General features: G+C 42.0%; 1 protein-coding gene across 1 annotated transcript; it reads right to left on the bottom strand.

The window, feature by feature from the left end:
• Positions 1 to 15,144: 15,144 nt before the first annotated feature.
• LOC132513658 (amine oxidase [flavin-containing] A) lies at positions 15,145 to 91,990 on the bottom strand. The gene is made up of 15 exons (XM_060138168.1): positions 90,742 to 91,990; positions 72,702 to 72,796; positions 62,878 to 63,015; positions 43,662 to 43,766; positions 42,880 to 42,971; positions 35,051 to 35,192; positions 31,938 to 32,087; positions 31,348 to 31,507; positions 30,358 to 30,454; positions 26,692 to 26,745; positions 22,842 to 22,899; positions 21,244 to 21,341; positions 18,738 to 18,849; positions 18,470 to 18,532; positions 15,145 to 18,283 (listed from the first exon to the last, which is right to left on the bottom strand). Exons 1-15 carry the CDS (start codon positions 91,841 to 91,843, stop codon positions 18,137 to 18,139), a joined length of 2,613 nt encoding a protein of 870 aa, XP_059994151.1. The 5' UTR covers positions 91,844 to 91,990; the 3' UTR covers positions 15,145 to 18,136.
• Between the last annotated feature and the right edge of the window lie 52,189 nt (positions 91,991 to 144,179).

Consider the following 144,179-nt stretch of genomic DNA (forward strand, 5'->3'; position numbering starts at 1 on the left):
CGCTGCAGCAATGGCTGGAGTGAAAAAATAGGCTGGGATGTGGTGATGCCCAAGAGATGTCCTATATATAAGGCCCAGTATACAACTTAAAAGACGAGTTAAAAGAAGCACAATATGTTTTTGTTTGTTTGTTTATTTTGGTTTGGTCCAAGGGAGAGATTCTGAATCTTGGGGGGGGGGGAAACATCTGTTTATGTGACACTCTTATGAATACTTTAGTTTTAAAAGAATACATCCCAATTTGAGATCTTCAAGGCTGACGACGGGGTGGGGGGCAGTGTCAATCCCATCTACTGATAAGGTCCCAGGCAATAAAGAGATCGACGAAACACTGATTGTTTGCCATGCCTGTGGTCTCCTTTTAAAAAAGTGGTCAGAAGTGGACCTTTGCATACCAGGCACCTGTTTTTGTGATCCTACTACTCTGGCCGCAACCGATTGGACTAGGGTTGATTTCCTGAGTCAAAGACAGAACTCTATGAGTAGCCAGTGGCCCATGAATTGGCCTGGCCCAAAGTCTTTCTGTGGCAGTGGTGAAGATGAAGTGGACACAAGGAGGGGGCAGACTAAGGCACAGGAATGGGGTAATGATGGCCGATCCTGAGGGAGTGACAGTAGAGTGGCTGCTATGTCACTTGACCTATCGATGCATCTCACAGCAATGACCGATGTTCCAGGACATCAGAAGACTTGACTGAACCCCAGTGGCCTCATCTCCCCTACTTCTTCACTTCCTCTAGTTTTTCTCTGGAAACTGAGTGTATTTAACAGAGATGTCTTACCTCTGCCAACATTCATCTCCCTCCTATCTGCTTCCTCTTGAACTTCAACTTCTGCGTGTCCCCAACAACCTGGTCCTCTGTCACTGTACACCTTTTAGGATCTTGTCTCCTGGACAATCTGTTAGGATCCCTTAACTTCCATCTTAACCTCGGCTCCAAGCTAAGAAGGACAAGTTCTCATTTCCACAATAAATTACATCTTGTAACCAAAGAGAATAGTCTAGAATGCTGTGTACTCTAGGAGAATGTATAGGCGACTTGGTGTGATGTGGTGGTGGGTTTGTTGTTTGTTTCCTGTTAGTTTGTCTTTTAAGTGCTGAGGAAGACTCATCTGAGTTGAAAATTCTCCTGGGGATTGATCTTAATGACATCTCAGCCTGTGGACACTAGAAACCAAGCTCCTGTATTAGAAATAGCTGATCTAATCAGACCCTGCACTTAGCCTGGGCTGCTACTTTCTGATGTGATTGTTCTTGGCATTTCTGCTGAGATCACGCAATGAGTCACTGACAAGTCATGCACAACTCGGGCAGAAAGACATTCCAGCCTCTGGCCTCCATGCATGATCACCTTGACCTCTTCTTTCACCTTTCTTTACATCTCTAATCCTCCACCATTTCTTCCGTAAGCATTCTGGTTCAGTTTATTCTCCTTGAAAATCCATTTCCCTGCAAGGCAAAATGCTGAGTGGCACTGAGCTTTTGTTCTTGAGTTTGACATATCTGTTTTACCTCTAGGCCATTTCATTGTATTATAGTTTCTTTTCCCTAACCCGCTGTCAAAAATCTTTTTAATACCAGAATCTTCCCTGGGTTTTAGAAAATCAAGCAGAAAGTCCCGGAGTTACGTGGGAACAGTGAGAAGGAGACCACCAGCTGTTTCAGAAAAGACCTAGAGTTGGCCTGGGCCCTAAGCCCCTCATCCCCATGGTTGATCCCTCCTTTCTGGTCTTGTGTTGTCCTCTACCTGCCCTTCTCCTCTTCTGCTGTTTGACCTCCAGTGCTGTCAAGCGCTCAGGCCCTTAGTCCACTGGTGAAGCCTGGGTTTGGATAAATATAACTCTTTCTGGAGCTCGAAACTCAGTGATAATGTTGGCCCTTTGGACTATGCATCCCTATATTTTGGAAGCACTCCAAGGACAAAATTTGTCTTCAAAATAATGTCCTCTAAAAGTTGCTTGGAGGGAGTTCCCTGGTGGTCTAGTGGTTAGGATTCGATGCTTTCACTGCCATGGCCCAGGTTCAATCCCTGGTTGGGGAACTGAGATCCTGCAAGCCATGTGGTGTGGCCAAAATAAAATTAAATAAATAAATGAATACATAAATAAATTAAAAACTGCTTGGAATGTTAAAACCAGGAAATATGTTATGTGTCTTTCAGAAATATAAGAGCCTCCCTGCCAACTCCCTGAATCCTTGAGCTTCCTTTGTTTTAGGTGCCCAATGCCACAGGCGCTACTTAAGCAAAGGACAGTGTAGGCAATGAAACCCGGCATAGAAAGGAGCAGTATAAGGACAAAGTTCACAGAGGGAGCTCTAGGCATTACTGGTCGTTCCCCAACGGCCATCTCTTTTTGAGCCACAAGTTAGGACAGAAGGTTGGGTATTAGACTTACGCAATATTCATCCTTCCACTTCCTTCCTAGTAGAATCTTGATTTTGTTTAGCTATTCACCCACTACTATGCCTCAGGGTAACTAGACTGGCCACATCCTCAGTCCTAAAAGATGGGCAACTGGTTAGTCTAAGCTGATCGTGGTGGGCCTGTTTCCTTTGTCAATGGTTACCTTAAGCCTGGGTATGTTATGTAATTCTGGCTAAGGGCAAAAAAGAAGTCTTCTTGGGGGTTGGGGGTGGGGGGGGGCTGGAGCTTCTGGAAAAGAGTCTGTCACTCTTCAAAACAGACCCATGAAAGAAAAAGTCCCATCCCATCCTTTCTCTGGACATCATAAGTGTCTGGATGTGACACTTGTAATGGCTGCAGCCATCTAACTTTCAAGCTAAGGATGAGGCCCATACACAGAAAAGGTCAGGGCCAAAAGAGTCACAAAAAACCGAGTTGTGGTCCTGATGCACCCTGCTTACAGCCTACCCTGTCTTGGGAGTGCTGGTCATAGGAGAAATAAATTCAACAAGTTTGCATACAGATTTTCTGATACTTACAGTCCAAAGCATCCTAAAAGATACACCTGACTTGACAAAAATTAATACCTTCTTCTAAGGCTACCCTTGGATAATAATCATGCTTATTGTTAATTATAATAACAGCTCCTTTCATTAAACATGTATTATATAGAAGACACTGTACATTATCTGATTTTATCTTGAAATCACCCCCACCTACATTTGATAGATGAGGAGTCTGAGTCTCAGAGATGCTATGAGGCTAAGGTCTCAGAATCAGTAAGTACTGGACATGGCTTCACACCTACCTGGGAATTGTTCTTAACCTATGAGTGTTTTCTTCCCTGTCTACACTCCCTGATCCAGCTTTATAAGATCACTTATCCAGAATACTTAGGACCTGCACTTTTTTTTTGCATATATCTTTTTAAAAAAATATTTTTATTTGAGTATAATTGCTTTACAAATGGTGTGTCAGTTTCTGCTGTACAACAAAGTGTATCAGCTATATGTATACATATATCCCCATATCACCTCCCCCTTGCATCTCCCTCCCACCCTCCCTATCCCACCCCTCTAGGTGGTCACAAAGCACCGAGCTGATCTCCCTGTGCTATGCGGCTGCTTCCCACTAGCTATCTATTTTACATTTGGTAGTGTATATATGTCCACGTCACTCTCTCACTTCGTCCCATCTTACCCTTCCCCCTCCCCGTGTCCTCAAGTCCATTCTCTACCTCTGCGTCTTTATGCCTGTCCTGCCCCTAGGTTCTTCAGAACCTTTTATTTTTTTAGATTCCATATATATGTGTTAGAAGACCCGACCATTTTTTGTTTTTTTTTTTTTGCGGTACGCGGGCCTCTCACTGTTGTGGCCTCTCCCGTTGCGGAGCACAGGCTCCGGACGCGCAGGCTCAGCGGCCATGGCTCACGGGCCCAGCCGCTCCGCGGCACGTGGGATCCTCCCGGACCGGGGCACGAACCCGTGTCCCCTGCATCAGCAGGCGGACTCTCAGCCACTGCACCACCAGGGAAGCCCAGACCTGACCTTTTTGAATCACTAGTATTTCCAAAGCTTAGACATTTTTATTTTCGAAAGAGCTTTTTCTTGCTCTCTTACCACGCAATCTAGTCCCAACATCTTCTTGATAATGTTCTTTTGCCTTTTCCACAATGTGGATCAAAGAATGAAAATCATTCAACAATAACTCAACAAATATATATATTGAATACTCTCTCTATTCCAGGTATTTTTCTAGGTGCTGGGAATAGAGTCGTGAACCAAAGTGAGGAAGACTCGTTCCTCATGGAATGTAAAATCTAATAGGTAGACAGTAAATAAGTAAGTAAATAAATAAATACATGCTGCCATATATTCTGTCAGTGGAGAGACTGACAGTGTTATCAAGAAAATGTAAGCAAGGTGAGGGGGTGGGCAGAGTGATGTGGCAGTGAGAGATGGCTATAGGAAATTTGGCGGTCAGGTTAGGCTTCGCTGAGAAAGTGATTTTTAAACAGTGGTCTAAATGAAGGGAATGAAGCATAGTGCTGTTTGGAAGCAGGGCACTGCAGGCAGGAGAGACAGGAGGCACAAGGCCCAGAAGGGAGAGGGGATGGTTGGAGTAACAAGGGAAGAGAAAAGGGGCCAGGGTGACAGGAGGAGCAGTAGCAGAAAACGAGTGGCAGGAACTGAGGCTGGAGAGTTAGATAGGGGCCAGATCAGGTAGGGAGTCTTAGGCTATACATAGTAAAGGCTTTGGCTTTTATTCTAAATGTGAAGACAATCCACTGGGGGATTTCTAGTAGGGGAGTAGGTCTGACAGATGTTTGCTAGAACCACTCTGTGGTGGATACTGTGGTGCCCTGCCCACATCCTACCTTCAGGACTGCTGCCCTCATTCTCCCAGCTGCTGGAAGCTGGGAGGCTGTCAACTCATGGCTGTGTCCCTTTCTGTGGGCTGAAGAAAGCCCCCAGGCCCAAAGATATGCCCCTTCCTAGGGGGAGCCCACATCCAATGACTGAGCATTGAGGGCGTACAAAGGACCATCCCAGCTTCACAGCTTCCATGGGATCAGCTGATGCCTCTGTTGCAATTGCATCAGAGTTCAACTTCACTTTCTGCCCCGTTTGGCTTCCTTCACTCCCTCCCAGGTGTTGATCCCAAGGGCACCCTCCAATAAACTTTGTGCATGCGAATCTCCATCTCAGTGTCGGCTTCTTGGGGAATCCAGTCTGTGACACACTTTGCAATGTGGAGTCATGTACAGGAAGAGGGGAGGCAGGAGGCTAGTTCAGAGGCCAGGGCAGTTGTCCAAGCCAGAGACTCTGGTGGCTTGATCTAGTGTAGTAGACTGAAGATATGTATTAGATATCCGTGGACATCCAAGTGGCAATGTTGGGTGGTCTGTTCACTATATCTGTTACAGTTTAGGGGAGAGGTTGGGGCTGGTGGTATAATTTGGGGAGCCATGGGATTGAGTGTAGAGAAATGTCTCCTTTCAGCATTTCTGTTATATATTTCAGGAGTTCACACACCTGGTTAAACAATCTGCTGCTATATTTAGGTATATATTGTCTGCTACCTCCCAAAGAATTTGAGACAACATCCAGTACATGTAAATATAAAGTTAATAAAGCAAAAACAGAAAATCAAGGCTCATGCCAAAAGGAGTTGATAGGTGAGCAGTCAGTGGATGAGGAGAATGTGGACACGGGGAAGGCCAACTGCTACATAAGTGGGGAATCCGAGTAACTTAGCAGGGACACCCTGACCCAGGCCTGAAATGTAACTATTTCATTTTGTCGCACTGGTGAAATATTACATCAGAAATCCTGTGGGATGGGGGTTTCTCAAAATGCACATTCAACTCACCAAGTGGATTCCTGGCACATCTCACCCTAGTGTGAATAAGCTTCATCAAATTGTAGTCAACCAGGAATAAAATCTACTCTGAAAATGAACTTCTGGGCAACATCAGGATGTTGGGAGATCCAATGATTCCTCCTTCCCCATGACTTCCTGGGTTCCTCTTTCTGCCCTTCTCCTCCATGTCAGCTTTTCCTCGTGTCTCTCCTTGGCCTCCTCCTGAAGCCCTTTCAGTTGGTGACCTCCTCCTTTCCCAAGATCCTGCTGATGCCCAGAGATAAGCCCACGCACCCATGGTCAACTAATCTACAGCAAGGTTGGCAAGAATATACGATGGAGAAAAGACCGTCTCTTCGGTAAGTGGTGCTGGGAAAACTGGACAACTCCATATAAAAGAATGAAATTAGAACATTCTCTAACGCCATACACAAAAATAAACTCAAAATGGATTAAAGACCTAGATGTAAGACCGGATACTATAAAACTCCTAGAGGAAAACATAGGAAGGACACGCTTTGACATAAATTGCACCAAGATCCTGCTGATGGAGGGAAGAGGGTCCCATGTGCATGCAGTGCTTCCCAGGGGCCAGCAGGGGGTGCTAAAAGATACTTCATGGCTCGGCCTCAGAAAGATGGGTTCCCTATTTGAAAGAGTTACATGAAAAAATGGATGGGTAAGAGAACTAAAATAAAGATAGGTGAGGGGGGGAAGACTGCAATGAGTTTGATTGGCTTTTTGTCTACCCAGCTGACTGTGACCTGAGAACCTCCCCCTGGGACTTGCCCGTGTGAGTAGTACTATTTCCTCTCCCTTGGGCATCCTTCCCTATTGTCAGCCTGGAGAATGTCTACGTTTTGTCTTCAGCCACTCAGCTCCAGAATATCTTTCTTCAGGAAGCCAAGGAGAGGAGAGTCATCTGGGTCCAGTGAGGGTTTTCCCCCGGGGCAACCCATCAAGGCTCTCAGTGCCAATCACACTAGAACACCTGGCTTGGTAGGGTGACCCAGACAGGTGAGCGGGGCAGAGCACAGGATCCCAGGTCGGGCAGGCAGGTGATTTAGTCGAGGTTCCATGGAGACTAGTGCAGGTGGATTCAGGGGCCCAGACCTCAGCAGGGGTATGAAAAGTCATATTCAGCAGGAGGGTGGGGAGGGTAGGAGATTGGCGGTGCCTGGGTTCCAGCTTTATCCCTGCTTCCTAGGGAGACATGGTGAGAACATGGTAGTTAAGGTGCACAGTGCAGACCACTGGCCTAGGACTGGGTCTCAGGTCCCATATTCTCACGAAGGATCTGCCTGAGGGGACAAGACAGAGGATTCCATGCCCAGTAGCCATCAGCAGTCCCCTGGGAATTCTGTGGGAGGCCTAGCAGCCTCTGCTTCTTTTGTGTGTGTGTGTGTGTGTGTATGGGTGTGTGTGTGTGTGTGTATGTGTGTGTGTGTGTGTGTGTGTGTGTGTGTGTGTAACGGGTCCTCCTGCCTGAACTTGAAAGTGTGCCCTGCCCTGGATTAAGATTTGCTGCTGTTATTCTCTGCCAACCTCCCGAGAAAACTAGACCGAGGCTCGCTGGACACTTGCATGGCAAGCCCATCTTTTCCCCTGAACGTTCCCTGACCACCAAGACTATCGTTTCCCTTTGCTTACCCTGGCCATGCCCCTATGTTGCCTCTGCCTCAGGAGATGGAATTGTACCAGGCACAGTCTCCTTCTTTCTGTCTCAGGGGGACTGGCCATGCAGATCCAGTTTTCCTAGACATTGATCCATGAAGGATGTTATCTGCCAAGCGCTTGAAAGCACCCACCTGATGCTAAACAACCCTCATATTGTCCCAATACTGTCTTCTCTATTTACCTAACCAGGAATATCTACTTTGGACAGATTCATGTGTGTGCCTGGGTCTGGGGGCGCAAAGGGTGGAGGAGAAGGTTGGCCTGACTTTGAGAAGCCATGGGCTGCCCTTCCCGGGTGTGCCCTGTGTCCGTCCTAGCCCTTGAAGTGAGCTGAGGTGAGGCTGGATTTGTTCCTTTCTGTGCTTGTTAATTTTAATTTGTTAATTTTGTATTTCAGCCAGATACCCAGCTTCCCCTCAAGACTGGGCATGTCATAAATGATTGAGTGAAATAAATAATGAATAAATGCTTCTCACTTGGATTCCAATTTAAATCCAGGGAGCCCTGGTGAGATCTGAGGACTGGTCTTGTCAATTATTTCTTCCAGACTAACCTCCGGTTACTAATTGGCTCATTTAAATTCCTTCTTTTGAGGACATGTTACAATGGAAGTAAGATAATTAAGGAGCAGCAAACTTGAATTTGCGGTTGGATACGTTTGAAGCTATGTCATTACCATTATGATACTGGGCACCATCTGAAATTGTGGTCCAGGGAAACAACAGTCAGTTTTCATCTTTCTCCTGCAAATGATGTTTCATAGTAAAATCTGAATATTAACGGTGATCCTTGATTCTTACTTGCTTATATCTCTATGTGTACCCAAAATACTAGCTTTAAGGCAGTAATTTCCAAACTTTTTCACATCAAATCACATAGAAAAAAATGACTGTATTTGTATGGCATATGTTGTAAATGGATAAGGTTACTCCATGCCTGGAAGTGAGGAGCTTGAGGGCTCTAGGCACACGAGACACATCCCTGTGCCCAGAGGGCTGATGGCCTCCAGATCTCTGCACACATATAACCCATTTGGGGTGGGACTTATCATCTGGGGAGACATCAAACATCATTTAAACAAATATGTAATTTTAAATCTTTATGGAGGGAAAGTAAAGATAAGGAATTATGATGGTGAATTAATTGTGAGGAAGGGATTGTCGGGAAAGGCATCTCCTAGGAAGTGATATGTCATCGGTGACCTGTTAGCCAAGTGAAGAATGGAGAAAAGAACCTTCCAGAGAGAGGCAACTGAGACAGAAAAGGACTGGCTATGTCTGAGGATTTATAAGCAGAACTAGATGGCTAGAAGGTTCTGAGGGAGAGAGGAGGGATAGGCGAGGATAGGGAAGCAAGCAGGGGATAGACCAGGCGAGGCCTTGGGAACCATGATCCGTCACATCCAAAGTGCAACAACAGCTATTGAAGGGATATCGTCTCTGACTGAGGATCACATTTGCACTTTTAAAGAGATCACTCAGGCTACTGAGTGGTGTGGTTTAAAAAAACAAAAAAGAAAGAAAGAAACCAGGGCATTTTGATAGAAGACTAACGGGAGACATGATAGTAGAGGAGAGAAGTACTTCAAGATGTATTTTTAGAAGTAGTAGTAATAACAGACCACAAACTGCTACTGCAGCTTCATTTTTTTTAATTAATTTTTATTTTATATTGGAGAATAGTTGATTTACAATGTTGTGTTAGTTTCATGTGTACAGCTAAGTGATTCAGTTATACATATACATATATCCATTCTTTTTCAGATTCTTTTCCCACATAGGTTATTACAGAATATTGAGTAGGGTTCCCTGTGCTATACAGTAGGTCCTTGTTGGTTATCTATTTTATATATAGTGGTGTGTATATATTCATCCCAAACTCCTAATTTATCCCTCCCACCCATTCATTTTTGTTTTTGAGACTATCACTTACTGTTACTAACAGCTTCACCTGCCTTATCCTATTCAATGCTCAGAACAAGTGAAGAGCTCCACTTAACAGGTGAGAAAATCTACACTCAATACCAAGATTCAAACCCAGGCCTAGCTGGCTCCAGAAACCTGAGCTCTTCACACTTATGCTCTCCTACCAAGGAGGGTGATTTAACCAAGAATCTGTTTCCAAAGAAAATTCTTAGGGCTAATAAATCAAAATGTACATGTAAGAATAATAAGTATTCTCAGTTCTGTGTCAAATCTAAGAACTACAACCAACATACTTTCCTGTCCCTGAGCTAAACAATATGAGAACGAATCAAAAATAACTTGGGGGCTTCCCTGGTGGCGCAGTGGTTGAGAGTCCGCCTGCCGATGCAGGGGACGCGGGTTCGTGCCCCGGTCTGGGAAGATCCCACATGCCGCGGAGCGGCTGGGCCCGTTAGCCGTGGCCGCTGAGCCTGCGCGTCCGGAGCCTGTGCTCCGCAACGGGAGAGGCCACAACAGTGAGAGGCCCACGTATCTCAAAAAAAAATAACAGTAATAACTTGGCTACTTGTCCCAGGAAGTACTTGCTCCTTGTATACAAAACTTTGAACCAACAAAAATAGACTATTTATTGAGATGAACAGCTTGCTCATCAAGACCCACTTCAAGACCCCTGCTTCAGTGTGCCTACCAATCCTAAGCTATTATGTCATAGACTCTGCCAATCCAAACCAGTTTTCTGCCTTTCAAGACTGGCCTTAAAAATCACCCACCCCAAACTGAAACTTATAAACCCTATAAACCTATAAACTCTATAAACCTATAAACCTCTATAAACCTATAAACCTATAAACCTATAAACCTCTATAAACCTATAAACCCTGCCCTAATTTCTCCACTTTGAGACACTGCTGAGACCCTGTCAATGTGATATTCGCCCTTACAGCAGTGAGTCTCATAAACTTAGCTTTGCTTGATCGACATGTTTCCTGGTGGTCTTTTGGGTGGTCAGTGGTTGACAAGTGTCTGGTAGGAAGCTCTGTTACCTAAAGGGAGACCTGAGAAGAAGGTTCTCATAAGAGCACAGTATTCAGTTGTGTGCAGAATCTGAAAGAATTTGGATTAGAGAATAGAAATTTATTTGGATTGGAGAACAGAAATTTCTGTTCTCTAGTTTATTAAAGGTGCAACATTGGAGTCTAGTTTTGTGCTTACGTAAGAAAAATACACTTCTCAGGACCACAGATTCCGATCTTTTTGTATCTAAAAAGCAAAACTGGGAAATGGATATATTCAGGTGTGTGGTGGGGCAGGGGATGGGGCATTGGTGGGAGCAGAGGATAGCCCATATGGTTTTAAATCATTCAAAGTTCTACTTAATGCTCCAAATTCAGGTGCCTGAAATAGCAGGAATTTGAGGACACGCCAATACTGGCATTTAACTCTTCCCTTCCAAGAACATCAGGGCCCACGTGGTAAGCTGAATAATGGCCCTGGAAAAGATGTTCACACCCTAACCCCAGAACCTTATGTGGGAAAAGGGATTTTGCAGATGTGGTAAGTTAAGGATAGTAAAATAGGGAGATTATCCTGGGTTATCCGCGTGGACCCAGTGTAATCATAAGTGTCCCATAAGAGGGAGGTAGGAGGGTCAAAGTGAAGAGGAGGTGATGCGTTCATGGTAGCAAGAGATTGGGGTGATGTGGCCATGAGCTAAGGAATGCTGGCAACTTCTAGGAGGTGGAAGAGGCAAGGAATGGATTCTCCTCTGGAGCCTCCAGAAGGAACCAGCTCTGTTGACACCTTGATTTTAGCCCTGTAAGACCCATTTCAAACTTTTGACCTCTAGAACTGTAAGATAGTACATTTGTGTTGTTTTAAGCCACTAAGTTTGTGGTAATTTGCTACAAGAGCAATAGGAAACTAATGCAGCCCATAAAATTAAATGGCTGACATAGCAAAGGTATTCATGATGATTGTGAGAGAAGCTGATCTGCTCTCACTCCCTCTGGCCCACTTCCCAATGAACTTGACTTCAGGGTGCACATTATGGCCTGCTCTGCACAGTTCAACACCAGCAGATGGGCCCCCATCTGCACCTCCTGTGCTCCCTGGCTGATGTTGATACACTGACCCACGGTAGCTGGCTGAAGACACTTACAGGGCAAGCAGAACTCCTTTACTCATTTTCTTAATAAAATCGAATTCACTGCTAGACCTATTTGGTATCTATTTAGTCTGGGGTGCACGGTTTACCAGCTTAGATGTCGGTCTTTTCAGGGTAGAGTGGCTGAGGTTCTTTACGTTTAGCTCCACTGAGATCCCATAAACGGAACCTACAGGACTCTTAGGCATCGTTCAACATGTCAGGCTCTATTAACCATATATTTTTTGAATTCATATAGCCCAGAATAATATAGGCTGTTTGGGGGACCTCCAAGTTAATCCCAGTACAATATAATGTGTAATCACAATTTTGACTCCCAGTGCTTAAAGAGTAGTTGCAGGAGTTTATTGCACCAAACGACTCCAAGTCAAACTTCCCCCCAAACCCTCCTTACATTCTGTCTCGCTAGGCTGTCAAGGCAGCTTTTGAAAACCCCTCTTTCTCTCCACCTGCACTCCAGAGACCCAAGTTGATTTTCTGAAATTTTCTCTTCTTCTCCCCACTTCCCTTCTCTTGCTTTTCCCAGATTAGTTCCCTACCCGATTTAAGGTAAAAGCCATTCCACCTCTCTCAGCTCACACCAATGTTCTTCCTTACCCATTACCGAGATGGACACAGCAGAGACTGAAGAACCAAGCAGTTCTAACAAAAAATCTTACTGGGAGATTAGGGCAGTGGAAAGGCTGTAGATACTAGACATTAATATTTTTGATCCATGTCACAACCGGAAAGTAAGAGAACCACAGGTAGATGTGTTTGGAGGAAATTCTGGAGGTGACGCCTCTTTAGGTTAGAGAAGGATGAAATTGTCTTGAACACTAGGTTTTCCGTTGGAAGGAAACAGCAGTGTTTGGCCAGAAGATGGCACTCTTTTAAAACAAATTTAGGCAGCCCTTTAGCACAGGGGGCTTGGGAGACAGTGAGTCCTAGTTGATAAAGATCTCGGAGTGCGGAGAAGGGCCAGGTAGAAGGGAAAAGATGACTGTAGGGGTGAACAATAGTCAGTGGAGCAAAAGGGATTTAACATTCAGCACTTACTGATGCTTGTTGTGGTTTTCCTTAACATTTAGCCACGCCATCTGCTGCGGTCTGAATGTTTGTATCCTCCCAAAATTCATGTTGAAATTCTAGGCCCGAAGTTGCTGGTATTTGGAGCTGGGGCCTTTGGGAGGTGATTAGGTCATGAGGGTGGAACCTTCATGAACAGGATTAGTGCCCTTACAAAGAGGCCCAGCAGAGATCCTTTGCCCCTTCCACCATGTGAGGACACAGCTAGAAGTCTATGAACCAGAAAGCAGGCCCTTATCAGACGTCAAATCTGCCAGTACCTTGATCTTTGACTTCCCAGCCTCCAGAACTGTAAGAAATAAATTATTGCTGTTTAAAAGCCACCCAGTTTATGACATTTTTGTTATAGCAGCCCGAACAGACTAAGATACCATCTCATTATTTTTTATTTCCTTTCTCTGCCCTATGTAGTGTTCTTACCGACTTGCTCCACAGTGATGCATATAGAGGTTTGAGGACAGATCCTCAAAACCTCCCCTTAAATCTCACGTCCTTCTAGAAACTCCCCTTGCATTCATAGTATCTCAGGCTTTCCTGCCATAGCCACAGTGAATGTGCTGGTGTCTACAGTAGGCTATGTTCTCCACGAGGTAGGCTCTATCTGTCTTGTTCACTGCTGAATCAGGGAACAGAGCCCTAAGTTCTGATAGAGGAGAAGAAATTCTTACTGTTACCCAACACCTTCCTTTGTTTCCATCCTGGTCCTCCAATGTCTCAGCCAGCTTCTCCTGGCTAAGGGCTATGTCTTCCATTTTTACCACAATCTCGGTGTAAAGCGGACAGTGTGGTTTTAAAAAGTTAATCCATTCAATATTGATGTGCTGCTTACTAGAATGATATCATAGTCAGCAGAGATTAAATGCTGACAAAAGAGCTACAAGTTCTATCTTATATAGTGAGGGTGCAGTTTTCCTAATAAACTTTGGCACTGCTCTTATCATCATGGCACTGACACAGCAGAAGATAAGAATTGTCTTGGGATGGGCTGCTGGAAGGGTTATTTCTTGAGGGGAATTTCTGGTCTAAGAGGGCTTTTTTCTAACTTTTTCGCCCCTATCTTTTTGCCCTTAACCAGGTCTTTCTTACCAATTCCCAGTAGTTTTACAAAATGGTTGCTGGTCTTGGTACTCGTTTTTCAGAAAATCAAAGGCATCCAAAAAGAATTTATCATTCACATGATGTAAAAACCAAACCTTGCATTTATTTATTAGAGACCTGAGAACAATTTGGACCTGTGAGTAAAGGCTTCATATGCTTTGCTCGGTTAGGAATCTTTTAAAGGAATTTGAATATAAACGTTCTTCTGAGGGGCAGATACTTCCCAGGTCAACCACAGTCCCTACTACTCCCTAATATCTCATGCCTGCTGCTGTTCATTTTTAGCTGCCTGACTCCTAAAGACATTGGATTTTGGACTCCTGCTTATAAATGCACATTCCCCACACCTCCACCTTTAATCTTTCTATTAGTAACCTGTAGATGGGGCTCCTTCATTGAGACAGAGTTTGAATCATTTCCAGAGTACCTTCCAATTTTGATTTTTCTTCCACATAAATAGTGAAGAATACAATCTCCTATAACACAAAAATCGTGCAGAAATACAATCTTCTAAATGCAACTCTCTTACCTAATAGGGATATGTTCACAGAGAGAGCTCCATTCTACCTGTAAAATCAAAGCTCAAGTCCACAATATCTTTTACCTGACAAAGGGCAACTCGCTATATTTTTGGAGCATGTAAAGCGGATACCGTGGGTGCCCCTCTGTGGATTCCCCAGCAGCAGGGATTCCAGGTGGAGCTCAGTTCACAGCTGCAGTTCCTCACCCAAGGTAACACCCCTTCCTAGAGGGGGATACAGAGGCCAGACCCCTTTGCCTCAATGGGGGACGATCCTGAAGGGCCTCCCCAGCTCCCCTTTAGGATCTGCTGAGGCCCCGGCTGCAACTGTTTCGTAGGTCAACTCCTGCCCAATCCCGTCTTCCTCACCTCCTTATGTGTATTTCCTGAGAGCCATCCCCAATAAACTTTCTAACCTGACTCTGCATGTCAGAGTCTGTTTCTAGAAAACCCAACCTAAGACAAGCAGTGAACCGAGATACAGAAAGGCTGAGTGACTTGCCCCTGCCGTACTGATAGGCAAAGATAGATAGAATTCTGGCAACAAATGCATAAATCACATAATGTTGCTGTGAAAAGAATCCTTGGAAGCTATCAAAGGCAACCCACCCTTTTCCAGACAGGGAGACTGAGGCAGAGAACCAAAGCATTTGTTCAAGGAATCATAAGCTAATTAGGTGAGAAAGCTCTGATCAAACTCCACATTTTCTGTGGCCCAGTCGGGCAGACAATATTCTAGCATTTAATCAGCTCCCAGGAAACCTTGAAAAAAATAAAAGTCAAACTGAACTTTGAGAATTTGGAGTCCATACCAGGTGGCTTTTTAAGCCCATCCTCCACGGACAACGTCTCATTGTGACCTCCTGCTATATGAAGCCATTTAACCTTCAAACCATCACCTAAATAGAGGAGCCAGGTCTGAATCAGAGGTGATAGTGTACTTTATTAACAAACAAAACAGTACCACACAGGCAAAATCGTACTTCAATGGCAACACATACACACGTGTGTACTCCCACGTGTAGCACTGGGTCACGTTTCAGACAGAACATTAGGCGCCAAGTTCACAAACTAAACACAGTTCACAATCGTTCGATATTTTGTCTTCAGGCTAATATAAGTCCTTATTTAACAGCTGTGACAAAAAGGTTAACTTTTCAAATCTCAATCTCAACCTTACTATGGAGTGAGGCTGACTCAGCCTTCAGAACTGTGAAGCGGCTGACTTAACAGGGCCAGGTTCGATCAGCTGCTTAAACTGACTTGAGTATCTCTGGGTGGAAGAGAAGACCTATGGCATCTTGGTGCTGGACCACCTCATGTATGTCGGGAGTCCTCAGCTCCAATTTCATGCCTAGGCACACCTGGGCTGGCCTTTATTTTTGATAATCTGTAGCTTAATGGGGCTGATCTAATTAGGATGAATTAATTGGTTTGCTAAAAAGTTTGAGGAGAGGGTAAATCACATACTCTGGAGTCCTTCAACATTTGAGACTTAGATATGTTAACAAGCTGATGACTGTTAAAAGCATTGCCAGTTAAGTTGAAGTCAGCATTTCCCAAAAGGTGTGTCAGAACCGAGTTATTCAGTAAGCAAACAGAAACAACTGAAATAGATCAGGGATGTGATTTCTCAAAGCAGTTTGGTATAAAATGCAGCAAGTCCTTATGTATTGGAGCATATCCAAGACAATACCGTAACTCCCAAGTTAGCTAAAACACTTTTCAATTGCAAGGTAAAGAGTGGCAGAGAAATCCTGCTCTTTGCTTTGAGGATGTAATATTGGATTTACAATAAGGTTAATTATGTAATAAACTTGGGTTGGCTCCTCTGGCAATGTTTAATTCCCATTCGATAAAAAATAGACAGCGGATTAGATTGCGTTATGGGGAGATAATGGAGATAAAAAGGATATGAAACGAAATACTGAATATGGGAGAAGGCAGAAGCAGCAGACTCACCAGCTATAAAACAACTGGGTGACATTTAGTACAGGGGCAAAGACAAGGGTATCACTATTAAAAATGTCATCATTCTACTATAAACGGTATACTCGATGATAAAAGTATAAAATAATCCAGATGCAGAACGATTGACCTGATTAATTTTAAAAAAGGAATTTAATCTAGCTTATATAATAAATGTGTGGAAGTAGGTCCATCAAAATTTTAATTGATTTAAAAATTTTGGCACATAAAGAATAAGCTTCAGCTAGCTAGAAACTTCATTTAAAATGAAAGGCCTCATTCATCAATGATGCAGGATAAGGTATTACTGGGTATCTACCACCTGGGTAGCTGAGTCCACAGAATCTTCTCAACGGCTTTATTTGATCACATCTGTGTTGATTTTTCCCAGATATTTATATTAAAAAAAAGATACTTTATGGCTGAAACCTTTGGAAGGGGTTTTTAAAAATCTGACAGTCTTTTTTTTTTTGGCTGTACCTCAGGGCTTGCGGGATCTTAGTTCCCTGACCAGGGATCGAACCCAGGGCCCCCGGCAGTGAAAGCACCGAGTCCTAAGCACGGGACTGCCAGGGAACTCCCCTGACAGTTTTTAAAATGGGAGAGATAAGAGGTGAGCACTGTTCTGAGCCCACATTTCTCCTAAGACAGAGAACTTAGTCTTCATGTATAAAATCACTCAATTTCATGTCTTTTATAAATCTTAATAACTAAGGCAAGTGGGGTTATAGTAAGAGCCCTCATTTCCTTTCAGTATTTGATAGTCTTGAGAAATAACACTCTCAGCGCCCCCTCGATGCTCTTAGCTGAGTGTCCCACGGAGCCAAAGCATTTACTTTGAAAAAATTAGTGTTCAAAGCAGGCCCCCCCAAAAAAAAGAAAGAAAGAAATAACAATCAGAAATTTGTCATGTATTTCAGTACTTATTTGAGAGAAATTGGCATGATGGTATTTACTCAAAGGTAACCATGTTGAAGACATGTTTAAGTTAACAGATCTGCCTAATTTTACTATGGCTGTAGAAAAAAAAATATGCCACTAGGGGCCTTCAGAAGGCCAGGGTGTACCTGAAAAAAGGAAACTACAGTTTCCCTGGAATTGGCAGAGAATGTTATGGACAACAAGCCAAGTCTAGCCACCTTCCAGGAGGACGAGAAGAAGCCTATTGCAGTCGGTCTCACGCAGAGCGAGTCAGGGAGGCCTCCTGGGGGACACCCTTGCCACTATCTGAGTCTGCTCACCTGGGGAGCTACAGACCAGTCACAGCAAGTCAATTTATGCATTCTACCTTGGTAAACACTGTCCTCTTTAAGAAGAAAAAGAGGACAAATACAAACAAACCAGCACGAAGCCTAGATGTCTAGAAACGTCACAGGAATTAGAAGCGGTCAGGAGATTCCTGCGGCAGCTGCCCACAAGATGTTGTCCCCTCACTGGTCTGAGGGCCTGAATCCTACCTCCACCGCTTTCCCTCATCCAAAGTGGGAGCTGCTCACCTCAGGAAGCTGTGAGTCTCTGGGGTCTGGGCCTACACTTCACCCTTTGTTAAGGACTTCAAAGGACAGTCACAGGCTGGGCCTTAACCTACTCGGCCTCTACAGGGAGAAAGTTAAATGCTTCACTTCTGCGTTCATCAGACGTTTTGTGTTAAAGGGGAGAAAAACAGGACACAGAAATTGTTTCTTATGAGCATGTCAACTTTAACTTCTTGAAATTAAGAAATTGATCACAAGGTTATCTTCTACCAATCAATACGAGCTGGTCTATAGACAAATCACAAGATGGAGTTTGATCTTACGGAAATTAAGGAGGTGATACACTGAGATTAAACTGAGGGGTTAAATCAGTGCGCTTAAAAATGATCCGATGACACAGCCTTTCAATTTGTCAACATTTTGCTTTTGATGATGCTGGGAAAGAGTAAGCAGAAAGCATGGAGCTGAAACTTCAGCATCGGGTCAGCAGCCTGAATTTGCACGCCGCAAACCACAGGGCAGTTATCGATGTGGAAAATCCGACGATCTTCAGCAGGCCTGTCACGGAAGGCAGGTTCCTCTCCCAGAAGGTGTGGGTGATTTCTACAGCTGGAACATCCTGGATGAATGAACATAGATCTTTAGCAGAAAACTCTTACATGGACAAGGAGGGGCAAAACATATCTGTAAAATCAGTGCATGGATCTGCCCTGGAGAGTGGCATCTACAATGACATCAGAGGCTAGAAGATGAGAGATTTTTACGTGCAATTCCTGGTCTATGCAGACGGAGCTGCCAAACTTACCTCTGATTCAGGTTCTTGGACCCATATGTCTTTCTTTGCCACCTTCCCCAAAGCGTTCAAGACCTGAAAGAAAGTGGCCATGGTATTATGAAATGAGGTTCTGTAGCTTCGACAGATTCAAGGCCCTGCTGGCCACAGATGAGCCTCGTGCGTGGAGTGAGGGGCAGAGAAGTGGACATATAGACCATCAGTGGTAAGATCTGGAAAGACCAGATGCCAACTATGTTGCTGGACTCGGGAGGGAGGGTGACTGGGTTTCCTGTCTTACCTCTCTAGCTGCCCGTTCTCCGGCCTCTACTGCTCCTTCCATGTAACCGCTCCACTGTGTGGCCGTCTCCGTGCCAGCAAAGTAAATCCTGCCCACGGGCTGGCGGATCACCCTTCAAGGGAACAGAGAGGTCACACAGAGTTACCTGGGAAGGTGCTGAGGATCAGTGAGCCAATCACTGCCCTCATCTACCCCGCAGAAGACAAGGAAACTCTCAGATTGTTTCCAAAACTCTCATGCAACTCAGCCAAAGGTGAAAGGTTCCTCCTTGTTTCCTGGGCCTGCACCGAAGGATCTGAACTTTCAAGCCAGAGACAATCAGGCCGTCAGTTCGTCAATCACTAAAGGTGATGATGACCTTTTTCTAGCCAGCCAGAATTAGAAATATAAGAATGTGCATTAAGATCACACTCAGATCTATGTGCTGCATGTTTCCTGTTTGCAGCCCGTTCTGCTACCTACAGTAAGGGGTGAGTTCTTCATGAGATCACATCTGACTGCAGACCCCAGCCATGCAGATACTCCCAGGGTGCCGGGAGGAACCATGGTGGTGAGTGGGAAGACAGGGAGAGAAACTGATTTCTAGCAAAGGAAAGACCCGAAGGATTATATGTCTATCTCCTTAAAAAACAATCTCTAGTGGGCTTCCCTGGTGGCGCAGTGGTTGAGAGTCCGCCTGCCAATGCAGGGGACACGGGTTCGTGCCCCGGTCCGGGAAGATCCCACATGCCGCGGAGCGGCTGGGCCCGTGAGCCATGGCCGCTGAGCCTGCGCGTCCGGAGCCTGTGCTCCGCAACGGGAGAGGCCACAGAAGTGAGAGGCCCGCGCACCACAAAAAAAAAAAAAAAAGAAAAAAAAAAAGAACAACCTCTGGGAGTTTGGGGTTAGTAGATACAAACTATTACATATAGAATGGATGGACAACAAGGTCCTACTGTATAGCACAGGGAACAACAGTATATTCAATGTCCTGGGATAAATCATAATGGAAAAGAATATAAAAAAGAATGCATATAAGTGCATAACTGAGTCACTTTGCTATACAGCAGAAATTAACACAACACTGTAAATCAACTATACTTCAATTAAAAAAAAAAACTTCTGTACAGTTAGTTTCTATGGATCTATCTAGAGACTGCCTGAGAGTAGCAAAATGGGCCTTCTCTTATGAAGAGGTCCTAGTGAAGAGACCCACGGAAAGGTTGGGCTGAATGAGCAACTGTCACCTCCTACCTTGTCAGCTTTGACTCCTGCCACGTCTGCAGCCACTTTCATGAAATCTCCTAAACCGTTACCTCCGCCCCAAAGGCCTTCACCTCAACCCACTGTCACGCCTTTTTCCAACTCAGAAATCCTTAGCTTCAGCTATTCATGATCCTCATCCCATCTTCTAGACTCCAGAAGCACTCCAGTTCATCAATACAGTTATCCCTAACAAAGGCTATTCATTCTCAGCTTGAGATCTGACACAAATAGCCAATACTAACTGCCCTTTGGAAAAGGAATTGTAAAAAGCACCCAAGACCTAAGTAGATTTTCCCATGAATCATTTAATCTTTCATCAGATATTGATGACTTTCACTGAAATACTGCACAAGTCTAAAATGATTGATTCTGCCATAAACCTAAAATTGAACTAACATCATTGCTTATTTAATAATTCAATCAAGAAAAAACAAACAAAAAGCTCATGTAAGGTAAGGGTTAACAAACCCTTCTTCCTTCTCTGTGGACACATGTGACCTTGAGTTAACCTTCTAGTTCTGTTCCTCTAGAAACCTGATGAAGGTATAATGCCATATATGTTGCCAGGCAGCACTGCCCGTGGTAAAAATGGCTCTCTTGCATCCCCACATTGGTAAATTGTATCTGGGATGGGAAACTGTCATGAATTGTAAAGATCTGGGAAGAGTCTATAACTTCGGGCTTTCTTGAGTGTGGTACATCTTGTAACTGGGCATGTCCCTTGCGGGGACCCTGGACACTGCCTATGAGGCTGTTATAAGAGACCATGGCTCCTGTGGCGCATGGGGCTTCTAAGCTAAGGTGAACTCTCCCATCTTGCACGCATGTCAACTCCCTGTGAGTGAGGATGCTTCCCCGTGAGGAGGAATGTCTGATGCTGCTCTGCCGGCAAGACATGTTTAGCCCATGTCCTTCTATGTAGACTGCTGTCCAGGAGCCTAGAGTAGCTGTGCGAGACTAAATGTTTAGTTGAGCTCGAGAAGGCCCCTTGGAGGACACTGCAGCTTGCAGAATTCTCACACGTAGAGCCAACATCTGAAATCCTCACCAGTGCTCTACGATTATTTTATGTGCTGTCAGCTACTGTCCTATGTACGGACATACTTCTTTTCCTATGGACATCCAGAAACATACAAACTATCTGGGACATTAGAAATAAGAATGCTGATTGCTATTTTTTTAAATTCCCATTGAGCTTTGCTTCTCTATTTCTAAGTTTGGCTCACGCCTTGTATCAACCGGTATAGCATCTGGGTAGTACCTTCCGTACTGAGTCATGATACCCGGGGGGAAGTAGGCCGTGTAGCAGCCCCCGGAGTACTGCTCCTCACACCAGTTCTTCTCTTCATAGTGCACCGGCTGCAGTTAAATGGGGAGAAAATTTCAAAGGGAAGACAAAGCTGAAAGGCCACCAGTCAACAATAAAGGCTCTTATGTACTTTGCTTTAACAGAAAGTTTACATGAAAAAAAAAGCAGCACTGCTCCTGGGCTCTGCGACCACGTGTACTAGAATATTTAGTCGCCTTCTCATGGCCACCTCTTCCTGTCTCTCATTTACAGATTCAAGGCATGTGTATGTCTCCTTGTTAGAATCTGCACTGCTTAGGAATCTTGAGAGATGAATCTTCTCTACTTCCAGAAAGAGGGACTTTAAATGTGGGAAGTTAATAAAATATAAGGAAAGTATTCAAAGACGTTGGATAGCTACAGATGATTAAAATCCATGAGGATGAAGATTTTAAGTGTTCTGTGAGAAATAAAATTATAGTCTGTACCAAAAAAAAAGCAGCACCGTTTTTCTAACTTAAGGGGAAACACGACAGTACCAAGTAATGGCCTTTTGTGAGGTACCAACTGACAAAACGTGTATACTTTGACTTTCTCAACCTCTTGCCCAGGAGAGACGTGAAGTATTCCAATATCTGGAAGACAGGGCATCTCCATGCAGATTCTGAAGTCTTTAGGACCCCATCAACAATCAGGTTCTGGAAAGGTCTGCTCCAATCTCCGCATTCTCTAAATAACAGACTTTACTTCCCCATCTACCAAGGCATTACTGCCGGAAAAAAAGGGTGGGAGGGAGAAGGTAGAAGAAAAGCACAGTGTCTAAGAAAAAGGCTTTTTTCAGAACCCCTTCTCTCAGCTGGAAACGTGAATGATGGGAATCCTGCTAAAAAGGGAACAATTAAAGATGAAAAATGTTTCCCAAGGGACATGAGAGAACCTTCTCTGATTTCCCTAACACATTCTGCAAGTTTATTCTTTGAACAGTTCAGAGATAATCCCCTGAAAGAGCCCCCAGCTATCTGGTAGGGCCTTTAAAAAGAATTTCCTTCTCATAATTGCTTTCAGTGGTGGATTGAAAGCACTGAAATTTCTAAATGAAGTGTGAATAGAGTCTTCAGATAGAAAAACAAATTAGTATGACTTTGACCTGGGCAGAGAGTCCAGATTCAGTCTATCTTATCAAGTATATACTACTGTGTCTTCACCAACAAATGATGATACAGCTGGGATTTTATTTTGCAGCAATCATTTGACATTGACAAGAGGGCAGGGCCTCTGCTCTGGGAACTGATCTCAATCACTCTGGAGATAATACCTGTAGCTCCCGCCTCTCATTACAACTGGCTGCCAGTTATCCAGTGAACATTTAAACAGCCCAGGAAACTGCTGCATCAGAAATTGCATGCACTGACAGCAGCTTTTAATGGTGTTTTGTGATTGCTGAAGTTAAACCTCCAGTAAGCATATTCCTTCTCTTCATAACACTGTCAGGAAACCAGAATCCGCTTTGCTTTACCACTTAGAGCAAACAGAGCAGAACCTGCTAGGGATTAAAGCTGGGGATTTCTTACTTGTAAAGCTTCTTGGGATCCTAGCACTTTGGCGTACAGCTCACAGATTTTCCTCTTCCTATAAAAAAGAACCAAAAAATGTTAAGGAAGTAATGACTGATGAGTACAGAATAAACACAATGAGTTCCAGGGCTCTTGCCAATGAACTAGATTTATTAAGGGAAAAATGAAAATCAATGGCCTTCTTTATGAACAGTTCCATAAATCTCTGCACTCAGATTAACTCTTTTCCTGAATACAGTCATGTGCTTTGAAGATGCAACAGAATTTTTCCTCTTTTACATTTTTGCCTCTTTCACTACCTAATACCATATCTATTCAGTTAAAATGGGGAAAATGAGATGAAATTCAGTTTTAGGAGTTGATTCTAAGTCACTTTTCTGGAATATGTAAAATTCTAAAATAATCTCTTTTACAAGTCTATAGTAAGTATGATGGTGTCTTTTAACTATCCTATATTTATGTTTTAAAGATCTATGAACATATAAAGCTCATTTAATCTTTTCTTTTTTTTGCGGCACCGCATGGCACGTGGGATCTTAGTTCCCCAACCAGGGATCGAACTGCACCCCCTGCCGTGGAAGTGCAGAGTCTTAACCACTGGACTGCCAGGGAAGTCCCCATTTAATCTTTTTTTTTTTTTTTTTTTTTGTGGTACGTGGGTCTCTCACTGTTGTGGCCTCTCCCGTTGCCGAGCACAGGCTCCGGACGCGCAGGCCCAGCGGCCATGGCTCACGGGCCTAGCTGCTCCGCGGCATGTGGGATCTTCCCGGACCAGGGCACGAACCTGTGTCCCCTGCATCGGCTGGCAGACTCTCAACCACTGTGCCACCAGGGAAGCCCCCAATAAAACTTTTTAAAATAGTGCTCCAAAATATTTTTTACAGGCTAATAAGCAACTGTAAAAAAATATGGCAAAGGGTTTAATTCAAATCTGTAAGACAAGCATTAGAAGCTAAAGAGACAAAAGGCAAAACAATGTTGAGCTGGGAAGAAAGGGGGGAAGGGAAGGTTATAGTTATTAGTAATACACAGATTTTAAAAGACGCCAATTTTGGAATTCCCTGGAGGTCCAGTGGTTAGGACTCTGCACTTTCACTGCAGGGGGCCCGGGTTTGATCCCTGGTCGGGGAACTAAGATCCCGCAAGCCGTGCAGCACATCCAAAAAAAAAGATGCCAATTTAATGTTGCCAAGTTATATTAGAAAATATTTTTTAAATGTGTCCCCAATCTCTCTGAATAATGTGAGACAAAATGTAACTTTATAAATTTATCCAAATGCTCACACTTACACCATTTATACAGCTCCTTCAAGGAGCTGTTCATACTACAGATCAATAATGATAAAGGAAAGGCAGAACTGGAAGAAGTCTCAAGACTACTGTCCACCTGACTGTCTCTCTCTGTCTAATCCAAGCCCCTCATTTCAGACATGAGGAGGCTGAGGCTCAGTGCACGGAAGAGACTGGCTCAACATCACTCAGCTAATTAATGGCAGGTCGAGGGTCTACTCTCCTGAGCATCCCTCCTATAGTAAGTGCTCAATAAAAACTTACTGAATCAAAATCCATCTTCAGCCAAGTATGGTACCATCTTTCCTATGCTATGATAAGATAGGTGACTGATTCTTATCTACTTCACATGAGTGTTACAAGAAATAATTCTGACATTTTGAGTCAGTTAGAAAAGAAAAGTATTGACAATTATTATTCTGAAAAACTTAATAATGCTTCACTTATTTTCAGTATATAAAAAATAATAAAATCTTTGTTAAAACAGAGTGAACCTTAAAATCTAATCAACCTACTTCGTAGGCAATTTTTCATTCATGAACAATAAACTAGTAATAATAGAAATATAAGTCATTATTTACTATACTTCACATTATTAAATGAGTCAAGGATTAGCTCATACAAACACATCAGGAAATTATCTTCTCCATCCCTTCCTCCCATTAATATAAAAATTTTTTAGAAAAGTTATATAAGATAAGGATGTTGGAGCAATGCACTGATTGATTAGCTGGACTCTAAAAATAACACAACATACTTTACTATTTTTTTTTAATTAATTAATTAATTAATTATTGGCTGCGTTGGGTCTTCATTGCTGCGCGAGGGCTTTCTCTAGTCGCAGAGAGCGGGGGCTACTCTTTGTTGCAGTGCACGGGCTTCTCATTGCGGTGGCTTCTCTTGTTGCAGAGCACAGGCTCCAGGCGCACAGGCTTCAGTAGTTGCAGCACGTGGGCTCAGTAGCTGTGACTTGTGGGCTCTAGAGCGCAGGCTTAGTAGTTGTGGCGCACGGGCTTAGTTGCTCCGCGGCGTGTGGGATCTTCCCAGACCAGGGCTTGAACCCGTGTCCCCTGCATTGGCAGGCAGATTCTTAACCACTGCGCCACCAGGGAAGTCCCAACAGAACGTACTTTAAATGATGGCCAAAAGAGGTCATTGTGCAAGTTGAATTTACCCACTGGTTTCTAAATCTGGCTGCTCATCATAATCACTGAAAAAGCTTGTTAAAAAATACAAGTACTCGGGCCCCACCCCTAACCTACCAAATCATAATCTACCAGCCTCAGAAAAATTTTCCAAACATTCTTTGGGAAATGTTGATGCGGTTGGTCCTGAGAACCATTACTTTAGTCAATGACATTCGGAGTTCTAAGGGTTTTTGCCTTATAAAAATTTTGAGAAGTTTAGCCACTATGTGGAATCATAACCAAACGTCTACATCCAGGCTGGTATTTATTTTACTATTAATAAGGAGGGAATGCAGGAAATCCAAAAGAAAATGTCAAGCTTAGTGTGACGTAATGAAAAAAGCACACATTCGATGCTATTTTTGACTTTGTCAGAAGCTAGCGGTGGAGCCTTGAACAAATCATTCCCCATCACTGGACCCCCAAATTCTTCCTCTATTGAGTGAGTAGGCGAACAACAAAAGGGTTCCCCCTTCCTGACATCACATCTCACGGCTGCTCAAATAAACAAATCCGTGTGCAAACGTGGGAACTTCTGCGGCCTTTCTCTGACTTGCAAAGTCATCAAAGTAGCTCTCAAAGCAAGGGCTGCTAGTGGATTTGCTGCTTAATTTTTAAATCAAATGAAGAGAGAAGTATACATTTGCCTGCGTATTGGCCTTCTTCAAAAGCTAACAAAGGATTTAGGGTTACCCTAAAGAAGGGAAGCCCAGAAATGTCCAGAGGCATTCCCCCAACAGCCTAATGAGTGTTTCCAGGTAAGAGTTCCAGGTAAGATTTTACTTGAACAAAGGATTCCAGTGCAAAACAAAGCAAAACGAATACAACAAAACAGAAAGAGAGAAAGGGAGAAAAAAAGAAAAAAGCCATTGTCCTAAAATAATTGTTTTCTACTGGGAAGCTCTTGGGAGAAGGGAACATCAGAGCTGTACCCCAGATAATCAAAGGAGCATACTTTTATGTATACAAGTTGGAATAGGTTGGAAGACCTATGTATAGATTTGCTTTTCAGAAAAAGTACATGTCAGAGAAACTTGGAGAAAGACTAATGGTCTGGCAAGGTGATTGGGACTTGTCCTTTTAAGCTTTATTCACAGCTAACTTTTTAAAATGATTTTTCTCCATCCATTTACTGGGAAAGCCTACCTCTCAACCACTGTAAAATGAACACAAAGATGTGACATTAAATTGATACAGGCATATGGGCAAGGACTGAGTCAAGGGGGCGTAGTGAAATACAAAAAGGTTGATTTGTTGAGATTTTGAGATTAATGAATTATTGCATTTTTCGTAATGCTGTTATCCTGTTGTTAGTGCAACAAGCACAATATAAAGCTAACCTTTTATACGTTTCAGGTGTAAATACTTACCTTAGTTCTTTATGGACTTTAGCAAGGCGGTCAGCTTTTCGAGCAAGGATGAAGCTGGAGAGAGAGGTTACATTTGAACGATTAGGCGACAGTGGTTTATCTTAAGAGTTGTCTCTTTAAAGTGTTCTTGCCTCCACCTACTCAGCATTAATAAACTCTCCCACACCCTCCCATTATTTCCCTCTACTAGAGCAAATGCCAGACTGTCTTCATCTGCCTCTCTGTCCTCCCTGCTAGGCTGTGGGATCCTAAACAACAGGTCACCTCCTACTCAATATTTTACCCCCAAAGTTTAGCACAGTCCTTGGCATACAGTAGGAAATGAACTGTCAGATGAATTAATGTTGCTTTAAATGATTATCCTGGTAATGACTGTTGCTGTCTGCCAAGTACTTGATAAAAGCTGGAAAAACAAATATCAATAAGTGCTTGTTGGGAATTCCCTGGCGGTCCAGTGGTGAGGACTCTGTGCCTCCACTGCAGGGGGCACGGGTTCGATCCTTGGTCGGGGAGCAATGAGATCCCGTATGCCACGAGGCGTGGCCAAAAAAAAAAAAGTGCCTGTAGTGGCTGCCATGGTGGGCCACCAAGATCCCTCTTCAGGACCAAATGCTCATTACCCTCAGCTCACAACCAAACCCCTCCCTAGCAATTGCACTCTGTAGCAGAGAACTGCCTGGTGCAAGGTCCCATCCCTTCCCAGAATGACTGGCTCCGGAGTGTGGTGGGTACCAAAGCCCACCCCCTCGTCTCAGTGCAGACACCTCTGGAGGGCCATCCCCGCTCCAGAGTTTCCCAAGGGATGGCTTTGGCCTCTGTTGGGGCAACACCGGAGCCCAGCCTCTCCCTCTGCTCAATCCTGATTCCTTCCCTTCCCCCCAGGTAGCGGTCCCCATAGCAGTTCCTGAAGAACCTCCTGCACCCAAATCTCCATCTCGGAGTTGGCTTCCTGGAAAACTGGCCTAGCATAGTCCTCAAATTCAGTGGCTCAGTAAAACTCAGTTATAATCTCTCTGCTTCCCTTTAATCAAATAGATTCTATTTATTATACTGATATTACTAATTGCATGTATATTTTAAAGAATTGAATTGTGACAAGGAATCCTTAGTTATGCTATTATTAGAAAGCTTTCAAAAAATCCAAATGAGCTAAAGGACAATGAAATTATTTCTCCATTTAAAAAAAAGTTTTAAAATTGTATTTTTTTGTTCTAGACCGAAAAGACAAGTAGATCAAGACTGAAAATGTGAGGGCTGAAAACAGGCATTTCATCCTCTCCCTCAAGCCCCCCTCCCAATTAAACTGTTCTTCAATTTGATTGGCAATTCCTTTAGAGTTGTTATTCGAGATCATTCTGCGAAGCAAAGATACAAAGCTGTGGACTGTTTAAGAAATTTGAACCATTGAACTTCTGGGGACATAGTCATGATTTTGGTTGATTTAACTAACACTTTATGTTGTGGCTTGCTGGTAATGATTTTAGTTAAATTTTAGGTTTCTGCAAGAATCAATCATTTTAGACTTATGCAGTATTTCAGTGAAAATCACCAACATCTGATAAAAGATTAAATGATTTATCTGAAAACCCTTTTAGATCTTGGGTGCTTTTTACAATTCCCTTTTCTAGTGGGAAGCAGCCGCATAGCACAGGGAGATCAGCTCAGTGCTTTGTGACCGCCTGGAGGGGTGGGATAGGGAGACACAAGAGGGAAGAGATATGGGAAAATATGTATATGTATAACTGATTCACATTGTTATAAAGCAGAAACTAACACACCATTGTAAAGCAATTATACCCCAATAAAGATGTTAAAAAAAAAATAAAGGGCAGTTAGGTTTGGCTATATCTGTCAAATCTCAAGTCATGAATGAAATAACCTCTTTGATCTAATTGTAACAACGGACAACTATCATTGAACTTCCTTTGGTGTTTTATTGGAGAAATTAAACATCCTGGCTTTGGGTTGGGAACATTTCACAGCTCTAAAGTACAAGGTCCTTTCTAGTTTCCAAAAGGCACTAGTTATCACAAACAGTGCTGGGCAATTATACCACTCCTTGTCTTCAAGGCTTTCATTGCCTAGAGCAAAGAGCAGGGTAGAGGCAATATAGCTTCAAGGCAAGAACAGGGTGGAAGCGATTGTCCAGATAAAACAGATCAGAGTATCACTTTCTAGGAGCTGCCTAAATAAGCCCATTACCATCTAGAAGGCTTCTGCAATACGTGTCCTTGTTAAAAAATGTAAAGAAATGCCGGAAGAGCAGATGCCGCAATATTTAATACCCAGGGCAAGAAGAACATCAATATTCTTTCATCTACAGTTGGATTGATCTTGACCGACAAGTCTCCTGAAACCTCTACCTCAACCTCCTGCATTTTTTTGGCACATAGAAGGCGACGGCAAACTGCCCAAACAATCTATGTATTTTCTTGCCCAGGGGGGTCAGAGATGAACAGGGTGCAATGTTCCTATAGTCTTTACATTGTGAGCACCTGCCCTTACCAGGGAGGCTGGTGCCATTTCTTATATTTTACAGCCAGAGAAGTGGTTATAAAATGTCTTGTTGGCAGTCCAGTAGCATAGCCTTTTTCTAAGTCCCTAGGGTCATGGGTCTGCTCCTTTTGATTTTGTAATTTCCCTTCGGTGATGCAATGCACATGAGCTCAACTCTCCTCGGGGTGAAGGGGAAAACCACTGGTTTCTAAAGTCACTGACTGCTATAGAAGCTGTGCTCTTTTATTGCAATGTGGTAGAATAAATAGCCCTTTTGTTTGTATTGCTTTGAGGAGGACTAAAAGACATGGCAACTGGGAGGCTACGGCACTCCTTAGAAATCTCTTTGTGGGAGCTCCGATTCCCTCTCTGGACCCCTAGTCTCCAGAGGGCAGAGCAGCTGTGTGAGGGGATGGTAGGAGAGAAAAAGAGCTCTCCTCTTCCAGACACAGAACCTTGCCCTGGACCATCCCTGGTGAAGTAGCCATAGAGTGACCTACTGGAAAAAGTGCCCTACGCTCAAGGCCTGGTTCTCCTTTGAACTGCACTTCCTCATTAGTCATCCATCTTATCTCCCAGGGTAATAATTAACATATTTTTCTTCACTTTCTTTTTTTTTTTTCTTTGGGCTGTGCCACACAGCTTGTGGGATCTTAGTTCCTCGACCAGGGATCGAATCCGGGCCCTCGGCGGCAAAAGCACGGAGTCCTAACCACTGGACCACCAGGGAATTCCAACAATTAACATATTGACACTTGCTAGGTAGTGATGTCTAGAATGGAGAAAGGAATAAAGCCCAGAAAACATAACTTTGGAAGGTTTTACAGGATAAAACAGTTCTCATTCCAGAATGGTTGTCAACATCCTGTAGGCAAGGTGGTCTACCATCCCGCCTGTCTAGCTGCGTTTTTTTCTCTGTCCTCCACGTGTAAGTTTATGGGGGAAAGAAACATATGGGCACAAGTTCAAAGTGGTGTTAATTTTAGTAAAGTTTCTCAGTGTTCTTGTGCCACATACTCTAATATTTTCATACATGGAAACATGACATAAATTGTCTGTAGGGTTATTTAGCATTGCTTGAGCTCTAGTGCAAAACAACATGTTCTGCCAGCACACACACCGATACATCAACAGAGCTTGAAAAATGCAGAACACCCAGCTCTAACTTACCCCATGATGGCGGGCAGCGATCCATCTGGCTTGGTGTCATCCAGGGTTATTGAAATCGGAGCTTCCTCGTCTTCGATGATCATACAGCCACAGTAATCTTAACCAGAAGAAAATCAATAGGAGATTGAGTAACCTCACCAGAGATTTAAGAGGGATATATATATATATATATATATATATATATATATATATATATAACTCTTTTGCTAAGAGGAAGGCAAATCTTAAACTATTGGTCTTTGCCCCAACTCTAGAAGTTATTTACTATTAAATACACACACTGACTATACAAGGATGTTTGGTTGGTCACCCAGACACATTAGAAAATGACCCATCTCGGTGACCTTTACATAAAGGTCAGGTATGATCAGTGCATGAGTAAAATGAAGATGGCCCTGGAGTCCTGGAATACATGGGAAAGAGGGGGGTGTGTTAGAGGGAATCACCCCTGTGAAACCATGGAAGAAGTGGCAGGAAGGAATCCTTTGAGTGTGAGCTGAAGGCTTAGCAACAACAGACACCATATCTGCCCAGACTCTGCCTCATTTTATCCTCACAACACCCCAACAGCAGGTCTAATTACCATTTTACACAGAGGCTGAGGCTGAGAGTGGTGAAGTGTCATTTGAGGCCTCACAGCTAGTAAGCAAGTGGAGCCCAGGGATGTGTAACTTCAAAGGAGTGCTCTTTCCGTGGTGCTCCTTTGTCTCTGCTCATGAAGAGTAAGGGGTGAGACATATGCCAGGGGTCTGGGCAATGTGGTCCCACGACCAGAGGGACCTCTTCCTTCCCCCCCACTGCCAGCAAGCGCTCTTGGGGTCATTTTGTGTTGCCCGGGGCTATGAGGAGTGGACAGACTGAGATTTCTGATCCTTTCTCTACCAGCTGGAAACACTTATCTTTTTTTCTGTTCAGTGTGTAGCATAAAATGTTCCTAAAAGAGCATGGTCTTTGCTTAATACAATTTAAGCATGAATAAGTGCAACCTACCCTTTTTCTTCCAAAAGGCCTCCTTGTAATACATCATGCACTTAATGATAGCCCCCATTGGAAGACGCTGAATTAACTGGTTTCTCTCTGAAGGAAGCTCTGGTCTGAAGTGTATCTTGGCAGTCAAAGTTGGAGGGACGGCACTAATTACGTATCGGCACTAAAACACACAGACACAAGATACCATCTCAAACCTGAGTCGCAGTCTTTGCAGGGAGCGTGAAACATCACATTTACCATTTCGAATGACAGTAAGCGGTAACAATGTACAGTATGAGGCCACTGTGAGGCAAAAAAACAGAATAAGGCAGTCGACCAAGTCTGGTAATTTGGAAGACCGAGTCAGAAATACGCCAGCATTAATTATGCCACTGCTTGGATTATATTTAGTTAGAAGCTACAGAAGACAGGAGACCTATTTAATATAAGTTTCTCTTTTTTTTTTCGGCCTTGATGTGCGGCATGCAGGATCTTAGTTCCCCCACCAGGGATCGAACCTGTGCCCCCTGCTGTGCAAGCGGGGAGTCCTAACTAATGGACCACCAGGGAAGTCCCATAATATACGCTCTTTTTTGACGAAACTGAATTACCTCATAAAGTTGATGATTCAATGTCTCTATCATGATGTTGTCACCTGACTGGTCAACATAGGTGACAGGACACCTCAGTTTCACTCTGTCCCCGAGGAGGTGCATTATCCGCTCGCTTACTTGACCAGATCCACCTACAAACTTCCGTTCCTACAGGAGAAGGCAGGCAGGAAAGGAAATGTTATAAAAGCCCAAGGAAGGAAGAGCATATTTACCACTGATCAGAAACCTCCAGAAAGTCACAGGCCATACCTCCACCCTCTGCACCCTTAACTATTGGAAGAACTCATTAGGACAGAGGCAGTCTACCAAGATACCTCAACCATCATGCTCTACACAGCGTCTGGTGACGAAAAGCTGTTACCAGCTTATAAAATCACAGAATGGTGGGGGAGGGATAAATTGGGAGATAGGGATTGACACATACACACTACTATATATAAAATAGATAACTAATAAGGGCCTACTGTATAGCACAGGGAACTCTACTCAATACTCTGTAATGGCCTATGTGGGAAAAGAACCTATAAAAGAGTGGACATATGCATATGTATAACTGATTCACTTTGCTGTACACATGAAACTAACACAACATTGCAAGTCAACTATACCCCAATAAAAATTTAAAATAAAATCACAGAATCAGAAGGAAGGTTCCCCTATACCACTGGCACCTTGACCGAATGCAAATAACAGCAAGTGCGTGGGCTTCAAGTGCCCAAGAGTGCAGTGCATGGAGGGAACCCTGGGACAGGGAGGATGCTGCACTTCTCCCAGGGGATGCGGTTTCTTTCTTTCTTTTTTTTTTTATGATATTTTAAATAATTTAATAGTGAAAAAGTAAAATATATAAACCACTTATATGGTATAATCTTAATGAGGAAATACATTAAAATGTTAACAGTAGACGGGGTGAGATTATGTGTGAAGCTTTTGTCTTTATTCTTTATGTTCCAAGTATAAACACAAACTATAATGACCTTCTCTTTGCTAAAAACTCAAGACAACAACCCTTCATTGATCTCCTTCAATGGGCAAGGCCCTGGCATTAGGCTCATTAGAAGACACAAACAATATAGCAGACATGAAGTTGCGTGATTTTTGGAACCAAAAAGGCCCACATGTGACCCAGCAGCTGATGGGTAGGGGGGCCTTGGCTTCATAGCCTGTACGGGAATCTAAACTTTCAGAAGATTTCTTTTTTTTAATTAATTATTTTTTTCTAGTTTCACTGAGATGGGGATGCGGTTTCTAACTCCCCTCGGTTTCTTAAAGTCCCAGCCCAGGGTTGTCTAGGCAGAACAGGCTCATGGTGCTCTCAGGGATCACCTGGTCATCACCCAATGATGTTCTAAGAATCCAAACCTCAGCTCTTGAGAAATTTTTGCCAAAATGCCTGGAAGTTTCACTGCGGGGGCCGAAGGGTGAAGACTAAGCATCTGCCTATTCCTCCAGACATTGTGAAATAGTTCCCCTGAGCAGCTCTGTAAGACCACAAGTGCTCTGCCCTACTGCCATCTGCTACACTCACCATGGTCATGCTTCCAGCTTAATCTAAGGTCAGTCCTTAATACAGTGCATTTTGTAAGAACCGGGGGGAATGTTTTTAGCCTGCTGTAGAAGATTCTTTGAATGGTTACAAATACATGTAGGTAGACTGGAGAACAGCCCAACATTTGACAATCACCTTCCAGAAAGCCTGTGTCAGCAGCCACAGAATGATTCTTACACTTGAATAACTGGCTATTGTTCTAATGACACGACCACAGTTCTTTATAAAAATATTCCCAAAGCAGTTTAGCCCTAAATTCATGATCCATCCTTCCTCACAAAACTGGGACCATTTAATTTATAATGTGACTTCTGTTTTCCAAGAGTTACTTTGAATGTTAGTATAGTGGAAAGACCATGAACTATTTCCATTTGTGTTCACTATCCACTCCTTCGCGTCTAGTATTTCTGGAACTAAACTATTAAAGGATAAGTCTAAGTTCTTTGTAAAGATACTGTGATAATGGTCTGAGATTCATAATGTGAACTGTGCCCTCCAAAAGGTCATGTGGAGTTTGCCTAGAAGTATCTTGGCTCCCCTGAATGAGGGATGTAAATATAAAATACGAGCCACGATATCTCAGAAAGTAAAATATAGGTTAAAAAGAGTAATGTGGGATTTCTAAGCGTAAAGACACTTAAAAATGCAACTGCCTTAAGTTTGCTAAAGCTAAGGGTCAAATGGGCAATAACTCTTGGGACCACAAGAACAACTTGGGGACTTCTGGAGATCTCCCAAGGAGAGGAACATTTCACTCAGTTGACAAGGACTCTACACCTCACACTATGAAACAGAACATAAGTTAGAAGTAAACTGATCCTAATTAAACCTTAGCCCATCGAGGCATAACATTCCTAGAAAAGAGATATCCATTTTCTTCCGATAAAGGATAGCCTTGAAACAAAGAATCTCAGAATCTGGAAAATCAGGGAATTAAGATTCTGGTTTCACCACTGGTTTGCTGTGTGTCCAGCCAGTGAGTCAAATGAGTTCATTCATCAGTAATGGAAGTAGTATGGAAGCTGGGCAAATGCTAGTGGGCAGCAAAAATTTAGAAGCCAAAATGTAGAATTTACTATTGAAAGAGTAACCAATAAATCACTTGAATTAGAAGAAAGAATAGTCACTTCCATTCTATAACAGTTAACATAAAATAATAACTCCGAGACACAGAATGGGACAAAAAAGCCTCATGTCTGGAACAGAGATGACTTGAAGTACAATTTTACAAGTACTAGAAATTTTTGGAAATAAGTTGATTTTAGTAATTTAGCTCCTCCTACAGAAATAGTCTAATTTTACCTACTTCCAAAAGGAAGGAACTGAATTCCTCAAACCTAATTAATTCAAAATGAAACATTCTTTAGTTGTGAACTTATTTTCAGGAACAAGAAAAGGAAATGAGAAATTTTGTTTTCAGAAAAGTTTTTTGGAGATCGTTTCAAAAATCCATGTTTCAAATTCACTCATGTTTCAAAATATAGAAGCAAGTATTAAGGTACTGCACTCGATGAGGGCAAAATCACAAATGAAGTTTAGTGTGAGAATGGACACTCCATACCTGGCCCCCATTGGTAATGGAGAATATCCGAGTGGTGCCTCCACACTGCTTCACATACCACAAGAACCACAGGGCGGACACCTCGTGGGGTTCAGAGGTCACATTGATATTCACAAAGAGAGATGCAAACTGCCTAGCAGTCCTGGTCACAGAACAAGAGCGGAAGTCAGGAGTAAATACGTACATGCTTCACAGGACATTACCTTTTTAAAACACAATTTAGCATGGCTGGAGAACAGTTCTATTGCTTTTGAAAAAAACAACTCATGGACTCAATTTCTGAAGGAATGCAGATTTTAACTCTTGGGGAAAATAAACTTTTCCCTTACTTTTAGGAAATTATGGGTTAGTCCAAACATGCTAATCCCAATGCAATCTAAAGGGTTAATATGCTTGTCAGAGTTCATTAAGGATATTGTCTGCATTTATTTGAACAAACTTTCTCTCCTTAACACCTCCCCTGCTCCCACCCTGGTCCAGGCTACCACTGTCCCTCACCTGGCTTAAAACAATGGCGCCTGCTCCTGGGCCCTCATGATCCTTCTCTACATTACAGCCAATTAAGTCTTTTAACAGTCCAAAACTTAAAAAACAAACAAACAAATAAAACCCCACTCTGCTTAAAATCCTTCAGTGACATTCACAGCAAAAGTCAAAAGTCTTGAATATGGCCAATATATCTTGCACCATCAGCCTGTCAACGAGTTCTCCAAACTCTCATTCCATCACTTCCTCATGGCATCTTTATGATCCAGGTATACTCTCCATTCATTGCTAAAACGTGTCAATCTCCCCATCTCAGGGCCTTCAGAAGCTGTTCCCTGTTCCCTATACTGGGGTGGGGGAGCATTTCCCACACTATCCAACCTTCACATTTCCCGCCATTATCTGTGGCTAATAACTGGAAAATACCATGCCTCAACCATTTATCCTTCCATCCATCCCATCATTCAGGATTCATTCCTGAAAGAAACCATCCCTCCCCTTCCTTATTTTTCCCCATCTACTAAGGCTCGCTACTGGAACATCATCCCCGCCAGTAACCCTATCTCCTGTCTCCTCCATCCACTATGGCTTATTCCTGAAAGATACCATTCACTACATCATCCATCTTTCCTGTCTTCCCCCATCACTGTGGCTCACCCCTGTGAGATACCAACACCCCACACCATCTATTGGTCCTGTTTTATCCAATTCATTATGACTCATTTCTGGAACATATATCCTCCCCATACCCACATGTCTGATCTCCACTCATCCACTGTGCTCATTTGTGGAAGATATATGATCCCCCAACACCATCCATCCTTCAGTCCTGTATCCCTCATCAATTGGCTCATTCCTTTAAGATACCATTCACTCTTCCTGTCTCTCTCAATAACTGATACATCATTGGAGGAAAGCATCCCCCTCACCATCTATCCTTCCTGACAGTCCCCCACCATTAATTGCAGGTCATTCCTGGAAGATACCATCCTCCTACATCATCCATCTTTCCTGTATCCCCCATACACTGTGATTCATTCCTGGAAGATACCATTCTTCACACCCAGCATGCACCAACCTGTCCCCCACCCCCATCCACAGTGGCTCATTCCTGAAAGATACCATCCCCCACATCACTCATCTATCATGTGTACAGCCCACCCAGTATGGCTCATCCCTTCCTGATACCTCGCACCCAGAACATTCACCCTACCTGTCTCCTCTCACAATCACTGTGGTTCATGCCTCATGATACCACCCTTTCACACCATCCACTCTTCCTGTAGCATTCCCCCACCAAGCGCTGTGGTTCCTTACTGGAAGATGCCATCACTCCAATGGCTTCCTGTCTCCTCCTAACCACTGTATCTCATCTTGGAAGATACCAGTTCCCTCACTATATTACTCCTGCTATATCCCCCATCATTGTGGCTCATTCCTGGAAGATACCATCTCCTCACACAACCATACCATCTAATCTTCCTGTAGACACCCCCCCACACACATAACGTGCATTCCTGGAAGATGCCACCCTTCCCCCACAAACACACACCACTCGTCATTCCTGTCTCCCCTCATGCACTGTGGTTAATTCCTGGGAGATACCATATCCTCACTCCATCCACTATTCCTGTCTCTCCCATCAACTAGCTCATTCTTGAAAGATATCATCTCAACATATAATCAACCCTTCTGTTTCCCCCCATTTTACTATGGTTCATTCCTGGACCACACCATCTCGTCACACCATCACTCTTCCAGTCTCCCCCCCACATGCTATGGTTCATTCCAGGCACATACCATCCAAACATCATCCATCTTTCCTGTCTTCCCCATCTACAGTCACTGATTCCTGGGAGATACCATCCCCCCATGCCATCCACTCTTCCTATCCTTTCCATACACTATGGTTTAATCCTAGGCATACCATCCCCCCACATCATCCATCCTTCCCCTCTTCCCCTACCCACTGTGGCTCATTCCTGGAAGATGTGGTGAATGGTATCTTCCTGGAGTGAGCCACAGTGATGGGGGGTGGGAAAGGAAGAGGGGATGGTGTGGTCCAGGAATGAATCACAGTAGAGAGGGGGGAGACAGGAGCGTTCATTGTATGTTAGTATGGTATCTTCCAGGAATGAGCCAGTTGATGGGGGAGAAAGGAATAGTGGATGGTGTGAGGACGGAATGAGCCAGTGGATGGGGGAGAAAGGAATAGTGGATGGTGTGAGGATGTGGTATCTTCCTGGAATTAGTCACAGCAGGTAGGGGGAGACAGAAAGGTGGATGGGTGGGGGGAATGGTATCTTCCAGGAATGAGCCATAGTAGATGGGGGAAGACAGGAAGAGTATGAGGAGATGGTATCATCCAGGAATGAGCTACAGTGACTGTGAGGGGAGACAAGCAGGGTGGAAGATGTGGGGACATGGTATCTTGCCCCCCCATCACTGTGGCTCTCTCCTAGAAGATACCAACATCCTATACCATCCATTCTTCCTCTTTCACCCCATACACTGTAACTCATTCCTGGAACATATAATTCACCCCACAACTACATGTCCTGTCTCCACCCATCAACTGGCTCATTCCAGTAGATACCATCTACTCCGCCTCTCCCAACAGTGGTTTATCACTGGAAGAAAACATTCACCTCACCATCCATCCTTCCTGACTCCCTCTGATTAACCGATATTCCTGGAAGATACCATTCCCCCACACCATCCATCTTTCCTGTCTCCCCGTCCACAGTGACTCATTCCTGGAAGATACTATCACATCATGTAACCACACCATCTAACTTTCCTGTTGACACTCTCACTTTCCCATTACCCTGATTCATTCTTGGAAGATACCATTCTCCCCACCCACCATGCACCCACCTGTCTACCGTCAATCACTGCAGTTCATTCCTGGATGGTACCTGGTTCATTCCTAGAAGATACCATCCCCCCACCCATCCACCCTTCCCATCTCACCCTACCTACTTGGTGCATTCGAGGAAAATATCATTCCCTTACTATATTTACTCTTCCTATCCCCATCAACTGCTGTTGATATCCCCATCAACTGCTGTTGATATCCCCATCAACTGCTGTATTCCTGCAAGATAATATTCCCATCTTTCCTGTTTCCCCCATCCACAGTAGCTCATATCTGGAAGATACCATATTTCCACATCATCCACCCTTTTTGTCTCCTCCCTACAACTATGGTTGACTCCTAGAACATACCATTCCCCTATACCATGCACCCTTCCTGTATCCCTCCCCCCCAATCCACTATGGCTCATTCCTGGAAATTCCCATCCAACCACACACATCCTATCTCCCCCACTCACTGTGGTTCATTCCTGGAAGATACTATCCTCCCACACCATGCACTTTTTCCTGTCTACTGCCATCTACTGTGACTCATTCCTGGAAGATGGCATCTCACACCATCCATCATTCCTGTCTTCCCCCATCACCTGTCTCATTCCTGGAAGATACCATGCTCCCACATCATCCACCCTTCCTCTCCCCCCACCCCAGTCACTGTCGCTTATTCCTGGATGACACCATCCACTTACAGCATTCACTTTTCCTGTCTTTCCCATTCACAATGGCTCATACCTGGAAGATACCATGTTCTCACACCATCCACCTTTTTGTGCCCCCCATCAACTATGGCTGACTCCTGGAACATACCATCCTCCTACACCATCCATCTTTTCTGTTTCCCACATCCACAGTCGGACATTCCTGGTAGATACCATCTTCCCACACCATCCATCCTTCCTGTAACCCACCATCCACTATGGTTTAATCCTGGCATATACCATCTCCTCACACCATCTACCCCCTTACTGTCTTCCCCTATCCACTGTCGTTCATTCCTGGAAGATACCATCCTCCCACACCATATATTTTCCCATAGAACCACAATCTACTGTGGCTCATTCTTGGAAGATGGAGTCTCTCACACCACGCCTCATTCCTATCTCCCCCAATACTTGTCTCAGTTCTAGAAGATACCTTGCCCCCACCTCATCCACCCTTCCTGTTTCCCCCTACAGTCACTGTAGCTCATTCCTGAAAGATACCCCCCCCAAACCATCTAGCTTTCCTGTCGGCCCCTGCCCCCACCCCTCCCAACTCACTCTCCTTCATTGCTAGAAGATACCATGGAAACTTCTAGTCTCTCCCCAAAACTGACTCATTACTGGAAGACAACATCTTCCCACACCATCTACCCTTGCTGTCTGCTCCCATTAATTGCATCTCATTCCAGGAACATAAATCCCCCTATCTCATCCATCCTTACCATCTCCCCCTACACTCTGTGGCTCATTCCTGGAATATACCATTCCTCCACACCATGCACCCTTCCTCCCCAACCCCCATCCTCTATGTCTCACTCCTAGAACAACCATCCTCCCACACCATCCATCTTTTCTGTCTCCCACATCCACAGTGGCTCATTCTTGATAGATACCATACACTCATCCTGTCCCCACCATCAACTATGGGTTAATCCTGGAATGTAATGTAACAGGGTAGAGCTAAATCGGACTCTACGTTGGACCTGTTTCGTTGACTTTAACCTTTGCTTTTCGTTGCTTTTGTTATTCTAATCATACATAATGGCCTGCCTCAGGGAACCCTGCCCCTTTGCTGTTCAGCTCACAGGGAGGCCATCTGACCCCGCCCACCTGTGAATGGCTGCAAGAAAGAAGAAACTAACACATCCTCTCACAGAGGCTGGTCATTCCAGGAGATGTTTTGCAAGACTGATGGCCCTTTTACTTTACTTCCTCACCGCCTCTCCCTCTCTGATTCTATAAAAGAAACTGGCATCCAGGCTCCGAGAAGATGGTTTTTCAGAGACACTAGTCTGCCATCTTCTCGGTCTGCCGGCTTTTGAATAAAGTCATATTCCTTGCCTCAACATCTCGTCTCCGATTCATTGGCCTGTCGTGTGGCAAGCAAAGAGAGCTTGGACTTGGTATCAATAACATCCCCCACAGGATCCATCCTTCCTGTCTCTCCCCTTGCACTATGGCTCTTTCCTGGAAGATATCATTCCACCAAAACATCCATCTTTCATGTCTCCCTCCATGCACTGTGGCTTATTCCTGGAAGACACCATCCTCTCACACCACCCACTCCTCCTTTCTCTCCCATCAACTGGCTCATTCCTGGAGGATACCATACCACCACACTGTCCATCCTTTCCCTTTCCCCCATGCACTGTGGTTCATTCCTGGTGACACCATCCCACCAAATAAACCATCCTTACTGTTTCCCTTATGCACTATGGCTTATTTCTGGAAGATACCATCCTGTCACATCATCCACCTTTCTCCATCTATGCCCATCCACTGTGGCTCATTCCAGAAAGATATCATCATTCACATCATCCATCCTTACTTTCTCCACCATCCACTGTTGCTCATTCCTTGATGATACCATCCCCTCACACCATACTCTTCCTGTCTCACCCATCAGCTGACTTTATTCGTGGAAGATATCATCTCCCCACAGCATCCACTCTTCCTGTCTCCTCCATCAACTGACTTATTCTTGGAAGATACCATCTACACATACCATCCCTCTTTCCTCTCTCCCCCCATCCTCTGTGACTCATTCCTGAAAGATACCATCATCTCACATAATATATCTCTTATATCCTCCACCAACTGGTACATTCCCCAAAGATACTATCCCCACACCACACACCCTCCCCCATCTACTGTGGCTTATCCTGGAAGACACCATCCCACCACACCATCTATCCTTCCTGTCTCTACCCATGCACTATGGCTCATTCCTGGCACATACCATCTTCCCACACCATCCATCTTTCCTGTTTCCCCTGTCAACAGTGGCTCACTCTCAGAAGAAACCATTCTGCCACATCATCCACTGTTCCTGACACCTGCATACAATATGGTTTATTCCTGAATGTACCAACCCCACACACTATCCACCCTTCCTGTCCCCCTCCATGGTTAATGGCTCACTCCTGGAAGATATCATCCTACTGCACTATACATCCTTTCTGTCTTCCCTCGTGCACTATAGCTCATTCCTGGAAGATACAATCCGACCCGTCTACCCTCCTATCTCCCCATCCACTGTTGCTCATTCCTGAAGATTCCATCACCTCACACCATCCACTCTTCCTTTCTTTCCCATCAACTGGCTCATTCTTGGAAGATACCACCTGCACACACCATCCATCTTTCCTGTCTCCTTCCATCCACTGTGGCTCATTCCTGAAAGATACCATCCCCTCACAACATCCATTTTCTTGTTTCCCTCAACTACTAGATCATTCCTGGCATATACCACCTCTGCACACCATCCACTCTTCCTAACTCCCCCATCCACTGTTACTCATCCTGCAAGATAACACTTCCCCACACTAAACACCCTTCCTGTCTTCCCCCATCCACTATGGCACCTTCCATGAAGATTCTTAATTCCCATAGCATCCACCCTTCCTGTCTCCCCCCATCTATTATGGCTCATTCATGGAAGATACCATCCTCTCACACCATCTATCTTTCCTGTTTTCCACATCCATTAGGGCGCATTCCTGGAAGATTCCTTGCCCCGACACCATCCATCCTTCCCTGTCCCTTCCCATCCTCTGTGGCTCATTCTTAGTTGATGTACTAACTCCTTGGTTTCTGTTTAAAGATTGTTTCAACACGGAATCTCTCCTTTGCCATCAGACAGGTCAGGTTCCCAGTTTCAGTCTCTCCTAGAATTATGTAATATGTGTATAATGACAGTCTCTCCTGCTAAAAGTATATCAACTCCGTGAGGTTAGGGGCCATGCCTAACAAGTTCACCACCATTCCTCAGTGCTTCATACTATGCTTTCACATAGCAGCCCCAAAATGCTGGCTGAATGATCTGTAAGTAACTCAGCTAATAACACAGATTCTCAGTGAAAACATATCGTTTATATTTTTCATTAATATAGACTAGCTTCCCTCCAGTTCTTCTATATTTATATTAAATTACTTTAATATCTTTCCAAATTGCTTCTGTAGTTGATCTCTATATTATCTGAAAACACAATTACTTCTTTTATTGCAAAGCACACAACCGTTTCATTAAAAAAAAAAGTTCAGCTTCCTTCACCTACTTTTCTTCTTATGTTTTAGATTCATTTTATGTTCAATCCTGCTCTGAGTGTCTAAAGGGTCCCCAAAGTTGCTACTGATGGAAAGGTCATTAAGTTTCCTCTTAACTTTTTTCCTGTAACTTATGAAGAAAAACACTGCAGTTCAAGATAGGATAGGAACGATCTGAAGGGAAGATTAAAAAGAAATGTTTTAAATAGTCAAGGTTACTTTGTCCAGCAGATTTTTTCGATGAGATCTTTCATGGTCATCTTATCCCATTCCTCTGCATGTGGTGCCTCCCACGGTGCATCAGCTGGAATCTGCAGAGAAAGAAGGGCCCACATTTAGGTCTGATGGTTACTGCCCACTGCCCTGCCAAGAGGCCCTCAGGAAAGCCTCTGAAAACTGGTTTCTCTGTCTATGTTGGACTGTGTGATTGGCATAGAATTCTATGTATAGATAGTGGTGGGTTTGGGATGGATAGCTCTTTGGATTCTATGCCTTAATGCTGTTGCCAAAATAATAATAATAATACATATATATATGTATAAATTAATATGTAATTATGATGGTCAACATCATAATTATTATTGAAAGCTAACACCCATTTTAAAACTTTGGGGAAACGAATCCTTCTCTCCTTTGCTATCTCAAGTGGCATAACATATGGATAAGATCACTATAAGTAGGACTCCCGGCAAAAATATGTCACATAAATTCTCAGTGGCATAGGTTGAAAACACAGGCACACACATTAGTATCAGAGACATGTGGGTTTGAATCCTGTCCCTTGTTGTGTGGTCTTGGGGAAATTATGTAACCCCTTGGCACTGATTTTCTTCATTTGTAAAGCAGAAATACTACCAGCTTGGCAGAGTTGTTGGGTACACTGGAAACGATATGCATCACCGTCCAGAGCAATGTTCCCTGCACTGTGGAAGGATGGATACTAAACATTTGCTGTTGATATTTCAGTAACAGGTCATGTGCAAGCTGCACACACACTTTACCTCCTTTCCCATGTTATCCATTGTCCGCCACAGATTGTTGTAATCCAGATAGGCAATGGGATTCCACACTGGAGGGAAGGCACCCCGAAATGGATAAGTTCTCCCCTGTAACATTTAAAAGCAAAGGATAATACCTTAAATTAGGATGACATTCAAAAAATCCCAAACCAACCAGCCTACGAGCCATTTTCAAGGAAACAGGATCCTCTACTGTGTCAAAAACGTCACCTTTGATGGACAGTAAATATATTTGACCTATACAGGCCCCAAATTTCAATTAGATGAGCAAGATTTCCCTGGTGTTATATCATCCATTTTTAACTTACAGGAAATAATAGCCTTGAACTTGTTTCTACTTACATAGAATAAACAAACAAACAAACAAACAAATAAATAAAGGTAGCTCATCCCGGTATCTCACATTGATGCCACAATATTCTCAGCTCCTGAGTTCCTATCTAATCTCTTTGAAAGGATGTTCCCACTCAGATGAGAGCAGGATGACGACATGGAGGACTGTCTTTGGACCACATACAGGACTGGAATAACAAAGTGAAATATCTCAAACTATGTCTTAAGGTTCACACAGGCTAAATAAAGACTGTCTAGACTATGGACCATGCCCAAAGTCAAGAATCAAAATATTAGAAATGTGGAATAATGGGCATTTGCCATTTGGGGTTGTCCAGCATCTGTTCCCCTTTCCTAGTAAGCACTTTGGTTTCTTCTTGGGAAACTGAATCTTCTCCTCTGTGAATAGATGTGTAGAAAGGACAGTCCTGGGTACCATCTCCCATTCCAGAAGGCGATGGATTAGATTCTTTCTCTCGCCTCGGCCAGGCTGTGGGTCTGTGATATGAGTTTGGCCAATCACACACTCTCAGAGGACTCTGACCCTTCAGTGGGTCACCCAAGCACAGAAGAAAGTTGACTCTGGGTTCTCCTTCCCCATGGCAGCACGCTGAGCAGATGCTTCCTGCTCTAAAGACCATGGTTGTGGTTCCTGCCCCTAAATTGCTAGAGTTTCCCTGGTCTCTGCCCATTCTCAAGTGTGGCCCTTTAGCCTCCCATTGATTTTGTGGGCCCTCTGATATCCTTTCAGTAAATCCTCTCTCGTGAGCCTGAGTTGGTTTCTATTGCTTGGTACCAAAACCTCCAACACAAAGACAGCTAATTATTAGCTGCCATTTACTTCATTTCAGTTGTGTGACACGCACTGTGCTACTGTGAGGGGAGGGTGAATCCTTAGGAAAAGAGAGCATGTCTAGATAGTTTCTAAGACTTTATTTCCTTTTTTTTTTTTGGTCGCACTGCACAGCTTGCAGGATCTTAGCTCTCCGACCAGGGAATGAACCTGTGCCCTCTGCAGTGGAAGCACAGAGTCCTAACCACTGGACTGCTAGGGAATTCCCTTTATTTCCTAATTTAATTCCTTTTTCTTTAAAACATCTTGTAAACCTTCATAAGGTGAAAACATTGTCTATTAATACAATTTTGCACAAGATTTTGATTTTATCAAATAGAAACATATTCAATATTTGTAGAAAGGCTATTGTGTGCACTGAACAATATTAAGAGCTGGATTTTAAGAAAAGGGCTAAAGCAAAACTCCTGACCGTCAAGGCAGGGACACGAGACATAAGAGCATTTGCATTCATGTGCGCACATTCATACACACACACTCCAACTGAGTAAGGATATATGGCAGATATTAAGTGACAAAGAAGTAATTTTCCCTTCCACAGTAGCAAATTCAAATAACCTTGGCAGATTATGTGACCTGATTTCTTATCTGAAAATGCTATGCTGCAGTGCTCCAATATAACTTTTTAAGACTCCAAATCCTTTATCATCATCACTACCACCATCACCGCCATTATTACTAACATTTATTGAGATCTTTTTCTATGCCTGGTACTGGCCTAAGCTCTTCATGTGCGTTATCTCATGTAATGCTCACCCCAACCCTCTGGAGGCAAGAGCTATTAATATTCCCATTTTATAAATGAGGAAACTAAAGCCCAGGGATATTAGCTAGAAAACAGTAGGACAGAAATTTCCTGCTCCCAAAACCCTTGTTTATAAACCTTGAGATTTCTAGCTTCCTATATGGTTGATGGAATGTTGAGATAGTTTTGTCCTAGAGACATCTTAAACTTCCTGATTAAAAGAAAGAGAACTTTGAAATATGAAACTTATCAGTCTTCCACACATCTTTTATGTTTCTAAGGAATAAACAAGGAAACTAAGAAGCTCTGGGGTAACAGGGTCAACTTTGGAAAATGCAGAAGCATGTTCTGAGAAAAACAGGCAGACACAAAAATAACTATGGAGAGGAGAGAGACTGGGTTAAGTAATAGATCACGGGCAGCCTTCAGAACAGTTGGTTCTTGTTATAATTCTTCCCTTAATTGAAATGGGGAAAAATCTATATGTTCCTTATGTTCAAGTAATAGTCTCATACCAAACTGATCTTTGCTTTGAAAAAACTTGTTTAAAAAAACCCTTCAATATGCTTAATCATCTGGGGACATTAAGTACTATAAATAAAATTCAACAAAACGTGTCCCACATTCCCAATGAACTTCTTCACGGGATGATACCAACCAGAATATGATTTCACACAAGGTCCTAAAGACCCCATGATCTGAGCTTTGATAAACAAAGAGAGGTGGCAGGAGAGGTGAAGAGTTCAGGGAAAGAGAAGAGTCTAGCCTGGCAATCTTTTTTAGAAATGGGAGCCATGGAATATTTTAAAAGAAGATCATAAAGGCCCACCATGACGTTAATTTTTATCCTGTTGACAGAGGCACCGAGGTGATAAAAGGATTTCACGAGTGTTTCACTCTTAGCAGTTTTTGGTTTTTCTACTCTTTTTTGGGGGCTACGTTGGGTCTGTTGCTGCGTGGGCTTTCTCTAGTTGCGGCGAGCGGGGGCTACTCTTCGTTGAGGTGCGTGGGCTTCTCACTTTGGTGGCTTCTCTTGTTGAGGAGCACGGGCTCTAGGCGAACCAGCTCAGTAGTTGTGGCTTGCAGGCTCTAGAGCACAGGCTCAGTAGTTGTGGCGCACGGGCTTAGCTGCTCCGCGGCATGTGGGATCTTCCCGGAACAGGGCTCAAACCCGTGTCCCCTGCATTGGCAGGCAGATTCTTAACCACTGCACTACCAGGGAAACCCTGGCTTCTCTACTTTTATTCTACAGAAAAATCTAAATTTGCTAAAGAAATGCATGTATGTGGGAACAGGCACGTACCTCTTCCTTTCTCACAAGCCCCTGGAAGGCTTATTTCCTCCATGCCCTGCGTCTAAACTAAACAACTCAAGACTACTTTTTGCATGTGTAAATCTCTAAAGTAGGGCAATGGGAGGGCCTGGAGACGGCTCTTGGTTGGGTGAGAACTGCTTCCGAACAGACCTTCTCAGTATCTTAAATGTGATTCTATAGTTTTGTCACAAAAGTGTCAGCTGTTTTGCAATCCTAAACCACTTCTCAGCAAGAAATGCCTTTAAGACCTAAGAGTGTGAGGCAGGATCTCCTGGAATACTTCTACATGGCTACTGCTCTTTAAAAATAAAAATTAAAAAAAATATTGGGTAAAAGTCAAGTTCCATTTTGTGCCTATACTATGAAACCTTCCTACCCTTACTAAGTGGCCTTTAATCTCTAAAATGTCTTTGACACAGCAGAAGTTGATGTCGAGTAGAATACAGTGTCCCTGGAATTGTGCCCCAAATACTTAAGTTCCTTTGAGAAACCACACCTTCAATCTACCAGTGTTCATAATAAAGGGAGACTATTGCCAGGAGAGGACAGTTTTTTTTTTTTAATTTAATTTTTTTTATTTCTTGGATGCCCGCCCAATGAGGGCAGGGGGAGGGCGTTCTTAACACACTGATGCTACTGAGCAAGCTATTTTATGTTATTAACATTTTATTATGAAATATGCCATATATGATAAAAATAGATAGCTTAAAGAGGAATAATAGAAATGAACAACCATGTGCACACCATCCAATTTGAGAAGCGTGATATCACCAGAAATTTAGAAGTACACCATGTACTTCTCCCCATCACGTCCAGCTCCCTCTGCACAAGAGGGAGCCACTGTAGTGAATTTTGTGTTTACCATTCCTTTCCTTTTCTTCCATCTGCCCTGTATACATACGTGGATGATACAATGTTTTGTTTTGCCTATTTTTGAGCTTTATATAAACGGACTAAGACACACACTAATGTCCATTGTGGAGCAGTGAAAATGAATAAACTGTGAACAACACCAATCAACATGGATGTATTGATATCTTTAAAATATGTTGGTGCGGGAATTCCCTGGCAGTCCAGTGGTTAGGACTCAGCGCTGTCACTACCGGGGCCCCAAGTTCAATCCCTGGTTGGGGACTAAGATCCCACAAGCTGTGCAGCGTGGCAAAAAAAAAAAAAAAATGTTGGTGAAAGAAGCAAGTCAAAGGATACATGTAGTATGAGTCCATTTATATAAAGCTCAAAAATAAAGAGAGGACAGTTTGTGGCTCCCACATCATTCTTCATTGTTGGTCCTATAAGATAAGCCAGCAAGTAGCATTCACCGATTGGCATGTTGTAGAATTTCAGCTCTCTGTACTTTTATAGTTTAGTTAAACAAAAGGAAATGAATGTTGGGACTTCCCTGGTGGAGCAGTGGTTAATAATCTACCTGCCAATGCAGGGGACACAGGTTCGAGCTCTGGTCCGGGAAGACCCCACATGCCGCAGAGCAACAAAGCCCATGCGCCACAACTACTGAGCCTGCACTCTACAGCCCGCGAGCTACAACTACTGAAGCCCACGCGCCTAGAACCCATGCTCCGCAACAAGAGAAGCCACCGCAATGAGAAGACTGAGCACCGCAACGAAAAGTAGCCCCCGCTCGCCGCAACTAGAAAAAGCCCGCGTCCAGCAACAAAGACCCAACGCAGCCAAAAATAAATAAATAAATTTATAAAAAAAAAAAAAGGAAATGAGTGGTATTAAAGAATATCATAGGCCACGGAGGAAAGCTGCCAAATATTTTTCTTTTATCATCTTGAAAATAAACAGATATGTTCTGCATTGATTTAGGAACATGTCTGCCCAACCCATACGAATCCCTTGGCACCCTTCTAGTCCCACTGTTTTGTGACAGGCCTGTAAGAGAAATCTTTTGGTGGCTTATTTTCTATAGTTCATAACAATGCTTTAAATAAAGAAATCATCCAAAAAGAGACCCATTAAATAATATCGTGTTGTATTAGTAGTTAAAAAAATCATCTTCTTCCTCTTTCTCTAGGCAGGTAGACAAACTCTTTTCAAACATTATACATAGTGCTACTTTACCCAGAAAAAGCCATCATAATCGACATGGAAACATCTATCCTATCTTTTTTTCTTTTTTTTTTGGCCATGTCACGAGGCTTGTGGGATCTTAGTTCCCCAGGGACCAGGGATTGAACCTGGACCCTCCACAGTGAGAGTGCCGGAGTCCTAACCACTGGACTACCAGGGAATTCCCATATCCTATCTTAATGTATTGGTTCTCCCAAGTGGCCATCTGGTTCCTCTGTTCTTCTTTGCAAGACCCTTTCTTCTCTCATCTACTGACTCCCCTGGGGTCTGATCCTCAGCCTTCCTTGGCCCATCCATTTCCCTGGGGAACTCATCCATCGTTTGGATTTATTATTATTATATTTGCACAGTCTCATGGTTTGCATTTTTCATGCCTCTGCTCCCTCTACCTCTCACACAACTTCAAGGGCTAGCAGCACATTCCTAAGTTCATGACCTGATTTTCATCTTATGCTCAGTCCCCTCTCTTAGGACTTGTACAGCTAAAACAATGGGCACTTGAGTTGTGCAATCTCATCCCTGGAAAAAGAGAACCATTACACTCAGGTATAAATAATGCCATAACATCAAGAATAAAAGGTTTCAAATGCATTGTTATGCCATCTTTCCCAAGGGACTCTAGGTATATATGGACATTACAAACCAAGCATTTAATATAGAAATAATATGAGTTCTTCTGGATGCTCTTGGGTAAGTAAAGATAACTGAGAGGGCATTGAAAAAAAATATTTTTCCTCTTTCACAAATGCCATTAACTCAGGAGAACTAGGCAGTTAGAAAAAAGATGAAAATATTACACTGTGAGGATGAGCGGCTGTTTTTCTTTCACAGCTTTATTAAGATATCATTCACATACTCTATAATCCATCCATTTGAAGTGTACAATGCAATGCTTTTTAGTATATTCACAGAGTTGTGAAACCATCACCACAGCTAATTTTAGAACATTTTCATCACCCCAAGAAGGAACCCTTACTCGTTAAAAGTCACTCTCCATTCTCTCCTACCCCATTTTGAAGAACTGCCAAACTATTTTGCAAAGCAGCTGTCACCCTTTTACATTCCCACCAGCAATGTATGAAGGTTCCAATATCTCCATATCCTTGTCGATTCCCGTCATCCTGGTGGATGCAAAGTGGTATATCATTGTGGTTTGGACTTGCATTTCCCTGATCACTAATGATAGCCAAAAGTCAAATCTGGCTTGGTGAGTGGAAGGTCATACTGTTGAGCCCATACATTGTCTCCGTCCTTGATGCCATGGCCACTTTGTATGTGGGCCCACTGAGCAAGTGATAGTGGAAACAGATGGTGTGATGGCTTTGTACTGTGTCAACTTGTTCAGGCTGAACTGGATTTCCCAGAGTTTTCTTTCCTATATATTTCTGGTTAGGGTCACAAGAGAGATTCTTATGGGAAATTTAGAGAGTAAAAGTGAAGCAGCCACTCATTTTGTAGTTCACACACATTATTGCTGATTTTCATGGCATGAGATAGCGTCTGGGCCTGCAACTACTCCACCCTTCTGGGATCCTCCTTCAGCTTCTACAACTTCTAGGCCTGGTATATGTATTTAGCACTATGATGAAGGGTCCTGGCTTCTGCAAGACATCCACAGTGTCAAGATCAGAGGCAACAAAGACTGACCTGGACTCCAGCTCACGCTTGTGGGTTGCAGCTTGTTCTTGCTTTCCTCCATCATACATCTATCTTCCCTTCCTGACTGCCTGCCCTTCAAGCTCCAGCATCAGATGCAAAGACAAGAGCCTTACAAAGACTCCCACAATTAGGTAAGGCCAAATCCCTATAATAAATCCTTTAATAGTTTTGCTTATCTCACTGGACTTTGATTATCCTAAGGATGGATCATCTCGCACCTGATTATTAAAGCTTACTCTGCAGCAGATGCCCAACGGTCAGCATTCAACATGGGACACAAGGGCAATCCCAGCCAGTGAGGGACAAGGATAAATTATCTCAGCTTCTCTGTTCTTCATGGGGCAATTCTTTGGCACATTCCACACAGTTCCTCAGGGAGAACTAGGGGGAATTGAGCCTCAGTTGCCCACAGCTGTAACAACTCATTAACCCTTTATTGGCATTTATTCCCTTCCCTCCTATAACACTGTCTTCAGGCTCCATATCTGGAGGTTGGTAAAGTGCTATATTGAGATCCCTTGGATATTCTGAGTGATATACACTCCTATAGAGAGTCTGGGGGGAAATATGTCTTATACCGAAGTCTACATAAGTTGGTATTGGTGTTTGATGTGTATAGTACTTGAGTGGAATAGCTGAGACATTAGAGCGTAGGTGGACAGACCATTTTGAGAACTTTTTCTTTGGGGACCTAGAGTTTTTAGGGAAAGGTACTCTTCACTGTTACCAGATTTGATCTAGAAAGATCAGTATCACTCTCTAGTGAGAATGAAGGGGCTTTGGTCCCGGTAGAGTAGTGGTTCTCAACCAGGAGTGATTTTGCGCCCCAGGTTATATTTGGCAATGTCTGGAGAAAGTTTGCGTTGTCACAACTGGGTGAGGGATGCTGCTAGATATCCTACAATGCACAGGACAGTCCCATTACAACAAAGAATTATCCAGTTCCAAAAGTCAATAGTGCCCTGGTTGAGAAACCCTGCTGTAGAGTAACATATAAATGTGAGTGAGTATCACTAACTTTTCTGGAATCCTACCCTTTCCATTTGCAAGATTCCTGGATTTGTAGCAGAAGTTGCCTCAAAATAACTCAGGGTGCAGGGTATGGGGATCCTGCCGTCAGGCCTACTAAATTAGGGGTGTGTGGCCAGGCTATCTATGTTTTTAACAAATCCCAGGTAATCCTAATGTTCACTAAAGCTTGGGTCTTATCACATTATAGTGTTTGTATAAAATTCCTCTTATTCATTTAGCTATGCATGTTGTCAAATTATTTGAATGAAGAAAAGTAAAAATAAAAATACCTACACCATTTCTTTTTAGTCCTTATCTCTATTAAACTTCAAAAAAGACTAAAGGAAATGGGGACTTCCCTGACGGTCCAGTGGTTAAGACACTGCACTCCCAATGCAGGGGGCCCGGGTTCAGTCCCTGGTCAGGGAACTACAGTCTGCATGCTGCAACTAACAGAGCCCACATGCCGCAACTAAAGGAGCCCACATGCCGCAACTAAGACACAGCGCAGCCAAATAAATAAATAAAATTTTTTTTAAAACTTAAAAAAAAAGACTAAAGGAAATGATGATTTCTGTTATGGTTGTCCATTTTCTTCATTAATATTTATTTCCTCTTAAATCTTTTTCTTAAAAAATCTTTTAGTTACTTTACTCTTCTTCCTTACATTTTTGATTTTACTATGTCTGGATTCCATGTCTGATTTCTCTTGCTTTTCACTGCTCCAAGGTAAAATCTTGTGATCATAGTAAGTGAGATGCATCACAGGGCAGTACATTTGGACAGCTTTTGATAAATTTAGCAAGTTCACTATGTCTTTGAAGATATTCAGAGGTCCACATTATGTATGTATTAAGTTTTTAATATATATGTAGATGTACAGTAGGCATATCTTTGTTTTATTATGCTTCACTTTATTGCACTTCACAGATGCTGTGTATTTTTTTTTTTTACAAATTGAAGGTTTATGGCAATCCTGTGTTGTCAGATGATGGTTAGCACTTTTTAGCAAAAAAAATTTTTAAATTAAAGTACGTACTTTTTTTTATACATAATGCTCTTGCACACTTAATAGACTACAGTATAGTGTAAACATAACTCTCATATGCACTGGGAAACAAATTTGTGTGGCTCACTTTATTGTGATATTCACTTTATTGCAGTGGTCTAGAACCGAACCCGCAATATCTCCGAGGTATGCCTGTGTGTGTGTGTGTGTGTGTGTGTGTGTGTGTGTGTGTGTGTAATTTGTTTAAACCCAGCTGGTACCTGGCAGAGGCAGAGTTCATGTCTCCATGCTTTTGGTTCAGGCTCCCCCGGCCCCTACCTCTGTGCCTCAGTCTCCATGTTAGAAAGATTGGACCTGCAATGCCACTGAGCTGGATCCTCCATCGAGAGCCTATTAGGATGTGCTTCTAGGCCTGGAGGTTGTAGGCATGAGTGAATATTGATATGAGAGAGACATGGTCCCAAAGATCTCACCTAGCTGCCTAGGTCGGAAACCACTTCAGCTTCCTGATGCACTAGAGCACTTTGTTCATTGCCCATGGCACTTTGCCATTTTCTACAATGTATTAAACGAAATTAAGTACATGTCTTACCTTCTGGACTAGTCTCAACACACCTGAGAAGGACTATGCCTCATTTCCTACATTGCCTTGTAAATACCAAGGTTCTAAGAAACGCTTATTAAATGAAGGAATAAAAAGAAGGGTGGAATTCTTGCTTTTTTATAGCCCATCTCATATCACATCTAGTTCCCCCAGGCCCCAGAAAGGGTCTGCTCTCTTTCTACACAAATGACCCCCTCTTTTCCCGCCTCAGACAAGACCTTCGAATGAATGCCAATTTTGCACTGATTTTTCCATATCAATTCACAGGCATACCTTTTCTAAAATAGTCATAATCAATATTACCATCAAATTTACTAGAATGCACTATGTGTAAGGTGTGAAGGGAAGAGAAAGATGGGAGACTCACTTTCTTAGGGAACCTAAATCCCTAAAACCATTTTCTATGTTTGCATTTCTCACTCTGATCTTTCTGGGTGCTATATGAAGATGAGTTCCATGGTCATAAATCTGGGGAATCCTGGTTTATAGTTCAACAGCTTTTGTTTTTTAAATTGCTGGTCCTCATAAGACTCCTAATTTGCTAATGGACATCTTGGCTCTCAAAGATAGGATTAGAATATGGAGCACTTCCAAAATTTATCTGACCAACAAACCTCTTTCGCAAAGCACTTTTGGGATTAATATTGCTTGGAAAATATTCCCTTAGGCATGCTTTCTTCATATTCTGGCTAGCACTGGTAGGGGCCTGAGAGAACACAGGAAAACATAGGCTAGAAAGAAGACCTACAATAACCAGAATATTTTCCAAATGCTACAAATGGGAATAAATTCTCACACATACCTCTCCTGCACAAAAGGGTACATCATCCCACAATACTGAGTCAAATAGGAGAAATCAAATGAAGTTGTTAGGGGAACCATTGACCGAAACCGCCTGCCCTGGCCAGGCACCATAGTAACCACTTGCATGAGTTATCTTACAGCAGGAGGTCCTGGTAAGGAACGCAGAACCAACAAGCTACCACCAACTGGAAGAATTCGGGAAAGGTCAAAAGGGGAGAGGAGACACCAGTCCGTCTGTCCTATCGTCCTCCCAGAATCCTTCTCGCTGGAATCCATCTTGGCTGAGCCATGCACGCGCCACCAGGAAGGACCCTGAGTCAGAATGAGTGGCCAGAGACAACCGGAAACTAACCCCATCACCATAAAACCCCAGACTGCGAGCCATGTGGCAGAGCAGTTCTTCTGGGTTCCATTACCCTGCTGCTCTCCACCCAGGCACCCCTTCCCAATAAAGTCTCTTGCTTTGCCAGCATGTGTGTCTCCTTGGACAATTCATTTCCGAATGTTAGACAAGAGCTCACTCTCGGGTCCTGGAAGGAGTCCCCCTTCCTGCAACAAAATCACTTGTACATCTAGCTAAAACTGCAAGTGCTTTGTGCTGAGTCTCAGGTCTGGGCTCTGCCCCCTTGGAACAGGGCAGTATAGAGGAAAAATACATCAGAGCAGGTGGAGAGGGTCCAGGGCAAAGCAAACTTCTTGCCAGAGAGGCTGTTAACTGAGAGTATTCACTTTGTGTATCCCAGTGACCGGGTAGATGCAGCCCTGCCCCTCTACTGGATGGAGTTACCTCAGTGATGGCTCATGTGATCACAATGGTAGAGATGTGATAAGGGCTTGCACTGGGAGAGAGGGTGGACCAGCAGCCCTAAGATTCTTAGCACAATCTTCCCAACATTTGGACATCAGAAAAGTATTTTTTAATACACTACAGATTGGGGGAAAGTCACAGATACTCAGGACTTCTTGGGTGTGTGCCCAAATAATTATGTAGATTAGCAAGTGACTGCACCCATGTCTGTGTCTCAGGGTTTCCTTTTATCACCTGCTGCTGGTCAGGAAGTGTGAGCCAGTAGTGATTTCCTCCCATGTCTCTAAAGCCTGATGCTTTTTTCAGAGACATTTATCTGTTGGGCATGGCTGTGGAAACTAGGCCACTGGGTACTTTGGCAAACACACAAAATTAAATCTCAGCCTGAGGTTCACTGTGTATCGTTTGAGTCTGACAAATTACATGAGAGCTATGGGAATGAAAGCAAATGGACTAATAGTTCGGTAATTATTTTCTTTGTGTGAAAAACCTGATATGAGTAAAGTCTTTTAAATGAAAAGGACCCAGTTCAGCAGCTTTTGGGATCAAAGTGTTGATTACATTTAACTATAATTAACACTCAAATTTTCTGTGATTCCACCTAGAATTTTCTTCTTCTAGTTGCACTAAACCCAAGCACAAGGCAAAAAATAAAATGAAGTGCTATGAAAACAATACTGCGCTGTTCAGATATAAAGTATCAACATTATTTCCATTATTTGTCTCTCTTCAGTTCCAAGTTCTGTGTCTGCTAAGGTTAATTATCAACTAGGCTTTCACATCTGTCTGTCGTCTGTCTGTCTGTCTCTGTCTCTTTCTCACTCACTTCTGTAGGACCTTGAACCAAATACTTGCATTCTTACAACTTTCTCCTATCTCTAAAGTAAGAATAACTGTCCCTAAAACTCTGAGATCCACTAGGTTTTCAAAAGGTATTCGTTCATTGAATTTGACACAAGTGAAAAAGCTTGGAGTCCACACCTGAGACAGAAGGCTATATAGTAGCATCGATCTTGTTAAGTGGCAGGACAGGGCAATGACAGGAAAGACTTTCTGGCAGGGTCAGTGGGACAAGAGAACTTCCCTTCTTCAGGAGGCCCAGAATGGACAAGATATGGGATTTGAAACTGAGTAGGACCCTGTGGGGGTCCTCCCTGTAACAAATCCTTTCCATGGCCCCATTTCTACTTCGTAGGAAATAGGCTTCATTCAGCCTCCTAGACCTTCCCTAAGTTCCAAAGGGCAGATTCAAAGAGTTGCTAATGAGGGAAGGAAGGGGGATGCAGAAACAAAGGAGGAGCAGTCAAGAAACAATAGTGCACACTGAGCCTGCGCTCTAGAGCCCAAGAGCCACAACTACTGAGCCTGTGTGCCACAACTACTGAAGCCTGTGCACCTAGAGCCCATGCTCCGCAACAAGAGAAGCCACCGCAATGAGAAGACTGCACACCACAACGAAGAGTAGCCCCTGCATGCTGCAACTAGAGAAAGCCCGCATGCAGCAACAAAGACCCAGCACAGCCAAAAAATAAATAAATTATATATATGTTAAAAAAAAGAAACAATAGTGCAGCGATGAAAGCAGGGTCCTGGTTCCTGCTCAAGGAATATACGTAACAATATCTTTGAGTGCTTCTGCAGGAACTAAGGTCCCCACCCAGGTGGAGGATGGTAACTTCAGGCTGAGCACAGAGATTCCTGGAGCACCGCCCTGTTACCTCACCACCCACCAATCAGCAGAAAGTCACACACCCTGCAGCCCTCACTCTAAATTTTGCCTATAAAAGCTTCTATCCGAAAACCACTGGGGAGTTCAGGATTTTTGAGAATGAGCCACCATTCTCCTTATTTGACCCTGCCATCAATCTTTCTCTGCCCCAAACTCCGACGTTTCAGTTTGTTTGGCCTCGCTGTGCATTGGGCCCTGGAACTTGCGTTTGGTAACAGATTCATAGGACATTAGGGGGTTTTTAAAGGTTTCAACTATTAGAAGGCTACTCTGCAAAAGTTTATGATTAAGGCTTTTGGTTGGGGTATTTGGGTGTGTGCTCTGAGGTGGGAATAGGGGCTACAGAGGGAGGAAGTAGAAAGCAAGGATGGGGGAGCCTGGGGGAGATATGAACCTCAAACTGGCAACTACATTCTAACCTGAAAGGTCAGAACCTCTAGGAGTTGCGTAATCACAGAGACTAGAGCAGTTTCTCTTGAGGAAGCTGCTTTTATGTTTCATTCTATTCACAGGGTTCTTTTTGCCATTAACCAAAATGCCAGGGCCCCACTTGAGGAGGTGATCGAAAAGTTCCACAGCCTCAGTGAGAGAAATGCTTTGTGTCTGACCTAATCCCCTTTCTATGCTGCCAGTGAAGGCCAGTCCAAGGCAGGAGGGTGACTTTAGACTAGTTCTCAATGAATGGCTAGAAAATGCCTTCTGTAGTGAATTACTTCCTATTAAAAATGAATGAAAGGAAGATGAAAAGCATTCTGTGGATGGTAGCACAACAATATGAATGTACTTAATGTCGCTGAATTGTCCACTAAGTATGGTTAAGATGGTAACTTTTATGTCTATTTTATCACAATTAAAAAAAAATAAATGAAAGGGGAAAATTGAATCATTAACCTGACTTTGCTATATAGTGGGCTGTCACTTCAACTGAGTAGAAACTTCATTCTCTAGAAACTAAATCTGAGATTTACTCCTGAAAGTTTAGAGGAAAAAGAAAGGAGCCTTTGAGAGAAAATGGCTAATGCCGACCTAGCTTTCTAAACAGTACAAGGCTTTAAGAGTAATTTCTGTCATTAAGCTTTCCTATGATCCACAGGAAGTAAATGAAGTCTTTTAAAAATGGAGAGGAAAAAAAGAATGGAAGTTACTAGCAACTGTTTTTTACAAGCTATGTCTATATATCTTTATACTGAATACTTGATAGGTTAGAGTGAAAATATATAAACATTTTGAGTCTCTCTGCTTTTAAAATCCTATGTATAATTATAGTTTAGAGAAAAAAAATCCCTTTTGTATTACTTCATTTCTATGATCAACAAAGAATTTTTTATCATGAACACAGGCCCATTACCACTTGGCTGTCCTTACCTAATTGTCTTTCTTCATCTTCTACTTTGACTTATACAAATTACTTTAAATCCTCTTTTTTTCTTTTTTAAACCAGGCAGAGTATAATGGCATAAAGTAAAATACTCTTATCTAGATCATACTTTGATTATTAAGTTTACATAAGTCACTTATGAAAAAGAATATACAGCCAACAATTCCAAGCCATGCCCCAGACCTCTAGCCTTAGTATTTAAACACAATAATAGAATCCGTCTTCTTCAGCCTGCTGATCCTAACTGGGCCTGCCTCAGGGTTTCTCAGGAGTCAAGCGCTCACTGAAGGCCAGAGGGGGACCAGATCTATGGCTCAGGATACAAGAGAAGAGGCCACTCTGGTGAACAGTACCACATATGACTCCTAGGCACACCCACTCCCCTCCAACCGCTGGAGTCCACAGGAGCCCTTACAGCTAAAGTAGCATCTTAGGACTCCAAAGCCTGTTGGGGTAAGGTGATTTTTGTCATATCTTGGAGCAGTTTATTAAAGGGGTTCACAAGTTAACTCTGCTCACAGAATAAGGAACGATGTGATATAACTCACAGAACCTGGGCTCAAGAGATGGAAAGCCTCACTTTGGCTCCTAATCTCTCTGAGCCTCAGTTTTCTCATTTGTAAGATGGGAGAAATAATGCTTATTACCTCAAAGGATCATTGGGAAGCTCAAATGTAACACAGGTATAGGCACATTACAGATGGAAGGCAACACCAATGCACAGAGCCAGGAGGGATGGATCTAGGTGATTAAAAGAAAGACACAAGGGCTTCCCTGGTGGCGCAGTGGTTGAGAGTCCACCTGCTGATGCAGGGGACACGGGTTCGTGCCCCGGTTCGGGAAGATGCCACATGCCGCGGAGCAGCTGGGCCCGTGAGCCATGGCCGCTGAGCCTGCGCATCCGGAGCCTGTGCTCCGCAACAGGAGAGGCCACAACAGTGAGAGGCCCACGTACCGCAAAAAAAAAAAAAAAAAGACACGACAATCAACATCCCTACAAGAGCCTAACACCTTTGGCTTCTTGAGTTTCCTACTGAGAGGGGTTGAAAGTGAAAGTATAATTTTCTTTGACAAAAGAAAAGAGTTCTATGAGTTGGTATGGAAAGGTGTTAAAAGCAGCTTAAAAATATATTGTCCCGAATCCAAAGGAAACACCCTATTAGAAGCAAGAGGTCAAAGACGCAGTTATATCTGGAAGCATTAAGACAAACTGATAAAAAGTACATCCTCTGCTTTCAATACAGCCTACTGGCTAAAACAAAGTTCACCTCTTAGCAACAACAAAAAAAATTACTTAGTATTCCAGAACACACACGTTCTGAAAAGCCTGTGATTTCAGTCGTTGGCATAGAAACATGGAGTAAATGGCTGTGGAAAAATTGCTTGCTGAGCTGTTACTATCAGGAAAGCCTATGTTGTTTTAAATAAATCTTTATCACACCATTCTCTAAAAACAAATGTGTGGTCTATATTTATAGTCTTGATTTTTATTTAGAGAGGATGTGAAAAGCAGGGAGAAAGTGAGAATGCATGAAAATGTCAATGTCTCCTTTAAAGTAGTTCCTGCAAAATGCCTTGCTCCATCTCTGGCAGTGTTCTCCCTCTTGACACCCTACCTGCATTATTACGATCTGGAGGAACCCATGGAAAGAAAGAAAAAAAAGAGGAATCAAGTATTTCTTTCTTCTTCTCCAAGACCTGGCACTGCTAAACTTAAGTCTCCACAACTCAATGAAACTAACTCATAAAACGATCGTAATGATGGTGCATCTTCTTTACTAATGCAAGTAATCAATCAATCGATGCAAGAGGCATTCAAGTCCACCTGCTTCCCTTACACCTTCCAAAAGAAAAGAATCCATAGAGAACACTTTAAACATATCTAGCTGACACCACTCAAAGCCACCTTTTAGGTTAAAGACATGATTAATTTATATTAACTTCACAAATCAGATGTAGTCTCCGAAATAAAGCCATATTGAATTCACAACATTCATAAAACCTGCTCACTGTAGGAACCAGTCAAGAACCCTATTACATGAGAATCAGGATCTACTAAACCAGAATTAGAATAGAGATTCTATTCACAAGATCCATGAAGGATAAAGGCAGAAATGTTAGCGAATATTATTTATTTACTGATCTCCTCCCTTGAGATGGCAAGCTCCATGTGAGCAGAAACTTGGATCATGTATCCACCACTGTATTTCCAGCCTACAACAATATCTGGTACAGAGTTGATGGTCCAGTAACGACTTACTGAAACAGTGAATGAATTTAGCATAACCATATGAACCTTCTAAGAATGAAGCAGATAGACTTAGTCTCTGGGGGAAGGGACAGGTTGGAAAACACCACCTGACATCGGTCCCCAGTGCTTCTGAGGCTCAGGCTTGGAACGCCACATAGTCATGTCAAAACTTGCGCTGTAAACACAATCTAGCAAAGGTCAAGAATAGTTCTCTGGTGAACACTAAAAATCATCCTAGAGTAGGCTGAAACTGGATGCACTACAGCCTGCTGACAGAAGAAACAATGGAAGCATTCTTTAAGGCTGCACATCAGGAAAATTTAAGACCTGAAGCAATCTGGATCATAAAGAATAAGGCTTGGTTTAACTAGACAGTGGCAATGTTCCAGTGATTCACCCACTTCATTTCAGTGTTATTTACAGAAAAGAATACACTGTATTAGATTACAGAAGCTGGGGTTGTCACGAGAGCTGATGCAGAAAGTGTCACAAAAACAATTTGCACTATTAACCCAATCCACTATCATGCCAGGGGGAAAATGCCTTTTCTTCCCTAGAAGCGAACAGAACAGTGAGAGTTGAGATATTTTTAAGTAAGTGGAATTATTTTTTGCTATACAGTTTATCATCAGTCTTACCTGGAATAGTTAGATGAATATCTTTCTGCTTTTTCCCTAATCTGGCCTCCTCACTTTCTAGTTTCCTGGTCATTATAAAAACATCCACTACCCTGAGTATTTCTCATTGCAGAAATGATATGATTTATTAGAAACACTAAAAGAAAGGCACTTATTCAGATAAAATAAATTAATCTCTAACTGATGCACTAGTTTTTTACCTTAACTTTGCTGTCTACCTTGGGTGAAAATATGTGTTCCTTGGCAGGGTAAAGTATGTGAGAGGACGGTTTAATGGTAAGTATTTATTTATTTGCTGCACCGCGCGGCTTGCGGGATCTTACTTCTGCAACCAGGGATCAAACCTGGGCCACGGCAGTGAAACCACCAAGTCCTAACCACTGGACCGCCAGGGAATTCCCTAATAGTATTTCTATTCTTCATCTTTTTATTAGATGAGATTGTGTTAAATGAAAAGAACAGTGTTTAGCATCTTAAATATGTGCTTATTTGTAAGTAAATCCTAAAATTCATGAAGAGCGTATGCTCAGGGGGTAAGCAGACCATTACTAGTTTTATACCTTTGTTCAAGTCACTTTACCTCACTGAACCTCAGTTTTCTCCTCTGTAAAGTAGAGCATAAGTTTGCTCAGATTCCAGGATAATCATCAGACTCATATGCTTCCCAGTTGGACTAGACAGTGAATTTATATGACTGTTTAACTAGCAGTTGAGTGCAAAGGATTTGGTTTCTCTCCCTACATTAAATATGATAATACAGGTAAAAGTGCTCCATAAAGGTTAGTTGCTATTACTCTTACCTTTGTTATCACTTACTAGTCTGGGTAAACAACATGCCGTGCAGAGATGACAAAGTGGGGAAGCAAAGGAGTTTTTCCTTTTTGATCATGGCCTGTTGAAGCCAGCATTCATAAACACTTTGTATAATTCTTTTGTAGTTTCTTCTTTTCTCCCTTGACCTCTGAACCTAGTTTTTCTAAAGGCTACTGGTTTGTTTTTTCATGTGTCTCACTGCCAGACTTTCCCAAGCATCCCAAACCAACCCAGATCAGCTATCAGAGTTTCCCAAGATTCCTGATCTCCCTGATTGAACATCGGTGTGCATATACTTCAAGTATCCTTCACTCCCTGCTCCGAAAGGCCCTGAAGATGCCAGACCCACATGATTGCTGCGGTGGAGTGGAGGCTTAAATGTGTCTGTTGAGAAGTGATGTGGTTACTGGTGTGGGAATCCTGTCATTAGAATGAGTAAATAACCCCTGTCCTGATGACTCTAGTTCCAGGAAATGGGCTACAATGTCAGATCGGAAACTTGATTTCTCAAGGCACATTTCCAGACTCCAGCTGCTCCATGTTTGGCTTCAGTAAGAAAGAATAACATGGGCAACAGCTGCTGTTTCTTGAGTGGATATCAGCACTTAGAGTTTAAACAATCTCTTGTTTAAACAGTAGGAAACTGCATAACTGAGCTAGACTTCCCAAGAGTCATGGCTAGGTGCAGAGAAAATTATCAAAGTGTGCAAAGAAATGTCAGGTAAGGATGAGGATGAATGACCCATTCAAAGTCTTAGGTGCCTCAGGGGCTGCCTGGGCTGTGTGTGTGTGTGTGTGTGTGTGTGTGTGTGTGTGTGTGTGTGTGTGTGTGTGTGTGTGTGTGTGTGTGTGTGTGTGGTCTATTTCTGGTGTCTCCCCCACCTCCAGAGGGAGGGGAAGGAAGGAGTGTAGCCTTCAAGGGCCACAGTGGGTGAGGTGGAGGAGAACCAAGCTGAAGCATGACCACTTGCAGTGATTCCAGGAGTCCGCAGGGATTTTTTAAAAAGAAGAAAAGAAAGGCAGAGTACTACTTTAAAGCTGAGAACCCACTTTTATGATTGCTTTGAGAAAAAACAACTGAAAGCAAAACCAAATGCTTTCCCAAATAAAATGCTCCCCTATTGGTCAGTTGAGTAAAACATCAGGCTTACCTTGACATATTGAACAAGACGCTCATTTACGTTCACTTTGTAAGTTTCTAAACCCAGTTCCTTAGATAACCGTAAGATCCTGTTCTGGGTTGGTCCCACATAAGCCCCGCCAACGTCTACGTAATCAACATGTTGGTTCTGTAGAAACAGAAAAAGTGTCCAGAAGACTTCAGTTAGAACTCTAAAACATGTTTCTATGCCTTATAAAAAATAACCCTGTTTATTTTTTACAATTTAAATGTGCCTTACATCTCTCTTATAAAGTGCCACTGAAAATAGCAAATCTTTCTACTCTACTCCAACCCTATAGTACACTCATCATTAAGCAGTCCCATTTGCTGAGTTACTGGTGAGGCTGATTCAGCAATAACACGCATAAACAATAAAGAACACTGTAGTACGCCCTGCCGATCTAGATCCTTTTCAAAGCATTTAGCTTTATTTTCTATGCTTTTCTTTGGGGTTGTTGCTGGAAGGGTCACCCAGAGTTTTATTAGACCTAATTCTCTGATTTCCAGCAGATGAAATCTTCAATCAGCCCACACTGGTGGGCTCCTGATTCCATTTTAAAACACTTGCAGGGAAGAATGCATCATAGGAAAAGAGTACCAAAAGGTATGAAAAGATTCATACACCTAAAAAATATTTTATAAATATGCAAACCTTCCTCCATAAACCAAAATTTACTTTCCTCTTCTTAAGTGCACTTTTCCATTTTCCCCAGCTTTTTTAGTAACACATTTCCCCATGGTTTAATCAATAAATTGTAAAAAAAAAAATTAATAAATAAAATAAAATTGTGCATTGGTGAGTAATAATTCCTCCATGTGTTTGTAATAACTTCTTATGGGTCTGTTTCTATTTTGTTGTTTATACCAATTCTAATTCGCGTTGCCATTTCTCCTTGTTTGCCTGATTATTTTTTATTGTGTCCCACTGACTGAATTTGAGAAAATATAGAAATTATCTGAATCCTGGGAGGATTATATCTTTCTCAGAGAGGATTTATGTCTGCTTCTGCCCAGCATCTGGGGACGCTAACAATACTAGATAACTTTATTGCATTTTGTGTGCCTGAGACAATTTGAAGGCAGGTTGAAATGCAACGTGGCCTAGTCCTTTTGCTGTTCACCCTTAGCGCTAGGACGCAGTCCAACCCAAAGCACAAGGAGTTTACCAACACATCCCTCCATATACACATACTTTGGTGGGCTCTGGACTTGACCTTCAGTTGCCCTAGCTTTGTAAGACTTTTGAAAAGTACTTCTCAGTCTCTCACTTGCTTCTTCAGTGGTCAGCAAACTCTCACCTCTCCACCCCCAGGGGAAAAAGCAGGTCAATGTTTTCTGGACGTTGGTCTAGTGATTCTTCACTATCTTGTTAGCTCTCTGATGCTTTGAAGGGGTGTGTGTGTGTGTGTGTGTGTGTGTGTGTGTGTGTGTGTGTACACAGTGCAATTTGTCTAGTCTCCTTATATGTAGTGGGAGGGTTGGGATAATTTACCTAATCTGTTATTTCCAGAAAATCGATTGTCTAGAATTATGCAACCTTGCCTTCCTGGGGTAATATAACCTGATATTATCTTTCCATTGCAAGATATGCTTTGCTAACATTTTGTTTAGAATTTTTATATCTGTGTTTATAAGTGAGACTGAGATTGCCCCATGATTCTCCTTTCTTCTCCAGCCCTTGTCTGTTTTCTTGTATTACAGTACTGTTAAACTCATGAGTTAGAAATCATACTTCCTTCTATTCTCTAGAAGGCGTTCGTATATAAATAGAATAATCTCTTCTTTGAACATTAGGTAGAACACACCTGTAGTGCTATCTAGGCTTAGTGTTTTCATTGTGGGAAAAATTTAAATTACAGGTTCAATTTATTTTCTGGTTAAAGCACTACTCACGTTTTCTATTTCTTAAATTTCTTTCTATTCTTAAATTATATTTTCTCATCATATATACATTTCATATGTTTCAAAACTATTGCTTTAAAGTTCATGACCTCTTCTTTTCATTTATTTATTGTTTATTGTATCAGTAGTTATATCTTCATTTTCATCCCTTTTATCGTTTAGAGATGTCTCTTTTTCCTTTTCCTTGAAAAATCTTATCAGACACTTGTCTAGTTTTAATAGGACTCTTCAAAGAATCAACCTTTGTTTCATTGATCATCTTTATTGAGTATTTTCTATACCATTGATTTATGCTCTTTTTTCCTCTTTTTTGGATTTTTTATACTCTTAATTTTCTAATTCCTTGCATGCTTAGCTTATTCATATTGAGCCTTTTGTTCTTTTCTAATACAAAACTTTAGGCTATGAATCTTCCTCTAATATGGTTTTAGCTACATCCACAACTTTATTTTAGTGTTTCCATTATTGTGCGGTTTTAAGTATTTTCAAATTTCCATTACAATTTCTGTCTAGATCTATGTTTCTAAAAGTTTTGTCATGTTTTAATTTCTACAACTGGAATTTTTTTAGTTATCTTTCTGTCATAACTGCATTGTGGTCAAAGAATATGGATTATATGATATCAATCCTTGAGACTTACTTTATGACCTAGCACATGGTTGATTTTCAAAGATTTTCCATTTCTGCATGAAAAGAACATAGTCTTCTGGTAAGTAATATGCATGTTTTATATATGTCCATTAGAAAAAGATTAATTGTGCTCAGCCTTTGTTTGCTTCATTTATTATTGACTTAGAAAAGTATGTTAAAAATCCCCTACACTATTGGGCATTTATCTTTGATTCCTGTCAATTTTTGCTTTATATTTTGAGGCTACATTATTCAGTATATACAGGTTTAGAATTGTTCGGTCTTCTGGGTCTTTTATCACTATGTATTGAAACTTAATTCAATGAAACATTTTTTTGTTTAAACCTTATTTTGTCTGATATTAATATAGGTAAAATAGCTTAGATTAGTATTTGTATACTATCTCTTTTTCTATCCTTCGGTTAGAGTTTTCTTTATTCTGACATTTCCCCCCTTTTAACTGAGAAGTTTAGCCCATTTATATTATTATTTCTTTTAAAATGTCTTAACTTTACTTATTTTATTATGGCTTTCCATTTGTCCCACTTTAACAGTTTTATGCCTGATTTCTTCTTTTGGATTAAGGGTTTTCTTCCTTTTGTTTTAAGTTTTTCTTCTACTTGTTTGGAAGTTATACTGTCAGGCCTATTTTTTTTTCTAGCTATATTAACATGCATACTTAATATATTCTAAAGTTTATCAATATATTATCTTTCTATTGAAAAATACAAAACCTTCATGCATCAACTGTGATCAACCTTCTTCTAATCTGTAAACCATAAAAGTACCTTACTTCAGGTTTATTTGTCTCCCAACAAATTTGACGTTATTTTGTTTTATTCTGCTGATGTTGCTGAATTTTATTTAAATATTTACCAGTATCTTTGCTCATTGTCTCCTCTTAAATTTCACACCTTTAATTTGTTATCATTTTCCTTCTTCTTAAAACACAGCCTTTATAATTTCCTCTAATCTGGGTCCTAAACTCTCTATTTTTGTCAGTCTGATAAAAAGATAGTTCTAGCAAGTAACAAATTCTGGTTATTTTCTCTTTCTCTCTCAGAACAGTGAAGATATTGTTTATCTTCTGGCATCTATTTTTGCTGTTGAAGGGTCACTCAACAGCAATCAATAAGTCTAATTATTAATTTTTTTCAGAGTATGTGTAATTTGTCTTTCTCTTTTTTTAAAAAAATTACTTTTAGACTTAAAGGAATTTTTTTAAGATCTCTTTTCTTTGGTATACTGCAGCTTCTGTGTGCGGGTGAGAATTTCTTTTCCTTTTTCATGCTGTGGACTTGTTAGGTTTCCTGGTATCTTCCAACAATGCTGGAAAATCCTCAGCCATTATTTTTTCATACCATCATAACACTATCTTTCATGTCTTAGTTGCTCCTGCCCTTGCCCCACATAACGTATTTTCCAATCTTTATCTCTGAACTGCATTATAGATAATTCCTTCTGATCTAGTTCACTCATTCACTTCAGCTATGTCTAATACACTGTTTAATCTGTCCCTGAGTTTTTTCATTTTAATCAGTACATTTTCATTTCTAGAAATTATTTTTAAACTACTTGATCATTTTTTTAAGTTTCTTTTCCCTGCTGCTAATTTTAAGCACGTCTTTTCTTTAAAACATGCTACAGTAATTTTTTATTCTGTGTATACTTCAACTATTGCAAAATCTTTCTGGATCATTTTTTCTATTTATTCTCCTTTAGTGCCTTGTTTCCTTGTATGCTGTCACTTTTGACTATGAGTTGCTGATTTTCCTTAGAACTTTTTCTGTGTAAGTTATTTGAGGCCTGGGTGGAAATGATTTGAGTCTATTTCTGCCAGCCACCTTGGCACTTTAAATATTCTGTCCAAGGTTTTTCACACCATATAGGTAGTGTAAATTTAGATTGAAGCCATGGATGAAGGCAAGCTTTATTTTTCTCCCTTTTAGAAGGGTAAGGTTTATTTCTCTTTCACTTTCATGTACAGAGCATAGCACAGGGGATTCCAATTTGGAGTGTTTCCTATTAAATTCCCAGGTTCTGGATTTTATTTCCTGTTCCCTGCATGCCATACAGCCATCACAGTGGAATTGCAGAGTCTTCAGGGTTCAGCAGACATTCAAGGTGAAAGTCAAATTTTGAGCTCATTTAATCCCTAGGCTTCATGTTTTTACTTTGCTTTGGGGATTCATTAGTTCATTCAACAACTATATCTTGAGTGCCTACAAGGTGCCAGGTACTGTTCAAGAAACTTCTGTTACATCAGTGAACAAAATAAAAATCCCTGCTCTCAAGGGGCTTTCGTTTAGTAGGAAGAGACAGAAAATGAACCACAAACATAATAAATAAGTATCTTAGAAGTTGATAACAACAGTGAAAAAGAAAAAAAAACAACTAGAGAAGGACAGGGCAGATTGAAACTGCAGAGGAGAGAAGGAAAGATTTCAGCTTCAAATACAAGGGACATGTAGGCCTCTGAGAAAAGGTGATATTTGCGTAAAAGACTTGAAGGAGGTGTGGGAGTTATCCATGTGCATATTTGGGACAAGAGCGTTTCTGGCAGAAGAAAGAGCCACTGCAAAGATTCTAAGGGAGAAATCTGCCTGGTGTGTTCAAAGAACACAGGCCAATGTGTCTGGAACAGAGTGAGCAAGGAAAAGAGAACTGGAGATGAGAGTAGAGAAGTTGCAGGGCGGGGGTGGGGGGGAAGGGGGCAGATCATGGTACGCGTCACAAGACATTGAAAGGACACTGGCTTTTACTCTGAGTGAGAAGGGCAGCCTTTGAAAGGTTTTGAGCACAGAAGTGCCAAGATCTGACTTAGGTTTGAAAGGCTCATTCTGGCTGTCGCACTAAGGCTAGATTATAAGGGACAAGGGTAAAAAGCAGGGAAATTATTTAAGAGGCTGTTGCAATAATCTGCCCTAGAGATCATGGTGGGTCCCACAGCTGGGCGCCACGGAAGTGGAGGGAAGGGTTGAATTCTGGGTATATTTTGAAGGCAGAGCCAAAAGAATTTCCTGACAGAATGAATGTGGGGTCTCACAGTGTTGAACATGACTCCGAGTGTTTTTGGGAGTTGCCATCCTCCTTTACCGGGAAGGCTGCTGGAATAGTGTTCTTTTTTTTTTTTTAATCAGTTTATTGGATTTGTTTGTTTCTTTTTTTAAATATAAATTTATTTGTTTATTTTTGGCTGTGTTGGGTCTTCTTTGCTGCACACGGGCTTTCTCTAGTTGCGGCGGGAGGGGGCTACTCTTCGTTGTGGTGCGTGGGCTTCTCACTGTGGTGGCTTCTCTTGTTGCAGAACACAGGCTCTAGGCATGCAGGCTCAGTAGTTGTGGCTCGTGGGCTCTAGAGCGCAGGCTCAGTAGTCGTGGCACACAGGCATAGTTGCTCTGCACGGCATGTGGGATCTTCCTGGGCCAGGGCTCGAACTCATGTTCCCTGCATTGGCAGGCAGATTCTTAACCACTGCGCCACCAGGGAAGCCCCTGTTTCTTTTGTTTTATTTTGCTATTGAGTTGTATGAGTTCCTTATAATTTGTTATTAACCCCTTATCAGATAGATGGTTTCCAAATATTATCTACCATACTGGTTGGCTGCCTTTCATTTTGTTCATGGTTTCTTGTGCGGGGGAATAAGCTTTTAATTTTTATTTTATTTATTTATTTATTTAGGCCATGGCACACGGCATGTGGGATCTTAGTTCCCCGACCAGGGATCGAACCCATGCCCCCTGCAGTGGAAGTGCAGAGTCTTAACCACTGGACCACCAGGGAAGTCCCTAGAATAGCGTTCTTGATGAAGAAGAAAAGAAATTCAGTTTGGATGTGTGAAATTTGAGATGTCTGTTCAACATCCAGGAGATCTGCAAACTTCTAACTTCAGGGCAGCACAGTATATTTTATTCAGCATTTTATTTTAAGAGGGAGAGTCAATCAGGCTTCCACTCTGCCATAATGCCAGAAGTGATCTGTTCCTTTGACTTCTTTCATCTGTCCCTCATATAATCCTAACTTTCCCTTTTACTAACTATTGGTGTTGTGCTCCAAACCTTCTCTAGTCTCCAACATCCTTTTTAAGACAGGAAGCGCAAAACTGAAGTCAGTATTCCAATAAAATTTAACAAAGACAGTAACCGAATTCTTGGGAGTTTCCAAAAAAGATGTCTTTAGAACACAGACACTATTTAAAGTAAATAATCCTAAGTGAAGTAGTAAAAAGCATGAGGCGTTTTACAGAATGCTTCTTTACAAAGTCGAAACATTTGAAAGGAGGTGCCCCAGATTCAGCATGAAGATACTGGAACTGTAATACCATATTCTGCTATGTTGCCCCTCAGTCTTTAGGATCTTGCATTTGATCTCATTATTCAGCCTTTGAAGAGGCCACAAACACACAACTATATTAGGAAACAAATACACCAACCCTGTGGTAGCCTTGCAGGCATTTCAACTTAATTAATTTGGTCCTGAAAAATTATGGGGGAATCACACTAGGAAAAATTGGGAAGTTCTGAACAAATAGAAGATCTATCTGAACAGTTGCCAGGTGACAATATCAAATTTGGCATTTCGATACTTAAAGATCCAGAGTAATTTTTATGGCATCTCCTCCCTAAATCCTAATTGATTGTGCTAGTAGAAGCAACTGTAAGAATATTAAATTCAGTTTCTGATTAAATACCATTTCTGTCCCTGCTTTGTAAAGCCCCCCCTTTTTCCCTTCTATTTATTTGAAATCTTATAGATGTCAAGTCCTACTTTCTAAGCATTTCAGAGTTCCTCTCTCACATACCTAAAGGGAATTTTAATATGATGCCTAATACGCAATAGTTCCTGTATGGTGCTGACATATATAAATGATGTAGCATGAAAAAGCAGCCTGGGACAATAACATAGATGGGGATAAGCATGTTGGAATTCTCATTTCCCTTGTACAAAGAAACTTGTTCTTAACTGAAAAATCCGTAACACGACGGATGCTCCTATTTAATAACCAAAAGGTTTTAGAGATAAGAAAAGTAGGGCAAAGGGACAACTTAATACCTATCTCCAAAATAAAGGAATGTTTTTCAGAAAATGACAGGAGAATCATATGTAACAAGCTGGTACAGGCAGAATATGCAATCTTTCTTTTGCACTACAACACATTGCCTTCAATTAGAACTTGAAGTTGGAGGGAGCTTCAAGTACATTTAGATTATATCTCACTGCCCAGATGAGAAAAGTGACATGGAAAGTGCTAATAGTACTTACCCAAGGTATGACAGTGTGTCGGGCTAGTACAGGGGCCAGAATCCCAGTCTCCTCACTCCCAGACCAATAGCCTCTCAGAGGACTACATCTGAGGAGGTACTCAAATTCTCCAAATGCAATTAATCTGGATTCACATTAATTTAAAGCAAGCGAGCACACACCAAAGAGCAGCACTTCTGTAGCATCCCCTACGGATCTTACCAAAATGCAGAGTCAGATTCAGCAGGTCTGGGACAGGACCTGAGATTCTGCATTTCTATCAAGTTCCAGAGTGATTCCGAGGCTGCTGGCCCACAGGTTACTTTGAGTAGCAAGGCTGTAGGGTACTCTTAGAGCTGAGCAAGGTAAAAATAGGCTTATGATACATCCCTGTACATCTAAAAAGGCAGAAAGCGAATGACAGAAGGGGAGCTTGGCTTGGTATGACTGAAACGGCTGGTACAATATCCTAGTTCAGATGTTGGTTGGCTATTTCATATCCATTTATATTCCCCCTTTCCCATGCCTGCTTCTATTATGCAGCCTGGAAATGTTAAAGACTTGCTTTCCCAGGCTCCCTAGCAGCTCAGGGTGGCTGTGTGCCCCGAACCTAGCCAATGAGACTATAAAGCAAATGTCTGCTGGGGTCTTCTGGTAAAGGAAAGGCTTTGTTGCAGATAAGACTGGGGCCGCCTCTTCACGCTCTTTCCTGCCTTGAATGAGAACTTGATGCTGACAGATGCTGCAGCCATCTGGTTACCATTAGGCAATAAGCCAACAGGAAAAGAATGGCTGAGCAGAAAGACAGAAAGAGCCTAAAGATTCGATGACAAAGCTGAACCCCGGCCCCAGGCTGGACTACCTACCACCAGACTTCTTCTTATGTAAAATAACTGAATGTTTGTATTGCTTAACCCATTGTTATTATCACTGCATAAGCCATTCTGTTATAAATCTGACACATCTCCTAATTAGATAGAGGCTTCCTCTCCTTCCAGTCACTTCAACAGTCTGGTTTTGTCCTTACTGCCAATCTCCAGCCTTTAGCGCTCTGTTTCTGTGCTCTAGCAAGGGGGCTCATTAGTGACCTTCTAAATGCCAAACACAAGGGCCCCTACTCAGCCTTCATCCTGTGTCAAATGCGCCTGGCATCTGATTCGATGTATCACCCCTTCTCTTTCCTCTGCTGATTTTCATGGCACTGCCCTAATCTGGTCTTCCTCCCCAGCCTCCACTGCTTCTCTCTGGCTCCTCTGCCTCTGCACCCCCTTTAAATCTTAATGTTCCCCAAACTTCCATCTTTGTCCGTACTTCCTTTCTACCTTACCTCCTTCCCTGTGTACTTTCATCAGTTCCAGATTTCAACATCCTGCAACCATTTCTTCAAATAGTAGTAAACACCAGTTAGCATGCATTGTTCCAAAACGGTGATGTAAGCCCAAGTATAAAAAGGCAGTGATGTAGCAAGAACTGGGCTTCCTTATGTCTAGCTGACCCTACCGGAGCAGCACACCTCTTAGGGAACAAGGACTAAGGAAAAAGCAACACAGAAATATGCTACATTTGCCTCTGCTTACTGTGGTCACACTTCTTTTAAGTTGTGTATTCTTGGATAAATAAATAAGGAACCAATACTGTGTGTGTATGTCTGTCTGTGTGTGTGTGTGTGTGTGTGTGTGTGTGTGTGTGTGTGTGGTGAACGTACAGTCACTTCAAGTCCAGCCCAACCGTAACCTCACCTGAGACGCTATATACTCTATTTAGGTCTCTAGTATGGAAATGATGACGCTGTATTGAAGTTATTTGTTCGCGTTTGTTTTCTTCACTAGAATGTAAGCTACTGAAGGTCAGAAGCTGTCACTCTTTGGTGGGTGCTTGTTGAAAAGAACAGATACTTATTTAATGCAGTAGTTTAGGGTTATGGAGGACCAACGGCTTAACTGCATAAACTCTTGAGATTTCCTCCAGCTCTGTGACTTCCAGTGACCCCCATCTCTAGTTTGTGTGAGATTTTATACATTAAGTATTAAAATCATTTACCCTCACTGTGTATGTTCTTCCTCCAACTCTGTCCCGGGCTTCTAAAACCAAAACATTAACTTCATGTTCTGCTAAGAGTTTGGCGGCAGATAATCCTAAAAGGAAAAAAAAAGGAAAACAAAGTCGAGGAACATATTAACACCTACATGTGAAACATTCAACATTTAAACAGGTCTACATATAATATAAATGCAGGTATCAGACACAATTCATTGACTGTGCTAGCTAATAAATTCTGAGCACACTGTGATGAACTGAGCCACCAATTTTATAATCTAGCATATATTACATTATCTATCATAAGTTAATTTTATTATCTATCATAAGGTTGGTTGAAAAAATGTAATAATTTAAAAAATATATTTTGGGGGTTTTGGTGATAATCATATGTAAGGGAATTTGTTGAACCCCTAAATCAACCCTTATCACGCCACTCTTCTAGAAATCCTGATTGTATAAACAGAAGTATGTTTTCCTGGAAATTCCCCCTGGCTTATACCAGCCCCCAGTATCTCTGTGCTTTTCTCAATTTAAACCCCCCCTATAATGACCTCCTATCATTTATACCTGGATTACATGCTTGCTATATCATGTTTTCCCCGCTAGATTAAAAGTTACCAAAGGTAGGAACCATGTTTCATACTTTATTTATTGGCTCAAAGCTGAGTACAGGTTTTCACTCATAAACAAAAACCTTCATAAAAGATAGATTTTTAAACCCAGTATAGTAAGGGAATCCCCTGGCAGTCCAGTGGTTAGGACTTGGTTCTTTCACTGCCGTGGCCCTGGTTCAATCCCTGGTCAGGGAACTAAGATCCCGCAAGCCACACAGTACAGCCCAAAAAGGCAAAACACAAGCAAACAAAAGTATAGTAATACCAGGAAAGTAGAGGAAAGTGTTGTGGATTAACATTATATCAAGGGTGCATGCTATCAACATGACTTATCACTGATGTTAATCTTGTTCACCTGGCTAAGGTAATGTTTGCCAGGTTTCTCCACTGTAAAGTTACTCTTTTTTTCCCCTTCCATGCTATACTCTTTGGAAGGAAGTCTATGTACAGCCTGCACTTAAGAAGTAAGGAGGTATGTCCTACTTCCTTGAGGGTGGAGTATTGACATAAATGATTTGAAATTCATCTGCACAGGAGATTTGCCTCTTCTCTCCCATTTATTTATTTACTTAACCACTGACATATCCTTATGGAGTCATACATAGTTGTTTTATACTTTGGGTTATAGTCCAATACTATGTTATTTACTTTGTTGCTCAAATTGTTTCGGCTTTGGTCACTGGGAAGCTCTTGTGTCCCTCGGATGTACCTGCATCATTATGTGTGTATGCGTGTGTTTGAGCACTTCCTTACTTTCTGGCATTAAGAGATGTTCCAGGCTCATCTTGTCTTTCTCTGCCCAGCCCTACAATCAGCTATTTCTTCAGTGAGCCTTGGTTCCTTTTATTGGAGAACAGTATTAGAAATCAAGATCTGGGCTCTAGGTGTGCCCATCACTACTGGGCTATCATTGCTTCTGGGACTTCTCAGCTTACAGAGTAAGGAAATAAATGTCTGTATACACATTTTTAAATCTATCAATACATTTTTGCACTTCAAATGCTATCTTATATCTAGTTATCTTTATCCTCCTATTACAAAAAATACGAAGCAGACTACACAGATAAACATACTTCAAGGAGAAAAAAAAATGTTAGAATATTAGGGTGAAAGAGAAATAAGAATGACACCAGGGATAAGTTTAGTAAAATGATACAAATGATACCTAAATATGTATACCAGTGGTTGAGGAGAGGAACTATTCTTAGTGATTTTAAAACTCAGTAACTTGACAGCTCTAATGGTATATATCCTAAAGACAAAAAAGAGCTGCAAACATTTTGTTCAGTAATCATTTTGTGGGTGCTAGGATTAGAACTATTATTTTGAGGCCATTATGTATGTAATGTAGAATAAAGCAAATGAGTAATCAGGCTGCTGTCACTGAGATCCAGGGTTTTGGGCCTGGAGATCAGGAAATTTAGATGAAAGAACAATGAAATTAAGTGCAAATTTAGGGCAGGAAATGTACAAGATGGGTCTGGAACCTCAAGTCACCAGAAAGCAAGGAGGCTAACAGAGACCACGAGGAGTGTGACAAAAAGGCTCAGAAACCTACCTAGGTGAACTCCCACTGGCTAGAGATGGAACAATTTGAATATCAAGTAAAAATAACAGGGACTTCCCTGGTGGCACAGTGGTTAAGAATCCACCTACCAATGCAGGGGACTCGGGTTTGAGCCCTGGTCCGGGAAGATCCCACATGTCGCGGAGCAACTAAGCCTGTGTGCCACAACTACTACTGAGCCTGCACTCTAGAGCCCGTGAGCCACAACTATAGAGCCCGCGTGCCACAGCTACTGAAGCCCGTGTGCCACAGCTACTGAAGCCCGTGTGCCTGGAGTCCGTGCTCCGCAACAAGAGAAGCCACCACAATGAGAATCCCACGCACCGCAACAAAGAGTAGCCCCCACTGGCGGCAACTAGAGAAAGCCCGCCTGCAGCAAGGAAGAGCAAACGCAGCCAAAAATAAATAAATAATAACAAAGGCAATGGCTTAAATCCACTCATAATAATACTAAACAAACAAAACCTCTCATTGGTCACCTTTGGAGAATGCTAAGGAACAAACCTATCATTTAAAAAAACAAAAAAGGGTTTTCCCTGGTGGCGCAGTGGTTGAGAGTCCGCCTGCCAATGCAGGGGACACGGGTTCGTGCCCCGGTCCGGGAAGATCCCACATGCCGCGGAGCGGCTGGGCCCGTGAGCCATGGCCGCTGAGCCTGCGCGTCCGGAGCCCGTGCTCCGCAACGGGAGAGGCCACAACAGTCAGAGGCCCGCGTACCGCAAAAGAACAAAAAACCCCCCAAAAACAAAAAAGAATTTGGCATTCATTCTACCCTCCTTATTTGCACCAAACCTCAAGGCAACCAAATAGCTAACAAAGGGAGGTTTCGCTGTATAAAAGTATGCTAGCTAATAAGTGAAGACAGGAATAATTAGAACATCAGCATTTTGCAACCCCTAATGAATTAATAGATCTGGTGCAATGATTGTCAACAGCTGCTAACATGACAAAAAAAAGAGATAACCAGATGTTACTTGCCTCTTAATGGAAGCACATACCACCATGTATGAAGTAGTTAGAAAGAAGGAAGGAAGGAAGGAAGGAAGGGAGGGAGGGTGGGGAGAAAGGGAAGGAGCAAACAATCTAAATTCTAATGTGATCCAGCCTCTAGATCTGATACTTAGGGGCCAGAAAAACATGTTAAATAATACCACTGGGATGCAATCAACAAAATCTAGATTATAGGATTTATACAGGAGTACCCTGGGTTTTTCTGTTTATTTGTTTTTTAAAACAACTCGCCCCCTCCTGCTCTCTTTCTCCTTTCTTCACCAGTTTTTCCTACAATAAACCTCTTACATGGCTAGTTATGTCCTGATGTCTGCTCTCAGAGAAGCCAGACTGACAACAGTATTTTGTTCATACACAGAATGGTATGAAATATACATAGCCAGAGTCAAGGATGAGTTTGGGTCTGTAAGATCTAAAACACAGGGAGGCTGAACCGTAATATCCAGCACTGCTGTCTGCTAATGTTTGTATGTATTTTTGACTCCTTCAAGTACAGTGTACCCTTCCACTGCTGACATCCACCCAAGATTTAGGTGTGCAACGAATATTTGGAATCTGCTCACAAAGAAAGGCATCCCGTGACAGTTTAAATAAATGCAAACTAATGTCCGCAAACCTTGGTGCAATGTGCTTTCTGGGACACTGCCAAAGGCTTCTTCTGCTGACCATCATAAAAAAAAGGATGAAGGTGTAATGAAAAACATGTTTATGCATAAATCTTTGTTGTTATATCTGACTATTTCTGTAGGATTAAGTCTTAGAACAGAGATTACTAGGTCAAAAGATTTGAATAATTTTTTAGGCTCAAAGCACCACTCTGTATTTAAAAGCAGAGAAACTCAAGATGCAAAAAGTTGAATTTCTTCCCAGTTCCCCTTAGTCAATCTAACCATAAACCAATTAGATAGATAAAAACACGCTTGGGTTTGCTAGAATTACTCGAGTAGCTCCTCTTCTAAAGAGAAGCAGAGGTGGCTCTGAATTCCAGCAGCAGTGGGACCTGCAGCTGTCCAGCCCCCAGAGGCAGCCTGGCAGTTGGTTTAGCACTTTACATCCTACAGATCAATTTCAGGTGCCTTTCCTGTTGCCTCTCACAACCATTCTTCAGAATAGATTTCATTACCCCATATTCCAGATAAGGATACCAAGTGCTTGATATGCCCACAACAGAGTCTCCTGAAAAGTGAAAATTTTTACTTCTTACACCCTCACTTATAAGGCTGAAGCCTTAATAAAATTGAATCTAGTTTGTAATTCTCAACAAGTTTGGTGAGTGGGGTTCAGTGCCAATAGTAAATAAACACTACTCCAGAGGCTAAAGGAGGGGAGGGAAGCAGGGCTAGCTGAGCCAGGACAAATGAGCACACCAGTGACAAAGGTCGTTTCGCACTTTGGCATTTAAGGATATAAACAAAATTAAAAAGGTGGATGGACCTAGAGTCTGTCATACAGAGTGAAGTAAGTCAGAAAGAGAAAAACAAATACTGTATGCTAACATATATATATGGATTCTAAAAAAAAAATGGTTCTGAAGAACCTAGGGGCAGGACAGGAGTAAAAACGCAGACGTTTTAGAGAATGGACTTGAGGACATGGGGAGGGGGAAGGGTAAGCTAGGACGAAGTGAGAGAGTGGCATGGACATATATACACTACCAAATGTAAAATGGATAGCTAGTGGGAAGCAGCCACATAGCACAGGGAGATCAGCTTGGTGCTTTGTGACCACCTCGAGGGGTGGGATAGGGAGGGTGGGAGGGAGGAAGACGCAAGAGGGAAGAGATATGGGGACATATGTATATGTATAACTGATTCACTTTGTTATACAGCAGAAACTAACACACCATGTAAAGCAATTATACTCCAATAAAGATGTTTAAAAAAATTCCCAAAATAACAAACAAACAAACAAAAAGCTGAAAAAAAAATGGTTGCTCTGTATTACAGGAAAATGATTGGCCCTATCCTGGCAAGGAAAGTTTAAGCTCTTAGTTTGAGAAATAAGGAACATGTTTAAAATATTTAAAAGGGATTCCAGAAAAATGGTTTCCAAAAGGTCTTGGAATGTGAAGGGGGAAGATTTAAGTCATTTAGAAAAATATTTTTTTAAGATGCTGAATAAATTGGGGGGATACCGTTTCAGTTTGCATGTTTATTGTGAATAAGACTCTGATAAGGAACCTCCATGGTAATTTAAAGCTAGAAAATACAGAATATGGAAATACAATCAAGATGCCATTAGAAAAAGTTATTTTTGAATAATAACTAATAACTAATTTTGAATAAATAACTCAGTAAGTCATAAATAAAGCACAGGCAAACACTTGCAGTCCAGAAAGGCTTTTTCTAATATATTGACTGTGGCTGTCCGTTGATTCGAATGGAAAAAAAAAAAACCTAAGATAATGTCTGCTTACATCTTGAATCAGGCATCTTGAATTATATTCCTTAATTCTTTTTTGTTATTATTCTGTGTATCACTATGCATCCTACCCTCCCCTCACTACAAAATTCAGTAATCACTTATAGAAAAAAAATCGTATGTCAACTCCACAGATTAGTTTAAGGGCTTTTGACATAAATTTCAAAATAAATAAATAAAAGCCTGTCTTTTTTTTTGGTAAATGGGATAAAATTGTTAGAAAAGAAAAGTTTTTTTTGTTTTGTTTTGTTTTTTTAAGAAAAGGTTTTTAAGTCTGAAGGTAAGTCACCAAATACAATGTAGCTACTAAAAAACAGATTTTATAATCAAATATTTTTTTACTTTCAAATCAAATATTTGTTATGAAAAGAGAAAATCTCATATTAAACCTATTTCATCTTGTTCCAAAGAAATATAGATTAGCCAAAGCTGAGAGCATCGTGCATTACAGCTCTTCCTGTCATTCATTTTCTATCATTTAATGGCCACATAGAATCTAGGACAATAGAAGAAGCCTGCTTCCCACCCACCTCTCTTGGCACCCCTCCCCACCTCCAAGACAGGGAAAGGGTTTAGCACAGGGGCTTGCTGGTAAATGGTTAACAACCGTCCCTGGCCTCAGGGGATGGAGGGGACTCCTGATTTGCAGCATTTGGGTTTCCATGGTGTATATACACTCTCCACATGGCTGATTCAAAATCACCAGTGTGATTACTACCAATGTGATATCATTGACCGTGAAACTGGGAAGAGAAGTGTTCAATCAGGATCAGTCCTTTCATGACAGTAGAAGCTGGCTCCAACACACACTGTCAGACCTATAGACTCCTGGCCTCAGGTCAAGTCTCAAGTCTGGGAGAGAGTCTATTAGATCGGCAAGTGTATGAGATTCATTGGTGTCCTAGACTCTCAAGTGTCCTAGTGTCTAGCCTGTGAATCTCCCATGGGTGTGTTTGAAGGAAGAGGTCTAAGCGGGCACTGGCAAAATATCCCTGCCGCTGCACCAAGAGCTCTTCCTCTCCCAAATCATGGCAAACTGAGCCCATTAGGAGGAAAAGAACCCCAAACTCCCAAATGTCCTGTGGTTTTCTGTGACAGTAGAGAGCCTGGAGAAGCTAAATGCACAGAGTTTGTTAAAGCCCTATTATGTACATAAGGATCTGATCACTTTCAAAATGCAAAAACCTGAAAAAGGGAAAATAGCAGATTATGGCACAAGAGAAACTTTAATCACTTTGCAATTAAGTATTTTAAATAGGGATAATGAGTTTAAAACATGGGCTTCCCTGGTGGCGCAGTGGTTGTGAGTCCGCCTGCCGATGCAGGGGACACGGGTTCGTGCCCCGGTCTGGGAAGATCCCGCATGCTGCGGAGCAGCTGGGCCCGTGAGCCATGGCCGCTGAGCCTGCGCGTCCAGAGCCTGTGCTCCGCAACAGGAGAGGCCACAACAGTGAGAGGCCCGCGTACCGCAAAAAAACAAAACAAAACAAAACAAAACAATATGGGCTTCCCTGGTGGTGCAGTGGTTAAGAATCTGCTTGCCGGTGCAGGGGACACGGGTTCGAGCTCTGGTCCGGGAAGATCCCACGTGCCACGGAGCAACTAATCCCGTGCGCCACAACTACTGAGCCTGCGCTCTAGATACCGCGAGCCACAACTACTGAAGCCCGCGCCTAGAGCCTGTGCTCCGCAACAAGAGAAGCCACCACAATGAGAAGCCCGTGCACCGCAACAAAGAGTAGCCCCCGCTCTCTGCAACTAGGGAAAGCCCGCACCCAGCAATGAAGACCTAATGCAGCCAAAAATAAATAAATAAAATAAATAAATTTATTTTAAAAACCCCAACAATATAATTCCTCTTCTGGTTTCTCTCTATTAAACCATTTGGGTTTTAGAGAAACCAACATAAAATAGGTCAATGGATTTATTAGAGAGGCTTAAAAAAAAAAACCACCAAGTCTGCTAAAAGCACACCTCATATGATAGTTCAGGCAATTGTTAATCCTGGTTATTAGATCAGGAGAGAGCCTGGGTGAGATGATGTATCCAGCCAGCAGTGCTGTTGCCATGGCAACCTCAAACCAAGCTCCAGCTTCTTAAAGCCACTGCCCATGGAAACTGTTTCCACAGATTCTGCAGTGCTTCCAATGTCCTGAGATGGTTACATCCCCACAGAAATGGGATAGGAAACGATTTAAGCCACACAGCACACCTGGAGAAGGAATTAATATCAGCAACAAAGTCTTTGAGGAAATGGTCCTTTGCTTCCTGGGCTATAAATCTGTACCCCTGCCTTCTCTACCTCACCAAGGGCTCTTTCCTTTACTTCTTCAAGTACACTCACATTACGAAAAAAGAGAAATTTGTCCATTTGACTCATGCTACACTTTCCAGTTCAATTACTGATTTTCCTTCTACAACAAATGATTAGAACAAACCTTGAAATGTAGCATATTCCTCATGAAAAATGTCCAGTGACCCCACTTTCAATACGGACAAGTGATATAATCATCTGTCACAAGCTGCTGTATTTTTCTTCTTAGCACACATCACCACCTGGCACTCTATATACATCTGCTGCTTCCAACCACTGCAATCTTAGCCACTCTTGTCCAAACCATTGTGGCCTTTTGCCCTTGTCCAAGGCAACATGACCTCTTGCCCAGAGATCTGCCTCTTAACTAGTGTGTTATATGTGTTAGACACCTTTGCATCCCTAGAATAGAGCCTACCGTGTTGCAGGTGCTCAAACACTCATTGCAATGAACAGAGGAACCACATACCAAGAAAAGAAAACCATGCTCACCTGGATGAGGGCAATGGCGAAGTTTCTAATGCTACTTAGATTATATTTATCTCAAGCAACTAAGAAAGACTGACAAGGACAGGGTGTCTGGTCATTTAAACCTTTATGCCCAAGTAAATTCGCAGATTCTTAATACTACTAGTACATTTTCTGGTCTTTGAACCAGTATTACGCTTTTTTTAGCAAAAGAGAATGGAGAATATCAATGTGCACACAAACTTGTCCCCGATACATACATACATACAATACAGCCATTCTTATTATCTATCATCTATCTATCTACCTACCTATATCTATATCCATCTGTATTTTGTGCTTCCTTTCAGACAAATAATTACCTGCTTTTGAAAATGCCAAATCTTCTGATCCCTTTGATAAGCTAAAAAGACAGAACTGTCTCAAATGATAGATAGATAAAAGCTAACAATTAACTTCAATTTGCCCTGAATTCAACAGACTTGTTGTCTAGACAGTCCTAATTTATTTGATTATTGTTCAGCATTCATCTTCACTTTAGATAAATGGATCTCACACGACTTAGGGAATGCAATTACTCCTTAATTCATTATTTGCCCCATTCTTGCACTGAAACTGAAAATACACCAAGGGCACTCCACACTGCTATCCTCAGATGCTGCACACTAGGATGCACTGTGGTTAGGAAGCAATTTCCAAAATGTTTTATGGAATACTAGTCCTCAAGATGCTCTGGGGAAAAGTATCAATGTTCATGGAAGTTGGGACATATGCTGTTTCTCCTTCTGGGAAGTGTATGGTGCACACTGGCATATTAAAGGCTCTGATAAGTCCTGCAGTGAAGAGATTCGTTTAACTTAGCATTTCTCCACCTTTTGCCTTAAAAAAAATTACATCTCAAAACATACACTTTGGGAAAGCTGGTTTCGGCTCTTAAAATACTGTCAAATATTTACAGTAATAAACTCACCTGGGCAGAGTCCCAAGTGAACAACGCCCAGAGCACAAGCTAAGTGTTGAAGCAAAGCTTTAGTGTAGCTATGGCTTATGTTCTGCTGGCTCTCCTAGTTCTTCCTGTTTATTTCTTAAAGTGGTATTTTTCTTCAACTTTGACGTTCATCGCCACCTATGAATGTGTACAGTGTACATCACATATTAAATACTTTAAGTTAATTTTCTATTATTCAGTTAAGTGATCTCTGACCAACAGAATTCTTACATAACTGCACATTTGGACTCTTGGACTGAATACTCCGAGGAAAATAAAATGTACAGTCAAACAACAGTTCATACTAAAGTTTTAGAAGCAATGTTCCCAAAGAAGGAAAAAAGCAAAACCCATAAATTTTGCTCATATCACATAGTGAGTGCTCGATCAATATTTATTGAATGAATAAATAAATGAATGAATGAAGAATACATGCAGACATGCAAGAAAATGGTCTTTCACTTAAGTCACAGCCCACAGCTAACTCATTTAATCTGAAAAAAAAAAGTCACCTGAAAGGTCATCCTTGTTACATTTCAGAATTTATCCAAAATCCACAGCACTTCTGTCAAGCATTATTTTCTCCATGAAACCCTTTCCTGTCTGTCATTTCCTTCTCCCTTTTTGTGCCACCACTGAAGCCCTGAACCAACCTCAAACACCAAGGGCACTTCAGGTTCATGGTTGTAACCCCTGCTACATAGAGGGGTCCCATGCCTCACACGGTCACTGGAGAGACAAATAGACTAACATAAATTAAGAGAACTTAACTCCTCCATTTGGGTCTGAATTTTGTCAGATGCCTTAAATGACCAATGTCCTTTATAAAGTAATTACAAATGCATAGTAAATTGAAATGTGTATTTAATATCGATGGCTTCAATTCAATACGTAAAATCCGTAAACACCAATCTTAGAAAACTATTTAAAACTCACATCAACCACCACAGCCTTCCATTTTCTTCACCAATATTGTCTCCCCAAATTCTTTCTTTTCAAAACATGGCAGGTTCACTGTTATATTTATCATGGTCTTAAGGTAGGAAATGGAGGTGCCTTATTTTTCAGCCTAGATGTCTTGACTGTTTTTATTATTGTTTATTTACATATTCATTACTGGTAACTGTCTAATGACCTAATAAATCCTTTGAATTCTTATTTTTCACCACTCTGTGAGTCTCAGTATCAGCCCCAAATCTTTATATTATAGGGACAGTGACAATGAAGAGGTTTCCAGAATATCAGATGTTGGCCTGGTGCAGGGAAAAAAAAGTCTATGCATAAAAATATGCTTTTATTTTTGGTGAAAAGGTCCAATAGCTTTCATCAGATATTCAAAGGGACATTTGCTCCAAAACGTTAAGAACCACTGATCTAAACTATTAAAATAATTGCTATACATTGTCATAAAACCACCAGGAATGGACTTTTCAAAAAGGAAATAAATTCTTCATATAAAAGTCATCCATCCTAATAGGGTGCCTAATATTTTTAAATTTAAATGTTCATGAAGCAGGGGAATTTCCTGGTGGTCCAGTGGTTAGGACTCCGTGCTTCCACTGCAGGGTCACAGGTTCGATCCCTAGTCGGGGAACTAAGGTTCTGCAAGCCGGGCGGTCAAAAAAAAAAAAAGTTCATGAAGCAGTAACATGTGATGTAATATAGTCTAAAATATGAATTACTGTGAAACAACAGCCACTAGTTTTTAGAGCATCAAGTCTCAAAGTAAAACAATAATAAAAGTTTACTGCAGTTCTGTGAATGAGCCTATAAAGCAAGCCTAAGTGAGGTGGGGTATATTCCAAGGCCAAGTTATGCCACTAAGAATACTGTGGCATTTGGTAATTCATTTGACCCTCCTGAGCCTCCGTTTTGGTCCCTTTGAGCTATTATAGGCTGCAATTCTGTGACCCTTGAACATGGTGAATATGTAATTAACTCAACTCTCAAAGCTTATCACCTGGTTTTTATGTTCTTATTGACAGTCCTACCTAATAAATCAACTGAATATTGCTGTAAAGTGGGATTTCTTTCCTTTGGCCTGGCAACAACTAGAAAAGGGCTTTTAAACTAAGGCTCAGAGGAGCCATGGAAAAGGTGTGAATGAGCACCTATAAGGCAGACCCAGATCCTGATTTAAGTTAGTGTAGGATGTCAGTATGATGGATGATGAAAACCATTTCCAGAATGCAACATGGAAGGAAAAAGTGTTGGGGAGAGGGTCCAAAAGAGAAAGCTGAAGACATAGACCTTTAGGAAGCCAACTATACTGAAAAAGATACTGGAAGATATATCATACATAACTTAATCCAACCTCTAATTTTACAGCTGACAGAACTGTGGTTCAAAGATTTGAAGCTGCCTTAATTCATAAGACTAGATGACAACATAATAAAGAACAGATTATCCAAAGGAGAACACAAATTGCTGGTAAAGCTGTAAAACATTTTTCAAATAAAAGGAGAAAGCAGTCCTAACAATCAACTTGTCTCAAACACTTAGAACATTTAAAAATGTAACTGACGTCTTTTGATTCATTTTGTGCAGTTCTAATCACTCAAATTTAAAATGAAAAGTAACTGTCACTATGAAATCTATCTCATACATGCAAATGTAGTCTTCAAACCAGTGCTCATTGGATGTCTACACTCCTGCAAACCCCTGTATGTGACATGAAACTACAATATTACCTCAGTCTTTCTGGGTATACCTGCAACCAAATACTGGCAAGATTCATCATATGTAAAATATGTGTATGTCACACCTGTACAAAGATCGTATGACCCAATATTTGCCAATAACAGACTCCCACATTTCCTTTTCTTAATTATTGGTCTCTATGATCCAATTATACTATAGTTATACTATATTTATACAATTATACTATACTTAGATCTATTGGGTTTTGTTTTGTTTACCTTTTTGGGCTGCACCACGTGGCCTGCGGGATCTTAGTTCCCTGACCAGGGATAGAACCCATGCCCCCTGCAGTGGAAGCATGGAGTCTTAACTGCTGGACTGCCAGAGAAGTCCCTAGATCTATTGTTAAATATATTTTTCACATTAGCTGAGTATTATGTATAGATTCATATCAATTAGTATTGGCCAAATGCTAAAACTGCCCATTAAATGTCAGATAAACCCCAAAGCTCATTCAACTATGAAGATATCAAAGAATCAGAACCCAAATAAATGTAATTCTTGTATTCTTTCTTCAACATTAAAAGTTAATAAAGTAAAAGAATCCTCGCTTTTTTTTTTTTTTTTTTTTTTTTTTTTTTTGCGGTACGCGGGCCTCTCACTGTTGTGGCCTCTCCCGTTGCAGAGCACAGGCTCCGGACGCACAGACTCAGCGGCCATGGCTCACGGGCCCGGCCGCTCCACGGCATGTGGGATCCTCCCAGACCAGGGCACGAACCCGTGTCCCCTGCATCGGCAGGCAGACTCTCAACCACTGCGCCACCAGGGAAGCCCCCCTCGCTTATTTTTGAGAAAACAAAATTAGGGCCAAGAAGTGTTTTGAAAGGCAGAAAATTCATGCTTAGCTGGCAGTGAACCTCAGAGTACCTAAATAACCAAGGCACTGAAACTAAGTGGCATATTTTTTAATGTAAGCTTTCCTTAATCACTACAAAACTGTACGGTATGTATTGCCAAGTTCTGAGTTAAAATGCCTAAATCACTCCTAGCAGAAATGATTCTTCAGGGTGATGTATTTCAGCAAAAAGGGAAACTGGGGTATGTTGTGGACTCGCTGGCAGGATTCAGAACATTAGTCAATCTTCTTGCGAAATGGCTTTTCTGTCTCCGATGATGAGAAAGATTCCATCCCAGCTGCTCTTACACAGCACAGTGTTCCGGGCGGCTATGCTCTCAGTTCTTTTAGTGGAGCTCAGCTCGTGGATACAAATATAGGGAGGTTCTATTGCTTAGTCACTATTTGGAAAAAGCTCTCTCTCCAAGACACTTGGAATTTAATTTCAAAAAAACATGGAAAAATTCTAATCACCCAGGGCTATCCGGTGTTATGATGAAAGCGTTTTCACTGTGCCCTGGCTAAATGTGGGGCAGAGGTGGCACACTGGGGTAATCTCAGCAACTACCAGGATCACATCGCTAGAGGCACAGTAGGCAACTGTTTTCCTCCAGTAGAACCCTTGTCATGGGTTTAAGTTAAACACTACTCATGTATGGCTTAGGGCCTCCTGACTCCGTATCTGTGCTCATCCATACTCTCTTGTTTGGTGTGTCTTTTTTCCATCCTCTTATCTCTACCTGTTAAAATCATACTTACCTCTCAAGGTCCTGGCATTTTCTTCAGATTCATAATATTAATATTGCTCTCATTCTATGCATGTCAATTATTTTCTCACTTGATTACTTCTTGCAAGAGGATGGGGCACCTTGTGGGCAAGGACACTTCTTACCCCTCATTATATACCTCTTGCCCTGTGATCTAGCTACTGCCTGGCATACGGTAGAGGCTCCCAAAATGCTTGAACGAGTCCAGGCCCCAGGGCCACCCCTACCCATAATGAGCTGCTTTGAGGGGTACAGAATTCCCTTTCCCTAGATGTGTTCAAAGTTACAGCCAGATAATTACTAAGGAGATGCCGTCGAGAGGATTAAAATCTTACGTGATTGGACTACACTGTCTTTTAAAAACTCCTTTGGCCCAAAGACTCTGAAGTATGCACTGTCCCCCGGAGGTGGGCGTTTTCCACCCCTCTTTTCCTTTTATTCTCTCTCCCTAAAGAGAGCTAATTCAGAAATTCTCAGTTAGGAGCAGATTTTAAAATCTTATACCACTGGGTTTCTGTCACTTGTTGTATCTGTGTCAGCTTATGAGTAAGAAGTAGCATGTAAAGCCAGTGACTCAACTGCTATATTTAAAATAACATCAAGAAAGAGAACATAAAATAAGTTCAAATGGTCAGATATAGATTACAAGCTCCATAAGAGGAGAGAAAAATCCAGGGAACCAGAACAATCAAGGAAAAGAGCGTTAATTGGGTATTGAAGAACGGATAGGATGTAAATGTTCAGAGAGAAGCACTTCCGTGTTAGGAAAAAAACAAAAACAGGGAAGGAATGGAGGGACAAAATAAACATGGTGTAGCACTGGAGACAAGAGAGCAGTGTGACTAACGCTATGTTAGGGATGATGGGAAATGCTACTGGTCAAACAAGGTGGGACTAGATATGTGGAGGGGTGGGTGGAGCTTGAAAGGCTGGCAATATACTACTGAACATCCTGAGCAGAACAAGGTGATGAAAGAAGTGTTTAAAAAAAATAAAGTCTGGGATGGACATGAAGGGAGAGCCCAAAGTGTGGCCACCGGGAAGATGGTCATAACCTGGTGAGTTGAAGGGGTTAAGGTTCTGTCCGGGGGATGGGGGAGACACAAGAGAGGAAACAGCCCAAAGGAGGAGTTAGAAGGATCTGTTGACTGGGTGTAAGAGATAAAACAGAAGGATGTGTCAAAAATGATGGAAAGGATGGTGGTACCAAGAACAGAGTCAAGGAAGTGAGGAAGAGAAGCTAGGTTGGAGGGCAAGGAGGCTTTTGAACATGTTGAATATGAAGTAAGACTAAGACAATCAAGTGTGAAATACCCAAGAGCAGATAAGCTATGGGACAGGAGTTGGGAGAAAGTAAAGGATTCAAACTAGAAACTTAAGAGCTTCCTATAGATAAAGGGAAAGGTAAGGCCCTAGAATGGAAAAGAGAGGGAGTGCATAAGAGCCCCAAAGTGATGAATAGCTGAACCTCGAGGCCGTTTCAAAAGTAGAAGGTCGCAAGAATATGGGCACAATGAAAGGAACAGAAAAGGAGCAAACAGTGTGGGATAAAAATTCAGGAAAAATAGTGTCACAGAAGGCATGGAAGAAGTTTCAAAAAGGACTTGGTGATAGATGATGGATAAGGGCCAGAGCATGTTGAAGTTACCATTATACTACTTACAAATGAGTGCGGGGTGGGGGCTTCCCTTCTCAATTACTAATAGAGTACATAAAATTACTTAATTGGTGAGTGGGAGGAAAAAGGGATTTTGTGGCTGTAAGACATGCTGTTCCATGATTTTTAATGACAAAAGGGAGATATATTAAGATGCTGCTATTCTTTGTGCAGAGATAGTTATGAAGAAATGAAAGATAATTCTGTTCATATGGACTGCTTTTGAGGAATTGAGGATTTGTACGCTTCTGGGAGCTATTTTGTTATATAATAGGAATAATACTGCATATGCAAAGTATTGGCCATATATTATAAGTGTGTGGGTAACATATTAAAATGTGCCAGTTCTGACAGAAGAAATATCCAAAAGCATTTAAAACTGGTATGGGGACTATTAAGTAATTCATGGGATACTGCTAAGCACACACAAAGATGAGGTGTTTCTGAGCTCAAGAACCTTGAGAAGTAACGCCTCTCACCTGCTCGTGAAACACCCAGTCTGTGGGCAGGGCTTATCCTAAGCCAGACTTGCATCTACTTTCATTTCAGTTGTGAACCATCTGGCAAGACACCACAGCCAGGAAGCAATGTTTCTGGTCAGTTTCGGTGTTAAAATCAAATCTGACTGATAAGAGATGATATTAAAGGAATCCCAGTGCCTGTTCCACTGTCACTGATGAAGTGGAAGTTGGGTTCTGGAATAGGAGTGTGAACTACTGTGCAAGAAATGTTCTCTTCTTCCCCCAAGTGGAAATGAACAAATTAATAATTAATAGTGACCACGGAAAGATCCAGGTTTTGAGGAGGCTGAAGCTTATATAATTTGGGTGCCCTCTTCAAGAAAAAAAGAAAAGAATGCAAAAAGAAAATACAAGATTCAGCATGAAACTGGTTATTTATTTAGAATGAGAACCAGAAGGGACCTGCAGTTGTAAGGCCATAGAGCATTCGCATGATCAGCTACATGGTAAATCCAATTCTGCTCACGACCAACTACTTGGAGTGAAGTGTGGAAAGGGAGAGAGAGCCAGTCATCAGGCAGAGAAAAAGTAACAGACAAAATGCTCCTTAAGGAATACTGGAACACAGAACAAGAAAAAGACAAGAATAAAATCCCAGAAAGAACCCTGAATTGTGAAATATGAATGGTATAGAGATGGGAATAGAGACAGAACTCCTAATCAATTTACACAACACATTATCATCATATTTATTTTCCAGTGATGAACAATCACATTGCTTCTAGGAGGCTCGCATACAAGAACTAGGCTTTTAGAAACACCAGTCCACTTCATTGCAGGCAGTCAACAAGTGTTTGTTGAATGAATAAATAAGCTAATAAATGAATGAAGGGAAACAAGAGAAGTACTTCTTTTTCGTACTCTCCACCAGGATCTGCTTTCCTGATGCTCCAACATACATGCATGTTTTTATTGGCACTGGCTGGAGTTGTCAAAGCAACAGCTCATGCCAATCTCTTCTCTGGTGATTAAGACTGTTATCCGAAACAGGCCAAGTCAAAACCTATCTTCACCCAAAAGAGTCTCCTCAAAAGGATTATACATAAAAATGGCTACTTTGGGGCACTCTACTTACTCCCTCCCACCTTATTTTTCCCTCTTTCTAAATTAGATCCTGCAGGTATATTTCAGAAATGATTAACATTCTCCCAGGTTGTGGACAGACTAGTGTGGGACTCTAGCTAGAGCTGAAACACAATTCCTAAATTTCAGACATTTTACCAATTATGACAACATAAGTGACAAATTTAATATATCAATCATGATGAGGTTTCCAGGAAGATATGGGAAAGCCTTATGCATCACTCAGCTGGTCAGCTACAAACCCAAGCCAGGACCAGAGGAACCCAGGCTTGCCAGCTGTCTCATCACAGGGCAAGATTCAGGCAGTGGGGAAAGACACAAACAGGACATTCCCTTATCTGCCCTCAGCCCCTGCTTCACAAGGAGATTCCCTTTGGATAATAAATGCCCTACACTTTCTGCAAGTTCTAAAAGAAACGGCTGGAGTAGGTTAAAACTAAGAGCCCACCTCTCTCCCCCCACCCCCACCTTTTTTCTTTTTTTTTAAAAAAAAAAACCTTTTCCTAAAAGATTCTTCCTCCTTCCTCTCCAGTTACCAAATTTTCTAAGGAAAAGCGCTTTGAGAAGAGCAGGACTGAAATAACACTCAATACTACCAAAATCCGTATACTGATGTTCTGTTTAGGGCAAAGGGCGTGAAATCAGTAAGGCAAAGCAGCTACCTCAGGAATTAGGAGTGAGGGTCTTAAATGGGAGAAAATCATCGCCACTTCCCCGGTTAGGTGATTTGACATCTGCAGAGTTACCTCCGTTTCTAGGTTTTGTAAAATAGGGACGAATAAAGTACCCACCTTACAGGACAGCTGAGGATTGAGAAAATCCACGTAAACTGCTAAATATAACTGCACGGCAAGAGCTAATTAAATGTTAGTATTTCATAGTAGTAGTAAAATTATTGTGCCTGCCTCCCCCAGTTCACACCACCAGCAAACCCGGCTCAACCCCACCCCCCTCCTCGCAGAATCCGGGGCCCGGCCACTGTTGCACTCTCGCATGCACAAGGGAGACCCCCACCAAACGCCACCTTGCGGCTGCAAGTCCCTCACCCCAGGCCGGCCAGGGTCGCTCAGGCTAGCGCTACGGTCCACACTGACCTGAGATGCCGCCTCCTATCACGACTACGTCGAACATGCGTCCCGCTCTATTCGCCTTCTCCTGACTCTCCATGCTCTGGTCGAGGCTCTCCCGGGTCGTGGGTAGAGGAGTGGGGCCGGCCAAGGGCGGAGCGGACTTTTCTACCGACTCTCGGGGGGAGCCCGAGGGCGGAGCCGATTCCTCCACCGATACCCGGGCGGAGCCCGGTGCTGAGGGCGGAGCGGACCCTGGTACTGGTACTCCCGGGGACCCCGGGGGCGGAGCCGATTCTTCCACCGATGTTCGGGGGTAACCTAGCTCTGAGAGCTGGGTGGACTCTTGTGTTGACACTCGGGAGGAGTCCGAAAGTGGGATAGATCCTCGTACCGACCTCTCGGGGTGGGGGCTGAGAACCGAGGTCGGGGCAGACCCTTGTACCCATTCTCGGGAAGAGTCCGAGAGCGGGGCAGATCTTGGTGCAGATAGCCGGGGGTAGTCGGGCATGGAGACCTGGCTGGACTCTTGTACTGACAGTTGGGGGGAGCTACTGGGTGTAGGAGGTCCTCGTACCGAACCCCAGAGGAAGCCGGATACTGAGGGCGGGGTGAACCCAAGTAGTGACACTTGGGGAGTGTTACTGGGTTGTGGAGGTGCTGGTACCCATATTTTGAGGAAGCTGGGCATCGAGGGCGAGATGGATTCTTGTACCGACCCTTGGAGGGAGTTCTTGGTTGTAGAAGTTCCTGGTATTGATACCCGGGTGGAGTCGGGTACTGAGGGTGGGGCGGACCGACGTCGGGACAATCGGGGGGATACTGAGGGCGGGACAGATCCTTGTATAGATGCCCGGGGGTTGCTGGTGTCCGAGTTAGCGGCTGGGGCGGATCCGTCCGAGGTGGTCGAGCGGGTCGCAGGCGTAGGGATCCGGTCGGTCTGGAGGCGGGCGCCAAAGCCCCAGAGGCCAACCTTGGTGTCTGTGTCAGTTCTTAGGCCAGGAGCGTGGCTGAGTTGGGAGGGCGCGCTGTGTCTCCGGGAGCACCCCGCGTCCGCTGCGGACGCGTTCGACAGGGGTTTGGAAAACTGACGGGAGACGGTCCGCCCCTCTGAATGGATGCTCCACATGGGCGTAGAGGACGAGGCCGCGCACAAGGCGGAGGCCGGGTTCGAGATCTGCGCAGCGGCGTCCCCGACTCTGGGAGCGCGCTGTCGCTGTGCCTCGCGCCCGCTCTCGCCGCCGCCACCTCCGCCGCAGCTGAAGGAGGCCGCTGAGTTGTGTGCTCTCATTGTTCTGGAGCGCGCGCGCGGGGGGCGGGCCTGGGGGGGCGATGTTCTGCTCTCCTCCGCCCCTCCCTCACGGGCGCGCGTCTCTCCCGCCCAAGCTGGCCTGGATCCGCACTCTCGGAGACCCGCCCCGAGAGCTGGGCCCACTGCGGGGTGGGGAGACGAGGCGCTGAAGCGGCCTAGCTCCGCTTTCCCCGCCTGTACGCGGCGCGCGCGCGCCCGCGCGCGCGGGGAACCCTCCCGCCAGGTGTGGCCTGGCTACGCCACCGAAATAGGGGGTGTGGCCTGGCGAGAGTGTGGGCGTGGCCACATGGGGTTCAACCTGGTGATTTTACGCTTTAACTAAAAGGGGAGGACTGAGGGGGGGTAGGGGGTGGGCTCAGGGAAGCGGGTACTGAAGGAAGCGGACCTAGAAGTGGTCGCAGGGCCGCCCCCCCACCTGGTTTGGCTCTTTTGTGACGTCACCAGGAGCCTGTGAGGTCTGCGCAGTCGCACTCCCTCCCTCGGGAGGGGGGTTGGGGTGGGAACTCCCCCCAGGGGGAGACTTTGCAGTTATTGGTTCTCAATGGGGTTTTTCAAGCTGAAGTTCTTAACCAAAATCGAAGCGAGTAGGCGAGAAAATTAAGAAGTCAGCTATCACAGACTAAGTGGGACCTGCAGTTTAAAAGCGAAGGTCAATGGATGACTAAGGTGCAGAACCAAATTAACACGTGTTTCCCCATCCTACTGAAAAGAGGACTATTTAGTGCGTATATTTTATTGTGCAGTCAGCCTCTTGTCTTGCTAGTTTTATCCCTTCCTTAAATTTCCACCTTATCCTCCTAGAGCTGAATTTGTCATCACTAGAGCCCTCAAAAAGACGTAATTTTCACATGAATTCAGAGTAAGTGTTGAGAACTCTAGGAAGTTAACTAGTATCCATTCCCACTTACAAACATTTCTCTTGCTCACCTGCCCATCTCCCCCCTCCATTTGTATCAAATAGTATCTTGTTGAAGAAACTGTAAAGAAATACAGATTTGGTTTTTTCTTTATACAGTTTTAATAGCTTTTACTTTCTAGCAAAGGGGTTGAGACTTATGACTAAATAGTCTTAGACTTTGAAGCAAAGAAAGAGGAAATAATAAAGAATTCAGCCCTTTCTAATGTGATTCTGTCCAACTTTCTCATTTGTCCCATTGCTTTCTTTTCATTCAAATATTTGATTTCATACTACGTGCTAGGCACAGGGCACGGTACTTGGGATACACGTGTGACACAAGACAGCTGGAGACCTTCAGTGACATACAGCCTACTAGAGGAGCTGCAGAGGAAATAAACCACATGCTTGGTGTGTCAATTCAAACTCTGATAAATATTATTTTGGAAAGGTCCATAGTGATAAAGTGTTCGGGCGTCTAGACCATTCTGGAAGTTAACTTTGGGAGGGGGGGTATGTAAAAATGTCCTAGAAAGAGAGAACAATGTGGATGGAGGCCCTGTGGTAGAAAGAAACATAGTTCATTGGAGTAGCTGAAAGGCAACCCATGGAGCTATGGCAAGGGGCCAAGTGTGGGAGGCAAAGCTGCTGAGATCAGCTGGGCCAAAGTGAGATCCTTAGTCTGTATTCTAAAGCAGTAGGAGTTCAGCTAGAGATAAAAATGTGGGAATCTTATTAAATAAATAATGGATGGACTAGATGGGCAGAAATATGAGTATTTTCTCTCTTTATTTTACTTGTTTGTATTGTATATTTTATCTTTTGTAATAAAAACAGTACAAGTTATTTTAAGATAGATATATAAATAATTGTGACATATTCTACAAGTATTATTTACTCCCTTTGAGGCCTTGGGCAAATTACTTAACTTCTCTGTGCCTATCTCCTCAACTGTAGAATCTCTTAAGTTGTTGTATCAAGGTTCCAGCAGAAAATGGCACACCTCATTTGAAGAGAATAGCACAGAGGAAGTATTTTAAAAGATGTGGGAAGGGAATTTCCTTGCCGTCCAGTGGTTAGGACTCCGAGATTTCACTGCTGAGGGCCCGGGTTCAATCCCTGGTTGGGGAACTAAGATCCCACAAGTGGCACAGTGTGGCCAAAAAATAAATAAATAAAAATAAAAAGATATGGGAAGGTGGAGAGAAACCACAAGGAATCGTGCAGTACTCACAGGCTGGTGACAGCAAGAAGGCATGACTATAAAGGGGTAGGGGGAGAGAGCAGTAATCAGAACCTGGTGGCAGAGGTGTTTAGAAAGGGCTACCTGACACTGGCTGTGGCCTTTAGTTCCGAAAGGCAGTCAGTCCACAGGAAACCCAGAGAGAGGGAGCCAGGACATATAAACACCCAACCTCCCTCTCCTCCCTCCCTCCAACAATCTCCTGCTGGTCCTCTCCATTGACCCAAGCCAATCAGAAGTTAGAAGGCAAGGAAGCCTGTTGATGCAGTCCATACAGGTCAGCCTTCAGGGAACATAACAGGTTAGAGAAAAGTGGTGGGTACACCTGGAAGGGCCAAGAGAGTCTCTGTAGTGAGGTTTCAATGAGCAAATGAATATAAAATACTTGGATAATTACTCAATACTTGCCCACATTTTAATTTCTAAAAACTACACTATATTCATGTCACGGACTGTTATTTACTTAACCATTATCCTCTTACATTAAGCATTTAGTACTTTCCATTTTTTATATAATACATAACATGGGGTTGAACATTTTTGTGACTAAAGTATTATACATATTTCTTAGAATTTCCTTGAGATAGAATCCTAAAAGTAGAATTACGGGTAAGAGAGTGGTGGCATCTTTAAAGCTCTTTGATTGAAATTACCAAATTTCTTGCCCAAGAGATTGTCCAGATTTATACCTCATCAGCAATGTCAAAGAATGGCTGTCTTCTTACCACCTCAACTCCAACATTAAGCAAGTTAACTTTTTAACCTCTAACTTGAAAGTTGAAAGTCAACATGGTATTGCTATTCTAATCAGTGTTTCTTTGGTTATTAATAAAACACTTTCTTCACATATTTAATAGCCATTTCAATTTCTTCTGTAGTAGATGATCAACTCCTGTCTTTCTGTAGTTGATTTCTGTAAGTGCTTTATACAATAACGTATTAACCACTTGCTTGGTATTTTCACTGCAGATAGCTTTTACAACTTATATTTTAGTATTGTTTAATGGCATTTTACATATGCAAAAATTTTAAATGTATGTGAGTCTATTCTTTAGTGACTTCTTCCGTTGCTTTTAAACAAATTTTATTTATTTATTTATTTGTTTGTTTGTTTGTTTGTTTACGGCCACGCCACTGGCTTGCAGGATCTCAGTTCCCCGACCCGGAATTGAACCCCGGCCATGACAGTGAAAGTGCCGAATGCTAACCACTAGACCACCAGGGAACTCCCTTCCGTTGCTTTTAAACTTAGAGAGCTGAAGGGATAAAATCTATGTTTTCTTTGGTTTTTTGATGGTGATATTTTAAAACTGAATTATTTAATCCTAATCTATTGGTGTGTATTTTGTTATGTGCTGTAAGGTGAGGTTCTAAATAACACCCCTCTCCCCCAAACACACAAATAGTTAATCAATCATAATAAAACTATCTGTTGAAGAATCCTTGCATTCTCCACTGATTTGTTTTACCTCATATAACACATATACTGAGATCTGATTTTGAACTCTTTCTTTTGTTATATTGACTTGCTTATTTTGCCACATTGCCATCAATGCCACATTGATTTACTTATTGTTGCTTTATAGTAGGTTTTACCAGAAGAAAGGATTAATCCCTTCCCAATGCTCTTCCTTACAAATTACTTACTATATTCTTATATATTCTTTCTATTAATATATTCTTATATATTTAAATGAATTTTAGAATCGTTTCATCAATTAAAAACTCTTTTGGTGGGAATTCCCTGGTGGCACAGGGGTTGAGACTCCGTGCTCCCAGTGCAGGGGGCCTGGGTTCAATCCCTGGTCAGGGAACTAGATCCCACATGCATGCTGCAACTAAGAGTTTGCATGCCACAACTAAGGAGCCCACCTGCTGCAACTAAGACCCGGTGCAACCAAATAAATAAATAAATACTAAAAAAAAAACTCTTTTGGTTAATTTAATTAGGATGATGATTATTCCTAAATGTGGATCTAGGAAATTTATATTTGGCAGTCTCTTTTAACATCTTTTTAAAAGATGTCTTTATTTTCATAATACTTATAGGAAATTGTCTTATTTATCTCTGAAATTAAACAATTTTGTGAGAATAATATGAGTCTGAGTGTGTGTGCGCATGTGTGGTATCATAAATATTTTCAATCTGTGGATTTTTAATTTTGGGTTTTTATTAATGCTCATGATAAGACAGTTATTCTTGTACTCTAACTTGGATTACAAAATCTGTTTTAAGTGGTTTCTTCCTGAGAAACACCTGTAATTATGTTATTAGAGCATCCTTCTATGTCCTTTATCATTATTGTCATCTCTTTGTCTGTTTCCTCTGAATTCTGAGAGAGCTAATCATGTGTATCCTTCATATTACTCATTTAATTTTCTGAAGTTCTAATTCATTCTTTACTGTTTCTACTGTAGATTTTGACTATGCCATTTCAGTTAGGATTTTTTTAAAAAAAATTAAAGTCTTCTTTCATCCAGCTCACTTTCTATTTGCCATGTATATCTCAGTATAGTTTTTTTCTTTTGACTTCCTAATTTTGTTTCACAGAGATCTAGTTTTATGCATTCAGCATCAACTGTTTTTGAAAAGGCTCTTCTCTGTCTGCAGATATGGATTGCACTCTCATACACTGCTAGTTCAAGTGCAGAATGGTACAACCCCTGTAGAGAAGAATTTGGTAATATCTAACAAAATCACTTATGCATTCACCCTGTGAACCATCAGTCCTAAATCTAGGTATTTACCATAATGATACACTTCCACAAATAGGAAAAAACATAATTTATTGTGGAATTACTTTTAACAGCAAAATATTCGAAACAATTTACATGCCCATATGTAGGAAACTGGTTGCATAAACTTTGATATGTCTACACAACGAAACACTATGCAGCCATTTAAAAAAAGAATGAAGGTGGTCTCTAGGAACTGATATGAGTGATTTTCAGAATATAAGTGATAAAATCAAAGTATGAAAAAATACATATCTTTATGTGTATATATACATGTGTGTATGTATGTGTATATTTGTACCTTCATGTAAGAAAAACATTAACTTATATTTGCAAAAAGAAACACAGGAAGGATAAGTCATAAATGGAGAAATGTATGACAGTGCAGTGGAGGGGGTAGGGATGGAGTAAGATTTCTCTGAGTATTCTTTTTTAGTGCAACTTCCATTAGGGGTCTTCATGCGTTCAACTAAAACTTCAGACTCACAAAACTACCATGGGCCAAATTTGGCACCTCACACCTAACTTTTGAGAGAGTGGATTGGTACTCAGAACAACTATACACGCAACAATAAGGAAATGCATAGTAATATGTCACAAATATGCCAGTGGAGATCATGCAGTCTTCAAACATTATGCTTACAGGGAACTTTTTCACGGCATATGAAAATTATTATGATATTACATTGAGTGAGAAAAGCATGATAAAAATGTAAATGGCATGTGGTCTCAATTGTATAAAGCAAAATGTGTAGGGTGGAGAATCACTGAAACATTAAGCTAAAAGTTTTATTTTGAAATAATTATAGACTCACAGGAAGTTGCAAAAATAGTGCAGAAGTCCAGTCTACCCTTTTTTCAACTTCCCCCAATGGTAACATCTTATGTAACCATAGTACATTATCAAAACAAGGAAATGCATTTACAAAGGTTGGTACATGCTCACAGGCAGCACTGAAGTTATTTCTGAATGATAATACTCATAAGCCCTTAGCAATAATACTTGATTTATATACATATCACTATTGAAGTGCTAACAAACACTTTAATTTTTAAAAATATTTATTTATTTATTTGGCTGCGCTGGGTCTTCTTTGCTGCACTCAGGATCTTCCTTGCGGCATGCGGGATCTTTAGTTGTGGCATGCGAACTCTTAGTTGTGGCATGTGGGATCTAGTTTCCTGGCCAGGGATCAAACCCCGGGCCCCCTGCATTGGGAGCGTGGAGTCTTAGCCACTGGACCACTAGGGGAGTCTCTAACACTTTAATTTTTAAAATACTGTTATTAGGTAAAGTCTGAGTAAGATATGTAGTCTAGTTAATTGTATTGTCAATGTCAATTTCCTGGTTTGGCCCTCCACTCTCCCTCCCCATCCCCAGCTCCCAGCACACACACACATTCTATGCACCAGCAAGAGCAGCACAATGATTCATAATTTTTTTTTTTTTTTTTTACTGTGCTGCTTCTTGGGCTTCATTCTCCCTCTATATGAATTTTTGCCTGGATATTCTCTATCCATTCTTCTAGACCAAATCCCAAATGAGGCTGCCACAGGTTGTGTTCTCTGAGAAGCAAAACTTAGTTGGAGCTAGGAATACAAAAGGTTTATTAGAAAAGGAAAAGGGCAGAAGCAGGTTAGGGCAGGAGCCAGCAGGCAGCAGTGCAGCTCTAACAGTCTCTGCCGGCTTAGCAGGAGCTCCAAGCAAAGGGTGTCCACTAGAGGAGCCCCACATTGGGTGGGAATGGCCAGTCCGGAGTACCAGCGCCTTGCTCAGTCATCACTGGGAGTTGCCCTAAGAAGACTGCTTTTCCTTAATTATTGGCTTGTGCTTCCCCAAGGATATTGTCAAGGAGGCTGTAAAGTTGAGGCAGATCTTGAAGAAAATCACACCTAGAGCCCATTAGCTAACCACACTCCTCACTTCTGGGCGGAGGGTGCTTTCTTTTTGTTTTCTGTCAATTAAAAAAATTTTTTTTATTGAGGTACAGTTAATTTATAATGTGTCAGTTTCAATTGTACAGCCAGGTGATTCTATTATACATATATATTCTTTTTCAGATTCTTTTCCGTTATAGGTTATTACAAGATATTGAGTATAGTTCCCTGTGCTATACAGTAGGACCTTGTTATTTATAGAGGGCCCTTTCTTGAAGGGGAAAATGAGTGGCACACGTCTGCCACAGAACCCAGGGCTGGCTTCCTAGGCCTGTGACCTGGTCAGTCCCACATTCAGAAGGGCCCTGCCATCGTTTTAACGTCCTGCTGTCACTGTCTTGAAACTTAATAATTTTATCTTTGAACTTGTGTTTTGTAAATGAAGTCCAAGGAGACAATGACGCATGCACCTGAACTGAGGAGATAAGCACAAAATGCATGTTCTCTGTTCTTTATCGCCACATTTGCATGTAGCATTCGTGATGCCCTTTTTGAACAAGAGGCTTTGCATTTTCGTTTTGCACTGGGCCATGCGAATTATGAAACTAACTCTGACAACAGCCCTCCCTGACCAGGCTCCAATCTTGAATAAATGTCTATCTTCTGATCCTACTGTGAGTATTACATCTTTTACTGCATGTAGTATAAATGTATTAAAATATATATCTGTTGCCACATTATGGGTTCTGATTTTTTTTTAGTGTACTCCACTCTTAAAAAGAATAAATGCCAAGAATTTATGCATTGTTTCTGTTATTTTATCTGTTTATCCCTCTAATTTTCTACCCATCTCTTATTCCATTGTAAATTGTTACAAAACAAAATACAACTGCGTAAATTTTTAAGATCTTATTGGCTTTATTCAATGATTCATGAATCAGGCAGCATCCAATCTAGCAAATAGAAAGGATCTCCAAGGCGCTGTAGAAAATTAAAGATTTTTTTAGGCAGAAGGGAACAGGAAAAAGAAAGTTATACTAGGCAAAAAAACGTAATGGTGATTGCAAGGTTACTTTTCCTTAGGGGATGACAGGGGTCTATCTGCCTAACCTAACTAGTGCTTATCAGGCAATTTCTGATTGACTAGTTTAAGATTCCATTTCTAGGATAGCTGAAATTGTAATTAAGTCTCAGTATGATGATGTGGGGCTTAGCATAAGTGATCCCATTTGGGACTTGTTGTCTTGTTCTTAACAAAATGAAAGAAGATCACTGTGATTATCTTTGTGGAAGAGACAGTTATCCCCCAATATCTGTTTTCCATTTCTTCCTTAGGAATAGAACCCACAGTTTTTGCTGCCCAGAATAAAGACTATAATTTCCCAGCCTCCCTTGTAGCTAAGTGTGACTAAGTTCTGGCAAATGGATATAACTGGAAATATCATGTGAAACTCCCAGGACGTTTTCTTAAAGGGAGGAATTGTCCCCTCATCTTTCCTTCCTGTTACCTGGAATATAGACACGAAGGCTGGAATTCACATTGTTATCTGGGACCATGAGATAAAAGGAGGCTGGCAGAGTAGTAAGATGTAAGGAGTATGTACATTTCTAGACTTGTTTAAAATATAAATGTACTTTATTTATGTTTGGCTGCATTGGGTCTTCGTTGCTGCACATGGGCTTTCTCTAGTTGCGGTGAGCGGGGGCTACTTTTCATTGTGGTGCACGGGCTTCTCATGGCAGTGGCTTCTCTTGTTGCGGAGCATGGGCTCTAGGTGCGTGGGCTTCAGTAGATGTGGCAGGTGGGCTCAGTAGTTGTGGCTTGTGGGCTCTAGAGCGCAGGCTCAGTAGTTGTGGTGCAAGGGCTTAGTTGCTCCACGGCATGTGGGATCTTCCTGGACCAGGGCTCGAACCCGTGTCCCCTTCATTGGCAGGAGGATTCTTAACCACTGTGCCACCAGGGAAGTCCCTTCCAGACTTCTTTACATGAGAGATACACTTCTTTTTGTTTAAGCCATTATTATTTAGAGTTTTCAGTCACGAGCAGCTGAGTTTAATCCTTCTGATATAGTTCTTTAACTGAATGCGGAACAGTAAATATGTGTCTACTGTTGCCCTGCTCAAAAAGGATACTCCCAACTGTTTCTGTTTAGGTCCACCTTCCCAGGGGCAAAGATTCTCCTTTCTTGCCTCCCATCGCCACCTTTTGATCAAGGATGGGGTGGAAAAGGAAACTTATAAACATCGAATATTGTTGAAAATTGTCTGTCCGGAGGTTATCGGTTGGCAAGGTGAGGGGGAGGGGGATCCCTTTTACTCAGCACTCTGGTTATTGTGGCAGAAAATTCATTCCTCGCATTCTTCAGTCCTTCTTCCATTTGAGCCTCTACTTTGCCATCTCTTTCCACTTTGCCTAAACTCTGTCTCATCTAATCTCTGGGAGAAGAAAAGCTGGCACACACATTTCTGAGACTCTTCATTGACACAAAAGTTAGAAGTTTCTTTGAATATTTTAAAAAATATTTTATTTATTTATTTATTTATTTTTGGCTGCATCGGGTCTTAGTTGTGTCACTCGGGATCTTCTTTTGGCAGGCAGGCTCTTTGTTGGGGTGTGTGGGCTCCAGAACGCGTGGGCTCTGTTGTTTGTGGCACGCGGGCTTAGTTGCCCCAAGGTATGTGGGATCTTAGTTCCCCGACCAGGGATCAAACCCATGTCCCCTGCGTTGGAAGGCGGATTCTTAACCACTGGACCACCAGGGAAGTTCCGAATATTTTTAGTGTATCTTTTTGTTTTGTTTTGCTTTGTTTTTTGTTTTGTTTATTTATTTGGCTGTGTCGGGTCTTAGTTGCCGCACGAGGGATCTTGGTTGTATCTTGGTTGCATCTTCATTGCAGCATGCGAGCTTCTCCCTAGTTGTGGTGCGCGGGCTCCAGAGCACGTGGGCGCTGTAGTTTGTGGCACACGGCTCTCTTGTTGAGGCGCGTGGGCTTAGTTGCCCCGTGGCATGTGGGACTTTAGTTCCCTGACCAGGGATCGAACCCGCGTCCCCTGCATTTGTAGCCGGATTCTATACCACTGGACCACCAGGGAAGTCCCTTAATATGTCCTTATTTCATCTACAGTGTAGACTGGAGGAGTGAAATTGGCCCTGAGTGTATCAGTGAGAGCAGAGGCGGCAGGGAAAATCATGGAACACAATCAGAATAATACTTTGAGATATAGCCCCACTGTGGGAAGGAACCACGCTGATTATCATGGTAATAACCAGAGATGGTATCACTGAGATAGGACATATGTGGGCCGAATGAAATTCTCAGAAGAGTGTACCACATACCAGAAGAAATAGAAACGTTTGTGGTTGAGTTTCTTAATAAGTGACAGGTGACTTAAGTTCAGAGTGGGGCACTGAATGTAGAGCCGTGAGATAGGAACTAACTAAGTCATCTCAGCTGGTCAAGGGCTGAAGTTAAGTTTCTATACTCAGACCACAAGAGCTGCTGGCCCCTTTAAAGAGGTTCTTGTGTGCAGTGACAGAGGATCAGGGAAAGGTAAGTCTTTCCAAGCACATCAACATCAGTTCTTTCCCAGACTTCTGGTCAGCAATGATATTGAATCAAGCCCTTTGGATAATTTTTTTAATGCTGTCTCTGGCTGTCTGCATCAATAGCCCCTAGAGGGGCTGTGTCTGACATTTATAAACGTGTTTACTCTTCCCTTCACCTAAATAGACGAAGAGTCGGAGAACCCTCTGAATCACGTGGCTCTAGGCAATTTGAAGTCCAGCCTCTTTAAATCATTCCTTTAACTTTCAATATTTCAAGACAGAATTTGAACAAGATGATTAAAACAACAACAACAACAAACAGGCAGTGCTCTCCTTTGAGCGGATAAACAATTAAGCTCAAATCAGCCTCACTTAACAGAGGCAGCTCCAGGCATTCCCACTGACTGGGACCAGGAAGGCAATGTAAAATGGTAAGGTAAACAAACAATTATCTCTACAATTTGATCAATATGGAAGTGGAACGACAGGCAAACAAGACGTCCCTTAGAAGCATCATCTTAAGAGGGACTTGAATTATAAACCATATAACTGCTTTCAATTTCCTCAACTTGTTCTTTTGTATAAATACTGTTCGAAAAAGCTGAGGCCATGTGCTGGTTATTCTCCATTTCTCCCTTCTCCACTGTGATTTTCCACCCTTCTCTGCCCTGCTCTGATTCCCATGGAATACATGGCCTGGGCACCCCTGCCTTTTAGCTTCTGGTTGGGTTGGGCCATAGGAGTGGGGGTTACCAAGAGAGTGAAGGGCAGGAGAGAAAGTTCAGGGTGTTTATTCCATCAACATCAACATCTCTGCCCACCCGCCCCCCCCCACCCCCCGCAAGTTGTGTGAGGTCATGGCCATGGTTGCCTCCCTCTAACTCCTTCTGTCCTGCCATCTTTCACAGCTCCAGCTCTCAGCTGGGATCCCTTAACACTGTTTCTTCCCCATGCCCATTCAGGCCAAGTAATGGCTCTCCATCATTGCTAGTCCCTGCGTGCTTTAGCATCACTTGTTGGTTCCCTTAATCCAGCTCATACTTTTGTAAATGCTCCCTTCTTAAAAAGTCTATTCAAAAATCCCATCTGAGCTTGTCATGTGTTTCTGATCAGGATCCTGATTAATAGTCAACTGCATCAATGACCCTCTGATAAGCGAGACTTTGGAGCTATGTTTACTTCTATGTTCTATTTGTGAACGAGTGTCTTAAAATATTTCAAAAATGAGGTTGTAATCCCAGTGTATATGCATGGTGAGTATACCATTCTAAATTTACTGAGCTGGAAAAGAATGTTTAAAAAGCGAAGGTGTGACCTGATATCTGTTATCAGTCACCATGATCCTATGCGTGGAGGTGAAAGTTCTTTAGAACGGTTTGGATTGATAAGTATGAGCGTGAGTCAGCCTCATTATTTTCAATAGCTTCATGTTCCAAATTAAAAAAAAAAACTGGAGTTAACAGCTCTTGCTACAAGTACGGAGCACCTGTGTCCCCAGAAATCCTTTCAGTTTACATCTGTGATACATTAAGATAAATTTTTAAAAAATTTCCTGAGGGAACTAAAATCTGAAATGGTGATTATTATAATAATTTTTTTTAAATGATGAGAGTCACATAGGGCCATCAGAGACAGGGCAAGGTGAGAGAGTTATGGATAAAAAGTTGTCAACAGAAACTATGCAAATAGCAGAGTTACGAGACACTGCACAGTCTTCGGACCACTTCTCTATGATTTGAAGAGAGGAGGGGTCTAGGAAGCCTTGGGTATTGTCTCTAAGCATGTAGTTTGGTACATAATGGGGATTTTTCTCAGTACACACTAGCAGACCCAGTGTAGGGAGCGTACAAGAAGACCACAGATTTTTAGGACAGGGGTTCTTAACTGAGGGTCAACTAATAGAATTCAGGAAGATCTGTAATCTTGAGAAGGGAAACTCTTACATCTTCACTTTTGTTGCCGAAAACTCGGCCTCTGTACACCAGCGCCACATTGAATCTTGGAGACAGAGTTTTGGATGAAGTAGACAAGAATAGCTTTATTTCTTTGCCAGGCAAAGGGGGACACAGTGGGTTCTTGCCCTCGAAAATGTGTGTCCCAACCCGGGAGGATTTGATGAGGAGTTTTATAGCAATGGTTCAAGGATGGAGTTGCTGTTAAGGATCCGGGTATGTGCAGGGCCTGCACTCCTTTAATCTGGCCTCAGGTAGTCTCTTTTTTGTTTTATTTTATTTAATGTATTTATTTTTGGCTGCACTGGGTCTTGGTTGCTGCGCGCGGGCTTTCTCTAGTTGCGGAGAGCGGGGGCTACTCTTCATTGCGATGTGTGGACTTCTCATTGTGGTGGCTTCTCTTGTTGTGGAGCACGGGCTCTAGGCACACGGGCTTCAGTAGTTGCGGCACGCAGGCTTAGTAGTTGTGGATACGGGCTTAGTTGCTCCAAGGCATGTGGGATCTTCCTGGACCAGGGCTCGAACCCGTGTCCCCTGCTTTGGCAGGTGGATTCTTAACCACTGTGCCACCAGGGAAGCCCTCAGGTAGTCCCTTGATGAGCTTCTCTGGTTCCTTTAATCAGGCCTCAGGAAGATGCTAACATCTTCCATTTGTTGGGGGTTTTAGTTCTGTAAAGAGCTCAAAGATATAGTTATGTGTATCACTTGAGGCGGAACCATGACCTTGACCCAATGCTGCACTATTTGCTTTTTCTTTTCTTTTCTTTTTTTTTTGGCCACATCATGTGGCATGTGGGATCTTGGTTCCCTGACCAGGGATGGAACCCCTGCCCCCTGCATTGGGAGCATGGAGTCTTAACCACTGGACTGCCAGGGAATTCCCAAGGCTGCACTATTTTCTTGGCTACTCCTCAGTTGTCTCTGCATCCCCTCCCTTCCTTGATTATCAACTGTTTGAAAGGCTTAGGTGCCCAGGAGCCCCAGAGGGTCCTGCTCGGTTTCACTTTCACTAACCTCTAACTGAAATTAGCATTTTTTTCAATTTTGAATGTGGGTAACAAACAATAGAAGTATTAGCAATACCTGTGACTTTGTCACCAACAAGAATCATAGGCATTGCTATATCATATAGTAGTTCTTGCAGCTATCTTGTAAATCCTTTATATTAATTACAATACATCAAAGTTAGTCACAAAGTCCACTGCTGGACCTTGCTATTTAATGCACTAATAAAGAATTGCCCGTATTATTGTATTATAAAAATTTTAATACTTTGATAACTGTGTTTTGATGTAATTGGTTTCCTTTGTAATCTTAGATCTTTTACTTTATTAAGTTAGAAAGATTATTATCCAGACTGCCAAAAGGTCCATGACACAAAACTCTTTAAGATCATCTGCCTTAGTCAATAGCTCTGACTTAGGAGTCATTGAAAGTTTTCTAGTCTCTATTGATTTTTAGGTCCCAACGACCATTTCAGTCATTACCTTTTTTTAAAAAAATTAATTTATTTGTTTTTGGCTGCGTTAGGTCTTTGTTGCTGTGCGCGGGCTTTCTCTAGTTGCGGCGAGCGGGGGCTACTCTTTGTTGCTGTGCTCGGGCTTCTCATGGCGGTGGCTTCTCTTGTTGCGGAGCACGGGCTCTAGAGCGCAGGCTCAGCAGTTGTGCTGCGCAGGCTCAGTAGTTGTGCTGCATGGGCTTAGTTGCTCCGTGGCATGAGGGATCCTCCCAGACCAGGGATTGAACCCGTGTCCCCTGCATTGGCAGGTGGATTCTTAACCACTGCGCCACCAGGGAAGTCCCTCAGTCATTACTTTTTGAATGATCAGAACAGATGTTTGGCTTCTGCTGAGTCTAGGAGGGAGTAAATTCCATGGATAATGCTCCCAGGAACACTGTCCTTGGGGACAGAGAAATCCATTCTCTGTTACTTTTCCTGTTCCCATAGAAGGGTAACAGAATATGCCACACCAAAATGTCACTTTGGCATAAAGATTATTTTGATCTGGAGGCAAATGGGAATCAACAGAAGCAAAATGAAGCCTTCTAGAGCTTTCCCTATCGAAATAAAAGCAGACGCTTCTGAGAAATGAGGACTGCCATAAATCCCCTCTCCCAGGAGAGTTTTATGGCCATGAAGAAGATGGAAAGTCAGCACCGAAATTGACCCCCCACAAATAACCCTTACCTTCCATTAGTTTCTGCCCTGTATTTACCTTCCAACAGTTTGCTACCCTGGGAAGCCTAAAACCCTGTTTCTTTGTCTTGTCAAATCTCTGCAAATTTATTGTTCTGTTCTTAAGGGACTATATAAGCCCAAGTTTTAACCACTCCTTGAGCTTCTCATTGCTGAGTGCTCCCATGTGCATGCATGGTGCACATGTTAATAAATTCTGCTTGTTTTTTCTTATTCATCTGTCTTAGTCTATTTTATAGGGCCTCATCTGGAGAACCCAAGATGGGTAGAGGAAAAAGAGTCTTTTCTTTCCCTACACCATTTTGGAAACCTCACTTGCCTGCAATCGAGGAGCAAAGGACAAAACTACCAAGTTTGATAGGTCAAAGTCATGGTTTGCTTATAAATACCTGATGTCCCAGCAGAAACAGCAAGCAGCCCTTTGAACACTTCAGACTAAAATTTTTTTCTGCCCTATTATCTTTGGGCTACATGGAGTTACCACTGCAGGCAAGTTTCCAGTTGTTCCAACAGGACTGCTTCCACCTTGAACTCTTATCAACAACTTAGATTGTGTATTCATTTCTATTTGCATTGTTCAGCTTCCCAAGGGGATTGCATACGTCCATATGACAGGAGCTGTCTGAGTTTCATGCCAGTAATTATACTTACATAGGATGGCACATACTCACCATCATCACTGAAGTTATTTCTGAATGATAGTCCACACAAGCCATTAGCAATCATCCTTGACTTATATACATATCACTATTGAAATGTTAACACTTCAATTTTTAAAATACTGGTATTTGGTGAATTCCAAGCAAGATCAGTAGTCTAGTTAATCATATTGCCAATGTCAATTTCCTGTTTGGCCCTCCACTCACCTGCCCCACTCTCCACCTCCTACACATACATTCTATGTACCAGCAAGAGCAGCACAATGTTTCATAATGTCATCCCTTTGTTTGTGCTGCATCCTGGGCTCCATTATCCCTCTGTATAAATTTCTGCCTGGATGATCTCGTTTGTTCTTTTAGGCCAAATTAATCATTATCTCCTCATGAAGCTGTATCTATCAGTAAATGTTGTAGAGTCCCATTTGCTTCAAGGGTCTGCCTTTCTAGGCAATCCAGCTTCCTTTCTTTTCCCCCACCTCCAAATAATCAAACTTAGGGTTTTTCTTCCCTTCCTCTCATTTCTTTTTGTATTGTTTGTCTTTCTCATCATCTTCTTGCCCGTTTCACACTTGCCACTGTCCATGTCAGAACTTTGAGGTGTGAACCTATTCTTTCTGTTTTGTCATTATAAACAAGATCCAAAGCTCATTCTCATCATATTATCTCAAAGCCATTTGCCAAAAGGATCCAGAGAATACTTAGGGTGAAACAACGGTTCCAAAGCAGCCTCAGAGGGAAGATATATTCAGTAGGATTAATCCCTTGCTTCGAGGAAGAAGACAGATCCAATATTCCTAACTTGTTTAGGATATCTGCTTCCTTGGCTGGTACATTAAATCAGGGATAGCAGACCTCCAGGCTTCTGGCCTTTCTTTGCTATCACTGTCTCTCTCTCATTCTTTCTCTCTCTCTACTTAGCTCTTACCCAAGTGAAATGTAAAGTCTTTCAATTGGGTTTAAGTTTTAAATACTAATGGATGCTTGGGGAAATTGGCCATGGGTGGAGTTTTATGAAAAGAAGAGATTCTGCAGGATGATATGTGTGCTCACATTCACTTCCCAGCCACCTTTCCTTGCCTACAGAATAGGTTGCAATTTGTTAGGTGAGTGCCTGCTGTGTATTCTAGGGGCCTTTGAATTTTTTATATCTCTCTCTCTTGGATGGAGGAAGTTTAGATTATATTGGAGCCAGGATTTTATTTGCTCAGTATCCTACTTTGCTCTCCCCAAATCTCTGAGGGAGAGATTGTTATGGTTGATATTTTAATAGAATCTCTCTCTCTCTCCCAGGGGTATTATTACATAGCTGATGACCCAGTGACTAGAAAGTCACTAAGTAATTGTCCCTTCCATAAGATTCTTCCAGCTCTGCTGCTAGTCCCTATGTAGCTTTCCAAGCAATTCTTTAAAAGACACGATGTATAAATTTTATATCCCTTTTTAAAGAAATTCAGTCATCATATCTTTTTTTTTTTTTTTTTTCGCAGTACGCAGGCCTCTCACTGTTGTGGCCTCTCCCGTTGTGGAGCACAGGCTCCGAACGCGCAGGCTCAGCGGCCATGGCTCACGGGCCCAGCTGCTCCGCAGCATGTGGGATCTTCCCGGACCGGGGCACGAACCCGCGTCCCCTGAATTGGCAGGCAGACTCTCAACCACTGTGCCACCAGGGAAGCCCAGTCATCATATCTTATTGTTTTTTTACAATCTTTGTTCTACTGAATATTATTCCTTTTATTACTTATTTATTTTTATTTGTTTTTGGCTGCACTGTCCTGCTTGCAGGATCTGGGGCCACGTCAGTGAAAGCACCAAGCCCTAACCACTGGACCACCAGGGAACTCCCAATTTTTAAGGGCTTTATGGAGGTATTATTGACATACAACAAACTGCACAGATTTAAAGAGTATAATTTCATACATTTTCACATATGTATACACACCTGAAACCATCACCACACTTAAGAAAATGAACATATCCATCAGCCCCCAAAGTTTCCTTGAGCCACTTTGCCATCCTTCTCTCCTGCCCCTGCCAACTCCTAATTCCTAGGCAGCCATCGATCTGCCTTCTGTCACTGTAGATTAGTTTGCATTTTCTAGAATGTTGGATACACGGACTCAAAATAGAATGTATTCTTTTTTATCTGGCTTCATTCAGCATATTATTTTGAAATTCATCCATGTTATTATGTGTATCAATAGTTCATTCTTTATCGCTGATATGGGGTATCTGTAGATATTGGACAATTGTAGATATACCACAATTTCCTTATCCACTCACCTCCTGATGGACATTTGGGTTGATTCTAGTTTTTGGTTATTACAGATGGAGCTGCTACGAACATTCATGTGCAAGACTGCATAGTTTTATACTTTCATTTCTCTTGGATAAAACCTTCAGGTGGAATGGCTGTGTTGTACAGTGGGAATATGTTCAACCTTTTAAGAAACTGTCAAACAGTTTTCCAAGTGGTTGTACTATTTAACATCCCTACCAGCAATGTACAGGAGTTCCAGTTCCTCCACATCTTTGCTATATTCTGTTGAATACTGAGTGCTGTCTTGACAACATGGACTTGCTCTAATTATACCTAAGGAGAAAGTCGGGGTTTTTTTTTGGCTGTGCTGCGCACCTTGTGGGATCCCACCTCCCCGACCAGGGACTGAACCCAGACCCTCCTTGGCAATGAAAGTGCAGAGTCCTAACCACTGGACCACTAGGGAATTCCCTTTGTTTTCGTTTTTGGTATAGGAGTGCATGTAAATCTGTGGTTGAGACAAATAATCATACTGTTATAACAAATGTTATCTGCTCTTAAAATCCAGGTTCCTATTACCTTCTTATAGAAAATCATATCCCGCTGAGAAGAAATAAGACAATAAAATTCAAGTACTAAAAAATAAGAAAACCAGTGACTTCATATTTCATAGCCAAGGTATTTTAACACATATTAGGAATAAGTTTTGCAAATTTATATGGCAGGAGGATAGATGATACATTTCTCATCACATTTTTTGGGTTTGAAATGTAAAATTAAACAGTCAGATTGTTTGATGATGAACGCTTTTTTTTTTTTTTGATAATACATAAGTGATTTGCCAAGTACTGCTCTGGTAAAGGAATAGACTTATATGTATGAAACCCATCCAGGGCAGTGATGCTAAGGAATTAAGTCACAGACCAAGCTATCTGATGAGCGTTTCCTCCCTCAAGAATTATTGTTTGAAAAATGCAGAGAAATGCAATAGAAGTTTGTCTGTGTTTCTAGTCCCTCACTGTAGATTTTGCTCTGGAACGTTTGTACAAAACATAAAGAGCCATTACTATCACTTCTGGCTGTACACCACTCAAATAACACAGGGACTAACTAGTTAATGATGAATCAACTCTTCCTGCCAGAGCTAACACCAGCAGGATGCAGTCTCGCTGCTAGAAAGTCCTTGGGCTCTACTGTTGATGGCTTTATGGGTTGAGTCACCTTGAGGCAAATTCCCTTTGGTAGTTCAGTAAATAAAATCTTTTCACTGCATTTGCTAGAGCAAATACAGTTAGAGCAATGATCCAGGGTTTTGGACTATTTAAAAACCCTAAAATTCTTGAAGTCATCCCACAGTGGTACAGTGTTTTAACCTTCTGTTGTATTGTGTTCCGATCGAAGTTTCAGTGAACCATTCTGTCTGATAGAGACGACAGATGTGAACGAAGCCATGTCCAAGACAACAGGGATCATCTTAAAATTAAGTAAAACTGAGATACACAATATCTTTTCAGTATCTTAAATTGTTGAGAAAAAAAGTATTTTAAATGAGGGATATAATTGTTCAAAAGCGATATCAGGTGGAAGAGAAATTTTCCACTCAAGAGCAGAGAGGAAATATAGAATGTATGTATCTTTTAAAATTTCACTTAGCATTAAGTTATGGGCGTTTTCCGAATTTGTATGAACTCTTTGTAATCATTTATGATTGCATAACAGCCCATCAAAGGTATATATAGACTTAATGTCTCACATTTGTTTTCATGTTTTTGCAAATTGAATTAATGCTGTGATGAAAAAAATATGTAGAACACAGCTTTTTCCATATTTGGAAATGTTTCTTGAGGATAGAGTCCAAGAAATGGAATTACTTTAACAAAGGACATTAATCTCTTAGTTTTACTATCAGACGTTAAAGTACTTCCCAAAAAGATTGTGCCAATTTGCACCCCACTGGCAGTAAGAACTTGTTTCATTGAAACCTCACCAGGGTTAGGTGTTTTATAATTTTTTAATATATGCTAATTTAATAGAGAAAATATTGCTTTGTTTTAATTGCATTTTAAATTACTAGAGATTGTTTGTTCTTAATATTTGCTTGCTTCTGAGTTATCTACTCATACCATTAAACATTTATATCTTTTGAAGTATCCATGCTTTTATTTATTGATGTATATGAGCTTCTTAGACATTAAAAATATCAACCCTTGGTCTATCCATGCACAATTTACCACAAACGAAAAATCGGCACTTCTGCCTGGGTCTCCAGTTCTAAAATAGCTGTAGGTTGAAACATCCCTAAAACCAAAACTAAGTCTAAGCTAAATCTTTTTTTTTTTAATTGTAGTTTTGTTACCGACCCTCCAGAGTTGGTCCCCAACAAGGGTCCTTCTGCCTGGCGTCCTTGGAGCCAATGGAAGGAGACAGAGCTCAGTTCAGAAGCAAAAGGAAGCTTTTATTCTTTTTTTTTTAAACATCTTTATTGGAGTATAATTACTTTACAATGGTGTGTTAGTTTCTGCTTTATAACGAAGTGAATCAGTTATACATATACATAGTTCCCACATCTCTTCCCTCTTGCGTCTCCCTCTCGAAGCTTTTATTCTTGAACAAAGACGGGAAGGAGGTGCTCGCAGATTCTCTCCGCGACCGGCCAAGCTGTGGGCGGGGCTGCTTTGTGGAGATCTGTATAGCGGGAGGGGGGTGGAGTTCTCGCGAGACGATGCCGGCGCGCACCATCTCTGCGCACGGCCCGCTACCGCCATCTTGAATCCCCGTGTCGGTGCTGCTGGCTGTTTCGCGCTAGGAGTCCCGGTCTTCAGTGCTGGGTGCAAGGACTCTGCACGCGACACCCTCTGAGCAAGCGAAACTAGACAAAGCACAAAGGAAAAGAAAAAGGTTAGACTTTATTACCCAGGTTCTATTTGTATTTCCCCGGCATTGTTTTGTTTTGTTTTTTCAGTATGCGGGCCTGTCACTGTTGTGGCCTCTCCCGTTGCTCCGGACTCGCAGGCTGAGCGGCCATGGCTCATGGGCCCAGCCACTCCGCAGCATGTGGGACCTTCCCGGACCGGGGCGCGAACCCGTGTCCCCTGCACCGCCAGGCGGACTCTCAACCACTGCGCCACCAGGGAAGCCCTCCCCGGCATTGTTAATGGGCTTTGCCGGTGACGGTTTAACGTTGACCTCCTTTCATAGTGTCTCAGTTTACCGCTGCCAAAACAATATTCCAAGGAAGATATTTTCCACTGCGTTCGTATTTTAGCTATTTGCACTCATGGTCTTTCTGTTTCCCAAACTTATAATACCTTCTGTATTTTGTAACAGTTTGTTTGAACCCTGTTCCCAGAAAACTGACTGAGCCAGAGCTTAGTGTATAGCTTATTGTATAGGAAGTAAATTCAGGATCAGTCTCAGGATCACAATGTGCGGGGAAGTGAAGGAAGCAGGACCAGGTTGGGGTATACTGTGCTGCAGACACAGCAAAGGTCTCAGCTGATTTCCCAGGGAGCTCTGAAGCTGGGATGGCCCTTCAGAGTTGTTATCTTGCCCTGAGATAATGGGACTGGGCTTTCCACCCCAACCTTAACTGGTCATTGGATGAAGTTTGCTCCTAGAGAGGGAGTGTGACCTTGTGGCAGTTGGCTGTTTTTTTGGCTTTTGGTAGTTCCTGGACAGGGACTCAGCTAAGAACTATCAGCCGCCAACATTCCTGGCCACGGGGATAATGAATGTCTCAGTTCTCAAGGTGGAATTTGGGCTGATGGATCACAGCATCTGCTACAGGGTTGAAAACACTGGCAAGACTTGCAGTTCTTTGGGTCGACTGACTTCTTCTCTGACATATCTGGTCTTCTATAGGCCTGAGAAGTTGAGTATGGCTTTGTTAAACCTAATCTGTTCTCAAGTCCAATCAATTCTGGGTCTTATCTAGTACTTTATCTTAGAACTTTGGATCAAGTTCATGCTCTTGCTGGGACATAGAACTGCCATTTCTGTGTGGCTATGTAGGTTTTATCAGAATTACACATGCTCACCTTATTGGCCCAAGGAGAGGCCTGCACCAAGCCCTCCAGATCTGATAGGATTCTAGGAAAACTGGACTCCCTGAGACCATTATATACCAAAGTGGGTCTCACTTCTTCCTTCTCCTCTAATGTCCCACATTCTCATTCAATGTGGACTTGATAGTTCTTGATTGGTTCATAAATCAATCAGTCTTGAACTTAGATGTTGACAGAGTGGTTACCCAGGCATTGGCTTGAATGCTTAAATCAGCTTTGAGATGAAATTTGTAGGCCCCAACAGAGGATATTCATTTTGCAGGGTCATTTCTCTTTAAATATATATTACTATCTACAACTAGGGAACAGATGTGCAGAGGCCCCTAGAAATAAAAGATGGCTGTGCTCAGAACCTAGCTATATCTATGGTAAGGCACGGTGAATGCCTAATGAAGAATCATAGTTTCATTGCTCAAAAAAATGCCAGTGCCACTCAAAGCAGGTAAGGAGGAGTCAAGGGAGATGTTAAGGGGAGTCTTGAAGATTGGCAGCACTCACAGACTGTCTTCTTATCAGACCCTTCTCCCTGAGATGGCCCAACCCCTTTGGCTCTGCCTCTTCTCTTCCAGATTACCATGTACTCATACAAAGAGTAGTGAGAAGCATAATTTACTGCTCTTGGAGTCAGAGGAACTTGACTCTAGGCTTTCTGCATGTGTGACTATTAAGAAATTAGGTAACTACCCTGAGCCTCAGTGTTCTCCTCTGTAAAATCGGAGCAATAGTCCTGGCCTGGTTCTCGCGGTTGTTCTAATGGCATTAATGTATTAATACTTTATTTCTTGAGCATCATGGAAGTACAAGGTGTTCCACTTAAGTCAATTTTTTCAGACAATAGACCCAACTCGGTGGCATAATATTACCTATTTTTACCAGAAATCTTTTAAAAACTATGTTATACACTTGAAGTTTTGGAAAGTAGTTCACAATAAACATAACTTAATCTTTTTGATCAGTTAGGCCACCATTATGAACATCAGTTGTACCTTGATGTCATATGGTCCATATAAGCTATGTTTTTCCTCAATTTTAACTTTTTAAAAAAAATATAGTATACATCCAGAAAAGTGCACAAACTGAACACAGCTGGGTAATTAGCACTCAAATAAAGAAACAGAACCTGCACCCCTCCAAGAGAAAGCGTCATCCTGACTCCTAGTAGCATAGATTAGTTTTGCCTTAAACACTATCTCACTGTAATTATATTTATTTAACAAGGAGAATTTATCATCTCTTCTTATATGCTCTCACAAATTTTATCTTATGTGTAATTCAGTATACTTTCATTCTGCCTTGTTTATTGGTTAGTTTTTGAGCAGTTCATTTATTCAGGCTACGTTTTTGAATATTTGCTATATGCCAGGCACTGTTCTAGGAATTGGGGACAAGACACACACAGTCCCTGCCCTCATGGAATTTACATTCTATTGGGAAATACAAACAACAAAAGTAAACACATAAAATTACTACAGATTGTCTTTAGTGTTCTGTTGGGAATCGTTAAAGTGCTATGATAGGTGGTAAAGTGAAACACTTTTAGTGAAATTATCAAGGAAGGTCTTTTTCAGGAGTGATGCTGAGGTTGAGTAAGAGCCAGTCATGCAAAAGCCAGGGGAAGCGTGCTCTAGGCAGAGGAACAGCAAGTTCAAAGCCCCCAAGTTGAAAAAGAATTTAGCATATTCTAGGAACTAAGATGGGGCCTATGTCCCTGTCCCTGTGTGGAGGAGGTGGTTTGTTTTTTTTTTTAAGGTTATGATAACTTCTTTTTTTTGGAGGAGGTGTTTTGAATGAGGGAAGTGTGGAAAGGTAGTCAGGAAAACATGTAAGGTCTTTCAGGGCATGGTGACAATTTTGGATTTGATTTTCCGAGCAGTTGGAAACCATTAGAAGGTTTTACATAGGCGAGTATAATGATCTGATCTACGTTCTAGCTGCTGGATATCGGGAGGAGACAAGTTAGATGGTGTTAAAGACTAGACAGAAGGCTCAAAATGGAGTCGCTTATGCTAAGCCCCACATTACCAAACTGAAATGTAGTTTAATTACAGTTTCGCCTCTCCCAGTAATGGAATCTTAAACCAGCCAATCAGTAATCTCCTGATCAGCACTAGTTAGGTAATCTGACTGATAAACCCCTGCCATCCCCTAAAGGAAAGTCATCTTGCAATAATCAATCTGCTTTTTTGCTTAGTCCAACTTCCTGGTTTATGCTTCCTTCTGTCTATAAAATCATTTACCTTGCATGACCTCTCAGAGCTCCTTTCTATCCTGCTGGATTGGATGCTGCCCAATTCATGAATTGCTGAATAAAGCCAATAAGATTTTAAAAATTTACTCAGTTAAAGTTTTATTCTTTAATAGAGGCTACTGCAATAGTCTAGCTGAAAGATGCTAGTGGTCTGGATCAAGATTGAGGCAGTGGAGATGGAAATACCAGTCAAATTCCAGATCTGTTTTGGAAATAGAATTGACACGGCTTTCCAGTGAGTTGGATATGGGATTTGTGTGTGTCTGTGTGTGTGTGCACGCGCGGAGGGTAGGTGAAGGAAAGGAAGGAGTTCATGTTGACTCCTGGGTTTCTCCTCCAAGCGACTAGATGAATGCTGGAATGGTGGGGTCACTATTTACTGAGGGGGGAAGCTTGTTTTTTTTTCACCGATTCATAAAATTAAGACAATGTTTTTTTATCAAAGTATTCTCGTAAAACCTACTATAGTACTAGGTGAATGTTTGTTAAATAAATGAATTGAATATCCTTTAAGATCAACTGTTTCTTTTATAATGGTCAATGTACTTGCCCCTAATAAGTCCACACCTTTTAATTTCTTATTTTTAATCTTATGCGGCCTGGAAACCACATAAGATAATAAAATCCTCTCAACTTTCTGCAGTTACATCTACAAACCTTTCTCAGCATTTGCACCAGTCTTTTCCTCATTCCTTCCAGTTGCAGTAGAAACTGTGCTCTGAATTCTCTCTCCTTAGTATTCTCGTTATTTCTGGCCATTGTCATTCCTTCTCTTCCTCTTCATCTCCATCTTCCTCCTCCATTTTTATTTTTAACCCTTTCTTTTCTACACTCTCTTTCCCATCAAAATGTAAATCTGCAAATATCTCCCATTCAAAAGACAAAGGAAAAAAAGCTCTCTCTTTTTAAAAATTGAAGTATAGTTGATTTACAATACTGTGTTAGTTTCACAGACATAGAAAACAACTTATGTTTACCAAAGGGGAGAGAGAGGGGGGAAAGACAGAAGTTTCTTTTTGTCTCATCTGCTTCACCTATTGCTTATTCAATCCATTCTCATTTTCTTGCCCACTCACTGTCCAAGCTCTCTCAACTCCCTTGCACAGCCAAACTTCTAGAATGAATTGTCTATACTCGATGTTTCTCCTAATTCAGCTCCCACTCTAGCAATCTGTATTCTGTCTCTACCATTCTGCTCAAACTGGTTTTGCCAAGTTTATCAGTAAGTGTTTTGTCAGTAATCTAATTAACGTTCCCCAGTTGTCATTTTATTTGGCACTCAATGTTCCTTCCCTCCCTGAGGCACTCTTTTCCCTTTCCTCCTGGAGCAGTGCACTCTTGGATTTCTATTTACTTTTCTGGTAGCTCTCTCTCCGACTCTTTTTCTTCTCCCTCTTTCTGGATGTTTTTGCCTTTCATTATATTGCCCTAGGCATCCTCTCTTCCATTCCATGTCCTCTGACTGGGTAGCTCATTTACCCCTGTGGCTTCCTTTACCAGCCATATGGTGGAGACTCCCAAGTCAGACGTCTCTTGTGAGGTCCAGACAAGGTTCATCCAACTGCCGCTAAAATATCGTAACTTGTGTGTAGGCACCATAAGCTCACTCAACAGGCCTAGAATAAAATTCTTCATTTCCCCTGCCATCACTACTCTCCCTCCTCTATTATCTTAATGAATGACATCATCTTTTACCTGGCTGGAAAGTCAGCCTTCCCTGATTGCCTTCACTAGTTTAGGTCTCCCTGCCACGTTTTCCCTTAATTCTCCTCCAATAATGACACTGCATTTTAAAATTTGTTTTATAATACTACATATTTTATTAGAATCATTTGTTCAATGCAATATTCATGAGGGCAGGAACTGTTTCTATTTTGTTGTCATAATCGCAACAATTAGCATAAGGAGCTGACCTATAGTAGGTGTTCAGTATTTGTTTAATGAATGAATGAAATATGTTAGAATTGTGAATTAACTCAGAATGATAGTTTGGGGCTGTCTAGTATGAATAAGTTACACGGGATTTAGTGCATGAGCTTTCTTTTAGGTGATTAAAGGGAAGGTGAGGAAAAGGCATAGATGTTTCCTGTGTATTGTTAGACATTTCTTCAGCACTCTTCCTCTGATACTCATTAAAAATATGTTCCAGGGGCTTCCCTGGTGGCGCAGTGGTTGAGAGTCCGCTTGCTGATGCAGGGGACGCGGGTTCGTGCCCCGGTCCGGGAAGATCCCACATGCCGCGGAGCGGCTGCGCCCAGTGAGCCATGGCCGCTGAGCCTGCGCGTCCGGAGCCTGTGCTCTGAGGTGGGAGAGACCACAACGGTGAGAGGCCCGCGTACTGCAAAAAAAAAAAAAAAAAATATGTTCCAGGCCTGAAGTGAAGTAAATGCTATCCTGGTTTAAACCATCACTGCCTACCAAAGTAGTTAAGCATTAAATAGACAACCTAAATTTCGTGGAAAAATACGCTTTTCTTTTAATAAGCAATTCTGCTAATTGTTCTAGCCAGTCCTTCCATTTTCAAAACCTAGTCTCGTAATCAAAAGTGAATTTGACAGTCCTCCTGTGTTTAGAGAGTTTTAAGTTATTAAAGTCAGTTTTTATTACGATGTTTTCCTATAGTTGTTTACATGTATTTTTATTTGCTTCTGTCTCTTAGTGTGAAGTAATAGAAAAAATATATATTGGCCTCTGCCCCCGGTTCCTAGCACAGAGCTCTTAAAACCCTTGTAATTTCCTAAGTGATAAGAGTACTAAGAGCATCTTTTGTTCTAATGAAACAATGCTTGGTGGGCTCCTGGATAGGGACTGGTCACCAGAAAGACCAAGCTATGACTAGGAGCTTGGAACGTTCAGGCTCATCCCCCATCTTCCAGGAAGGGGGGGTGGGATGGAAATTGAGTTAATGATGAATCTTGCCTAAATAATGAAGCCTCCATAAAAATTCCAGTGGTATGGGGCTCAGGGAGCTTCTAGGTTGATGAACACATGGAGGTGCTGGGAGAGGTCCTGGAAGCTCTATGCCCTTTCTTACATACCTTGCCCTATGCATCTCTTCTGTCTGGATGCTCATCTGTACCCTTTATCTTATCCTTTTTATAAAAAACTGGTAAGTAGTGTTTCCCTGAGTTCTGTGTCATTCTAGCAGATTATCCAACCCAAGGAGGGGGTTGTGGGAACTCAATTTATAGCCGGTGGGTCAGAAGTACAGGTGATAACCTGGGACTTGTAATTGGTATCTGAAGTGGGGGTGGGCCAGTCTTGTGGGACTGAACTCTGACCTTGTAGGATCTGATGCTAACTCTAGGTAGATAATGTCAAAATTAAATTGGATTGAATTATAGGACACCCAGCTAGTGTCTCAGAGAATTGCTTGGTGGGGGAACCCCCCCCATTTGGTGGCTGGAAGTGAAGTGTTCTGTGTGAGTAATAAAGAAGAGACACACAAGACAAGTGAGTTTTTCTTACTCACTTAGCAAGTCATAGAGTTGAAGTGAGAAAATAAATACTAAAAAAATCAGTACTAAGTGAGCATTGCATAGTATTGGTGGACTATCACATGAGGAGCATTGTAATCTAAGACTACTAATTCCTTTAGAGCTCAACAATGTAGACTTCATTTCATCTTCTTCATTTTCTATATTTTTAAAATCCTTAAACATGTATGAAAGATTCATTGCAATATGAAATCTCTGTTTAAAAACTACAGAAGCAGCTCTCATGTAACACATTTTTTTCATACAGAAATCCTTGCACCATTATCTAAATACCACAGCTCTCACTGCTTTCATGGAATATATTTCCTAAATGTAGAACAATTATTAATCACATGATGGGTGCACATACTGTGCAAATGTCTGGAAAAGGAAAATGAGACTGACATACATATTTTACATTATAAATATATCGCAACTTGGCATATTGACATAGTCCCTTAAAAACATAGAGCAAGAAAAGAATCTCAGGTTTAAGACTAATCCTGAAATTACATAACCTTGGCCTTTCTCAGTGATTTGTAACTTATAGTAAGGCAGTTCTGCATACACACATGCATAACACAACCTTAATAATTGCACATTTCATCTAGGGTTAGGTATCTTGGTATATCAGGATTTGAGTTATTCACTTATGAAAACTTCCCAGGAAAGCCTAATCACTGACAAACAAATGCATCTTTTGTTTTCCTTAGACTTCAGGATTCTCAGATTTGCCAAATTCTGGAGTTAGTCCTAGACCCATGGAAACCTGTCTTTCTCTTCTGAGAACGTCTTGTTCACTGCCAAGTTTACTCCATGGTACTGTTAGTCAGGGAGAGAGACTAGAACAAAGTTTACACCATTTATTATACTCCCAAACTGTAATGCTTTCCACCTAACCTGAACATGATTGAATTAGGATATGTCTGTAATAAGTGCTTATGCTTTACTTACAACAGATCTGAATACAGATCAACTAGTTTTAGATTAATGATCACCTACCAGTAGTATATTAGTTATGTAATGCTGCATTACAAATCACCCCAAAAGTTACCAGCTGAAAGCAACAAACATTTATGACCTCCCAGTTTCTGTGGGTCAGGAATCTGGGTTCTCCTCAGCTGGGTCTTCTGGCTCAGGGCCTCTCACGAGACTGCAATCAAGGCCTTGGCTGGGGCCACAGTCATCTCAAGGCTCAGCTGGAGGAGGACCCACTTCCCACCTCATTCATGTGGTTGTTGGCAGGATTCAGTTCCTTGTGGGCTGTTTGGACTGGGGGCCTCAGTTCCTCCCTGGCTGTTGGCTGGAGGCCATTCTCAGTTTCCTGTCACGCGAGCCTCTCCTTAGGGCAGCTCAAAACATGACAGCTGTCTTCATCAGGGCAAGCAAGCAAGAAAAGCCAGAGAGAAAGTGAGCAAGGCAGAAGTCACAATCTTTTTGCTCTCATTTCTGGGAGATTTCCTCATCTATATTTTCCAAACCATCTATTGAATTTTAAAATTTTTGCTATCTTGTTTTTGAGTTATAATAACTTCTTTCGATTGTTTTCTTTTTTTTTACATCTTTATTGGAGTATAATTGCTTTACAATGGTGTGTTCATTTCTGCTTTATAACAAAGTGAATCAGTTATACATATACATATGTTCCCATATCTCTCCCCTCTTGCATCTCCCTCCCTCCCACCCTCCCTATCCCACCCTTCTAGTTGGTCACAAAGCACCGAGCTGATCTCCCTGTGCTATGCAGCTGCTTCCCACTAGCTATCTATTTTACATTTGGTAGTGTATATATGTCATTTCCACTCTCTCACTTTGTCACAGCTCACCCTTCCCCCTCCTCATATCCTGAAGTCCATTTTCTAGTAGCTCTGTGTCTTTATTCCCATCTTGCCCCTAGGTTCTTCATGACCGTTTTTTATTTTTCCCTTAGATTCCATATATATGTGTTAGCATACGGTATTTGTTTTTCTCTTTCTGACTTACTTCACTCTGTATGACAGACTGTAGGTCCATCCACCTCACTACAGATAACTCAGTTTCAATCGTTTTTATGGCTGAGTAATATTCCATTGTATATATGTGCCACATCTTCTTTATCCATTCATCTGTTGATGGACACTTAGGTTGCTTCCATATCCTGGCTATTGTAAATAGGGCTGCAATGAACATTTTGGTACATGACTCTTTTTTTTTTTCCTTTTTTGTGGTACGTGGGCCTCTCACTGTTGTGGCCTCTCCCGTTGCGGAGCACAGGCTCCGGACGCGCAGGCTCACCGGCCATGGCTCACGGGCCCAGCCGCTCCGTGACATGTGGGATCTTCCCGGACCGGGGCACGAACCCGTGTGCCCTGCATCGGCAGGCGGACTCTAAACCGCTCCGCCACCAGGGAAGCCCAAGTCTTCTCCCTTTTTTTTCTTGATGAGTCTGGCTAATGGTTTATCAATTTTGTTTATCTTCTCAAAGAACCAGCGTTTAATTTTATTGATCTTTGCTATCGTTTCCTTCTTTTTCATTTATTTCTGATCTGATCTTTATGATTTCTTTCCTTCTGCTAACTTTGGAGTTCTTTTGTTCTTCTTTCTCTAATTGCTTTAGTTGAAAGGTTTGGTTGTTTATTTGAGATGTTTCTTGTTTCTTAAGGTAGGATTGTATTGCTATAAGCTTCCCTCTTAGAAATGCTTTTGCTGCATCCCATAGGTTTTGGGTCGTCGTGTTTTCATTGTCATTTGTTTCTAGGTATTTTTTGATTTCCTCTTTGATTTCTTCAGTGATCTCTTGGTTATTAAGTAGTGTGTTGTTTAGCCTCCATGTGTTTGTATTTCTTACAGATTTTTTCCTGTAATTGATATCTAGTCTCACAGCGTTGTGCTTGATACCATTTCAATTTTATGAAATTTACCGAGGCTTGATTTGTGACCCAAGATATGGTCTACCTGGAGAATGTTCCATGAGCACTTGAGAGGAATGTGTATTCTGTTGCTTTTGGATGGAATGTCCTATAAATACCAATTAAGTCCATCTTGTTTAATGTGTCATTTAAAGCTTGTGTTTCCTTATTTATTTTCATTTTGGATGATCTGTCCATTGGTGTAAGTGAGGTGTTAAAGTCTCCCACTAGTATTGTGTTACTTTCGATTTCCTGTTTTAAAGCTGTTAGCAGTTGCCTTATGTATTGTGGTGCTCCTATGTTGGGTGTATGTATATTTATAATTGTTATATCTTCTTCTTGGATTGATCCCTTGATCATTATGTAGTGTCCTTCCTTGTCTCTTGTAACATTCTTTATTTTAAAGTCTATTTTATCTTCACCCCACTTCCCACTCCCGTCTCCGCCCATGAAGGGGCTTCCTAGCGTGTGGAAACCTTTCCTCCTTCACAGCTCCCTCCCACTGGTGCAGGTCCTGTCCCTATTCTTTTGTCTCTGTTTATTCTTTTTTCTTTTGCCCTACCCAGGTACTTAGGGAGTTTCTTGCCTTTTTGGAAGTCTGAGGTCTTCTGCCAGCATTCAGTAGGTGTTCTGTAGGAGTTGTTCCACATGTAGATGTATTTCTGATGTATTTGTGGGGAGGAAGGTGATCTCCATGTCTTACTCTTCCGCCATCTTGAAGCTCCTCTCTGTTTGTTTTCTGAATGTTCTTTTGTTATAGTATCCTAGTGTTTTTTCACAGATGCCATATTTTCTCTTAACTCCCTGGGGACATTAATGATTAAAAATTTATATTCATTACTGTTCAGCTAGAGAGGCAGAGCCACGAGGATGTGTGTGTGTGTGTGTGTGTGTGTGTGTGTGTGTAAATCTTTGTGTCTGATGCTAGCATGTGAAGCCCACAGGGCAGGCAGTCAGGAAGGAAAGATGGTTGTAAAGTGAGGAAGAGAAAAGGCAGGCTAGAACCCCACAAGGACAGACTGAAATCCATGTTAGTTTTTGTGGCCCCTGCCCTTAGTGGGTGTGGCTGTGATGTTTCCTCGAAGAGTAAAACACACACACACCTGCCTCAGGAATTGGAGCTGCTGTAGGAGAATCCGGGGAAAGGTAGAACAGTTGCAGGTCCAGCTGCTGCCTCACACCAATGAGTGAGTCAGCAGATCAGCAACAATATGTATGAGCTACGAAATGCCTGCTGCTTCCCTGCTGTGCTCCAAAGTTCTCAAGACTCTCCCCTGTCGCTGACCCTAACTGGAAACATACAAGAAAGGGAATTCTGGAAAATGTAGTTCAGCCTAGCCAAGCTGACACATTGTAAAGCCACCACAATTACCAAGCCATTTGTATAGTTTGCTAGCTAATCAATTATACCACAACGCTTGAAAATGCATCTCATAGAGGTTTACTTAGTCATCCAACATTTATTGAATCTCAGTAGGTACAGTCCCTGCTTTCAAGGAATTCACAGTTCAATGGGAAAAACAGAAAAATCAATGGAGAGCAAGAGTTCAGAGGGAGGTCCAGAACTCTACATTCTCTGGTTACAATAATCTATTCCTCAGTCTCCGTATCACCATTCACAGGAATGAAAAGAAGACCAGAGCTCTGCACGTTTCTGGCAAAACCTCCATGTCCAAGCCCTCTTCCCCCTTCACTATCTGCCTTGAGAGCACCAGGAATGATCTCACAGTGACGTGAAGCCCATGACAGCTCCCATCTCAGCTCCCATTTGTCTTCCTTGCTTTGTTTTTCTTTGTAGCACTTACAGCATTTTGACCCACGATTCATCTCACTGAACTATTTGTTTGTCTACCTTTATCCATTAGAATGTAAGCTTCAAATGGGCAGAGAATTCTTCTGTATGATCACTGTTACGTCTTCAGAAGAAACTGCCTCACACTTAATATATGTTGAATACATATTTGGAAATAAATCATCTACTCATCTCAAGGAGGCAACCCATGATACCTATCATGGTTTTATTAAACTGAGAAAGAGATGGAATGAATAAAAGGTATTCAGATGCCATATTTATCTGTCAGTTTAGATGGCATGAATGTTCTGAAAAAATTCTCTTTATTCATATATTTAGAAGAAATGCTCCACAGAAACAGCCTCGATGAGCTACCTAATCTTATCTTCTGAGGAAGAGTGTAGAAGAATGCTTATCTTGCTCCTTGGTGTTTTTGACAGACCACCAGTCCTCTATTGATTCCGGTTTTCTTAAAATTGTGAAGATATTTTCTAAAATCTTATTTGACCCTGAGCATATTTATATAGTTTTTCCTACTCATCATTTTTAATACCCCAGCAGTTTCAAGGTTTATAGATAAGCTAAGGCAGTAGCCCCTAGATGCCAGTTGGTCTCAAAAGTATAATTTAATGTCTTCTTCCCAAAAGCAGTTGTTTGGCGTTGCTGGTATGCAGTGTCAAATCTGGGATTATTTAAGCCAGATGAAAGTAAGAGTAACTGAGAAGTGGGGTTTAAGGCTCATTAGGATTTTCTGCAGAACCAAACTGCCATCTGTTGCTCATTACATAAGAGGCAATGCTATGTGCTCACCAAATGCCATTTCATTTTCTACTGTCTGGATACACAGGAAGGTTACAATTCCCAAATTCCATTGCCTTGAGGTTGCAGCCGTGGCACTGGATTCTGGATAATGAGTTGGCATGTAGAAGTGGGTGGAGAACATGTTTTCTAAATGGCATAGCTTCAAGATGGTGGAGCTTCTATACCTTGGGTGACTGAGTGTATAGCACAGTCTCCCATTGACTGTATTGATTGTATAATGTGAGTGAGAAGTAACCTTTTGTCGGGTTAAGCCACTGAGCTTTTACGGTTTGTTATTGTTTCCTGACTAATCTACCCACCTTTGATAGGAACCTGTGACTGAACTGGAAAATTCAGAATTTAGATTAGAATTATATTCTGGTTCCTAGGCACACATCTCAGAAAAAGCTACTTTACTCCACAAGGTCGGAAGTTTCTAAGTAAACTAGGAGTTTGCTGGGATCCCTCCCTTCTTTCTTAAGAGGTGTTATCTGCTTATCTGTAACCATGCCCAAAAGGTGTGGTCTTATTTTCTGCATATGCTCTCTCCAGAACATTCTCTTAGGGGCTTGGTGCTTTCTGCTACCTTAGGCTTAACTGCTGGAAACTTTCCAGGGCCGGAAATCACCACAGTGTTCTCTCTCAGAGATATGGGGGATTCCTTCTGGCTACCCTGTCCCTAAAGGGATAAAGTGTTTTTAGAAAAGAGGAACAGAGAGTAGAGATATAAATCAAAGTTCTCGTTTCATTTGAGTTTCTTTTCCATCTCCCAAGGGATGCACCCAGAGACATAGGTCTTCCCTTGGAGAAGGCCACCCTTCGCCAGCTCCCCCTAATTCCTAATTGGCTTTTCTCTCCTTAGTTTTGGCCTCTGCTTCCCAAGGATACTATCTTTCAAATCTTTCAGTCTGAATAGTCTCTCCTCCCTATCAGGAGAACCACATCCCATCCCACAGAAGAAGATTGGTGTGGCTCGGTATTCAACACAGAGCTGCACCACCCAGTTCTTTCTTCAAGGAAGGCTTTGCCTTCAGGGTCTGCCTCATCTGCAGAAAGAATCCTTGTGGGAGCTCATGCCCTTCCAGGGCAGCCCATATCCAGTGACTAAGAGCGGCAGTGGTATAAAGGCCCTGCTGTTTTGTCCTGATAGGAGACAACTCTGATGAACAATCCTATCTTCAGAGATCCTCACTGGATTGAACTGGGCTGTATTGGGCCTGCACTGTAGCTCAGCTTCTCCCTCTGCTCCCCTTTCTTTTAAACATATTGATCTCTAATAAGCATTTTGTACCCCAGACTCTATCACAGCATCTGCTTCCAGAGAACTCAACCTGCAAGAGGTTCTCTGGATCCTGTCCGGTTCCTGAAGTCATCACTAAATCTCCTGCGTTTTGCCTGATAGACCTTGATGTCTGTCACCAGTTGTTCTGCAGGCAGTGGTGGGGGAAGGGTGTGTGTATGGGTAGAGATCTACTACTGACCAGCAGAGCTGTCAGCTATGCAGCTCCAGAACTCAGTGACCTACTCACGTCTTTTAAATGCTATCAGTCATTTCTTTTAGAGATCATATAATCCAAATACATATTGAGAAAAAATATTCCCTCAATTAGCAAAGAGCTGTCTCTGCTTTTAGATACAGTGTATTATGTCTCTTTTTTGGTATTATTTTGAGAATAATACAACTGCTATCATTGATATTTCTGCTATAACTCAATAATTCAATTCTGCTATGGAAAAGAAAATTAAATGGGACAGATGAAAGCCACGAGAAGTGTTAAGCATAAATAGTAATAAGTTAGAAGCTCATAAGATATATGCAAAATTCACAGGATCTGTTAAGTATAGATAATGAGTAAGCATGTAGCTTGTGAGACAGGCAGAACATATAAGAGGTTTTAAATTTAGACAGTAAGTTAGTAACCTAAAAGATATGTTAAAAGATAGATAAAATAAATGGAGTATAGAATAGAATAGACAGGAGTGTTCTTATGGATAGAAAGTAATGGAAAAACCAAGACCAAATCATGATGATGCTACTTCTGGTTGACAGTTATGTCACCCCTAAACTGGCCACCTATTGGTGGCATCCTGTAGGGTACAATTATGGCTTCACACGTGCTCTTCCCAAACAAAAGAAATGAATCTCATAGCTGTTCTGCAGGCTTATTGACAGGCTACATCTGTGTCTAGGAGTGCCTTTCTCTGGAACCCACAATACATAGTTTTCTAACTGCATCATCAGCGGGCAAAGGCTGAGGGTGCAGAGAAGGAGAGAGAGAGAGAGGACATTCTGAAGATTCAGGTGTGTGGTTCTTCCACCCTGCTTGTCTTGTCTTAAGTGTATTAAGCTATCCCATCTTTTCCTTCTTGCTTCTTATTGTGTTTCAAATAGATTTAATAAACTGTATGTTTATTATTTGCTTCATAATTTGATCTGTGAACCTTTCTGTTCTGTAACCTCTGGGATTCTGGAATAGCTTGCCTGATATCAATGATGGCTACCATTGTATCAAAATGATTTCCCACATGATACAGTAGGTCACCATTATTTTGTTTTCTTACTAAGAAACTCATCGCTCTTAACAGGCAATCACAACAAAGCACCACTAATATTTAATAGCAACTTTTTCTGTTTCATGGGGAAGCACATTAGTTTTTTACTTCAATGATTATGGTGGTTTTAAAATAAGTTCACAGATTCTTTGATGTTTCTCCTTTCGAGACAAGATGTGGAGTTTAATTTCCTTCTCTTTAAGTGTGCACTAGATTTAAGAGACTCACTTCTAATGAATAGCATATGGCAAAAGTGGTGCTATATAATTTCCAAGACTAAGTCATAATCGCACTGTGGCTTCCTCCTTGCTTTACTCTGTCTTGGATCATTTCCTCTTAGGGAAACCAACTGCCATGTTTTGAGGACACTCAAGCAGTCCTACGGTATGACCAGTCTGGTGAGGAGCTAAGGCCTCTGGCGAACAGCCATATGAGTGAGCTTGGAGTTGGATCCCCCCCAGCCCCAGGCTTTCCTTCTCTTTGAGTGTAGGATGACTTTGGTCCTGGCCAACATTTTGATTATGACCTCACAGCAGACCCTGAATCAGAACCACCCACTAAGCCACTCAAATTTTCGACCCACAGAAAGTGTTTGATAAATATTTGTTGTTCTAGGCAAATTTTGGGGTAAGTTGTTACTCAGCCATAGGTAACTAATGCAATAACCCACTGTGATGGGTAGCTGAGGGTGAGGGCTTCTTACATATGAATATTCATGGGAAAAGTGTCTTTTATTTCCTTCCAAAATTTTGACTTTATCTTGTGACACACAGAGAGCAGTGAAACCAGCAATCTATAGAGAATGAAAAACAACATCTCTAGGTTTTGTGGAAAGAATTGCAGGAAACTCTGCATTTAAAATTGTTTAATTTTCAAGAGTCTGTGCCACCTTCATGATATTAAAAAACTTGGAATAATTCTCTTTGCCCTTTCTGTGTTTGAGTGATGAATGATCTCTCTAAGGGAGTCAACGCTTCGTCAGAGGCAAAAACCTCATGTGGATTTCATGCCTTATCATTGCTCCTCAAATTTGTATTTAACCTAAAGTTGTATTTAATGTGTCAAAACCCAAACCTACCCCCTGGAAAAAATATGTTTACTTAATTTAGTATTAGGCTTAAGTTAAACTTCAGGGAACCTCGAAGATTCAGTACTTGCAGCAAAACTGATTTGCAGTCCTGCAGCAGATTTACTTCACAACACAATCGAGTTTATGCACTTCTTGTTACCATGGCCTGTCTATCTTGTGGTCATGCCAAAGTCTTATTGTTTTCTGGTGGACTTGATAAATGGTCCAAAATGTTGGGAGACAGAAATAGTTTGGCTTTTAGCAGCTCTTTTACAGTCCTACCTTTCCATCAAGGATTAGCAGGAAAATCTTGAGAGACGACTGTATGCCTTGATTTTCTGTACCAGTACACCCACACAATTGGAATTGTTTGAGAAATTTGTTTCTACATTTTATAGTACTTATAAAACTTTGTGGCATAAATATACATATACATTTTTGTCCTAAGCTTCAGATGCCCTCACTGGTTTGTAAATTCCTTGTGGGCTGTGTGGAACAAAGAAGAAAGCACAGACAGGCTTTAGAACCAGACAGATGTGGGCCTAAATTCTGGCTCTGCTGCTTACTAGCAGCATGACTCAGGCACGGTACATAATGTCCTTGAGCTTTGGTTTCCTCCTCACTAAAATGAACACGAGGATTTTAGTCTCACAGTGGTCTTGTAAGGGCTCAGTGAAGTAATGTATGCTAACAATCTGTCACATGGTAGACACTCTTTCCTTTTCCACCTTTATTCGTCACTCTGAGCCATCCATCACCCATGCCTTCCACCCATGCAGGCTCTAGAATATTTCATGGTGCCTACTGCAGTGTTTCTCAGGGGATATTTATTGGATTTAGGTATTATTATTTTATTATATCAATAATACTTCCTTTCCTCAGCCCATACATCTAATTCACGGGAGAGTCTAGTACTTTCTTCAAGATATATCCTGCATCTGCCCTCTTTTGTCACTCACCCTTGGCACCATCCTAGTCCAGGTATGGAGCACTGCAGCAGCCTCGAACTGGTTTTCCTTCTCCACTCTTGATCTGCTTTAGTGCCTCCTTCCAAGTAGCAGCAAAAGTAATCTTCTTAAAGTCTGAAACCAGTCATGTCACCCCATAGCTCAGAGCTCTTCCTTGGCTTCTCTCTGTACCTGGAACAAAAGCAGACCTCCATCCCATGACCTACAAGGCCCTGCATCACTTGTCCCTGCTCATTTCTCCAAGCCAGTCGTAGACCACTTGCCCCTGCTTGATGTGCTGCAGCCCCACTCATTTTCACTTGCTCCCACATGCCCAGCTTTCCCACCCCAGGGATTTACATAAGCTCCTGCCATGCTCTTCGCCTCTGATCTTTGATCTTTGTGGAGCTGCTTCCTTCTTAGTATAGGTCTCAGCTCCGATGCCGTCTTCCCAGAGAAGCCTCCCCAACAGTCCATTCCAAAGTAGATTTCCCTTTCCTTCTACCTTCTTCTCTATATCAGCCCCTTATTTCTCTCCTGCACAGTATCTATGATGACATTTTACTGATGTCTATGTTTAATTAATTTTTATCTCTCTCCCCTGCAACCATGTAAGCTGCATGAAGGCAGGGTGCTTGTCTCATTCATCATTATTTTCCCAGTGCTCCTTGTATCTTATGGTGAATAATACAAAACATTAGCTTGTCCCTCCTTTTTTTACTGTTCAATAATCTTCATATTACCTTCCTTCCATCTATAGCTGATGGATAAAGAATAATATAAAGTGTTGGATAAATTGAGAACAAACAGTTGATTGATTTAGTCTGTGTGATTTGCCTTTTCAGTAAAAAGCTTTTACTGAGTCTCCTGGACCACTCAGTAATGGAACTTGCAAACAAATACAGCTTAACCAAGAGGCTTTAAAACTCCTTTAAATATTAAGAAAGGCTACAGGATATATTGAGGAAGGGAGCAGAGAATGTTAGCTTTAATACATCCCAAACTTGAGTCAAGAACCCTATGGCAGAGAGAGGGTAAATAATCTTTCTTAAAGAAGTAATTAGCTAAAAAATCATCTAGCACATAATACCCCTACCTGGTAAAATACCCAGTAAGGTCTTTTTAAAAATTAAAAAAAAATTTAAAATTTTTGGTCACACTGCACGGCATGCGGGATCCTAGTTCCCCGACCAGGTATCGAACCTGTGCCCCCTGGAGTGGAAGCATGGAGTCTTTCCTGCCTCCTGGACTGCCAGGAAAGTCCCACCACTAAGGTCTTTTACAGGGTTCATCTGATTAGATTATTATCATGAATCCTTAGCAGGAGTGTGTCAATACAAAGGTGCTGAGGATATTGCTAAGCATCCCCTAGGTCTGCCTGAGCAGAAACTCCAGTCAGCAAAACAGGCTGCCAACGTGTGTTAGTGGAGAGCTCTGCCTGCAGATCAACCTGGCAGCGTGTGTCCCACATGCCAGTGGAGTAGCAGATGAGCTTTCCTTCAAGGAGCATCTGTAAGAGGAGAGAAAGTGGTAACAGTCTGTTCTGTAGTAAAGGTTTCTGTGACAGTCACATTCCTTCTGAGACCCTCTAGATAACTCCAGAATCCAGTTGATGCTGGAGGGGGGCGGGGGTGAGACAGGCAGTGATGAGTCTCAGAATTCTTTGTTCCCTCCTACTGTGGACAGAACTCTGCTCCTAGAAATATCCCTCCTCCTCATCAGAGGAGTCAGTTTCCAAAGCACAAGTGCAGGGTGGATTGGATGTTCCCTTATATTCCTGAATTGTAGAGGCTGTACAGTTGACCAAGTAAGGGCATATCCACCTGTTGGCAGTGCCAACCACAGCCTTGTGGAGCACAGTGCTGGCACACAGAAGGCTTTTTTGGTTAATATTTTTTTAAATTCTGAAATTATTTAATTTAATTTATTTATTTATTTTGCGGTACGCGGGCCTCTCACTGTTGTGGCCTCTCCCGTTGCGGAGCACAGGCTCCGGACGCGCAGGCTCAGCGGCCACTGCTCACGGGTCCAGCCGCTCCGCGGCATGTGGGATCCTCCCAGACCGGGGCACGAACCCGTGTCCCCTGCATTGGCAGGCGGACTCTCAAGCACTGCGCCACCAGGGAAGCCCTTGAAATAATTTTAGATTTAGAGAAGAGTTGGAAGATAATACAGAGAGTCCCTGTATTCTCTTTGCCTCGCTACCCCTAATGTTAACATCTTACATAACCTTGTATAGTTACCAAAACTAAGAAATCAACATTGGCATAATACTAGTAACTAAAGACTTTATTAGGATTTCATCAGTTTTTCCCACAATAGGCTACTGATGGCTATGATTTCCTAACAGGAATACCTTTGAGTCAAAAGATAAAAGGGGGGCTTCCCTGGTGGCACAGTGGTTAGGAATCCGCCTGCCACAGGGGACACGGGTTCGAGCCCTGGTCCAGGAAGATCCCACATGCCATGGAGCAACTAAGCCTGTGAGCCACAACTGCTGAAACCGTGCACCACAACTACTGAGCCTGCACTCTAGAGCCTGCGAGCCACAACTACTGAAGCCCGCGCGTCTAGAGCCGGTGCTCCGCAACAAGAGAAGCCACCACAATGAGAAGCCCGCGCACCACAACGAAGAGTAGCCCTGGCTCGCTGCAACTTGAGAAAGCCCACATGCAGCAACGAAGACCCAATATAGCCAAAAATAAATAAATAAATTTATTTTTTAAAAAAGGTGAAAGGGAGTACATGTTTGATAAAGTCAAAAATGAGACTCAGGTGTCAGTATTCAACTAGCGGGTCAGGAAGCCAGTCTAGATAAAGAGAGCAGCCAAGCATCATTTAAGTTTTCTGAATGTTGTCAGGATACATACTTCTCCCTTCTTAATTATGTTGGTCTTTTCTTTAGGCACTATAGCTCTTTCTCTAGTTAGCTCTCTCTGCTGTTTTCTTCTCCTGTCAATCTCTGGTCTTTGGTAATTAGTGGTCCAAGTGAGTAACAAAGTGGTTTGTTAACAGCGAATTAGAGCAGAGGGCCAATTTTACTTTGTCCTAAATTAAGATGAAACATGTAAATTTCTAAGTGCAGCCATCTGTGGGAATTGTAGCAAACAAGTGAAGGTGCGTGCTAATAGAATGATTTAATAGAGACAGCACTTAATCCAGGCACTTTTGATTTTTTTTCCAGCTCTAAACTTCTTATTCTTAAATGAAATTAAGTTTCTACATTTAAATCTGGTGTCTGCCATTAAGTTCTAAACTAGAAAGTTTGGCCTGATACTTCATTGCTTGGGACAGATAAGAAACCAGACATTAAAATTTGATTCGAGGTAATTTGTTTTTTAGAGACCATCACTGCATGGGACAACCATAGATTAGTGATTTGAGACACTTTTTAGATTCTTGTTCATCTCTCTTGTTTCTGCACATGTAAATTCTCTTCTGAATACAAGTAACTTTCAGTGCTGGAGCTGTGAGTTTAAACAAGAGGATTTCTCAGAAAACCCTCCAACAAATTCTAAAACCGATTTATTACTATGTGTGGATTATCCCTGTCGTGGTAGGACTTATCTTGAAATTGGCACTACCAGACTTCCTTCTTGGCATTAAGACTTGCCTCAAATGAATCAGGGTCTTGGCCCATGGATGCAATAATAACTTTACACTGTGCAGTGCTCTACAGCTCACAGCGCTTTTCTACTTTTGTTCTCATTTTCTCTTTAGGCATCTCAGTGGCATCTGTACTTCATAACTCAAACAACTGAAGCTTTGGATGTGTAGTTGCCCAAGGATCCAGAGTTAGTAAGTGACTGAGTTGGGATGAGACTCTAGGTGTATTTCTTTTTCCTCGCCAAGCAAATGCTTGGTCTTAACTCCAAACAAACCGTACACACTGTAGTGCTGCCCTCCATGCTGCAGGAGTCTTTGTGTGCTTGTTCTTCTCTCACAGTAGAAGTGGCCTCACATTTCAATAATGTTCAAATGTCAGTGACTTTCAAATGTAATTTGTCTTTGGCTCTGAAATCAGTTGGCCAAAACTAATCTAATAACATGGAGCTTTCTTTGTTTAATCAAGTCATAAGAGAGGCAATAATAAAGGGCTTTCTCAAATTGTCAGCAGGGGTTATCTCTTTTTATTACTTTAGCTGTTTCCAGTGGAAGTTTTTGCTGCTATAGAATAACTAGAAAATCTAGTTCTGTTCTAGTGTTACTGACCTTGCCTTTTCTAGACTCTTGCCTTGATGACTCTCCCCTGGTCTAACTTTTGTTCATGTATGAGTTTGCCTTTCTAATATTGTTAGGACTCAAGAGAAAGCTTTTTTATCTTGGGTTTCCTCATTTGCAAAGCACTATGACCTCAGCTTTTCCTGCTCTTAATACCATTAGAACTTTTAAGACCTAATCAGAGTTGGACAAAGACTTAATTTCATGAAAACACTTGGCAGACAAATCATGGGAGATGGATAGGCCCTGCTTGGATATGATACAGTAAAAATTAGCATAGATTGAGAAGGGAAAAATCTGCCTTGCCATTCATCAAGTTGAGATAACAGATTAAGTAAGTTGTAAATTATCAGGAAACATTTCTCTCCAGGTCATCACAGCTGTAAAGTATCATAAGAACATGCTATTTTTTTCTTAAAGCAAAACATGGACATTGCTCCAGTTTATTTTATGACAGTACCATTAATATGAAAACCTGATGATGATAATATGAAAAGAAGGAAGGAAAGAAGGGAGAGCGGGAGGGAGAAATAAAGCTATAGAACAATATCACAACTGAAAATAGGCTCCAGCAACATATCAAAAGAAAGATACAGTATGACTAAGGGACCAGTGTGGCTTGAGATCAGGAAATCTATCAACCCAATCTATTAGAGCAGCAAATTAAAGGAAAAATAACCATATGATTATAACAACGTGTACTAAAAAGGCATTTGATAAAATATAGCCCAAACCTCCTTCTTTGACGACTTCTTTCTTACTCAATGAGAAACTTTGTTCTGTAAAATCACAGACTATCAGAAACTTAACTTTTTGAAATTAGATCAATAAGATGAAACTCCCCACTCTTGCCTGGAATGTCTGAGTCTCTACGACAGAGCGAAGCAGTCTGGATTTCCAACCCAGGTGCAGATAGGGGGTTTCAGGATACAACATTCCACATCTATATTAATTTTGTTATCCCTAAGGACACAGGAGCTTGGGACCACACAGCAGTGCAGACCTGATGTTGATGTGTTTACACACGGCCCTGCTTTCCTTTGGAGCCCATCATTTACCTAAGTTCCACTCCCCCACTCCCCCAATCCTGCAAGAACTACCATTTCCTTTGGTGGGAGATGCCCCATGACTCCTCTGTTGTTCATTCTTACTTATTGCAGTGAGTCAACAAACCTGACTCTGTCAGACTACAGGTTTGTCTATGGTCTTTTGAGGCTGATTGAACTAAAACAGACGGCCAATGGGTGGTCGGTTTTCTAGGAAAAAAAAGCACCAGGGCAAGACTCTTTCTGAAGGAAAGGGAACTGAGCCTGTCAGATTTGGGCTGTTCGGGGTGGTTTTGTAAGTTGCTTATGGCCAAGATTTTGGCCAAAATGTAGCTTAGCAGGGCCTCAGTGTCATCTGCAAGCAGTATTACCCCTGGTGTGCAGCCAATCCCCCTCCCCTATTGCCCTTGCATGACCAGCTCAATCTTACAGTTGAGAATAAGGAAGAAATTCAGATAGCTTTATGCTGGCTTCTAGACAGCAGTTTCTCTTGGAGAATGGCATTCTTCAACAGACTTCTCAGTCTTTGCTACAGCCTGGTGAGAATCTTCAGTAACCAAATGAGTTCATCTTCGTAGGGACAACTTCACTTACGAAAAGCAGCATGGCCTGACTTGAGACTAAACAATCTTTCCTTGGCCAGACATCACTTGCGTCTCATTCCCGTGAATGTTAAAAAGCTAAAGTTAATGGCTGGCAATCCATTCGGTTTTCTATCTCTGTTATACCTTATTTCTCATCTTAGGTCTGCAAGTGAGGGAAACAAACTAGAAAATTTAATTACTTATTCTCCATTAAGTCTCTGATGCAGACTTTACTTTTTACCCACAAGTGACTTCTTCCACATCTTAAACTCAGATATGTTATTCTAAAATACCTAAGCAGCTAGCTGTGGAGAAAAATTGAGCCTAAAGGCATTAAGTCAAGTCATATCCTTTAAGGCGTTAGGGGCTTGACTTGACCTGCAAGGACCTTGACTCTGCCTCTAACTTTCTTTGTTTACCTTGCGCATGTCTATTTCCTTCTCAGTTTCCCAGTCTGTGAAAGGGTAGGTGGTTTCAGTCCACGTCCATGAACTCTGCTGGACTCAAGAATTTTGCAGAATTTCCTGTTTGGTTGCCAGAAGCCCCTAGGGCTCTGAGTTGGGTTTTGCTTTGCAGAGGTTTGCCCAGCTGCACCACTACTCCTTACCATGTGAGGGCGCTGTGTGGCTGCAGTTGCCTTTGAATCTCTCTAGACATCACATAGACTACTCTTTCAGGCACCCGCAGGTAACGTTTAACCTAACAGTAGTTCTACCTCAGGACAGAGGCTCAGCTCAGCTGTGGCCATGTTGTGATAGCCCTTGGGGAGTAAAACCATTGGGGGGAGCCCTAGGAAGAGAAGAGACCTATTGGGCAGAATAACAGTTGGGGGTGTGGACAGGCTGGTTGTATGTATATGGAGCTGAGGGTGGTCCCCACAAGGGGGCCACATGCTGTTTGGAAGCAGAGGGAGGGACCTGGACTAGTAAGCAGCAGTGCATCAGGCTGTGTCAAACACGGATGGAAGAAATCTTAAAGGCAAGTGGCCAGTTAAAAAGTCAAGTTGCCAAATCAGATAGAGGATAATCCATTCTGTTTACGAGGGTAACTAGTCCAAAAAAAAAAAAACCCAGGAAGTCCTGAGCAACGGAGCCCATTGATGGGAGTAAGCTAAATGACTGGCGGCAGCTAGGGACTTCTAGGATACTGGGGAGGAGTGATGTACCGCAGGTATCGTCCATCTGATGAGCATTCAGTGATAGGTGCCAGAGGGATAGAAGCTGTAGTTTGTGTGGAATTGTTTTGGGGGTGAGAAATTGCTGGCTGAAGCAGAAGACGTGCAACATTCACGTTGTGTGTGAGAAATGAAATGGCATATTTCACTGGGAGTGATGGGAGAGGAGCTGTAGGTGCACGCTTGACGAGACTCGAGCTTATCCTCTAAATGTGGCTTGGGCTGAAAATCAAGTGGTTTAGTCCACACATTGTAAAGTTTTACTAAGCAAGGTGGTCATGGCTGGGGTAACTGTGGTACCTGTGTTAAGTCTGGAATAAGCCGTTTCTTTGAAGATGCCCTCTAGGGTAGTGCCACGACAGCCTTTGGGAGAATTCATACAAAATCCAGAGAAATTCAGAGCTTGGAAGAGTGCAAGATTTCAAGTTCCCATACCTTGTTCTAAGTCAAATTCGGGTGTCACAAAGAGTTTCTCAAAGGTTGCCTATTATGTCAGGTAAATCGCCAAGGATCTCTATGTTAAGAGTGTGACAGAAGGAAGAGGTGAACACAAGCCTCTTGGAGCTATTGACTCTACCTGAAGCAGTATCCCAAGGAGGCAATGCCCAGGTAAATTGCCCTAATTCCATTCATAGTCTTGGATTTTGTCCTTGCGGTAGGTGGCCATCCATCCATTGTCCATGCCAGATTGTTTTCTCCAGCTTCAGTAACAGCTAAAAGCCCTTCCTGAAGGCTGGCAAGACTGGGGGTATCCCAGAGGTATAGTTTAACACAGACCTGTGACCTTCACGTGTGAAGGAGCAAAAGCAATTAAAGGATGGGCTACACTCTGATCTTGGTGACATGGCAGAAGTTGAACTCTCCATTAGCCAAGCCCTGGAACAACTCCTGCTGGGAGTTAGCGTTAGCAAACTCAATCTGTCTGGCTTCCAGAAGGGAGTCTTCTTTTGCAATGTGCTGGGTCCTGGGAACTAGGCCAGTTGAGCAGGTATGTTAAAACATAGAGGCAACTCCCTTGGCTCTGTGTTTGAACTATTTGTGGAGATGGAGCACTTAAAGTATGAATATGAGAAGCAGGGCATTGTGGGACACGTAGATAGGTCTGGTGGCACAGCCGAGATAAAAATGGCTGCATCTTGTGGTAATGCTGATGAGCCTAGTAGCTTAAAGACTCCTAGTGCCAAAGGCTCGGCAAAGTCAGTAAAGTAAGACAGAAGTCTGTTTCACGGGGTGGTTTTATGAGATAACTGCCCCATTCCTAGCAGAGGCTACCCATCAACAGGTGGCTTACATTTTCTGCTGGACTATTGGACCAAGGCTGGGTTCACAAATCTGCTGATTCTCTTTAATAGACCATCATGTTGCACTGGAGACAGGTTTATTCAGCCGCACTGCTCAGAAGGATGAAATGAGCATGGGGGATGGGAGATACAATGTAAGGTCCTGCTTGTCAATGTCTACTGCTGGGCCAGGGTGCTTCCTAGTAGAAGAGGCAAACACTTTCTGAGCCTGGGGCATCACACTATAGCAGCTCACCTGTAGGACATGCCTCCTCTGTGGAGGCTAGTGTGAACATGGCTGGCTTCAGGGCCCCATCTCCTGTTCAGTGGAGGTAAGCAGGAAATGTGTGTGGGAGGTGAATAGAGCTGATCTCCAGCCATTCTCAATTCTACTCACTTAGAGGCTGGGCAGCCCATTGGGCTGGATCATTGCCTCCTTCACCTCCATGTACCTCTTCCTGGGCTTAACAGTTGGGCCAGTGCCATTGATCATGCATGTATGTGCAGGGAGCACATGTCTTGTGATGAAAGGGCCATGACTTCTCTCTGGATTACCGAATTTCATGACTAGAGCTGTGGGTCTGCCCCATGTCCCCCCTCCTAGTAAGCTGAGACCTAAAGAATGTTGCTGTTCTGTTCCCTATGAATTTTGAATTTTGTAGTTCCATATTCAGTTATAGCTGAACAGAACAGCTGGACAAGTGGGTGAGCTTGATGGAATTAGTCTGGGATGGTAGCAACACGGGCACTGCAGCATCAGAGCAGTTACTACTTGAGATTATAGGGCCAGTGGCTTCTCTGTAGTCCTAGTCTTTTCAGAGACATCTGAGTTGCAGAGCCGCACGGTCTTCATGGGAGCCCTAGAATCTGAGAGGTTGGTTTAATCTGATCCAACTGATCAATGAATGGGTCCTGTAATGAGAGAGGAAACTCTGGTTCCAAAAGCTATAGGCTTCCCTCAACTCTAATTTGCTCACCTACTAGATGACCCCAATTTGAAAAGGAACAGACACGCCAGTGTCCATCTCTAGAACAAATCTGTTCCTTTTCAAATCGGGGTCATCTAGTTTTGTTTCTTATTTGTCGAGGTCTCCCAGACGTCTGTTAGACTTTTGTCATATGTGAAAGACTTCCTAGTGCATTCCTTATAACACCTATGTAATCATTTGCCTGATGAGGCCAGGGAGGGTAGCCTTTGCTCTACACACTCTCAGCCTTTTTTTTTTTTTTTTTTTTGCGGTACGCGGGCCTGTCACTGCTGCGGCCTCTCCCGCTGCGGAGCACAGGCTCCGGACACGCAGGCTCAGTGGCCATGGCTCACGGGCCCAGCCTCTCCGCGGCATGTGGGATCTTCCCGGACCGGGGCACGAACCCATGTCCTCTGCATCGGCAGGCGGACTCTCAACCACTGCGCCACCAGGGAAGCCCTCAGTCCTTTATAGTTGTGTTGTATTAGAAGACTCTTGGGAACTTCAACGGCACCCTAATACATTTGAGGTTACCGTTGGCAGGATCTACTGCTAGGACAGCAAATAGGCAAAGCTTGCATTGAGAAGGAGATGGTCATCTTTGTATGAGAAGCATCAGGTAAATGTCTGTTTATGTCTGATTCTGAGAACAGCGCATGTAGGGAAAAAAGGAGCAAGTAAAGTGGAGAGGAAGATGTTTCAAGCTGAGCAAGGGAGGTAATTGAATACATTTAAGAAACAGAATAAGCCAATGTTCAAAACAGAAATCAAATAACTGTACTTAGAGGCAACTTTAGCTAACAGAAAGAACAGCCAGGAGTAGCTGTCACTAAGTCAGGCAGCCCAAAGACATGGCATACTACTTTATCCCCAGCATCTCAAATGAGTACTAGTGCTATTAGTGAGATGACACATGTATATCAAAATGTTTAGAACCAGGTGCCATAAAGACAAAACAGGGTGATGTGGTTGGGGTAACTACAGCAGGGCTGGCTCTTTTAGTTAAGGTTATGAGGGAGGCCTCTTCAGTGTAGAGACCTGAATGGGAAGTAAACAGCAGAATGAATGCCTGGAGGGAGGGAGTTTCTTTTTACCAGAACCCTAAGTGCAAGAGGACAGAAATGTGACCAGGGTGGCTGAAGAGTTCTGAATAAAGAAGAAAGTGGAATGAAATAAGGCAGACAGGGACTGGATTATGTAGTCTTGTAGACCATGGTAAAGAGTTGGGATTTTTTGTAAAGTATATTGTCAACTTGTTGGGAGGTTTTAAGCAGGGGCATGATACTTGACATATGTGGTCAATAGGTGATCCTGACCTGTGCAGGGGTTAGAATGGAGCAGGGCCAGTTAGGAGGATTTGGCAGTAGTCTAGCAAATGGTGGTGGCTCAGGTGGATGTGATGGAAGGTAGTGAGAAGTGGATCTAATTTTGAAAACTTTGAAGCTTTAACTTCCATGACTATTGACGAATTGGCTGTGGGATACGAGATGGATCAAGGGTAGCACAAAATTTTGTCCCAGACTACTGGGTAGATTGGCTGAGTTGAGTAAGACTGGGTGTGTGTGTTTTTGATCATTGAGATCAAGAACAGTCACTTATCTTTGTATCTCCAGGGTCTAGCCCCTGACACACAGCAGGTGCTAAAATGGTTGAAATGGATAGAAATATTGCCATTAAAAAATTACAGGGAATTCCCTGGTGGTCCAGTGGTTAGGACTCTGTGCTTCTGCTGTAGGGGACACGGGTTTGATCCCTGGTTGGGGAACTAGGATCCCGCATGCCGCATGGCATGGCCAAAATATATATATATATATATATATATATATATATATATATATATATATAAAATATTAGAGTTAGAGAATTTAGCAGGGAACTCATCATTCTCTCAGTAGGAAGCCTCTCCTACTCCATCCTTTGTTTCCTGATTGTCTAGTTTTTCTAGTGTATAAGCTTTCATTCTCCACTGACTGGTTCTCTTTGTTTCTGAGACCGTGGAATTGGGACCCTGTTGATTAAATCACAGAGCCTTCTTGTCAGTGTACTGAAGTATTTATGTGTATCTTGTGTGTGAGTCCACGTTCTGGGTCTTCCTCAGATAACTTCCCTGTAACTCCTAGCTGCCTTAGGCACATTGCAAATGACCCCAGGGTTGTCATGCTTTGCTCTATAAGGTTTTTTTACTGGGGCAGGAATATTCAGTTAGATGCATTAGATCCCAGGGACTTTGGTTTATATTTCTACTATCTGACTTAGTCGGAAAAACTCATCTTTCTTACACCTGTAATAGAGCAGCAAAGATTTAACAAACAAGTATCAACTCTGCTACCCACAGTGAGAATGCTAAAGCTGAGAGGTTTTTCTAAAAAATCAAATGTAGCTGTGCAGACATTGCCATTTGGGGCTGATCTAAGAATCTGTTTTATAAATTTGCTTGTAATAATTGCAAACAAGCTATCTCAAAAATATCTATTTGCTTGCATCGTTTAAGGGTTAAAGGCTTTTCATATAGAAAAGTCAGAGGCTTCGTCTTTCCCGTTGCTCCCAATCAAACTGACAGTATTGGCCATTTCAGTATGCAACATTAGAGTGAGGTAGAAAAAAGCCAGAGGCTCATTGTCACTAGCTATATTTCAGTATAGCATTTTTAAAAAATGCTGCAGTGATTTCTCCTGCCCTTTGGAAGGTGTGTTCTTCTCTGCAGTTGCAGCAGGGGTTCTGTGTCTTTTTCACATGGACTACTTAGTTTGAAATCTGTCGGCAGTTCAGAATAATGCGTATAAAAGTCTAAAATAAAACACATGGGTTTTCAAATAAAATAATTTGAAAGGTATCAATTTTAAAGTAAACTTGTAATATAAAAATATGTACCTTAATGCATTAAATAACAAGACAATACATTTTAAATACAGGCAAGTTGAAGTTTAAAGACAGCAGTGTGAAGGCTGCTTAGCTTGAATCACAACATTGAATTGGGGTGGTCTTCAGGCAAGACAATATGCATGTCATACTAGACATCCAATCAGTTCTGATTTTCTTGTTTGGTTAATGGATACAAGGGTTGAAAAATCTCAATTTCACAAATGTATTGGTTCAAAAAAAGGTAAAGCTTCCCTAATTCACATTGTAGGCAAAAACACTTGACTTCTCCAAGGTTTTTTGAATTAAATTCCAGTTGTATTAAATCATTTGCACTAAGATCAATAAGCTATTTTACAACTCAACAATATAGAAATAACCCAATTAAAAATAGGCAAAGGATTTGAATATTTCTCTTAAGAAGAAATACAAATGGCTAATAAGCATATTAGTCATTAGAGAAATTCACATCAGAACCACAGTGAGATACCGCTTCACACCCACTAGGATGGCTAAAGTAAAAAAGACAGATAGTAACAAGTGTTAGCAAGGATATGGAGAATTGGACCCTCCTGCATTGCTGCTGGGGATGTAAAATGGTGCCACTGCTGTGGAAAACAGTTTGTCAGTTTCTTAGAATGTTAAATATAGAATTATCACATGTCCCAGCAATTTTACTCCTAGGTATGTATCCAAGTGAATTTAAAATATATGTCGACACAAAAACTTGTACATAAACGTTTGTAGCAGCATTATTCATAAGAGCCAAAAGTGGAAACAACCCAAATGTCCATCAGCTGATGAACGGATAAACAAAATTTGTCATATCTGTACAATGGAATATTATTCAGCAATAAAAAGGATGAACCTTGAAAACAATATGCTAAATGAAAGAAGCCAGTCACAAAAGGCCACATATTATATGATTCTGTATATATGGAATGTCCAGAATAAACAAATCCATAAAAACAGAAAGTAGATTAGTGCTTGCCAGGGGCTGGGAGGAAAGGGGATGGGGAAATGACTGCTAATAGGTATGGAATTTCTTTTTGAGATGATGAAATACTTGGAAATTAGATGGTGGTGGATGGTTGCACAACCTCCTGAATATACTAAAGAAACACTGAATTTAATACTTTAAATGGGTTAATTTTTTCATATGTTTATTATATCTCAAAACCACTATTTTAAAAAAGTCAATAGGTCATCTTTGGCTAAGCCAAATTCTTTGATACAGTTTTACATTTAAGAAGAGATTACAAACCCATGGTTCAATTTTACCATCAAGAAAATAGTTCTGCAGTGTTTCTAGGTGTTAACAGCTATCTTTTGTCAGTGAACTAGACAGAATTTTGAATTGCAGCTTCATCTTGGTAAAGAACTTCTTCCAGCATTCCACGTATGTGGCCTTCTGTGCCTTTCTAGAAAAAATGGTTTTCATGTGTAATTGGTTTTCTTGCAAAAATGATTTTTTAAATGTGGGGTGAGGTATTTTCACAGAATGGTGTATGAATACCCCTTGTAAAATACCTTGTATCACCCTTGTGCATGTCTTCACTTCCTAACCATGTACCAAAGGAGTATAAGGAGAAAAACATCTGTTACTCATCACATTTACACTGTGCATGACTTACAACATTGCACAATCTGTTAGTAATAACTGTTTAAATGTCTTATTTAAAGTTACTTCAACTCAGATGTGTTTGAACTTGCCTGGCCCACCCTTGTAGTCCATGTACTGTCTGTTACAAAAGTCCGGCTGCTTTATGGAGAGCTGTGTTCTCATTTGAGTGGGCTAGTTTTGCAAAAACATAACAAGAATATCTCACAACCTTCCATGTATAAATTGAAAACTAACTGTAGATAGGGAGTACAGGAAAGCACCATGGCTTTCCTGGTCGCCTATGAAATAACTTTCTACTTCATTCCTCAGTAGCTGAATGTCTACCTGACCCAGAATTGGGCAACTGACTTGTCCAGATATCTGTAGACACAAAGACAGTGATCATGTGACAACTGGTGGCTACTCTACCACCGTAATTTTGAGGTAGTGATAAACATAAATTTGAGATCTGCATCAAGGTAATGTGGAATGAAAAGAACTGATTTCTGTTGTGACAAATTCATAGATTCTGCTAATGGTGAATGTATTAGCTGAAGAAATACTAAATTTAAGTTAGAGGTTAGTAAAAATAAAGATGAATGCTTTCCCAATCAAATTAATATTCCATGGATATTATAATACTTTGGATCCCTAACTTAAGAACCCCTAGTGTAAAAGATAGATTGCTTATTTTGGCCTGCAGCACATGGGTCACGGTCATCCCTACTGTGGCAGCATATTTTATAAGGCTCCTTGCTCAGATAAGTTATTCCGCGAGGCCAGGGATCCAGCTGCAAGTTTTCAAAGGATCTCTGACCTTGAGAAAGATCTCTGACGCTCCTTTACCTCATTTAAACAACAACAAAAAGTTTTATTTTGAGGTAATTATAGATTCACGGTAATTTGCAAAAATAGTACAGAGAGTCCCGTGTACCCTTCACCATCTTCCTTTAGTGGTAGTATCTTACATAACTCTAGTACAGTGTCAAAACCAACAAACTGACATTGGTACAATTTTTTTCATGTTTAAATTAGGATATTGAGCTGCCTTGATTTAAGGAAATTAATCACTTAAGTTGATAAACATCCACTGTTTAACCCAAAGTGCATTTTGATAGTTCTCAGTCTGGAGTACTTGGGGTTTGCTAGCGAGGGTCAAATCTCTACCACATGACAAGAAACAGGATTCCAAATTTGGGGATGTTATGAGTTATG

Source organism: Lagenorhynchus albirostris, chromosome X, assembly GCF_949774975.1.
Source record: "Lagenorhynchus albirostris chromosome X, mLagAlb1.1, whole genome shotgun sequence".
NCBI classification, from domain to species: domain Eukaryota; kingdom Metazoa; phylum Chordata; class Mammalia; order Artiodactyla; family Delphinidae; genus Lagenorhynchus; species Lagenorhynchus albirostris.

Bases quoted from the DNA above. Each gene is read 5' to 3' on its own strand.
- LOC132513658 (XM_060138168.1), bottom strand. From the start codon at position 91,843: ATGTGGAGCATCCATTCAGAGGGGCGGACCGTCTCCCGTCAGTTTTCC. The intron at 18,850-21,243 runs GTACTACCCAGA...GTTCCCTTGAAG, and splicing joins ATCATGACTCAGTACGGAAG to GGTGATCCGCCAGCCCGTGG. The intron at 18,284-18,469 runs GTAAGTTTGGCA...TCATTCATCCAG, and splicing joins TCCAAGAACCTGAATCAGAG to GATGTTCCAGCTGTAGAAAT.